At 39.4% G+C, this 130,334-nt stretch overlaps 2 protein-coding genes across 2 annotated transcripts; one reads left to right on the top strand and one right to left on the bottom strand.

Annotated features, from left to right (window-relative positions):
* Positions 1 to 37,536: 37,536 nt before the first annotated feature.
* OTC (ornithine transcarbamylase) lies at positions 37,537 to 64,631 on the bottom strand (the record flags this gene model as incomplete). Its single annotated transcript, XM_082751591.1, has 10 exons — positions 37,537 to 37,602; positions 39,601 to 39,738; positions 40,890 to 41,039; positions 41,149 to 41,202; positions 41,523 to 41,645; positions 48,085 to 48,238; positions 53,547 to 53,634; positions 59,735 to 59,816; positions 60,419 to 60,557; positions 64,555 to 64,631. The coding sequence occupies 10 exons, from the start codon at positions 64,629 to 64,631 to the stop codon at positions 37,543 to 37,545; spliced, it is 1,065 nt and encodes a 354-aa protein (XP_082607717.1). The 3' UTR covers positions 37,537 to 37,542.
* Positions 64,632 to 67,108: 2,477 nt separating this feature from the next.
* On the top strand, positions 67,109 to 113,324 carry RPGR (retinitis pigmentosa GTPase regulator; the record flags this gene model as incomplete). The annotated part of the gene is made up of 14 exons (XM_082751879.1): positions 67,109 to 67,187; positions 68,637 to 68,762; positions 75,248 to 75,340; positions 77,488 to 77,550; positions 79,135 to 79,293; positions 80,788 to 80,937; positions 89,483 to 89,641; positions 101,401 to 101,556; positions 102,093 to 102,217; positions 103,799 to 103,981; positions 104,928 to 105,093; positions 106,321 to 106,424; positions 109,352 to 109,417; positions 110,497 to 113,324. 14 exons carry the CDS (start codon positions 67,109 to 67,111, stop codon positions 112,933 to 112,935), a joined length of 4,068 nt encoding a protein of 1,355 aa, XP_082608005.1. The 3' UTR covers positions 112,936 to 113,324.
* Positions 113,325 to 130,334: the final 17,010 nt, after the last annotated feature.

The following is a 130,334-nucleotide window of genomic DNA, read 5'->3' as shown; positions in this document are numbered from 1 at the left end:
CTGCTCCTGCGGGGGCTCTCCATGGGCCGCAGCCTCCTGCAGGCCACATCCACCTGCTCCACGGGGGCTCCTCCACCCATGGGGGGGCTGCAGCGTGGAGATCTGCTCCGTGAGGGACCCATGGGCTGCAGGGGGACAGCCTGCTCCACCAGGGGCCTCTCCCTGCACAGCCCTGCACAGCACTGCTGCTGCCTGCCTGGAGCACCTCCTGCCCTCCTGCTGCACTCACCTGGGGGCTGCGGGGCTGGTTCCCTCACACATTCTCACCCCTCTATCCCAGCATTTTTTCCTTTCCTTAACTCTGCTCTCCCAGAGGCCCACTCAGTGTTGCTCCCTGGCTCAGCTCTGGCCAGCAGCAGGTCCCTTTTGGAGCCGGCTGGAGCTGGCTCTGCTCTGACATGGGGCAGCTGCTGGGCTCTGCTACCAAAACCTTGCCGCATAAACCCAATACAGTTGCATGAATTTTAAGCCAACATGTTTTCTCTTGATGCGTGGCCTAGGTTTCTTTCTCCTCCTTCAATGTCTCCTCTTTATGCATTCAGAAAACAAGAGAATTGATTTTTAAAGTAGCCAATTATTTTATAACAGCATACTAGTAATAAAAAGAGAAAATATTACCACAATTATGTAGTCAGTGTGTTTTGTCAAATGGAGTTAAGCTATATAAAGCAGTAACATTTAAAAACCAATTCATTACAGATCAAGTATCCTGACAACAAATCTTAGAACAAGAGTGATATTTAGAACATACCTTCTGCCCAAGTCAGTGCCAGTCTAGGTGGAGATCTCAATTTTTTAGGACAGGCTGTTGTGTGTTACACACGGGTATCTGTTAGATGAACATAGAAAAGTTGCAGCTCCAGCTTAGAGGCCCAATTGTTGTCTCTGGAGCAGGCTCCTTCCCAGTGGTGCTGGAGAATGGCACCGATGGGGCACTGCTCGCTCAGACACTGCTGGTTTCTTGGATGAGCTGAGCAACTCTTCCCTTGCAGAGGATTTCTTGCTCTGCACCTGCATCCCTTCCGTCTGGAAGAGCAGTTTCATTATCTTAGAGGCATCCTTTACTTATCCTTCTCAGGTTCCTTCAGTGAGCAACCTCATTTCTTCTACAGCCAAATGACAATTTCGTGAGCTATTGTGTGTAGAGCTGTGTGGAGCTCCAGTCCTCTAAACAGAGGAGCAGCTAACTGTGGGGGGATCGACCCATGTCAGTGTAACCAGTCATAACAACCTGTCAGACTCCTTAGCACACCCTCCTACCCTTCCTAACATCTTCACAGAATCCCAGAATTTCTAGGTTGGAAGAGACCTCAAGATCATCGAGTCCAACCTCTGACCTAACACTAACAGTCCCCACTAAACCATATCCCTAAGCTCTAAGTCTAAACATCTTTTAAAGACTTCTAGGGATGGTGACTCCACCACTTCCCTGGGCAGCCTGTTCCAATGTCTAACAACCCTTTCGGTAAAGAAGTTCTTCCTAACATCCAACTTAAACCTCCCCTGGTGCAACTTTAGCCCATTCCCCCTCGTCCTGTCACCAGGCACGTGGGAGAACAGACCAACCCCCACCTCGCTACAGCCTCCCTTGAGGTACCTATAAAGAGCGATAAGGTCGCCCCTGAGCCTCCTCTTCTCCAGGCTGAACAAGCCCAGCTCCCTCAGCCGCTCCTCGTAGGACTTGTTCTCCAGGCCCCTCACCAGCTTCATCGCCCTTCTCTGCACCCGCTCAAGTACCTCCATGTCCTTCTTGTAGCGAGGGGCCCAAAACTGAACACAGTACTGGAGGTGCGGCCTCACCAGAGCTGAGTACAGGGGGACGATCACCTCCCTAGCCCTGCTGGTCACACTGTTCCTGATACAAGCCAAGATGCCGTTGGCCTTCCTGGCCACCTGAGCACACTGCTGGCTCATATTCAGCTGACTATCAACCATCACTCCCAGGTCCTTCTCTGCCTGGCAGCTTTCCAACCATTCCTCTCCCAGCCTGTAGCTCTGCTTGGGGTTATTGCGCCCCAGGTGCAGGACCCGGCACTTGGCCTTGTTGAACTTCATACAGTTGACCTCAGCCCATCGGTGCAGCCCATCCAGATCCTCCTGCAGAGCCTTCCTGCCCTTGAGCAGATCGACACACGCACCTAACTTGGTGTCATCTGTGAACTTACTGAAGATGCACTCAATGCCCTCATCCAGATCATCAATGAAGATATTAAAGAGGACCGGCCCCAGCACCAAGCCCTGGGGGACGCCACTAGTGACCAGCCTCCAATCTTGACTGCTTGGGCTCCAAGCCAGCTTAGATAGTGGGTGCAGGTGTCACATCTTGAATCAAAGAGGTGTTTGAGAAAACACTGTGAGAAGCCTTTGGTGGGAATGGCTGCTCTTCTCTCAGGAGATGCTTTTTTGTGGGGCACTGCACCTGTGCACTCTGAGCTCCTCTGCATCTACATCACAGCCATGTTTGTGCCCGTGTCTTTGCTCCAAGCTGGCCACCCACCATGAGTGGTCTCAGTTCACGAAATGAAAGAAGCATACACAGCCCATTCTTAAAGTCCTCCTGGCTCTGAAAATAAAAGCACCATATGCTCAAGCAGCAGGAGCAAAAGGACAAGCTCAAGGCAAAGTGAGTAGAGAGCAAAAGGGCAAGGAGGTGCACGGGAAAGGCATGAGGACATCATGCTTCATGCTTCCCTGTTCCTTCTTATGAGGCAATGGGGGGACAGCAGTATCAGCAAAAAGTGTCAGGGCAAAGAGGTCGGGCCCTATACTTGTCACCAGCAGAGCAAGCCATGGTGCCACTGTCACTGATGCATAAGGTTATCTGCATCACTGGCTATTCACGGTGGTGTAAACAAGACTTACGTCTACACATACTCAGATTTTTAATTAATGCAGAAGACAGACAGACTGCCCAATTTAAACAAGGCAAAACTACAGCTATATACAGGTTTTATACTAGGTTCGGGTAATTTCAGGAGCACATATAATACTATAATACTTATGACTTACTGACAGGATATTAGTCCTGTGCAGGAGGAGGACTAAAGAGATGAGCAGTGGAGGTGGTGCCATTTCCATGAAGACGTGAGAGAACCAGGTACACCTTCCAATGACATGTTTTGATGCAGAAATTGGTTTTTAGCCCCTGAACAACACGATTGAACTTTAGAACATTGCTGAATTTTTAAAGTCATTTGAAATCAAATACAGACTTCTATATTTACTTTCTCCTGGAGATTTTTCTGTCAAATTGGGTCAACTTCTAAGTAAAGAAAGAGAGCATTTTAATCTGCCACCACTGCAGACTTAGCCTGAGATTTAAAAATCACTTTAAAAATTACTTACGTGTTTAGAAAAGTTGCAGATTCTGATTTTGGCGAGTGGCATTGTTGGTGCATAAGATGATATATAATCCAAACTCTGATCCTTTCAGCTTTGTTTGGTTTACCATTATTTTAGCATATATTTTTGCTGTGTTTTGTTTGTTTGTTTGGGGGTGGAATATGAAGAAATAAAAGCTCCATAAAGATAATTTTGCAAACATAGAATAAAACATAAACCAGCATCCCCCCCCTCACACACACACATTTTTTTAAGCAGTACCATTTACCACCTTTATAAAAATACCATCTATTACAGACAAGAATGCAGATCATAAAACTGCTCTGCCCAGATCTGTAGGGGAACCAAACAGATGGCAGATCCCACTGCAGTTTGGATGAAGATCTCATAGCCAGTTATGCAAGAGAACAGCAAAGTGGTTCCAATGTCACAGATGAGGTGAAAATTGTGGCACGTGCAGCCTTTCTCATGCATTTAAAGGCAATGAATAATTTTGGAAACAACACTTACTGGGATACTTAGGCTTCCAAGCACAGAGTTGCACTGAGCCCAAAAAATACCTTCAATATCAGCAACAAATGTCCTTACTGGAAGGTGATATTGCAACAGGAGACCTTGCTTGCTTAAATGGTAATTTTAAATGCATATTCTACAATCATTTTTTTGAGTTATTCATTACTATTTCTGTGTGTGCATGTGTGCATATATTTTTATTTTAGTTAGATCTGCAGGTGGTTGTACAGCAGTTTGTAAATAACATTCGTTGTGAATTTTGGCAACAGAAATTATTCTCAAATAATGTTTTTTGTTATTCAATTAGTTCTGAGTCCAACACATCTAAAGCTGTTGGCAGCTGATTTTTTCCTCTGTGCTTGTGTCTTTTATGCCCCTACAAATTTCCGCATTGAGTAGTTATGGCTTTAAATGGAAAATTCCCTCCCTGATTTGTTGTATTCTTTTAAAAACAAAAACCTCGAGCAGTCTAGCTTGTGACATCCATCAGACTCAGCTACACAGATCTGCAGGCTGTATTTCTCCCTTGTTTCTGTTATTAGCCTGGTTTTAGTTAATTTTCACTTCCAGATGTCTCTCGTGCCTGCTTTTCCTGGTTAACAGGATATAAATTACTTTGATATGCCAGAGCTGTTCGCTCTGCTTCAGTTTTACTTGTTTAATCTCTGGTTACGTTTTACAGAGCCTCATCACCACAAAATAGCTGTTACTGGCTAACAACATGGATCTCACTGCCGCTGCTTATCGGTGTGAAATGTGCACGGCGGGCTGAAGAACCAGGCTTGTTCTGCCTCACAGGGGGATGAGGCCTGCAGGGGGATGTGCTGGGCTCGGCTCCCAGGCTGCAAGAAACACCAAGACCCTGGTTGGGGTGGCTGCAAGAGAGGACATTTGGGTTAATGCTGTGAAGGGTGGCTCCTGCTTGCTCGACGAGGGTGTTATCCTCAGGAAATGAAGCTAAACTGAAGCAAGTTTAGCATCGCCTTTCCGTGAAGGGAAAGGGCTTTGATTTTACTCATTATCAGTGAAAGAGGTGTTTCATAGCAGCACTAGCTGTCTTAGTAAGTGGGGTGGCTGCCAAGCAAATCAATCCTGAGCCGCATCGTCTTCTGCTGAGTCACTTCTGGTCCCGAGGTCTCCTCTGAGGGAGTGGAGGAGGCGGGCAGCTCCTCCAGGTGCTTTCCTGAAGGGTTTCTGAAGAAGGGTGGTGAGGAGCAGTGGTGGCTGTTACGCCTTACTGGACTTGCCACATCCCCACCACACTTCTGCAGCTGTGGGTGGGTGAGATGCCTTTTCACAGGGACGTTTAGTTGCTGTACGTCGCTATAAAGCACTGCAGCACTGCACTATTTCCTGATGATTTGCCAAAGAGCTGCTGCAGGGACACTCTCATATTGCATACGAGGATCCCAGGACACCTTGTGCTTTTCCTTAGAGGTTTTGAGGACTCAAAGAGGTGAAAAAGCCTGGGTGTCAGTCATCAAGCTTTAAGTCTGACCGCCAGGGACAGCCCCCGGCCTGTTCTGTGCAGCCATTTCCCCACAGGTAGGCCAGGCCTAACCAACATTCAGCTCCATTCTGCAGCCAGAAGGAACAGCAAGGCTCCTAACATTGCCCAAAGCTCACAGAAATATGCATAGTCATGCTACTTCTCTAGCCAAAAAGGCCGTGCTGGGGGAGCTCAACTCCCAGCAGCATTCACTTCATTTAGGGACCGGCTGCAGGATCCTCTTGGGTACCTTTTTCTGCTCACCAGCTCAGCCAAAGAGGGGTGAGAAAAGCAGTCCACTGAGCAGCTGATGCACTTACCTAGTTATCACTGCACATTAATAGTTATTAAGCATTGTATTGTCAAATGCACTATTTTTGGTTTTATGCTGGTCAGCTGAGGTCTTGCGCTGATGCTGATGGAGGATCACGAAGGGGAACTATGCAGCAAGTCAGAGAGATTTGTATGCTGAAAGTCATTTGTGCTTTGAGAGCCTGCCAAAAATAATGTTTCAGAGGGCATGTATAACACTGCCAAAATCAAGCTGATGAATGGCTGTATCATTGAATTTGGATGCAGAATGAGGGTCAAGTTCAGAACAGTCTAGCAGTAGGCTATTCACACAATCCAAGCGGGGTGGAACCAAGACGTTTTGTAATTAACACTTATGAAAAAGAATTTATTTAGCCCTGTTTCCTTCTAAAGAGCAACAGGGGGAGGGCAGAGAGAAATTAAATCTGGAAGGTAGATGACTAGGCAATTTGGGGGCTGTATAGTGCCAGGGCTTATGCAAGCATTTGGGAATTTCATCTAGTTAGGCAGAGTAAAACAAAGAAGGGAAATGTTAATGGCTTCTTCTGGAACCTGTATACATCCAGAAGCTGACTCTGCAACCCTGGTGTTCCTTCCTTGCTTCCACAAGTACAGTTGTTCATTCTTAATGGTAATTAAAAATACAGAAATAAAAAGTCTCTAGATGAAATACTACATGCTATTTTTCCCAAACGTGAGATGAATTTACATTTAAATAATGAGGCTTAGATGTGAAAGCATACAGCCTTGCATTTCATTTTTTACTGAAGAATCTTATCTCCCTGGGCAATGCACAGGGGACAGAGCAAGAAGCATATCACTTTTCCCTATCTGGAGAAAGACTGTGAAAAAAACCCTCAGATCAGGTACAGAAGGTATCAGATCTTGACTGAGTGCCTCCCCTCCTTGCTTTTGCTTTTCAGTTCCATTTATATCCTTCTCTTTAACCAGTGGGTGTTTTCCCATTGCTTTTTGACTTTTTTTTTTCCCCTTTTTTCTTTTAAATGGCAGGTTACTTTCAGCTCAAGCCAGTTTTTACAGTTAAGTCAGGTCCACCATGACCACTGCTGAGGAGAAAAATAAGATTACCTGAGAGATAAAACTGCCCAAAGTACTGCTGGTTACCATGAACTTATTGAAAGTGTAGTATCATTTCTAATACACACAACCATGGGACACTATTTGGAGGTTTGTTGGGAGCATCATGGGCAATTTAATTAAAACAACTGATTATACAATTATTTTGACTACATTCTGCTATGATTTTAGTGATCTCCATGGTATCCTTTCTTATGCATCAGTCATAAGCTCTTGGGGTGATGACTACTCAGTACAAATTGATGGAAAATAGGGCCAGTCCTTGGTGTGGCACTATGTCCAGTTAATAACTGAAAAATGACTAAGAAAACCACTTAGTGAAAATTAGTTGTTTGTAACTGGAAAACCCATGCGAGAGCTCACGATGCACATGGCTCAATGGAAAACAAATGCAATAAAAGAACAGCAAACATAATTAAATTGAGTTTAGAGCTGAGGCTAGCTATCTAAAATTATCTGTATAGTGTTGACATAATATCTAGCTATGGAGAAATCCACCCCATTGGATCTGGACATTGTGGTTTAATAGGTATTAGTTGTTTCTACATCTGTGCTTAGATTACCGAATGGCTTGTACAGGGTAAATTAAATCTCATGGCAGAACGTTGCATTAGAAATATTAGCTAAGCTTTACGGGCCAAATTGATTGCACAACTATTCCAAAACATAAGTGATGATTTATACCAAACCTTTTTATTAATTTATTGCCTGCCCCTAAAACGGAGATTTCATCTTCAGATAAAATGTCTCCGTTAAAAGAAAAACTGAGTTCCGGGAAGACAGAGGAGCTTGATTCAATATAGCAAAGAGGGCAACAAGGATTGCAGGGTTTCTGAACAACGCGTTAGTTTTCAGCTTGAATTCAGCTCCAGCAAAAATCGAGCCAAGATTCCCAGTTCTCTCTCCACAGTTGCCCCTGGACAGCAGGGCTGGTGGCTGTCCTTTCTGTTCAAGTGAGCAGTCAGATTTTCAACCATGTACTAAATAGTTATCAGTTTCTCATTCTTCTGCCCAGACAAGCCCATTTCAGTTATCTTGAGGGTCAGAGCAGAAGCAGGGCTGTGCAGAGTTTGTCCTTAGCCAAAGTCTGTCATGAAACTCCCTCTGCCCAGCTGCTGCTCGTACACCTTGCATGCTTTGAGGCTGGACCACAAACACGTCAAGGACATCACCATACCTCAGGGATTACTTCTCTTCCTCACTGTTGCCAGTGGTGAGTAGTTTGGATAGTTTGGCTGTAGTGTTCCTGGTCACCCCATGCTTCCTCATGTGCTCCCAAATGGAAGAACTGCTCACCTCACCTGCCCACATGGTGAAGGTTAAGCCTGGGTGATACTAATTCCTTCCGCGTGTGTTTATCTGTGTACAGGCATTGATGAACTACAATTCCTCTCCAAACATGCCTGCAAACAAACAGTGCAATTCAAATGTTTGCTGAAAAAACAAAGGAGAGGGATGCAAGCCTGGCTGAGCTGGATTATCTGATTAGGCACAAATATTTGAGGCTACCCTTCCCCATCATTTTCTCAGCTATGTTCCAGCTACATACTTAACTGCTTGCCAAACTGATCACCCACCGTCAGCATCTATGGTAGAAAAATACTGATGGTCCCCAGGGAACTCTATGCTTCGTTCTCCTGGGCTAAACTGAAGGTGACAGTGCTGCAAAGCCTCGAGGGGGAAGGTAGGCCTGCAGAGGAGGGAGGAAGAAGAGGTGGCTGTACTTTCAGTAAACAAGGAGATCACATTTTAAAGGCCAGATCTTTCATTTCCTAAGTACAATCTGACCGGTGCTTTGCAGTGCATTGCTGCTCTAGCTGTAAATAAACATAAATTGAGGTCAGGTTACAAACTAGCACTCAGAACTTCACATGTTTACGTGTTATTTTTTAAGAGCTCCAAAAATCAGATTTATCCCAAGAGGCATTTCCTACAGCTGATGTCAGATACCTTTATAGTCAGAGACTGGATGAGCATCTTAGCAATGGTGAAAACAGCTTTGTGTTTGGAGAGCAGGAGCTAAATGGATAGTCCCCATCAATTTCTCCTGCTTCAGCTATGCAGCAGTGCTAAAAACAGACAAAAACACCAACAGCTTGCCTGCTTTTATGAATTCAGGTTGCCCTAGTTTATGTGGATATATGTGTATGTGTCTACATATGCACAGTTACTCTGGCAGGAAGAAGTGCTTCACCTAGAAAGACTGTAGTGTATTTTGGGGCTTTTACAGGCTTAGAAAGACATTGACAAAATATGGTTAATGCAAATGCAAAAAAAAAAAAAGACGTCTCATAAAAAAAAGGGGGGGGGAGTGAGGGAGACTATGATACATTTAGCTAGATGTGCTTTATGAGTAGGGTGCTTTATGAATCCCGGGGGAGTGAGTGATGCTGCTGGACACCGAATACAGCTGTATATATAGTATGTATGTATATATATGTGTATAGTGTGTATATATATATATATAAAAAGACTCACATAGCTAGCCTTGCCTTTGCCATAGTAGGCAAGCAGCCCTTGGGCTGGCCTAAAAGAGTAAACAATCTTGGTTAACTTTTTTATAGAATTCATCAAAATGAAGAATAGAGCACACGTAAGTTGAAGCAAGGATGCTACTCAGTTTATTTACAAAACTTGTAAAATGCGAAAATGCAGTAATGAAATTGTGTTCTCAGGTAGGAATGAGATAATAGATTAATAGCTTCAAAGTGCTTCCCTAACAAATGAACACAATAAGCAAACAAATCAAATGGCCAGGATGTCACTTTCACTCTGTCCTTGTCAGCAATGAAGTTGTGCTGAGAGAATGGGAGGAAGAACTGTTTGCTTTCAGACCAAGCCTAGGAAGCATCCCACCCGAACCCCTCCTCTGACTTGCAAAGGGAGACGCAGAGGTCACAACACGTGTTTGATTTGAACTAAGAACAAGCAAGGATGACAGGGGTGAGTGATATCCTTCCTTCAACACAGGGTAAGTGCAGCTGCCCCAGTGCAAACCATAACTCTTGCCATAACACTTCTTCAAGACGTACGGCTGTTTCAGGGTGCTGGGTGCTGTTGCTAATCCTCCTGCCCATGCACGTGCTTTGTAGGACAACAGATCTAGCCCCCTGACACAGGAGGATAATGCACGATGGCAGCTTTTGTGCAGCTTTCCACCTTGTAAGAAATTCCTGACTAGCTCAGTGGCAGGCTGATGTTTATTTTTATAAAACTCTAGGAGGTGTTTTTCCCTGGGTTGTACACAAACACTTATTTGTACCAGGAAAGGAGGGTGGTGGGAGGAAGAGAGAAAAATATTGGACTGAAGTCAGCCTGGAAAAACAGCTATTCAGTGGGAGCTAAGCAAGTGCTGCTGGCCCGGTCTGGACCACGCTGACTCCCAAGGGCAGAGTTTCTCAGGCTCTGCTCGTTTCACAGCTGGTGACGCACAAATTAATGAGAGACAATATAGGAAAGTCTCTGTCCTGCTGGATTTTCCTTAGAGAGGGGTGGAGAATGCAGGGCTGAACAATCCCCATGAAAACACCACACAGGAGAGGCTGCGCCCTCGGATGACTGTACCATTCCCTTTCCAAAACAAAGCTGAATTCCAACGAGTGCTGAAGATAAGAAAGGCTGGATTTATCCCATGTGGACATGTGCTGAGAAAATAGTCCCTGGATATTTCTCTTACTAAAATATCTCAGTAGGAGAGTTCAAAAGCAGGTACTAGTGGGATTTATCAAAAGAAAGAGCTTTCAACCCATCAGAGAACAACAGTGTGCAGCCCGAGGACTCTGAAGATATGCTAGGATAATATCAAACTGTGTTGTTTTATTCTATAAGACAAACCATTATTTTCTTTCACATATTTATAACAATGATCATACAAATTGTGGTTTGATGACACAGGAAATCTCACAGTTCAGCTAGCAGGGGAGAGGAAAAGGTAACAGCAAAATGTGCAATGGCATTAAAGCAGCAAAGAGATGTAGTTATGCTGGCAATTACTCCTGGTGTCTGAATGTTTCCACTCCATCTAATTTTTAGATGAATTTTTTTAAACAAAAGTCCTCTCCAAACTCTAATATGCGTCAAGGGAAATGGATGGAGAACCTCGCAGTGAATGGGGTGAGCAGCATGAATGAGCCTGAGCAAGGAGTTAGCAGGGAGGATGCTTCCTGACAGCTTTAGGGAGAGGATGGCAATCAAGGGTTGTCTGAAGACAGCAGGCATCAGCTTGTCTGTCATTGCCAGGGAAATAACTGGAGCACTGCAGCCTCTGGATGTGTGGTAAGCAGACAGTGCAAAAGCAGTTCAACACCCCTGCTCAGAGCAGGTCACCATAAGCAACCACCAGAAATATCTAGGAGGTGGTCAGAGGAAAACCCCTACAGCAAGTCTGTCTGGGGAGCTACCAGAGCGTAGTGGTCTGCTTCTTCTCTGATGCCAGTCTAACAAGTAGAGAGGGTGCTGAAGATGACCTCTCCGGGACAAGGGCATTGACGTTAGCAACTCTTTTTAGAGAGGATGAGCCAACAGAAAATGGGTCGTGGGACGGGATAAAGCGCTGTGGGGCATTCAGACTATTGCAGTAGGTGTTTGTTTAACATGGCTAGAAATGCTGTTATTAAAATAAATATTTGTTGCTAAGATACTCTGTTAGTTCAGTACCCTTGAAATCTAGCTTGTGTCATTAGACCGGAGGCGCAGATATGTTATAAACGCCTTTAAATCAATTGCAGTCAGGCCTGGGAGGGAGGGAGGGAGGGAACTCCTCAAGCACTAAGAAGAAGTCAAGATGTTTCTAGCAGCTGCTCTGACCTGCAGAGCAAAGCTATCCCTGGAAGATAAGCAGCTTGCTGAGTGGGTGCAAGAGAGAAGACAGAGCAGGAGAACAGTGGTAAAAGATGAGGAGCAACAGCAGTAGGATGGGCCACGAGGGAAGGGAGCATGCTGCACTCCCGGCCTGATAAATGCCACCACATGTGGCTCCCTGCAGAGCACAGACACAGCACTACTGACCTGGGCTGTGCCAGTCAGGAGGAGCAGCAGGGGCAGATTTTGGAGGCTGAGAGGTGGTCCTCTGATGCTAAAGACCTGTCAAGCTTACTACACTAATTTCAGGGGGTTTACTCCGGGCTGCTTCAAGTCTTGCCCCATGAACTGAGCTCCAGTCAGGGGCTGGAGCACTGCAGGTATACTGCTGTGGTGCGTGAACTGAGTCAGTGCTGTGCAAACACAAGCAAGCACCCTATTTAGGTCATCACATGCCTATGTTTTAGGCTTCTTCTCCATAGTATGGAAATGTTTAGTCCAGCCTCCCTAAAGCAAATCCTCTGCACAGTTAAGAGAGGGAAAGAGGACACCCTAGAAACTTCCAGATATTAATTCAGCATCTTAGATTGAGCATCCCTCCCCATTGATTATTTAAGAAATGAGTAGGAAATGCTGGATGACTCATTCCACCAGAGGTACTGCTTTTCTGTGGAGGATCAGCAGCTTTTTACAGAAAAGTGGGTCTTTTCTTCTGCCTCTCCCTGCCAGCTCTCCGTGTAATATGACTAGTGGGCGGAAAATGTGCCTTGAGTGTGAGCAGCCTTGTCTCCAACCTTTCCTCAGCCTGAGAAGATCAGTTTTTGTCTGATATGAGCGCATGCCAGCCTTACGTGGAGGGCAGTCAGGGAGGAAGAATGAGGCACCTTCTGGCCCATCGACAGGGGACCCCTCTGCAGTCAATGAAGGGGCTCAGGAAAGCTAGCAAGAGAGATCTGAGTCTCATCTGGGAAGCAGCAGGAGGTTTTGCTCCTCGCAGTATGTCAGCAATAGCATAAATGATCACCAAGAAGTATCGGGTGTTTTGGGAAAAGACATCACCTGCTTCTTCCTGAAGGCCAGCTGAAGCCATTTTCCTCTTGCCTCTGCTCCTGGCTGGGTGGCTCTCACCTTCCAGCCAGGGGTTTTTGGGATCAGCAGGGGGGTTCTTCACATGTGTAGGTGTCTACCAGAACAAGTCACAGAGGTGTGCTGCACCTCACCCACACGTGTGGGCACCAGAAAAGTTCCATCCTGCAGCACATGAAAGTTTGAAAAACATTGCTCCTTCTCACTAGAGATTGAGTGCAAGCACCAAGGTTGGATCCTGGTTTCAGACACAAGAACCCTGTGGCAATGCTGGCACAAACAGGATATTTCCCACGTGTTTCCCCTATTTCTTGGGGTTCCAGTAGCTGGAGATGGTCACATATTGAAGCAGTAGATGCGAGTTGCCCAAAGTCCCCGTGTGGCAGCCATAAGCTGTGCCACCCCAGAAGTACTTTACCTGTGTAGTTGTACAGGCACACCAATCTGAAGAAACCACGTTGTGTGCGGGTGTGTGGCTGTGTCACTGTTTGTGCTCTTTGCACTGCTAAAGAAAGCAAAGCTGTATTTTATGAGCAAACCAAACGATCCCAGCAAACACGAATTCTTGCCAATACGGCCGGCTGAGCACCAGAGGCTTCTGCTGACACAGCTAAGACAGTCAAGGCTGATTATTCTTCTCCCTCCTATCAACACACCCGACTGGAAAATATCTGTAGTAGAGGCTGGAATAAAAGCAATCCCAATAGTTTGTCTTTTCCGCAGTGCTCCAATTTAAACAGGGTCACTCAGGCAGAATCCGCGGGTGCAGTTTTACTGCTGAGATCAATTTCGGTGCCCTGCAGAATTGCACCCGTAGTAATTTAGTGTGGCTGTAAAATTAGAGAGACGAATTATTTCCGGGGTCTGTACACACAGCTCTCGGCTTTGTGGTTGGAGCCGCAGCAGTGCTCACGTGAGAGCAAAACGCTGCCAGAGATGCTCTGCTGCCAGCTCCTGCAAACAAAATTATTTTTTTTTTGGGGGGGGGGAGGCATGTGAAGAGGAGGAGCTCTCAGTTGCACCTAGCTGCTGTGCTCTCTGCTTGTGTAACTATTTTTTATTTGTAGGGAAGCGATTCTGGCAAAGCATAAATATTGACATAACAGTTTGGAGAATGGTGTTGAAGGAGAAACGTGTGGATTAGCAGGGATATTTGGCGAATCGCTCATGCCACATCTTTGCAGGGTGGTGGAAGTATTTCATTACTACTAACCTACCCTAGCAAATGACAGTCCTCCATCCTTTTCTTTGTCCCTGGTGTTCAGTGAGGGTGGTCAGCAGCCATATGGTGCCCTCCACAGTCTTCAAGCCAAGATCCTGCAGACAAATTACTAAATTCAGTAAAGCCAGGCAGGTAAAATCTGGATCCTACTGACCTCAATGAGGCATGGATTTTACTTTACGTGCAGAAGCTCACCCGTGTGTATAAAGTCTTTCCATGATGTGTTTTGCTGTTGCATAATAGTTAAATTATTTCTCAGTATTAATATTTAACATAGACTATTTTCCCCCCAGTTTTAACTGAGAGTTTATTACTCCCAGTCTGTCCCGAGTTTCTGGTAACTGAACCGTACTTCCTTTGCAGAAAGGGGATGTTCAGGGATGTTATTATCTGAACTTGGGACAGGGAGACAGAGAACATGGTTTTTCATTGCCAACTTGTGCAGCCACTTAAAGTGGGCAGCAGCATGTGTAATGCTTCCTTCTTCTCCACTGTTGATAGTCCCTGCTCACTTCTCAGTGGTGTGAGTAACAACCCAGTTTGCTGACCAGTGGAGGATCAGGTCCACAAACATCCACTTTCTTATCTTGTCTCTCCTCCTAACTTCTCAGTAGCCTTGGGAATTTCACTTAGTCACCCTCCCCTTTTTCTCACATTTATAAAATAGGGATAATATTTATACACTCTCTTGGCTTTTATGATGACTGTTAATTACTGTTCATGCATTCCACTGGAAATTAATGTAACATGCAAGTACTAAATGGTATTTAATCTAATTATCAAAAAATCAGAATTATTTGACTCCATAGGCTATTGTTAGGTTTTGGTTCATAGTCTATACAGAAATCACACCTATTTCTTTCAGTCTGCAGAAGAATATGTTTATGGCAAAAGGTATGTAAGCCTTTAAACTGGTTGCTGAAGAAATATGAGACTTTCTTGATGCCTGTGATTCCTAAGGTCATGTTGTTTGGGGCCTCACTTCATCACATGAAAAAAATAATATTAATTTCCAGCAAACTAACCTCCATATTTTGTATCTCAGCTGTCCACACCTTCTGTTGCCTTTTCTATAAACCTAAGAAATATTTGCACTCTCTTTTACACCCACTAATGCAACTTCTTTCTTCCTTGTTGCCTCCCATCCTTTCTTAGCATTGCGTGATATTGTTTTCTCACCAGTTGCTATACTCTACCCACCATGGTAGGTTCTGCCCACCTGGGAAGAGGTTGGTCTTATGATTAACCTGTCCCACATCTTAGTTGCAAAGCTCATTTCATGTCTGTCTTCAGATCTCATGCTAAGTTGTTCATACATTTTCAGATTTTAGAGTAAAGAAAATAAACTCTGTTTTTTAATGATTTATGGCTGAAAATCGTTGAGGATTTTTCTGAACTCCATAGGCATGGCTCAGACAAAGAGTTTCTATGTCATCTAAGATGAACACCAGATATGAGTCCATGCTGGTACACCTGAATGGATGCTGCTCGGTCTCCAGTTGCCTTCACCAGCTCATGACATGGTGTCCGTCTGTGTGTGCATGTGTGGGCAGTGGTGGAAATGAGCAGATAGCAGCACTTCACCCATTTCGTGCTGACCTCTGCCCTCAGGAACACTTAGAAAAAGCAGTGCCTGTGCTGTGGGGACCACCAGCAAATACACCATATTTGCTCAGTAAGTAGATTATTGTCACCAATATGCCTCTTCTCTCTGATATACACAGGGTAGTTTTCATGCCCTGGAGAAGAACAACTCTTCCTCCGTGGCAAATTTAAAAGGACCTCCTTCCCCATATCTACAGTGGTCAGGGAGAACAGTGTGCCAATATTGGTGGCCAGATAAAAAAAAATAAAAATAAAACAAAATCATACTCCAAAAGCTATAGTGAGGATTTAAGGAAATGGATGTGAGATGTGTGCTCAGCCGCTTGTCTTTATGAGCAGTTTGGATCAATGTTCAGACAACAAAAGGTTATAATAAGTTTCTCCACTGGATATTTGTCTTCTCTAGGTATTTTGGTGATTCTACAGGGACTCGTTCAAGAAATGCCCATAATTTCACAAATTTTTAAGACTATGCACTACCAGTAACTCTGTTCAGGGAGTACAGGATAAAGCCTAAAATACTCGGTGACCAGTCTGTGCTACACAAATCACACAGCTGCTACAAATGAACCTCGGAAAAAGGGGAGCAGTGTGTTTACAGTGGACAGGAGACTTTTCAGACTGTCACTGAACCTAACTGCTGCCCTTGAGATCACCCTGTGTCATGTGAGGCATGATTCAGGATGCTGTACAGCTTTTGTTGCCTCAGGCAGCATCTTTTTCCAGGGGAACAGCAAGAAGAAAACACAAATGTAGCATGTTATGGAGCAATGCAGAGTCATCAGCTAGTTCTGGCCTAGTCCCTGGAGAGGAGGCCAAGGTAAATGGGCATCACTCTGACCTTGTCTCAACTCGTGCTCAAAGAAAAAAAAAAAAAAGGCAGGAGCGGAGGGGGTGGAGGGAGGGTATCTAAAATACTTTTTGTTCTGGAAATTCCAAAATACCTGCTTTTGGATCTTGTTTGCATACTGACAGCTCCCTTCCTCCATCACAGCAAGGTGCTCTCAGGCACCACAACCATGGCACACAAGGAAACATTTCTCCCCAGTAAGGAAACAGGGCAGATGTATAAGGTTTATATGACAAGGGTTTGGTAGTGGGGGAGTAGCAGGGGTGGCCTCTGTGAGCAGAGCCCAGCAGCTGCCCCGTGTCAGAGCAGAGCCAGCAGGGCAGCAGGTGCTCCAGGCAGGCAGCAGCAGTTCCCCTGTGGCCTGTGCAGGGAGAGGCCCCTGTTGGAGCAGGCTGTCCCCCTGCAGCCCATGGGTCCCACATGGAGCAGATCTCCACGCTGCAGCCCCCCCATGGGTGGAGGAGCCCCCGTGGAGCAGGTGGATGTGGCCTGGAGGAGGCTGCGGCCCATGGAGAGCCCCCGCAGGAGCAGGCCCCAGGCCGGAGCTGTAGCCCGTGGGCAGTTTGTTCCTGGGGGATGAAGCTTGAGGAGCTGCTGCCTGTGGGCAGCCCATGTGGGATCAGCTGGGGAAGGACGGCATCCCGTGGGAGGGACCCCACGGGGAGCAGGGGCAGGGAGGGACCCTGAGGGAGCGGCGGAGACAAAATGCTATGGACTGACCGCAGCCACCAATGCCCATTCCCCTGCTCTGCTTCAGGGGAGGAGGTGGAAGAGGATGGGTGGGGGGAAGGTGTTTTTTTTATTTACTTTTAGTTTCTTACTGGTCTAGTCTGTTAGTAATAGGCAATAAATAACATTAATTTCTCTACACCAAGACTGTTTAACCCATGACGATAATTGTTGAGTGATCTCCCTGTCCTTATCTCAACTGTTAAGCTCTTTTTATCAATTTTTCTCCCCATTTGCCCTTGAGGAGGGGAAGTGAGAGAGTGGTTGTGGTGGAGCTCAGCTGCTCGGCAGAGTAAAACCACCACAGCGGCAGTGATAGAGTATGCCAGTTTAACTGATAGACCTGCTTGCCTCATGAAGGACAGTGGTAATAGAAAAGCTCAGCATTTAGCCTGCGACAGTCCTTGCCTGACATCCCCAGGTTAACAGGTCTTTGTTAACATCAAGAAGAGACAGACTCTCAGCTAGCATGGTGCTAGGAAGCTCTTGGATTTGGACAAGCCAGAAATGTCACCAAGAAACAAGACGCAGTGAGCCTGTTTCATCTTCCTCCTCCCCTCAGACCAGTGGGGACCTGAGCAACAAACAAAGGAAGCTGTTGAAAGTTACTATTTTGATAAGTAATGGTGGGTAAATACCCCCTTGAAGCTGTACCTGTGGTTTGCCTAAGTTGATCTTTGCCTGCAGCTGTAAGCCTGGAGAGGAAAAGCGCAGGACACAGGGGACCAAAAAGTCAGGGCAAATCTTGGTGTACTGGGAGATACATCTCACCACATCGGCTGGGCTTGCTTCTGGCTACAGGACATGTCGTCACATAGGAAGCAGGAGTCAGCAGCAGACAGGGACAACCCTACACAGGAGGAGAGATGAGGCTTAGAAACTCATTGAAGCAACTATGAACAGGAGCACAAAATTGGGGAAAACCCACTAGTATAATACTGTGTGCACACATGATGGTGGGATGGGTGGGGTGAGACCTTCATGTTGGATGAATGGTGGCAGCTGATGAGTATAAACATAGAAAAGTGATGGCAGACAGCCTGGCTTTGTGCTCCTGTGAGAAATCCATGTAAAGGACAGGGGCCAAACAGAGAAAGCTACAGAAAAGAAACAATGCCTTTTGAGAAAGCAAAGCTTGCTTTTTGCCTGGAGGATAAAATCAAGCAGAATGGCTTTCCACTGGGAGAGGAAGAGATAACCCATTCGGAAAAAGGTGTTTTCACTGGCATCTTGTTTTCTTTTTCTTGGTATCACTGTTACTGTGTTGAGTCTTGGGATATGAACTGTGCTACAGCAACACAAATACTTAAATATATCTGAAAAATTAAGCACGTCTGAACAGAGAGAAAAGAGTAATGGCAACTGAAAAATGGGGAATTGTCATTCCACAGAGGAAAGAATTTGAGTACCAGTCAGAAAGACTCTTTGTATATTCCCAGCATGTCCATGCTGCAGCTAGAGCAGTAATTTAGTAATCAGTTAGAGCCAGGATGCATTTAAGCTGTTACAAAATACATGGTTTGATTTGGTTCCATACCACAGCTCTTCTGCTATCACTGTTATGGCTTTCTACTAGTATATAATATTCTGCATAACTGTATTTTAATAGCACACTACGGGCAGCTCTGTGCTCTGCCCAAAACTCAATCTGTAAACAAAGAACTGTGGATTTTTAACCCACACATATTTTTTGACTAAGATTATTGAATTTCTTACAACACTCCAATAAGCTTTCTTCAGGGGTCTCAGCAGTCTTTTGCTAATAGGCACTGTAACAAGTTGCTCCACTATAATGTGGTCTCAGCTTCTGAAGTTTGCATCTTGGCAGCTGAAAAATAGAAATGAAGAGAACATCAGGGACTTTCCCAGAGGGTTCCTAAGGAGTCAGACACAGATTAATTACAGCACAGGCAGCAGAAATGTGTAGTGACTAGTGTTTCAGGATATGAAACAGAAAAATATCCATTAGGAAAGCCGATATCAGATGAGACTATATGAAAGTCTGAACTAGAGCATTTGGACATTGACTGGGCCCGGAGAACAAGCTCCCAGGATCAGACAGTGCAAGCACAGGTGTCTATCCTCATATCAGAGCCTGAGTAGGCTCATTCACTACTTGGCCCCAGCCTCTGCTTGGGTTCAGCATCATGCAGAGGCAGATTAATGGGTCATTCCTACCAGTGGCATGCTGGTCAGCACACCTCCAAGCTGCCTCTGAATAGTTTTCCAGCCCAGAGGATGTAGACACTAGAGATGAAGAAAAATAAAGCTATTTGTACCTGGCATGCTGAAAAACCAGGCTGCTCTGCCACTGCTGCAGCAGAACCACGAGTCTGTTCCAGCTCCAGAACCTTGCTTCTGCCTGCCTGTACAAATGCCCAGCAACAAGGGAACAAAAGTCTGTTATTTGTAGCACAAATGGTTTGGAAGCAGCCTAAGAAAATGTATTTATGACTGCAGGAAGATAGGACAAAATCCTAGTACTCCAGGAGGAACTGAAACCTTTGTGCTACCATCCTTGTGCTGAACAAGTAGCGGTGGTATTCAGCCCCTGTGGTGAGGAGTGGCAGAGTATGCCATGTACAGAGAGAAGATGGCATCTCACTTAAGCCACATCTCTGGGCTGAACATAACTAGATGAGTGTGTCATCTGCAGTAAAACAGGATTCAGGCATGCCTGCGTATCAGGATATGTTTCTGGATGACACAGCCATGGAAATGACCACCTGCCAATAGTGCACATTTGGGCACACAGTGGAGAGTCTTCCTCAGATGGGAAGACACATGATAAAATATCAGACTGGGCAGTGTTGTAGAAAGGCCACCTGCAGCATGACAGGGCAGTCCGTACACAACACCGGTACACGTCTAATTCATTATAGGACCAGGTTTGTATCAAGTCATGTGATGCCCCACTTAATTTTTATCCTTTTTTTTTTTTTTTTTTTTTTTTTAGTTCTTTCTTTAATGTAGTTGTGGTTATATATTTGCTAGAGAGCCACAGTCCCATCTATCATCCTTTTTCCATTTTGTACAGATAATCCCAAAGCAAAATCTCATTAATGCCTTCCAAAAATAGTTCAAAGGGTTGCGGTTTCAGTCGGAGCAGCTGATTTTGCATTCCAGCAATGGTGACCATCACACAAGCCAACGCAGGGACTTGGCACAATGGTACCTGCAAATTCCAAGATGATTTACTTGTCAGGCACCCATTTAAATGGCATTTTAACTGTGATAAGCACCTCTATCGTCATTATCCTCTCTTAAAAGCCTATGCCACCTACTGATTATTTCAGGAGGAGCAGAGAAGGGCCCTGTCAGTTTACCTTGCTTAATGCTTTCCATTACAAAAGACCATTGTGATGTCTTGTGAGAAAATTTCATATATTCAGTCTTTTTCAGCAGTAAAGCCTTTTGGCTAGAAAAGTGGAATTCTTGATGGGTTTTGGCTAATTAATTGTGAAAAAAATACATCATGAAACAAACAAACAAACAAACAAACAACTACCTTTAGTTTTTATCTTTGGAAAAAAACTTGCTTCCTTGCCAGCGTCGGCTTTCTGAGGATGAGCTGTGACTCTAGCAAAACCACTCGCCTCACACCCCTCTCAGGATGCCCCCGTAGCATACTGCCCCCGTAGAATTTATGCTGCTGAAGATGTCTGCGTGTAGAGAGTAGATTCAAACGTAGTTGTGGAGTTGTGGAGCAGGTGGAGTAAGTATCTCAGCTCCTACTGGAGTCAGTGGAGATCCAATTCATATCCGTCAGTAGAACCTGGAGAGCTGTGAACGCACCAGATGTGCCCATTTTAGGGTAGCCCTCTACACCCCATTGACTAAAACGGGGGGATAGTTAAGTGGCTCACATGTCAACAACTCTTCTAGCAACACCTAAACTGAGGGTCTAGGCCTGGAGTTGAGTCCTGCCCTGTAAGTCTATGCCTGTGGTTCAGATCTTTCTTACAATGGCAGCAGCTTGCTATAGTTACCTATAATTTGTTGCAACATTCTACCATATGGAAACAAAAATGGGTAATTACATTAAAAAAAAAAAAAAAAAAAGTAAAAGCTTCATTTTAAGAAACAAGATTGAAGTTGCAAAGTCAGATCCTTAAAAATTAAATGTGTTGTATTTACAGCTACCCACATAACACCTAATTCAGTCATCTTCATATTGCATTTCTCTAGACTTTATTGCATTATATTTTTTCATATCCGCCTCTCACTTCATCTTACATTTCAAATTACTGTCTTCCAATATTTAACAATACATTATTAATATGAACATAATATGGCAATACAAATACATTACAAATAACACTAAACAAAAGCTATGTTTATTTAGGTTGCACAGTCAAGCACTTGAAAGTTAGGAAATGCCAGGTGCACGCACTGCAAGTAGAGCAGAATGCATTCCCTGCCCCAGAAACCTTATGAATCAAATTAACACATGATGGTCCCTCTGGTAGGAGGTTATGTTGGGAAGGTAAAAAGAAGAGTTACTAGGACAAGTTATGTAAACTAGGTATGAGTATTAAGAGGAGATGAGGGATTCTTTTTTATTATTATTATTTTATTTTATTGTAAGTGGTTTCAGGACACCTCTTGACCCTGGTACTTTTGACATTCCTGAAATAATATTCTGCATATGGTCCTTGGTTCTTCATCCTTTCTCCTTACAAGTTGTCTCAGCAGAGCATTACCTCTGACACAGCTCCTCCCTCTCTCTTTCTGAAGTCTATGATTTGTGCTCATGCACAAACTTCATAACAAAGATATAAGAATGAACAGTGACATGAATTTCTCTCCCTCTTCTAGAGTGGATGAAGGCCACACTTTTTCCCCAAATGCATCTTTCTCCGTCAAGCTCTGTACAGTGTGCCAAGCTGCTTTCTGCTCCTTGGTGAAGGTGCTGGTGGAAAAAGTTGACTACTGTAAATGCAGTTGAAGTCTTTCAAAAAAAAAAAACCACACCTGAATTACTGGTTCATCTGTTCATTTACTAACTTAAGGTTCAGGTCTGTGTCTTTGCTGTGGGACCTAGGGGTATTTCACAGCCCCTGCATCTGTCTGTGCCTTCTGTGTACTTCCAGACCCAGGGCTGAGTCATGACTTGGAGACGCACCAGCCTCCTGCCTCCCCTTCCCAAATTCCAAAAACCTGAATGAGCCAGCCAGAGAGGATCAGTGACACACTTTGCCTGCTCTTCCAACTCCCCTACCTTGGCAGTACCCAGCCACGAGCAGTTCATACTCCGCTGCAATCTGTTCTCAGTTTCGGGTGTATCAGATGATTCATGACACAGGGGAGAAGAATAACTAGATATAAACAGCAACTCTCACCGTGCTCCGATTAATCATCCCGGAGTATTACTGTCCCACCACATTCCTCCCACTAGCTGACACCCCTCCAGCACGCTCCGTGTCCCATATGCTGGTGCAGCGAAAGGTGGCTAAAAATGCGCAAAGCCGTGCCCGTGCGCATTTGCAGCTCTGGCAGTAAGCAGCGACTCTCCTTTTGTTCCTGCTGGAATCTCAGCAATCCGCTCCCCACCCACGCGCCTGCCATCTGCTCCGGCCTTCTTGGTGCTGGAGCATGAGAACAACTGCACACAGCTCATCCTCAGAAACACGTCAAGCGTTGCTTTCTTTCCAGCCGAGAAGGGGGAGCTCTGGGAAGGGTACGGAGCTCTCTCCTTTCCTGGTTTCTGAGATTTCGCAAAAAAAAAATCTCTCTTCTGTAATGATCACTAGGCAGAAATGATCTGGGTTACAAGACGCTCTTCTTCTTCCCTCCTACGCATGCCTCCAAACGCACCCCTTGCCTTAATCTTTATTTAGAGAATGCAGCCTATTGTTAGTGCTCTCTGCTATTGTTAGTATGGATTTTTATAGTGTTTCTTAAGTTTATTCTTCTCAGTGGAAAAAAAACATGCTACTTCTCTGACCTTCCAAACTGCTTGATTTTCTTAGACATCAGCGTAAGTCAAGGTGCAATATGTAAAGAATGATGGAAAAATAACCTTGCGTTTTGGTTTGTGAAAGCAAGGTCGAGTGGGTGAGAGAAAGAACTGGTATAAATATGTATGGGTGGATTTATCTTCATTAGGCTCTTTATCTTCATTAGGCTCTTTCCTTTCCTATCTCCATTAGGCTCTTTCCTTTCTGTAGGAAAGGAAAGTTCTTTGCCAATTCACCCAATTTCTTGGCCTCCACAAGAGATCCTGCTTCCCCTACACAGTGCCCCTACCACGATGAGGTCCTACAGGAACCTTCATTATGCTGACGATTTCAACCCAGGCTACCAGATGCATAGCTCACTTCTGTAAATGGGTGCTTTTATTTATTTATTTTTAAACATAATCCATACTTTTAACACCTTCTCTAATACAAATCATGACTGGCTTAACCAATATTACTTGTTTTCAAAATGTCATTACTTTCATGAGGGCGTTTTTTGTGTTTGGCACAGAAGTGGAGAAAGACATATTGTCCCTGCAAGAGTGTTATCGCTCACCTGGGGTACCTTCCATTGCATCAGTTACTAGGAAATTGCACGTTTCCTTGTGGCAAAAGGTTACATAGTTGTCGATGCTGAAACAAAACAGAAAAAGTTAAAAAAAAAAAAAAAGAAAAGAAAGGAAAAAAAAAAAAAGGAAGATACCTCTTTTATTTATTTATTATTATTATTATTTAAATTCCCTAAACATGCATAATAGTCCAACTGGCTAAAACGGCTTTTGGAAGTCTTTTCAGAACAATTCCCTTCCTCCTGAGACCAAGAGGAATTTCTGACTAGGAGAATTAGTCTGGAAGTTCAGAACTGAAATCACAAATTGAATAAAATATCCTGCAGGCTTCACAATGGAAATATTGTCCTCATAACTTAATATTTGTCATTGCTTTCTATACAAATAAAAAAATAAAAAAAAAAAAAACATAAATAAATAAGGAGAAAGTGGGAATAGGAGGCTAAAGGCTTTTGTGTAATGCAATGTTGTGATTTCCCTTCTAGCTGCCAGCAAAAGCAACAGTTTGAATTTTGGCTGATAATTCAAGTAGGAGAATTTCAAAGCAGTTTATAGATTAGCAGAGGAACTGCCATAACATGAATAATAACAGAGACAAAGCAAAACCACCCAAAGAGAAGATGCAAATATCTCTACAAGGAAACCTTGTGCATCTCACCAGCACACAGCCCAGCCCCTGAAGTACAACCTGCAGTTCAGTACAACCTGCTGGTTACCTTTGCAGCCACTCCACCCAGAGTCATAGCACTTCAGGGAAGTAAAACAAGATGTGAAGCGGGCAGATCGTTTACACCACATCTTTTCCGGTGATGCCTGGAAGTGGATCTTTCTGTGAACTCTGAACTTCCATTACAAAAGGCAAAAATAAAACAGCAAAGAACTTCTTCTTTCTTTTGTGGTGCCTCATTACATATTTGTTGTGTATATTAAGATCTGCCTCCTGTATTTATTCATTTACAGCTGTATTTATTGCTTACATCATTCTCTTCCTTGATCATCTCTATCTCCAGCACCCAAAATAAGTTCACTATTGCAAGATAAAAAATATATACCCATGGTTCCCTGTCCAAGAGTCTTCAGACACAAGTTTTTGCAAGAATTTTTTCTTTTGTGAAGTTGCTCTATCCTGCATGCTGTTAGAGGAGGGAGGAAATATAATTCAACACAGTTCGTCTTTTGATGTTTTCGCAGCCTTTTTATCATCTTTAAAATAAGTTTTTTTTTTTTTTTTTTTTTTTTTTTTTTCATTTAGATAAGTTAGCAGTGTCCAGAAAAGAAGAAGCATTTATCATAAACCGGGAGTTGCTAGATACAGGGGGACTTAGTATTCCCTAAGACTCTCTCTCGAGGCAGCGTTCCTAAAAATCCATTATTCTTTCCAGGTCTTTGCGACAGCTAGTGAATCTTCTGCCCCACCTTAGAAAAGCTCAGGGAGATTTCCTTTACTTCTCTTCCTAGAGGTAGAGGAGGCAACAGCAGATCCAGGCTGTTTTCAGCCTATGCCTAATATGGGAAAAATCAGAAGGCTCAAGAGGGCTCACCAGAGCAGACTTCTCTCTGCCTCTCAGCTCTAATCAGTAAAAATGAAAAAAAGAAGATATGGCTTTGCCATTGCCTGCTGGGTCCATCATTTTTCTTTGTTAGCAAACTCCAATATCTGTGTTCATAGCACAAGAATGCAGCCAACAAATCCGAGACATACCATATATTTCATGGGTTTAGCAACCCATAAAAGTTGAGAGTAGCATCTGATTTATCTCAGCAAATGACTCCAGCTGTTCTCGGGAACATATTTTTTTAATCAAAGGAGGTGTTCCCTAAATTAAGTCTTGATTTGAATCTGCTTGTCCCCAACTATTTGTAAAATATTATCTACTTTTTAAAGGCATTCTGAATGCTCTGCTAATGCGGTGTGGTGCGACTTTCCTGTAATCACTGTTTCTTCCCACAGGAAACTAGCGTGGTGATTAGTAATTGCTGGATTATCAAGCAGTGCACAAGCTCATTTTCTGGCCTAGGCAAGTTATTAGAGTTTCATAACTGCTCAGCCACATACATTATTTTACTGTATTAACCTCTCACTAAAGAGACCGCTGAGGAGAGGATGGATGACCCGCAGCTGGACAGATGAATACTCACTCCCCTGAACCATCAGACATTTTAAGTGCTTGCTGTATGTAGTGTTGCTTCTTTCAAGTGTATATGCAGCCGAGGCCTGTCCCACACATCCCACAACATATTGATAAGGGGATAATGACAAACGGTGGTGTCTCCCAAACACATGAAGCTCAGCCATGCTTGGTTTTTAGCAGCGAGCTCAGCAACCTCAGCAACCACCCAGCACGGCTGTTTTACAGTGCTCACTCTCCTACCAGCTTTCCTCTTTGTCCCTGAAGCCTAAATCCTGGTACAAGACAAAGATGAAAAATCTTCACGCTCATCTCCACTGGAAAAAAAAAAAAGTCTATTTGTCCTCACAAGCCTCCATAAATCACTAGGTGACCTTCTTCCTGCCAGAAAGGAAATGGAAGGAGGAGCAAGGCAAGTACGTATATTTGACTGGTTAATACCCAATCTTAACTTTTAAAGGCAGGATTTTCCCAGAGTGATTTTTTTTTTTCCACTGGAAAATGCTGGTTTGACAAAACTGAATTTTTCTATGGGTACATATGGCTCTCGTTAAAATATTTGCAGAAGACAATGAAATGCTCTGTTCTTACCTTTTTCCTACGGCCCTTACATTACACTGCTATTTTACATAAATGCAAAATGAAGCCTCATTAAGTAAGTCCAAATGAAACTTTTTGTCCTTAACATTTGTGTATTTCCCTGAAAAATTATGTCATAATCACTTTTTTTTTTTTTTTTTTTTTTTTTTTTTTTTTTATGACTCAGAATGAAACCAACTTTGAAGGCATGCAGCTTTCCAGAGGATGGGGTGCCTGGTTCCTAACCTCCCCTACTCCTGTTGCAGTCATGAGCTGGACAGCAATGCTGAGCAAACCTCATAAACAGGACTGGAGGAACACAAAGTGTGACATGGCCCGAGATCTCTGCACTATACCACAGCAGAAAAATGATACAAAAGCTCCATTCAGCACCGTCCCAGGGAAATGATCTTTTAATCCACCCTAGTTGCTTCTTATCTTTTAATTTAATGTCTTTTATTTATTTTTTTTCTGGTTCTCTTCTACATATTTATTTTTTTCTCGTAGTCTTGGTTTGCTTTCTCTTTTGGTCTCTTAAATGCTTCAGTGAGCGTAAGGCTCTCTGTTGGCAGTCCATATGTAGGTTAGACAACAAGAAGGAGCGCTCTGCCCTTGCCTAGGGGTGGGTAAGCAGCCTAAAATGTCTTCACGGGAGACATATTCAAAGCCCTGCAGGAAGGTGGAAATATGGATGGTATAAGGCTAGCCTATTTCATGGTTTGTAACTTTGATCAGCATGCAAATGAAAGAGGGTGAGCGTCTATTCCAAATGTTCACAGTGAAAGAGTTCATTTGCTCACATTATCAAAAATAAGCAATGAAAGAGAGGGGTGCATGGTAGAGAGAGTCAGAGACAGAGGTAACTGGTGTACAGACTGCCTTGCCTTAACCTCTACTCCCAGCTGTGCTGCAGACTTTTGACCTGAAGAAGTCGCACACGCTTCCGAAACAGCCTTCAGCCTCAGGAGACTGAACTGAAACACCTTGAGAGTGGTTCATCACCCCCGAGATGGCCACGCTTACCTTGAAGCAGCACGGAGAAAGCAGCTGCTCCACCGAAGACATGCCAGCCCCAGATGGGGTTGGACACCCACACCAGGATGAAGCACAGCTCTCGCAGAAACCCCTGTTCTACCCACAGCCCACCGCAGGGGATGGCACAGGAGGCAGGACTACGAAACCCTACAATTTCTGTCAGGAAATCATGGATACCATAAAGATCCCATGCCTCTGCACCATTCCTTTCAGAACACAACCGCTTAAACAAAAATTGTCTTGTTTTTTGAATTACAGCAGGGGCCAGGTAAGATCGGTGTCTTGTGCATTTCACTAATGAAGATTTTCAGTCGGGCTCTTTCAGTGCCTCCCCAGTTGCTGTTTCTCATATTTATGCTCAGCCATAAAACCACTACAGGTCTCACATAAAGCACAAGAATCCCTAAAAATTATAGGGTGTCAGGGTAGAGAAACAGAGAACAGAAACAACCCCTACCCATTCTATCTATCTTTTCTGTAAATTATTAGAGAAGGAAAAAACCTTGAAGAGATTAAACAGAAATTTCTTAGTTTTCAAATAATTATCCAGTGTACTAATGTGCATCCCAGGACAAATTGAGTCCTCGTGCAAGTGACTGGAACACTCATGAGGTCAGGAAATTCATGGAGTCAGACTTATGTCTAAATTTGGCTTTGTGTGTTTTATGGGGTAGCTCTTTTTTTTTTTTTTTTTTTTTTTTTTTTTTTCCCTTGGAGTGAAAATACAGTTCTCAACCAGGATCTGTTGCATCCCTTCAAAAATAGTGCACAGATTCCCTGCGATAGAAGCTCAGCTTCACCAAATACAGCTTTATGTGGTGCTCAAGAGAAAAGGAATGAAGAGTGCTACAGCCCAAACACAAGCAGGGACGAACATGATGTGTATCTGATTTCTTGTTTTAATTCAGCAGGCTTCTCTATTCTAAAAGAACAAATGGATCTTGCTTCCCCAAGCATATGGCAGCCACACATGCAATTTACATCCCATATGGGGTCTCTTTCAGGCAACCGTCAGACTATAAAATGTCACGAGAAATTGCTTTAGATCCGCGTTGTGTAGTGCAGACACTTAGCGTTCCCCCTCGTGGCATTGTCCGTAGCTCCAGGAGAGGTACTTTTAATATAATTGTGTGTGCTGCAGCAGTACCTGGAGTCAGGGAGCCCTGAGACGCCTTCACCAGCACACTGGGGAAAAGGTGCGGCTCCTTCAGATGCTGATGATCTAATTTAGAAGCAGATGAAAACAGTTGGTGTGACAAATAATGAGGAAGAATTGGGCAGGAAAAACAGCACTGTGTGGTTGTTATATAGTGCATTTTATCACTCGGTCTCAAAGCACGTTGTAATCAGACAAAATTATTCCTATTTCAAAGATGGGGAAACTGAGGCAGAAGCAGGTAACTTTTTGAAGCATGCTAAAGCAGTGGCAGAGCTGGAATCAAGGCCAGGTCCCCAAATCATTGTCCAGCTCTTTATGCACCTGCTCACACTGCCTCTTCCTCGCATACTTTGGTCCTGTTTAAACAGATCGTGCAATATTTATATTGCATATATTTATGTTTATATAACCATAAATAGTTCAGTCGCATACATGTGAACGTGTGGGGAAAAACAAAAAAAAAAAACAGACAAAACAAACAAACAAAAAACCACCACACACACAGATTAGGTCTTTTTATTTCTTCTTCTGACTGCACAATCTTGATTAATGGACACGATAGTATTGGCAACAGAATAAAAAGAAAAATGCCTGGCAAAATGATCAGGAGCAAATTTTAAAGACTAGTATCAGAAGGGTCTTCCCTTCCCTGATGAAGAAAGCATGCAGATAGTCCTTGGTAAACTAGATATCCAGGCAAACGAGGCTGAAATTTCTGGCACAGCAGAGGATGCAAATCAACAAGGCATTAAAGTAAGTAAACAGAGGCCTGGAAAGTGAACAGAGAATATTTGTGCTTGATGTAATTATAATGAAGACAGCAGCGGGAAGGGATAGGACAGGAAAGGAAATTGCTTTATCAGTGCACATGCACTAGGTTAAATGGTTTTGATACTAGGAATGCCAAGAGGAGGAAGTATTCGTAAATTTTTGCCACAAGGGATGGCACTCCCCAGTGCCAAAAGCTGCTGTCTGTGGGAGGCTTTCCATTCACTCTGGTGAGCCAAGGCAGGCCACAGTCAAAGCCTGGTTCCTGGGAGCCCCACACTGGTTGCAGAACTGCTAATGACACGAGGAAAGCAAGCCTCGTGCTCGGTAATTGCCCAACAGTCCGTGAGAGAAATGTCTGTGCTACCTAGTAGGCAGGCAGCATGGAGACACCAGAGAGTCCAGAAAAACAAGCATATTGTTCTCATACAGAGATCTCTAGATGACATCTCTCTGCCTTAGTCTAGACTGGAACTGACCTTATGAATTCGGGCAATTATTCTCTGTCCTGACTCTTGCATGAATGGCTTTAGCGAGCCCTCTCCCCGCTGTCTCCAGCCAGAGCAGATTTCAGATCTTAATTGAAAAGGAAATGTTTGCCAAAGGTCAGTCTGAGTGGAAGAAAAGCCCCTTTCATCGTGGCTGGGGGGTAGAGCAGAGCAAATAAGTGTCTTGAGGGAGGCATGGAGAGACTTTGTGATTTATTTCTTAGGGGGAAGGTGGGAACTGCTGAATTTTCCCTCTCTTATTTATTTTTGTGCAGCCTTTTCAAACTCAACACATTTCTAGCAAGACCATACATCATTTCAGTACTTACACAGTAGTTCTCAAGATCATCCCTTTTTCTACACATATGCACAGGCTTGATAAGTCATGCTGCTCATGGCTTGGAGATCTCTGCGTGGATCAGTGCACAGGAAACTTTAAATAAGTGGTTGGAGCGGCTCAAGTCACTTGTCCATTACCTCCAACCACCTTGAAGGCCAAATGGCATTCAGAGACCAGATGGGCATTGCTCCTCAGTTTTTATCTGAGGACACAATGTTCTTTTTGTGCTTACAGGCAATATATGGCACAAACGGACTGACTCTGTATTCACTTCTTTTAAAGCTTTTATTGTTGCTGCTGTTGTTTTAAATCTCTCATTTGAGGCTTTTGTTCCACACTGAATTGCACTCCTGGGTGCTGGGAAGCTGAGAGATGGATTGGGATGCTGGTACTTAGAGAGGGGAACAGGCGGAGGAGGAACAGCCAGCCCATTTCTCCAGCAGTTTTGATAATTCTGGGAGTCTGGAAAACTGAAAGAGAATCCTGGCTACAGGACAGTACAACAGAACAAAAGATTGAGCTCTGTCTTGCAAAACTGCCTTGACAAAGTGCTTTGATACTGAGAGGCACAACTAAACTAAAAACCTGCCACCCGTTTTCCCAGAGCATTCATGGTTAAGCGTGCTCCTGCTCCTGTGTTTGCTTCTGCAAACAACCATCATAATGTATGTTCTCTCTCTCCACCGTGGTATTTGGCATCCAGACATCTTATTGAGTAATGGTTCTCCATCAGCGGGTTGAAAAACAGGACAGCCTCACTAGCTACCTCTTTTGGAGATTGTCCAAAAGCTGCAGAGGATCTTTCTGTTTTACAGTAGCCTTGACACCTGTCTTACACAGGTACCAGCGATCTGGAGGCAGGCAGTACGTGCTGGCTTCCAGAGATGCTGAGTGCTGTGCTCCATGTGATTTCTGTGAATTTATGTCCCTTGAAGGTCAGGTCCCGTGCCTATAAATTATTGTCACTTGCCAGGTACGATGTTCAAAATAAGCATGCTTGCTCTTCTGTCCAGCTCAGCAAGAGGGAAGAGCAAGAAAACCCATTGTGGCTCCGAGTATTAACAGCTCACTGCCCCCACAATTCAGGATCCTTTCTGTCTTACACACCTCCAATTGGTCTTACTGCCCTCTCAGAGCATGAGGAAAGCCTTTCCTCGGTCGGACCAGTTATCTTCCTGTTATGTGGATGCCTAAAAGCAACGTGTGCGTGATCCCTACAACGCAGTCCTGCCGAGGAGTTGCTGAACACGTTGTTCAGAGCCCTTGATTGCAGTCTTGAGAATCCTAGTTACTACCCTGGCTAAATCAACAGCACTGTTAGAAGAATAACTATAATCTCCTGGCTTCTTTCTCCCAGGAAGACGGCTGGTAAAATAGATGGTTCTGCTGTACCGCAACTTCCTATGGCTGTTTTTGATTGCATTTTCCTCCCTGGTGCTACAATAAGAATTAAACTCCTGTCTCCGGTGCAGTTTTCAGCTGCTCTCCCGCTGTGAAGCGATGCTCTGAAATGCCCGGTGATTCACAGCTCTGATATTTCATGTCTAATGGAATTATTTCTGGACGGAATTGTCGGCTTTCCTGTGAGAGGGGGACTCATAAAGCTGGTAGGAGACAAATTATGTGTGTCTACCCCTGTCTCCTCCGGAGCACTTCTCAAAATCAAATTACTTGGCTACACTTTTAAAAATTTCTTCTATTGCATGAATGTGTAAGTAATTTAAAGTAAAACACAGGGGCATTGCAATTACACAAAACACCTGAAATTTAGGGTTACAGATGGACTTAAAGAAAGACCCAGCTGTGTCACAGCACAGAAGAATAAGAGAGGGAGATCTGGAGGCTCTTTCCTTGTAGTCTGTGCTATCAGAAACTCCGTGTTATAGGTTTATATGCCTATGAGGTGGTGATTGACTGACACATGAAGTGTGTTATGTATTGCTGGATCAGGATTAAGACATTTTATTGTCTGAAGTCAGTCTGAGCTTAAAGTGCCCTCAGTCCTTCCGTGCTCCCTGTTCCTGCTCCCATCAGAGGTGGCCGTGCCCGCCAGGCTGCGTGAGGGGCAGAGACACCCAGGGGAGCAGGCTGCTTTTCCTGGTGCTCGGAAATCCCCCAAAACTACTCCAGGGTTTAAGTCAGAAATCTGAGCTGCGGAGCGGGGCTTGAGAGCCTGCTGATGACTCACGCAAGGATTTCGCGGCGCTGGGAGACATTTCTTTTCAATTAGTTATGTTCCCACAGCAAGCAGATATCCCCCGAGTGATATCAATTCTGACATGCTCTTGTCCGTCAGGAGAATGCATAAGGCCCCACCTGCGGGTCCGGGGGGTGCTCCACACCACGAGGTTCATAAAATGGACACAAACCTGCCCCACTGAGGCTGCAGAAGGTGGGGGCCCAGCCCCACAATGCTGGGCAGGGGTCCCGGGGGCACGGAGGGGATGAGCATCCGCCACAGGCTGGGCGTTTCGGATGAAGATACTGGAGAAGACCGAAGTCAGTCAGGTGAGACACCACTGAACTTGCTGGCTCTGACCTGGAGAGGGACCTGTGGAGTCCCACAGCCTGCATGAGCGAGCAGTTTAGCTTTCTCCTTCCAATGAACTTCTTTTTTTTGGTGCTTAAATCACTAAGCACCTGCCCTGTCCACTCTTCAGTACTCTTTCCCAGCTATTGCTGTGATTCCTCACAGCTTAAGTCTCAGCTAAACGAAGTAACTTTGACCAACAAAGGTAGAAACTTTGGTGCTTGTCCCCCTTTCTGGATATATTTTGCTTGTGTTACAGCCTGCTTTGCACGAGTGCCAATCCCCTTAAAATGGGCCCATTAGAGAGCAGCAGAATTCAATAGTCCTCTAACATACAACACTGACCACAAGGAGCTTTCCAAGGCTTTTGGCAGTGTCAGACAATGCTTTGACTGTGGCTGAGAAAGATCTGCTTTCTGAATGGAGTCACCCCGGATTGCTTGCCCCTAGAGAAAATCCCCTGAGCACACACACAGGCATGGGAGGGATCATCAGCATTTACAGAGGCCACAAAGGTTTGGGATTTCTTCAAAGAGTTGGTAACAAGATTGTGTAAGAACCAAACAGCCTTGCAAATAACTGTATCCCATTAGTCATGATAGCAAATGCTGGTCTGAATAAAATGTTTATTGTGGCTTATGAAGTGTCTCTGTACACATAACCTTGGGCAAGACCCAGAAATTCTGGGCTCTGCATTTGAAAAGCAGCTGATTAAATAGCCCTGGCAAAATAATCAAAAAAAGCACTGTTTATTTGCTCAATACATTAACCAAGTGATTAACTGAGTAATGGGAAACCCAGAAGAAAGAAGAAACCTTTCCCTTTGTGTGCAGAAAAGTGTTTTTCAGCCTTTCCTCTGGTATTACACATTCCTGGAAAACAAAAGCTCGAGATGCTTCAGCCCAGATGGGAAAGCTCTCCCCAAACTGAACAATCATCTCAGTGCATTGCTCAGACCTTCATGCAGCTCCTCCTCCCTTTCTCACACTTTCTCACAGAATTTTAAAGGCTGAGAAATGATTTTGGCTAACTCTGGCTTTTTTTTTTTTTTTTTTTTTTTTTTTTTTTTTTTTATGAGGGGTAAACATACATTCAGGAGTTCTGGTGGACTTCATGCACCCAAACCTGGGTGACTCCTTGCTATTTAATGCATCTAGTTATTCCTGTATTTTCCTTCTAGCAACTCAGCTTCTCACAGGTGACTGCTTCTGCTACCAGAAAATAAGTGAGTCTGCTGTAGATCTTTTCTTTTCATTCTCATTTCTGATGTAAACTGGCACAAAGAAAATACTTTTCTAATACTGTTTCAAAATTCCCACATTTCTTTGTTTTTTCCTGATTGTCCAAGATCCCCACTGAGTCCTTTCTAATGGTACTGTTCCTCAAGTTCTTTGAGATACTGATAATTTGTAGATTGTTTCTGCCGGCCTGCTGTTTCTGTGCAGTGTGTCCTCTGTGTATGTAAAGGAGAACACAAGACCAAAAAAAAACAAAACACAAAAAACTATTCTTACTCTTGAAGAAAACTATAGAGGAGCTCTTTTCCCCTCTTCTTGCACTGACTTGAGAACAAAGGTTGGATTATTTTCAGATATTTTTCATATATTCATATATTAATATACTCAGATATATTTCCATGATAGAGGTGGCCAAGGAATCCCACCACTACTGGGAACCGACTGCGGAACCAGAGCTTACAGTGCGTAAACTGCTACTTAGCAATACTACTTTTTTACCCCTAGGTGTAGGAGAGGAGTAATTTGACTTTTACATTTACTCTTGAGGACCATGATGATGCAGTGGGGCTGGACTGGATGCCAAAACATAATACCCTAGGGCTGTTTGAGGCACTGTAGGTTGCCTTTGCTGGCTACCAGCTCCTGCTCTAAGAGCCCACCAGACTGTGCCACATCTGCCAGGCCTGTGCTCGTGTCTCTGAGGCCCGTAGGTGTCCGAGAAGGCCGCAGCTGGAATCAGGCTTACCCTGGGCACCTCAAAGCCAGGTTTAGTACCAGCTTTGGAGCTGTGGTTAGTCTTTGGGCACCAAAGTCAGTGTGGGACATGGCACACCCTCATTGCCGGTCCGTGTGTGGGGCCTGACCCGGGACTGCTGTCCAGGTCAAACAGAAGAGAGGGGCTTTGGGGATAGGAAGGTTTTGACTACCAGGAACCAGGCATGAGCCTGAGTGTAAAAACATGGAGAAAAAATAAATAAATAAATAAATAAATAAATAAAAGAAAAAGCCTATACTTCAAGTGCACTCATCAGTGAAAACAGCACTTCTACTGATTAAAGCATAATAAATGTAATGAAAAACACCGTAAGCTATTAGTGACTGCTACCTGTTATGCATTTGTTTTAAGCTTTTTGAATGCTGATAACTTTTTTTTCCCCTACAAAATCTTTCCATATTATTGCTGTTTCCTTTACATGCTGCATTTGCAGTCATCTCTTGTAAATTTGGGTAATGAATTCAGAAGTCTGGATGGCATAATAATGGGGCCTTGCACACTACCATGCAGCAATCCCAGAATGATTAACCTGCACAGGTGGATTAAGCCACTCAGAGCTGTTCTGATGCCAGGGAAAGCAGTGCAAGCCCCTTCAGGCAGAACAATAAGCCTTAAGGACACCGTATTTTTGGTCCCTGCAGCAGAAACATACATGCCTATTTGGTACCAGCCCAATGCCTCCAGGAAGCATCAGATCTGCTCAGCATGCACTGTGCAGACAGCCTGCACATGTTCAGTAACTCTGACCTGCAGGGATGTGCCTGGCTCACATTGCACGTGTAGAAATGTCTAGTAAGCTCTAAGTCTACTCAGTACTTCCAAAAAGTATCAGGACAGCTGATGGTGTGAGTAGTTTGTCCAAGACAGATCATGGACTATAAGGACCGTCATCCTTTCCTGTAGATCATCACAGAGGAATAGAATCACATGAAATCAGCCCACTGGACATGCTGGACTCCATTGCTCATGTGCTATGCAGCAGATCTATCCATGTGTTTTAAAAATGTCGAGGGGATTCAGATGTCTGGCATCCTGCTTGGATTCCTAAGTATAAAAAGAGTCTGTGATAACCTAGATGCATGTTGGCTCTAATCAGAGCACAGAGAAGCGAAAGGGTGGAAGATAATTCTTAATCTGCTCACCGTGAAACATGTAACAAAACAATTCTGTTATTTTAAATCTGCCAGACTTCACTGATGGCATATTAATCAACATAATTAAACTGATAGTAATACTTTTTCATGAGAAGACTATCCAAACGAGTTGTCTTACTCTACTCTCAGCACTAAATTCAGGTTAGTAAGGATATCGACAGCCTAAGCACTTGGCATAGTTCACTGGTTCCAAAAGGACCAAATACAGTTTTAAGCATCTTGCTGAACTGGAACCCAGTTCACAAAGCAGGATCTAATACAGCCAGATGTATACTGTATTGCATGCATTTTTTCACATAGGATAAGGACTTGAGGACTTGAGGACTTTGAGGACTTGTTAGTGTTAGGTTGGACGTTGGACTAGGTGATCTTGGAGGTCTCTTCCAACCTAGATGATTCTGTGATAAATTGTAAAGTAAAATATTGATTTCTATAAAATACTTTACTCCTCCATTCTTTCTGCAGCTAGATGTCTGCTGAAGTGTCAATGATCACTGACTTGTTGAAACACTTCTAGTGTACTGATGGAAAATGTTAATTTTAACAAGAGACACACAAATGCTTGCAAAAACCATGAATCAATCATAAGATAAACAAACGTACTTTTATTTTCATTTTGGTGTTATGTGTGGCCCAGCAGTGAATTCCAATTTTGAAATTAATTAAATAACATTTTGCAGCTGATCACAAAATGGAAACCAATTTGCAGATTTTTAAAAAATCACAGACATTGTTCAAGTATTACAGTAGGAAACATGCCGACATGTTCTTGAAACTAATTAGTGACAACAAAGAAGGTGGTTTTTAATAGCTCACAAAGCTTTAGCTGAAATACACACACATCCAGCCATCATAAAAAATACAAATGTCATGAATCTATTCACTGTTGAGAGGGATTAGCTGAAATGTACACCAAGTTACAGCACCAGATGAAATGAAACAAATTCTTTCCACAAAGGAGCTGTACACAATGCCATCATCTGCCCCTTGTTTTTGCTTAGAAAAATAGTTAGAAAACTTGCTTCTTTAGCCAAAGTTCTGGTTAGGGAGTAAAGATCTGGAGAGATGGACAAAGGATGAACTGATTCCTTCCAGCCGCATCTCTCTGCATCCAACTCTGTGGAAGCTGCTCTGTTCCAGTTATGCAGCAGTATCCTCCTGTGCCAGCCCACAGGAATGTCACGGAGGAAGATAATGCTCTCAGGGTCTCTATATTTTCAGTGTCAAACAGTAGGGAAATTTGGAGGTTAGCTGGAGGACAGAAACAGCAGCCAGGGCACCCAGGAAGCATGGGCAACGAAGGCCAACAGTAAAGCATTGCTGGTCTGCTTACCCTTCCTGAGATCAACAATTAGTTGGATCAGTTTTGGGAGAAGTTTATGTCTGTCATACTACACAGTGCTAGTTCTAACAGGGCTACAAGGTAAATAGAAAAAAAAAAAAAAAAAGAATGAAAAAAAAAAGCAGATTGTAATATGCCTCTGATGCTGGTAGAGCCAATCGTTAAAGAACAACTTTGGAAATTTTTCAGCGATGCTGATCATTAGAGAAGGTACACAGCTTAGAGGCTCTAGACAGGAAGCAGCTTTTGCAATGGCATTTATTGTCTCAAACATTTTCACAAATGTAATGCAATATTACATACTTCAGCAGAGCTAACCACACAGTTTTATTAAAAGCATCCTTCATTGCCTCAATCCTTTCTGAAGAAGATAGACATATTTGCGGACCAGAATATTCTGCCATTTTTTCTTTTGGCTGGAATCCAAGCATCAAAATGTAGGCTTTTGTAGCTGTGGTGAGTAATCCGTCAGCAGGGAAACCATGACAGCCTAGAGGAGGAGGAAAAAGAAAAAATCCAATCATTTTGGAAACAGATACTCCATAAAAATAAATAAGGGGAAAATATTTTCTAGCTCTAAGTCTTGTGTTGAGAGTTATTGGCCTGACAAAAAGTGCACGCTTAGATTTATTTGCTAGAATTTCTGATGATGAATCAGGAAAGAGCTGAAAATCACTTAGGATGTTCTGTATCACAGCTGATAGTTTTTTTTAGTGCAGACAAAATATATTAATGGACAGCCTAGCACAAATTCAGACAATGCACATTTAGACCAAAAGCTGAGGCCTTTTGGTGTGCTATACTGTATCCTCAGCTGCTCCTAGGAAATGCTGTAGGTACCAAAACAGCAGGTGGGCTTGCTTGCAGATTTCAGTAGAGCTGCCATTAGCATCAGCAACAGCCATGCTTGAATAAGGGCTTCAAAATGGATCCCAGTTTAGCTATACTTTCTGTGGTAAAATATGGAAAATACTCACTGAGGTTAATCATCTGTCATGTGCCCCTCCTGCTTCCCCCCTAGTATTTGATACACAGCTCCAACAAACCCTTGGGCCATGAAATGAGAAACAGGAAAGTCAGCTAGATAAAATAGTGCTGAGGCAGCTTTGCTGTCCTCCCTGCACCTGTACACACAATGAGCCCCTGTTCTTGCTCAGTTTTGAGAAGGTATTACCTGCTTCACCCTGTCGTGGTTTCCCAGAGATATCTGACTGTACATTGTTCTTTTGGCCCAGGATTTACAGGGGCTGTGCTCTTGCTGCTGGGCTTTCCTTTCCCCACAGCACCACTCAGTGTGACAGGTAGACCCAGGCACACGGTGGGGACTGAACACACAGCTGTGCAGCCCCCCACTGCTGCCCATTCCAGAGCCGCACAAATAATTTATTTTTCAGTTTGCTAGCTGAGCTGGAAGGGTTAGAAAATAGGGTACAAACAAAGCCTGTGCATTCTTTATTTTTTAGCTTGATAAAATACAAGTCTGACACTTTTCTTAACCAAACAAAATGTGTAGTTTGAACCCAAAGTAAAGGTGTTTTTTATGTGTTTGTTTTAGGGTCATTAAACGTTGTAAAAATAAAATAAAAAGTATGAGCACTTTTCAGAAGTTTAAGGCCAAAACACCGCACTGAATTTAATAAAATTTGTTAATAATTTTCACTGTGTCCAGAATCTCATGTTTTGGTACATACAATACTCAGCCGCTTACTAATTTAAAGCACATCTAGAGTTCATAGTTCATCTGAGAGCTATGTTAATGCCATTTGTGTTTGGTTTTTCATCTCAAAGTTTTCACTAGCTTTTGTCAACATGACGGTTCTAACGCCACCAATAAATAAGAGCCTACTGAGATCCAGCAGCAATTTTCTGAAATTCTAGGAATGCTGAGAGAGGCGTTATGGTTTACATTAAGTGCCAAGTGTCCTCTCATGGTTCCCATGGATCTCACAGTATCACACACACCATGACTTTGCAGGGTCCCTCAAAGATTTGCTCTTGTGGTGCTTTCTCAGGGAAAGTTCCCATTGGTTTCAGTGGCAGCTTTTCTTGAGAAAAAAATGCAGAATCTCTAGCACCATCTGCTTTAAGTGTTTGGGAAATTGTAGTTTGTCAGAACAGTCCCTGGGACCTCAGCATTTAACATTTTAAAATGGAGCAGCTAAGTTAATCATTAGTGTAAATCTGGTGATTTAAATAAAAATAAAAGAAAATAAAATTGCAGTTTATACTTCAGGTTTCACTTAGTGATAAAAACTGGGTCAAGCAACTGCAGACTATTATCAAAATAGGTCACATTTGTGTCCAGAAGTATTTGAGCTACAAATATATGTTGCCTACAGTCAAAACCATGATGTGCAGCGGGGTGCATTTGAAATATGTGTATTAATATTTATGGTTTATTGAGAGACCATATTGAATCCAAGCCTGTAAAGTAGGGCAGGACAGAAGCTGACCTAACCTCTAAATCATGTTATCTTCCTTTTTATACCATAATTGTCCATTTTCTGTTTTCTGCCTCCTGGAAAACCAGTGATCTTGGAGAATAAAACACTTCATCATCAACTTCTTCAGGTTTTCTTGGTAAACAATGTAAAAATGTCCAGTTGGGAGCAGCAGATTTCACAGTCTGCAGATCAAAAAGAATAAAAAAAATCAAGACATATGCTATTACATTAATGAAAACTTTAACTGGTAAAAAGGTTTACAAATTTCACATTAGCTCCCATTCTAGTGACTTTGATGATGAACTCAGAAGAATTCCACTGACATCAAAAGAATTGCTTATCAGTGAATAAGGTGGGAATATTCCCATTGAAGTCAGTAAGAGTTCAGTGCTGCTTTCACAAATTCCATTTTTTACTTCTATTTCTCTGACTTTAGAAGGAAGTAAAAACTCTAGTGACTTAGTGGATCGATAAAGTACAGATCAATAAATCTGTATTCGAATGTCACACAATAATATAATACTATAGATAATTTCAACAAGAACACATTAAACCATTATTTAAAAGGCTGTGATTTTTTTTTCCTTTTGATATTGTCACTCATAATATACATGCATTGATCTAATATCAATAAACAATGAAGATTTAAGCCAATTCAGAGACATACCCATTAATAGTATTTTATGAACTTACGTTAAAATACAGTCAATTAAATCAGCAGTAATTCTATCAGCAAGGAAAATGTCCTTTTTATCTTGAACAATTAATAGTTTACGACATCATATTATGTCTGTTTTTATTCTGATATGCACTTCAACTAGATGATTTTTAAAAACATTTATTCTGTGCTTTATACATTGGCAGATAGACACAAAATTGTTCCAGATTATGCCCAGACTATGAATTAATCTGTGAGCTGCTCCTACTAAATAAAATGCAAGGGATCTTTTCTGGTAGAAAAAAAAAAAAAAAAAGAAAAAAAAGAAAAAAAAAAAAGAAAGGTTAGGAATAGTGTTTTTTGTTTTTGTTTGTTTGTTTGTTTTATAAAAAAGTAAAGGATTAGCTCTCCTGCACTGGTTATGTTCTGGATTTAGATCTCATTGGGAAGCTCTGAGAGAGGCCTGCCATGTGAAGAGTACATATTAACCCAAAACTTGTTATTTTGTGAGTTTTCAAGCTGAAGTAAGGTTTGCACATTTTGTTGTTGTTGTTGTTTGTTTGTTTTTCCCCATAGCTCCACTCAAAACCACACCAAACCCATGCTTTGTTGAAGTTGATTCTTACAAATGCAATCTGTAAAAGGATCAACCAAAAATGAAATCTGAATTTTTACCTGCATTGTAATCTGATAACCTTGAAATGCCTTTAGTCTTCGTTCCTTTTCCTCTTCTTGTCCCATGCTTATCCATGTATCTGTAACTAAGACATTGGCACCAGTTGCAGCCTCCAATGGATCCGTTGTGAGAAGCAACTTGGTACCATACTAATGTGAATAAAACAAGGAAGATCAGGAAATCACAAAACTTCAACTTCATTTATAGCAAAAGTAAACTATTCAAACTACTGTAACAGGCTGTTTCTTGGTCTCATACCTCTTTGGAGTACTGTTCAGTTATTTTCATTATTCTCAGGTCTGGTTCAAAGCCCTGCCAAAAGAGGTGATAGATAACACGATGGAACATACATAAGATATTTAATGAGTAGAAAAATACTGACTGAACCATTTTCCTTTGGAAAAAGCATGTTATTCAGCACTGTAAAGCTTCAGGAAATTACTTTGATTTTGTTGAAAGTTCATTTTGGGGATAAACTGGTAGAAAGCATTCCGATAAAGTAAGGAAAATGTATTTCATCAGTTACAGAATGAAATACCGATACATCAGTTAATTCTTTGTTCTAAATTGATTCTTGTATCTTGCAAAATCAAAGGTTTGCCCTTCTTTCTCCATGCCCACACCTTTCTTACCTTGGGTGTTGCAATATGCAGATGCATTCCTAGCTTCGCAGCGCTCGTCATGATGGAGTGGAGGACATTGTTTCCATCCCCGATCCAGGTGATGGTGAGTCCGTCCAGACCACCGTAGTGCTCCTGCCAGATGAACCACACAGCCCTGGGGTTATGTGCCAGGAGAATGGAGCAAGATGATGACACAGGGAAAAAGGATGATGCCAAAGAATGCAGTGATTTTATGAGAGTATGGATTACCCTAACCTGGAACAGCACTGCAGTGTTAACTGTAGCTTTGCCTGATTTCACTCACAGCCTGTACATGTGCAGCTACTCTGGCCCTTAGACACCAACAGATAAGGTCTAAGGAGGAACAAGAGGACCAGCAGCACCCATCTGCAGATCATGACAATTTGAAGCCCTTTAGCAAGGCTTGTTTTAAATAGGCAAGTTTATAGGTACTTGAGCTGAGACCAGAAAACTTGCAGAGATGTAACCAAGTGCTTCTCTATGCCTGCTCTGTACTCCTCCACCTCATGACTCGAAAGGCTAATGGCACGTTGGAGAGCCTTTTATTCTTAGTTCAAAACTGGGCCTCAATACTATTGCCTTGTGTTAGCTGGAAGCTAGACAGTGTTTCAACACTTTGTATGACGTGGTTCAGTGCTTGTCAGAGAGGATAAGCATCCAGACTGCAGAGCTGTACTGACAGGCTACCTTGCAGGAAGGCTCAGCAAAGATGCCAAAAGGCTGAACAGGAGAAGGGCTGGAACTGCATGCCCCTCTCCTGGCAGCAGCCATTCCTAAACAAATGATTGTAAAGTTGTTGCAGACCAAATTTACTGTCGTTTCTGCTAGTGAGCACAATTTTGAGTCAAAAATAGTAGCATCTGAAATATTTAATGCCATTAAAATGCAGTTGAAATCTAAATCTAAGAGTCCTAGGCTGCCTACAGTTTAAAAGCTAAAAATATCATGTCGTGAAACTATAGCTTTTTGATTTGTAGACAACCATAGGCTCATGGGCAGAGCTGTGATGCGAGGGCATCATTTATGGGAGAGCAAAGCAGGACCTTGTGGACATGGAAGTTATTTTAGTAGAACAGCTCTGCAAGTCTCTAAGCATCGTTCAAAATCCTTCCACATCTCCTAGCAATGATGTTCCTAGGAGAAGGCCAAACTGAGGCATTTCTTTAAGGAGCTGTTTCCAGCGAGGGGTTAGCAATAGCTGAGACACAAACCCACAGCTAGGAGCAAATGAGAGAACCCTCAGTTCTTTTGATCTCACTATTTAAAAATAGACATCACAGCCTGTAATGCTCAAAGCACTGACTAGTGAGTCACAAATACACTGCTATGTTAAATAACCTCCACCTTATTACCAGCTGCTACTCTGCATTAAAAGAAGCACAGTGCATATTAAATACTTTCCTCTGTTTTCCCTAGCTACTAGCTGGTATGGATAAAATACAAAATACCGGAGATGTCTGTATAATAACCCTCATAATGTGCACTGCAAATTGCAAAGCCACCTCTGCCGTGACTGCTGTAGTGGACATAGCTGAGCTATCCTTAATGAAGATGTTCAGCTAATGGAAGAAGTCGTAGTCAAGGCAGAATCAAGCTGTGTGCATGCCAGTGGAGCCTATTTTACATCGTGTGCTAGGCTTTGTGCTGCTGCTGGTAAACAACTGCTGCAATTCCTACCTCTTCACTTAAAGCCGTCTCACTCTGATTGTGGCTTTGGTGCTTATCCTCAGTGCATACTTGCTGCAGGGCATCCTGTATTGATACATCCCCAGCATCCAAGAACGTGAGAAAGATGAGAGGATTGCACTGGTCATAACCAGTGAAGGCAATACAATAACACATTTTGTATTTCTATTTTGTAGCACATGCTTGATCGAATACACAGAGGGAAACCTGCAAAAAGTGTTTCCCATGACTGTAATGATCAAGGTTAAACCATAATCTTTTCACCTGGCCCTCTGAAGGTACTTTTCCCCTTGTATCACTCCCCAGTTTTTCCAAACTCTGTTATATTAATGCAGGGATTTTACCTGATTGGGTGTTCTGCAGTTTCTCTTTATATCTGGGACCTGACTTCAAAATATTTAGGCTACTGGTAAAACCACAAAACAATATTTAGAAAATCCAGAGTCCTTCTCCCTTATGAGTGACTCTTTGGCAAGCTGATGACTGCTGTTTCAGTGAAACAAAACCTGGTTTTGCTATTCTCATGAAAAAAATCCCTGCTAAATAATTAATGCCAATTTTACAGTCAACTTTCTCACCCTCCTGCTTCTTCTGCTATGTTTCATTCTGTTCTTCTCCGTGGTTGCAGTGTATCAGTGCACCAAACCACGGGGAAAAAATAAGCATGCTCAACAGTATGGCACTGTTGTATGTTTAGAGACGACTAACTAATTAACTAATTAGGGGCTTTCATGTCTGACTCTATGTGGGATTGCTTACAGCGAGGCAGAAACTCTGACACCACTATAAGTTCCTTCTGAAACATTCGGCCTCAATGGTCATAGCAGCCCTCAATTAAAGCAAGCTTTTGAATGATGAATCAATAGTCCATCAAAATTTTAAATGGAAAGCAGAGGACAGTCAAAGCTTTAGCCCTTTGGGAGACAGCGTGACCTGGTAAATAAAAACCAGGGCAATCCTGGAAGGCATATGCTGCACCAGTTATTTTATTCCTACCTCAGTGTTTGGCATGGTTATTGAAACAGTGTGTTCCAGAGGATCAGTCCGGATCTTAGCTGGAATTTCCAATTGTTAGAATAATGCTGCTGCTGATGGTGATGAATTTAAAGATTATAATAATTTGAGCTCTTTGGGTTACAGTTTGGGAAAAGATTGAGAATAGACAGCAGCTCCCTTCAAACAGGGCATTGCTGTCATTTGTTGCACTATTTGAAAAGGAACCCCCGATGTATTTGTTATGCTAAACATTTCTTTATGCCAACCATTTCTTTCTGAAAGAGAAATTTCCCTTCAGACCAGTGACATAAAAGCTAGTGGCATATGGATCCACTCTAATTACCAGTCTGGCCATCCTGCAGTCAGCTACAAGCTAGCTGATTTGGCCAGTGGCATTAATATCAATTGAATCAATGTCAATACCTGCTTTGTCCCCAGAATACAAATTGTGTGATGCTGCCCGTCAGCCCAGCTTCGCCGAACAGAAATTGAGAGCCATGGCTTCTGCCCAGGAGACTGAGAGGCAGTGGGTGGGCTCAGGAAGCGGCTGTTGTACCTCTTCAGCACAGAGAGGGACATAAAACAGCCCTCCATGTGCACAGCAGCAGCACACCAAATTGTCGTCTTTTAAGGCCAAACCCCCACGCTCTCCAAATCAGGTTGCAAAATGTTTACAACCATTTCTAGTGGGTTTCAAGTCGAGAGCAAACTCAGCACAAACCAAGTTTTAGAAAGAATGCAACAGGTATGGTAAGGAAAACAAACCTGTTGGCATAATAGAGGACATTAATACTGACCGCAGTATTAAAGGGGAGAGCCCACGCAGACTGAAAACCTGTGAGGGGCTGCAGGTTGCTCAGGAAGAAGGCACTGGGCAAGAGGATGTTGAACCTGAAGGATCTCACCCCAATACTCATGACAATTTGAAGCCTGACAAGAACACCCTCAATACAGAACGAGAAAGAGACAGCCCCAGTAATAAACCCAGTAATAAAAATGTCTGGGGAATGGGCTAGAATACACAAACAAACAAACAAACTAACAAACACAAAATGCACATATGAAATAGGAATCAGAAGCCATAAGCAGGAAGACAACCTGACAAAACAAACCAGGAAACAAGGCAGAGGAAGTTCTTGAAGAAGATTCAAGAAAGCGTCTGGAAAAATTAACAGGATTTAGAAAATGGAGGAATAAAGATGTGCTAAACATGAAGAGGGCCAATATGCCTGTAGAGCTGCAGTGAAAAACACCAAGGGAGATTAAAGAAGAGAAAAAAGTACATTTTGGGTGTGTACTGACAGCAGGGAGAGGCCAAATACAGGCAAGAAAGTATTTGCAGAGATAATGAAGAGACATTTTTAGGAGAAATCAGCTGCATAAATTCTGTAGCCATATGTAAATATAAGGCTATCAGTCTGTGCCACTATTGTATTTTGCATGCATGCATAAATCAAATAAATTGCTTTTGCATTGCAGAAAAGCAGTCCGAATGTTATATATGAATTTCTAACTGATATAAAGAATCGGTGGTGCTATTCAACATCCCCATATTAATCTTCTTGCAGGGAGTGCTCAGATAACATCTTCTTACCCTGCAGAGAATCCCATGAGAAGTTTGGTTGTGGTAAGCACCAACTAGACCCTGTGGCTCCCACTTCTTCAAGTGTTAATGCTACTTCTGTGAACTGGTAAAGTTCGTTACACGAGTGAAACGCTGTTTTATTAGGTTCTGTAAGACCAGCCTTCTTCACCTCAACATACTGTGCAGAAAAGAACAAAGGCAGCAGAAGGGCAGAAAGGAAAAGAGCACACGGTGCCAACACCCGCAGTGCGCTGCTGGGAGCTCCCTCCCTGCCTCCTGGGTAAGAAAGCAAGAGTGTAAAGTGCAGCGTGCCCTCTGCAAGGTGGGCAACTATCCAGCTGCTCAGACAAACTCTGAGCTTAAGAACATGATGGAAAGGTCAGGGGAGAGATAGGAGTGGTTGGAGGAAACAGTGCTCTGCTAGCAGGTTGACTGGGAAAGTGTTGCAAATTTTAAAACGCTTCCATGGCTGTCCAAAAGCAAAGTCACTCCCGGAGACCTCAGTCAGTGCTCAGTTTATCACAATACCTCTCCACGTTGGATGTTTCTTTTTGAGCATCAGCTGTTATAATCCTGTTTCCTCATCATGTCAAATGGGCAGGGACAATTATTCCAAAAACTCCATCCACAGTGCTTGATGTAACAAGGACAGCGACTGCTGCTGCTGCTGTCCTGGGTATTCCAACCAAGGGAAAGCCCACCCTGCTGGGGCATGTTCACCTGGAGCTTCTACAATTTCTGCCCTATTCAGGGACTCAGTAGAGGAGAAGGTCAGGATGATCAACGGGGCATCTACCCATTCAGCCAATCTCAGCAGGTTTCTCCCAGATTCAGTGGAGAAAGAGACACAACTCTAGAGGGTAACTGAGATGCTCAGCAGCCTCCCTTCATTGACAAGAGATGGAATCCAGGGCAACGACACTGAAGTTTGGTGCTGCAGTCAGTGGCATGAACAAGAGCAGTGGATGAAACAAGATTTACTGGCAGAGATACCAACAGTTATGGAGCCTAGGAGTCACGATTACTGGTGAAACTTGCTGTTCTCAATTGTTAAAATGCTAATAACCAAGGTGTTTGTAAGACAGAACCTCCCAAAACACAGTGATAATATACATCAGTTTTACAGCTGCACAGTGTTTAAATAAAAAGATGATTTACAGTGTTTGATGATGTTCTCATTATGACTTACCATCTTACATAATTTTAACAGCTCACTGAAGCTGGCTCAAAGTAATCTCCCACATGCACGTATCCTGAGGTATGCAAAGCATTTTAATCTCAATTTCACTTTTTTTTTTTTTTTTTTGCTAGTCTCTTCATTCTTACTATTGAAAATTGTAAGAAAAATAGTAATCAAAGTAACAAAAAAGTATTTTCACTAAACATATGAATGGTTCAGTATTTAAAGTTAAAGGCATGTATAATTTGTTATTTCTCTCACTAGATCTTTTCCATATACCAAACGTCCTACAGGAGAGTCTTTGACAGCTGAGAAACACAGCTGAATGAATCAGGAAATTATTCTAACCCTCCTTTTTTCAAGCAGTGTGATTCTTATTCATTCAGAAAGCAAACAAGGTCAGAAGAGTTCATCAACGTTGTCAACCAGCCCTGCAGTACACCAATATTTTTTAATAAGCTAGTTCCTCAATTGATTGTAAAACAGCATAGTCCTTCTGTTCACAGATAAACATCTGGCATTCTATGTGTAAAATGTCATCCAGCTGTCAAACCAAATATTTCATTAGATTAGAGCTACAAAATATGATCTTTGTTAACTGTTCTTTGATGTGAGCAAAGTTTAAATAGGTTTAAGAGCCTGAACATTGGGGATTTGCACCGGTAGCATTAACTGGCTTTTCAAAGTAAATTCAAAGCAATTTCCCAATATATGGATAACGACTCCTTTTACATTGTTCATGGGTTATGGAAGCATCAAGAGTGAACTACTGAGTCTCTTAAAGTCAGTAGCAAAACTTCCCTTAGTGTTGGTTAAGCCAGCATCTCACCTTTATCTTAGTATTTAACCCTCCCTGCACATTTTTAAAATTGCAGCCTAATTCCAATGATTAATTTTATGCTTAATTTTATGCTTAACTTCAGTACCACTACAGCAGGTAGGACTAAGTAATTGTTTTAAATTAAAAAGTTTCTTAATTATATTCCTGAATAAAGATCTGTTTAAATAACAAGTGTCATGCAATTACCACTTAGAAAAACCTAGGACTAAACAGTTTTGAACCTGACTTTCTCAGTGTTATTAAGCAGGGATTATATTGTTACCTGAAGAGTTAGGTAATCAGCTAAAATCTGTAGAGGATGATATAAATCAGACAATCCATTGATTACTGGGATTGTGGCTTCTTTCGTCATTAGGTCCAGATCATTATGCTTATAAACTCGAGCCAAGATTGCATTTGTCATACTGGACAGCACCCTAGGGGACAGCAGAAGATATCCAAGTCAAACATAATAAATACATCCCTTTTGCACCCTTCAATGTGCAGTGCATAAATATTAATGAGAAGTGGTAATGAATCAATTTTTTTTTCAGCTTTCTGAATAATGTATGATGCCTGCATAAAGCACTTAAATGCAGATATTTAACAAGCTGCTAATAAGCAAGCAGTTTTACTTATTAACAGACCATAGCAAGTAAATGAAAACTACTGCTGTTTCTCTTCAGCTTTTGATTGTAGCTACAGATAGAGCATCAATAAATGTTATGTTACGTTAATAAATGAACTAAGATAAGAGATTGCACAACAATGTAATACTTGAAGAATTCGGTAACTTTGGAGGAGATAAGATTTCTTGAGTCTTTCATCGAAGAACAAATGTAGTATTGACTGGATATTACAGTGCCTCTGCATGGTATCTTGACCTTTGTGAGGATTAGGACTACAGATCTTTCTTAGATCACCACAGTCATTTACTGATCTTAACAAACATGGGAATAGGAGGCCAACAATACCAGCCTGTTCTTTCTCCTATCTATATATCTGTATATTGACACTCCTGATATCAGCACTAAAGTAATGTCCGAGTTTGAAACTCATTATATGGATAGGGGCATGCAGGATTCACTGTGCCACTCTGGCTTTAGCCTCGTTTGCCAAAGTGTGAAAGAGTCAGAGATTAGCATGGTAGATTAGCGTAGCATACTCAGTGTGCTCTGAATTCTTTAGATAAATTAAACATGGATTGTGGCTCTGCATTTCTGTTTTAATCAAGCCCTGAAGCATGACTTTGAAGTAGCATTTTGTGTGCTTTAATGTTATCTTTAATAGGACCTTAAAACAACAACAACAAAAAAGAAGAGACTGGAGAGAAGACTGTGAAAAACTGTTGCAGTATTTCTTTCTGTTTAGCCAGAAAGGATTCTGATACCTCCTCAGGTGGAAATATAGCTGTTAACCACATGGCCTTTACACAGACAAATTTCCTGATTAAGTAAGTCAGTAACAATTTTTTTTATACTGACATCAGACATTCCTTACACAAGCAAAACTCTTAAAAATGTTACAAGATTCCCAGTAGAGCTCTTTCTGAAGGAAAGACTGCTGATAGCAGCCACAAGTGTAAAGGAGGAACTGAACAAACTATTTACTGATTGTAAGCTATTGGAACACCGTCTGTGTGACTATTTCTTCCTGGCTCGTGATTTCTATTATTTTGTTTGTCTGGATTCTTTTATTCTAGCTTGAAGCATATGGCTTTGGAAAACCTGTTCTGAACTAGCCATCAGAGATATGATGCATGACCTCTGTTGTTAGCCATCTAATAGGTGTCCACCCTAAACAAGAAATATCTAGTTCCACTTCAGACAAGGAAAAGAGGCAATCACATTGAAAAATTGCCCATTTATCTTGGACATTTTATAGGATATTAGGTCAGCTGACTCCTACCTCACATGACAGATAAGGCATTTCAAGAAGATGGTTCCTTTACGGGGTATGGCAGTAGAGGAAAATCAGTCATAATCAATGACAAACTAGTGAATACTGCTGCATTTCCATCTTTACCCTGTTGAAAGTAGGTACTAGAATTATTGGGCTCCTACCAGAAAGACATCAGACTGTTCTTTTTCTAGCATTTCTAGATATCATATCTCATAGGAGGAAGTCCAGATGGAAACTGGGATAATCTTTCATGAAATCAAAACCAAATTAAATCCAGCCAAAAATCTAGAGCTTATCTGATGAAATGAAGTCTCTTGTAAGCAAAACAATGTAAAGGAAACCCTATAAGTCTGGAATTGCATAGTAAAAAAGATCTAGTTAGAAAAAAGTCTTTAGTGAAGATGAAGTTTTGGAAGGTGAGGGGGAGTAAGCATAGGTTTATCAGGTGATTTTGCATTTGATGGAGTTATTAAGGTTCCTATGCTATCACCGGCTACAAGTTTTTGTTTGTTTGTTTGTTTGTTTGTTGTTTGTGAGCCTATAAACTTAACCTTCAAAATCCCAGAGCTTGTAAATATATGAGTACATTGGAATGCTACATATGAATCTTTTCAAAATAAGTTTTATTTCTACCTAGAAAAGCTGTGAAGTTTTGCTCAGCTGTATCCCCCATGGAATTCAAAAATAAACACAAATAAGAATATGTCTTTTGACGTTACCTCTGAACTTTTTAACCCAATATTGTGATTTTAGAGCATTTGTGTGCTTTTTGGGTAAAATATTGTTATCCAGAGTTTGAAGTATTCTACGTATTTTTTGAAAGTATGTATCAGTTCAAAAGGTTTAATTTCCTGAAAAGACTACTTCATTGTCATTGATAGTAGTAAAGAGGCATGTTGTAGACTTGTTCTTAGTAAGAAGTAAACCCACCCACCATAGATGGAGAGATTCATCCCCTGATAATGCCAATGGACTTGTACAATCATCCTAGGAGCTCTTTATTACTGCCACTGAATGTTATGGCCACTGAGCTATAGTGGTGCACAACAGAACCTCTCTACACTGGAAAAAACAGATGCAATACTTATATTTCATTTCACGTCGTGGATCACACATGCTAAACACTGAAAGGCTTAGAGCTCCTTAATGGGTAGTAACTTTTTGCTACTGTGTCAGTGTAAATGTAAATGTCTTGCGAAGCATGGAAGAACTGTATTATGACCAAGTAATAAGTCACTAAAAATATGTTCACAGCAGAAATGCTTTCAACCCTTACCTGCTGCAATTATAATAAAAAACGTGGACTTTTATAACTCTGTGTCCCCTTTGCTTTAAGTCTCAATCTTAAGTACTTCTAAGGCCTTCGGAGCCCTAGACACAAAGCTGTAAATATTTTAAATACCCTCTCGGTTTACTACAAGCATTGTTTTTTTATTCTCACATTAACTGAATGAGGTTGGCATGTCATCCTTCATTCACAATATATACCAAGGAATTTATAATCAGGTTGTTCTTGTGGGTAAACTACTCAGTCTTGATTATGCAAAGTCAATAATAATTCCACTAATGAGAGCAGGACTGAAGCAGAGCACGTGGGGCTCTGTAGTGACTTGGGAAAGCCTTCTCTCCGCTGTCATAGGCAAGTGCTGTGACTCAGCAGAGCAGAAAAATCCCCAGGTCAGGGTCTTGAATAGCAACTTGACCTGGAAGAGGGAAGCAGTGACAGGGAAAAGGTGGGGTGAGGGCTTGCACGGGAAGTGGGAGCTTTCTCTACCAAATGGAGACTCCTCTGGAATGGCTGGAAGATCTGCTTCTTTCTGCCTTTTGCCTTATTTCTTGGAGTCTGTCCATCTTTCCTCTTCCATTTTGCTTGTGCAAGCAAAGGTCATTCAAGATACTGCAAACCAAAGATTTAATGGCCCTTTATTACCCTATTTTGGAAGAAAAAGAAAAAAAAAGTCTACAGAAGACATGTCCTTTTGTGGATCAGAACAGGGCTGGATTGGCCATAGGGTTGGTATGTGAACAACAGAGAACCTCCAGACAATGGCATTATGCGCCTGGTGCAATGGTGCTTGGAGAGGTTGTTGCAGAGGATCACTCTACAAGGGCCCTGACCACATCCTTCTCCAACCTGGAGGCTGGAATGAAGAAGAGGGGAAATCCTTTGAGAATAATACTTCTATCACTTAGGGGGAGCTACCTTTAATGTCTTCCATTCACCTTTAATATGACAAAGTAATTAAACTGGGGCAATGTGCCATGATGTATGAAGAATTTCTTTTGAGGGGATGTGTTTGAATCCCCTGGCAGCTCTTCTGAACTGGCCAGGTGGATGCAGTGACCTAATATACCTCAGACTTGACTGTGAAATCTCAGATTAATCTGGTCCCTCTGTAGGCTCATGAGTTTCCGCAATTTTTGAATCACTGAAACTCATAGTTACTAAAGCAAGTCATTGGGACAGTTTCACTGAAACGTCTAATGCTATAGTTGCAGCTTCTTGTGATATTGGCAGTTATATACCTAGCAGGAAGTCAGCATTTTCACGCCTCAAGAGACTGAAATTTTGACTTTCTACTATCAACACCCATATGTCCTCCACTTCAGCAGTTAAAGGCAGGAAATGAAAATTTTAAATGTTCTAGTGTTTCATATTTTTCTTACATTTTCCTTGGGTTTCCTCAGATAGAGAACAGCCACACAGTTCTCAATCTCTCCCACTAGACCGTGAAAACTGTAATACACAGCAGGGCAATGGAACCTCGTCTGGCTGATGGCATGTTTTGACTTGAGCCTGACAAACCTGACACTGCATATCTTTCACCAGAACAAAAAGGATCTTCCAGATGCTACTAACATTTCAACGGCTGAGCCTGAGAGAATCAACCCCAGGCTGCAAAAGGGCTTTCTAGAAAGAAGCACAATGCCGAGGCTGGGTGAGTCTTTAACATATGGAGGGCTCTGAAAAATAGAAAGGGCATCTGCAGAAGATAACCTCATGTTCTGCCTACTTTGAGCTAAGTTCTTTCCAGCTAGGGCAATGGGGATAGACTGCTAGCTACCCATTCCTGTATGCAGGTGGGACTTAGCATGATTAAGATCTTCCACAGGTGCTGATAAGAGAGTGATGCCATAGCCCAGCCTCCAAGCAGTCCTGGCAGTGAGTGTGGCAGTGAAGGAAGGCACATGGCATCAAAAATTTGCTGCAAAGTGTTGGCCAAGATCGGTGCTGCTGAAAGGGGGGGATCAGAGTGGCCTTCAGTGCTCCCCTGCAGGAGTTCATCAGCAGCTACTATAACTAGGATAAATAAAGTCTTTGCTTTCTGATTTTGTTTTTTTGATTTACCAGTCAGCTGTACTTCTGTCTCCATGAGGAGCAACAGGACAAGAAGGTTCTAGTCTTATCTGAATATATGTGCCATTATCAGTGGAGCTGTCCTACAGAGGTTTGTAATATGTTTCTGCTTGTGTGACTGTCACTCTTGTCATCACTCCACAACCAAAATTCAATAAAATTGTTTCTTGTTGTGAGATGTTTTGGAGAGCTAGAATGGTTGGACTGATGGTGTGCAGAGCTACAGTTTCTGTGAGCTGACCTGTAAATATTTAAGAATTTGGAGTGCCTTCTGACATTTTCCATAAAGAAAATATTAACTTTGAAAAACCTGCAAGACAGGTTTCAGCCTGACCAACTACTTCCTTAAACATTAATGGTGGACTTGGCAGCGCTAGGTTAAAGGTTGGACTAGATGATGTTAGAGATCCTCTCCAACATAAATGATTCTATGGTTCTGTGATCTAACAGATATACAATGATCAGTCAAGTGACATCTTACCAACCTTGCGGTATCCGTGAGACTCTCGTTAGTGCCCAGATGAATATCTTGTGTTGTAAGGAAGGAAGGATGTCCTCCAAGGAGAGCAAATCCTACAATGAGGACAAATTAAAAAAAGAAATTAAACACCAGCACCTCATACTTACAACCAAGTTTTCATGCAAAAGGTATTCACAGCAATAAAACGAAAAGTCAGCAGGCCATCCAAATGCTTAAAGTCAGGCACCATGAGATGCAAATAAATGTGTTAGAATAAAACTCCTCAGATATGATGCTTTGCTAAAATTTCTAGGCATGAGATCTGATCTGTTTTCATAGGACCAGTCATTCAAGCTGCAAGGCTACATATTGTTGAAATATGTGGTTTCCCGTTAAGAGCTGAGTAACCCATTCATCATGCCGAATTTCTATGATGTCTACTTCAAGGGACTTTGCATCACAGAACTAGAAAGGACCATCTGAGTCATTAGGTCTAAGTCTACATCCTCGCAAGAAGTTGCAAGGATATTCACTCAGATAGAAGACCTTAAGTTTCCTCATATATCATTATAAACTAAAGCTGGGTCACAAATAACCAAGTGTCTTAAAAACAGTGATATGACAGGGACACAAGGAAAGATCTTGGGCACTGTCCATATCCCTCCACCCCGCAATAGTAAGGAATTTACAAGGTGAGACAAGGAACCAGATGGATTAGGTCTGAAGACTGAAATACGTTCCTGAACAGGAAATCAGGGAAAGACTTGAGCATCATTTAAGAATATAAAACACTTTGGGAAACTTGACAGTATTTTAGACTGACAAATCTCACACTAAGGGCAAATTTCAGGCTCCATCGTGCCTTATTTCCATCGCACCACCACAAGAAAGCTATATCACAAGTGACCAGCTGACACAAACATAGAAGGAAACAGCTTTTTTTTTTTTTTTTTTTTGGATGGGCCCTGAGGGGGGTTGTCTTAGAAACTTTCACTAATGGTTTAGCACAGGCCTAGCACAGGACACAGCATCCTACCACTGGGAAAGTATGAAGAAGAGGGTTTGAACTGGGCTGTAAGTAGCTCTGTAAGGCATTTACTGTGCAGTGGGAACAGTTTTCCACATAAAAACAACCCCCTGCTAGTAGAGAAACTGTCAGGGAGGTCTTGCCTTGTCTCTAATACCCACTGTGGAGGAAATTCTGGAGAATCCTGATGTGGACACACCAACCTTGTTGAGACAAACCCTCAGAGGAATGAGCCTCTAAGGAGACAAAAAGCTAGATAAAAGGCCAGGTTATTTTTATTGTTGTGAAGAGAAAGGCTGCATACAGCACAGAAGAGTGGAGATGCCCTTCTGTACCATAATGTGATCTCTTGGAGGTGCTAACTGTTTTTATTTTAAAAATTAAGAAGCAAAAAGATTAAAAGCTGCTTGGGCTGGTTGTAGCCATTAGATGGCACTGCAGACATCGTCAGGACTGCAGCCTTAACGTGATGTTTGTAAAAGCACGTCAAAGATTAAAAAATTGACCCCACAACTACTCTTCAAAAATGATCAAACCAGGAATGAACACTAAAACCTTTCACAGCTAACACCAAGCAATGAAGTTCAGGCTGCAGGTGTGGGCCGCACAGTGGGGCCCCTAGCACAGAGAAGCCCTTATTAAATTCAGTCCCATGCGGGAAGCAAGGTTGAGGTGAGGTCCTCTAATTCGGATCAGTTCAGCCAGTCTCCAGACTTCAAAATGAAACCTTGCCTTTTGATGGCCTCAATTTCCCCAAAAGTAGGATTAAAAGCAATGATGTTCCAGATCCCACCCTCAGGGCAACTCTCTGTTCCATCCATCCAGTGTATATTTATTTTTGCTAATGGGCCTGACCTTACTTTCCCTTTGTCGTTATTAAGAATTGCTCCAAATCACAGTGAGACTGGATTCAGACCCAACAAACTTTTAAGAACGAAGCATCACTTATTCTACTGCTACTATTTGCTTTCAGAAAAACATTATCAATATGCTTGCTGCTTCACCCTTCTTTCTTGGTTATTCAGAAGCCTTTTTGTATTAAGGCAGGAAAAAATGTTTAGGTTTCCCCAGATACTTTCACCTCCTCTTTGCAGCTTAGCCACAAACACTGCATTTATGGGAATGTGCATGCTAACTGGTGCCTAGACATTACAGCCTGTTTATTCAATGCCAATTTTTAAGTCAAGATCTCATGGATGAAAAGTTATAGGTAGTAACTTTTCCTGACAGATTTCTTGTTTGTTTGTTTAAAGTTATATATGATAATGTCAGTGGTTTATCCCAGGAAGTTCCACACAATACAACAGCTCTGCACTTCAGGCTTCTAAATGAGAACACTTTGGTTGATGTTTCACAGTCCAGGCAGACTCCCATGGACAGGTTCTGTTTTCTATAAGTGATGCCCAAGTAGATAAAGAGGAATCTGGACACTTATTCAGAATTGCCAGGCGTCAGGCAGCCTAGTCAGATCCGCCACCTGGAGTCTGTGTACATAGCAGAGTCCTAATGTGTTGGGTTTCTGCTCATGAACTGGCCATCTGTGTAGGGCCTGAGAACATATTTCCACCCAAAACTTTCCATCTGTAAATATAGGAGCTCTGTGCTCTAGCTGCTGTGTAGTTGCAGGGGAAGTATCCATGCTTTAGACTCTTTCATCCAGACTACTGACAGGGAAAAAAAAAAAAAAAAAAAAAAAAAAGACTTTTGAAGATATTCAGCAAAAAAGCACACTCCAGAGTGCTATGTTAAACTGCAAGATCTAATCCTCTTTGTTGTTGCAATCTGGTTATATCCAAAGCCACTTGCTAAGTGTTTATATGGATCTCGGTATCTTCAACAAACCACTGTAAATGTTCATACTGGGGAGACAGAATAGATTATTATCTCATTACCAAACTTCTTACTGCTGTTACTTTGTAAATAATGGACAGTTTTATGTCCCAGGCTGTGGTATTATTGATCCCACTTATGCAAATGCTTTTACTGAGGACATGACTTCTGGTGGTTGTACAGACCTGGGTTAAATTTCCATTCCAACCTGTTGATGCTACATTGGGTAAGTGGGCCAAAGAGAATCCTCTTGTTCATACATTGGATACACATTTATGTGGCTGCCTTGCTATCACCAGGAGCCATATACACCCATCTTCTCAAACTCAAAGGAAGGATCCTGTTTTATATTTCAAGAATCGAGATTTAGATTTGTTAGTTTCCTCACTGCCAGGATGCCTGCCTCCCTGCAGGATGTACAATCTACCAAGTATCTTTCAGTTTAGACTGATAACAAAGAATGTTTCTAGCTAACAATTACAGGAGCATTCCTAAAGCAGAAGCCTGAAACCCAATAATCATTTTTAAAGTGACCCCTCTAACTGGAGAGTAAGCTAAAAGAGTGCTCTTGCCCACTTTGTAACGTAGCCAAGCTAAACAACACCAGCAACTCTAATGAAAAAACATACTATATATTCTGCCATGTAATATCATCCCCACTACATTAGAACATGCGAAGTGATGCAATTATTTCTGTGACAGTATGTAGTAGCCTTCAGGCATTGCCTTCATCTTCCCCTCACTCCCATGGTAGGAGGCATAAGCTGGGAGTAATTCTGATGAAGCCAGTGGCAGCAAACCTCTATAAACCTGTCAGAAGGAAAGAAGGTACATAGGGATTTTCTGCCTGCATTGTTGTAACTCTGTTTCTTCCTTGTGACATACTGTCTACATTCAGTTTCTGTGAAAGGATGGGATTTATTCATAATTTGCTAGCTAAAATGTAACTTAAGCTGTTTATTTTAAGAGTACCACTGACAAACAGAATATTTTACAACAAAGCTATAACACAAACAGGGCATTCACCTTTATGCCATACCTGAGGATGTTTATTTTACAAGTAATATATGACCATGTGGAATACCTTTGTTTTCAAAAAGTATGCAAGATCTTATACAGAATGGGTGTGAGATTCTGACTGCAAACAAATGACATTTACCAGTATAATAGCACAGATGTCACATTTCCCAATATAATAGCCAGTGATAGCAATAAATACAGTAGGTGTTGTAAAACTGGATTTACTTTACCAATAGCCTGTGGAAGTTATTTGTAGTTCTTCATCAAACTTACAAGACCACTACTATTCTAAAAATGGTAAAATAATACGGGTTTCAGAAATACGCTTTAAGACAAGATTACATTTGTTCAACAGGGTAAAGGGACCATGGATTATGCCACAGGGACCTATACATTATTCAGTACAGTCCCACTGCCGTAAGAAAAAAATATTTTAGAGACACAGTATATTGGAAAAGCAACTTCAGCTGTTCTGTTATATTATAAATCCATGTTTATTTGTTTTTCAAGAATGGAGTTCTTCAGAGGCATAGAGACAGCAGGACTTCTGAAAGGACTTCCACAGTGTTCAGATATGGCAGCAATCTTCTAGACACTGCATAGAGCAGATATTGCAACCAGCTTTTTCCCAGTTTCTACTCCTTTAAATTGAAACACATTGATTTTTCTCTAATTGTTCCTGCAAGTTTGTTCAGATCAATCTGACCACCAGAACTTTGTCCCACAACTGACCTCTTTCAACATCTCAAAGGTGCAGCTTTTGGGAAAAGCTATTTGAGATGACTCCTCTATTTTATAAGCAAACATTCCAATCCACTTCAATGCACAGTCCCTCTGGACATAAGATAATTGGCAAGAAATGAGCTTATTCAGTGATAAGGAACACATGTGACCCCACATTGTTTTCAACTATAAATTACAAGGGACAATTTGTGTATAACAAAAAGTAGGTGAAATACATAGTTTCCATGGACAGAAAAAACTCGAGTCTGCCTTTGAAACAATGTCTTAGGCTTAGTGGACTTAAGACCAAATAACTGAAGGTGTGAAGATAATGCACAGAAGTTAAACTGCATTAAACTCCCTTGTGGAAGCTCTCACTCAGAAACAATTTGGTTTTATTTCATTGGAGCTTAATCCTTCTTGGATGATTTTATATGCATTAGCTCCCATCCTTAAGCTAATTCATCTGAGCTTTCCTGAGCTTCTTTCTTCCATAAGCCTTCCAAAGCCAAGGACTAAATAGTGCTTCCTTCTGAATACAGAAGCAAGAAGGATAAACAGATTCAGAGAATTCATGATTACCTGCCATTATAAGTATGGCAGGCATCAAGGAAATGGCCTACAAACTCCAGTATTAAAAGGCAGGTTGCCCTTACAAAGAGGGAACACAAGTTAGAAACACATTCATAATCCCTGCTTCATCTAGAGAAAACAGAAAGGAACAACAATTCTATATAAAGACCAAGATGAGCAGGTAAAGGCCTGTGCTATATGATAAGAAGGCAAAATTAGAAATGCTTGCAGATGACCCATCTTCTTCCTCGCGTTATTTTTACCTTTTCCTTTATGTCTTGTAAAGAAATGTGAATACTCAACAAGTTTTCTGTCCCTTAACCTATGAGAAGCTTTTTCTTCTCTGATAAGTAAAAATGTACTCAGAAGACAATCACCAATTCACAGTTATTCCTGGTTTTCCTGGTACCACGCAAACACATGAATAAACTATTTCAGTAGTCCCACTGACTTCAGAGCAACTACCATGTAAATAAAGATATGCATGTGTTTCAGTGTTTGCAGGACTGTATCCCAATAGTGTTCCAGTGCCTCATCTTATTAGCCTAATACCATTGAGTCTCCATCGAGTTATCTTCCCATGTAGGTAATCATGTTAAATTTATTTTTTCCCTAACACATATCAAGGCATTACTGTGATTCCCCATCTAAACACATACTCTGAAATGTGACAATGGTAATGAATAATACACTTGAAAGATATTTACTAGAGCTTCCACAAGATGTAATTTGTGATGCCTACTGAAATTTATGTTGGGAACTGTGCATATTGGTGAGAACTTACATCAGAAACGTTCACTTTAACCTGTTGCTTGATTTCTGGTCTATCATGTGTTGGAATGATCTGGTGAAATTTCAGTGGCCATTAATATGCTAGGTGAAACACCGTTAGCTACCATTCTTTTCCTATTTTTGTTTTAAAACATTAGGTGTCTCTTAATTAAAAACTGCTAGATACAAAATTATCTGGTGTTTTTCAGTGTAATACTCACAGTACACAATTTCAAATAAAACATGGCTGTGCCATTGCTCTGATATACCTGTTTCTGCAGATAATCTTGTTCTTGTACTTCTTTTCTCAAAAATCATGGCCAAAGCTTTTCCTTGCATTAAAGGTAAGTACTGGAAAACAGGAGTTGAAGGCATTTCAATTTTACAGTCATTATCAATTTTCCACTGTAAAAATACTTCTTTCACATTTTAATTCAGCATTAGAAAATTAAAAACTTTTTTTAAAAAAACAAAAACAAAAACACATAACATTATTCCTCTGCCCTTCAAGAACATCTAGCAACAGAAAAGGTTAAAAAGATAGATCTAATTATAGGGGCACAAAGACACTGCATTTTGACACCCAAATTGATCTCCCATTAAGGAGAACTGTTACTAATCTTATTCCCATGCAATACAGGGAACTGTCTTCTATTTCCTACATTTAGTGCTGCATACACACCATGTGTAAATGGATGGGATTGGCCAATAACAGGGCCAGCCATGCAACACTGCTTAACTCTTTCATTTGCAAAGTCTTCTGCAGTATTTAAAGAATATCTCTGAACATTTTACAGGAATGTTCTTTGATCTGCAGTATGTGGTTCACAGTATTAAAGAGCTTAGATGATGATGTTTAGGACAAGCCAGCTAAATTGCCAATTCCCAATATCTTTCAAAACGATATTTATTTCAACATCTGAGTGACCTAAATGTCAGTTGGAGGATTTTACCTCTCCTTTGTGCTTTATCCTGTGTTTCAAATCTGAAGCCATCCACAGCAAATGCTTCAGTTCATCAGCTGTGTAGTTCTGTAGAGTAAGGAGGTCGCGACCTTTCAGGCTTACATTCATTTGAGCTGGTGGCCCATGCCTGTGTCAAAAGAACAAAAAAATATACTTTTGGCATTTGACACAAAATTGTACTCGTGTTAAAGCCAATGAACAAGTAGCTGAGATCTGTCTTGCTCCCCTCGTTTGACCCAGCTGGATCAGCTTGATGGACTGCCTTAACTGGTTTCAATAACTTCTGTCACGCTGGCACGACATGCCACCATGCCGTATATTGATCACCACAGTAACAGCGTCTCAAATTGTATTATGCACCGCACATTAGATGTAGCTTCTTTTGCCTTCTGATATGTGTATGACCTGACCGTGTGCTGCTTAATCAAATACAGCCAAACACAGAGCCACTCAGGGCTCGGTGAAATGGGTTACGAGGAGACTGTAAAGCAGTCCTTTGGAGCACAGAACATCGAGGAACTGGTCTTGGTGTTCTCTTTCCCTTACACAACATAATTTCTGCTATTTTAGGTGAGGTGTATTAATGAAACAGTTGAGTCAAAGCCCATGTTTCCATTGGTTTAAGATTAATAACAGAGTGACAGTTAGCCCCTTCTCTAGCACTGTATCTACAGCCCTCCTTACTGTAATACAGCCTGCACTGTACTCTTGCTGAAGTTTTGGATGGGTGCAAGCTAAACATTTTTTTTTTTTTTTAATTAAAAGCAGCATTTTTGAACTGATCTGATGGAATGGAGTACTAAACAATGATGCAAAAAGCAAAAAATTTTTCCTTTAAGCAGAATTTTTTCCTTTAATTGAATGTTGTGTCTTTTCTTTCTGGACACCCGTAAGAGTTCTTTAGATAGACATTATACCACCACCATTATTAAGAAGAGTTTTTTCACAGTGAAAAGGATTACGTGTAACAGCAGGAACATGGAGAATATAGGAAGAAGTAGCACATGAAATACAGATGCCCTGGTGGTTAATTTTGCTGGAGCTCAATACATGCTGTCATATATCAGGGTAATGTGCTCCAGAGATTATGCAGACTGCCAGAGGATCCACCACTAAGCTAGCTGAGCATAAAGCATCACAAAGGTTCCCATCAATGTGTACAATCTGTCTCTGCACAGGTCCTCAGACTGCAGAAGGGGTGCACTTCTATGGAGCACTGTTCAGATAAATTCAGATAAGGTAAGATAAGATTTCTTGCTTTCTAAGTTTAGAGAGATGTTGCCCATGTATTTTCTTACAGTGTTGCTGAAAATTGATTCTCAAGTGAAATGCAATCTGAATTGTATGAACAACTTCAGTAATACGCATTTGTCAGTAACATTTAAAATAATAATGCACATTTCCAAGACATAAAGACTAGTGTTCACGCCACTACAATCATTAGTAAAATGAAGTTACATATTTTTCTCTGTTATCTTTCTGTTTCTATGCCTGCCTCCAAACTGAAGTAAACAACTCAGACACAGTTAGCAAGTGCCCAAATGCCACATTTTTGAAACTGAAGTGGATATTACCGAGCTAGCAAAATGGTCTCTTGTACTTCTGTATTTGATAACTTTAGAATAGAATATGCCTGGCATTAGAAGAAAGGTTGGGCATTTATGCATCAGGTAGCTTCCACCATTGCTTGAAAAACAGGCTGCTAATGAAATCCAGTCCTGTGAATACTGAGGCTATATCTTGATATTCAAATCAATGTATATGACTTCAATATGTGCATTCTGAAGTTTCTGTGCATTCTGTAGTTTCATGCATGTGACCTTTTAAAAATATTTTTTCAGAAGAGGGATTTGCTGTTGTGTCCAGTTTGGGGGAATGAAAAAATACTCATCCTGTTTTAACATCTCTGCACTTGCTTGCTGCTTGGTCACTATTCTCCTTTGCTGCATCATTTCCACTTAACAGAATATGCCAAGTTGGAAAGAACCCACAAAGATCATCAGGTCCACAAAGGACCACCCAAAAATCAAACCTGTGAACCTGCGATGGCTATGACCAATGACTGCACTGCCGTTCAAGTGTTTTTCAATAATTCCCAGAATAATCTTCTCCATAACATTACCAGGCTCTGAAGTGAGACTCACAGGCCTGTAATTACCAGGTTCTCCTTTCTTGCCATTCTTGAAAATTGGGACAACATTTGCCAGCTTCCAGTCAACTGGGACCTCTCCAGATTCCCAAAACCATAGAAAACTAATTGAGACAGGTCTTGTGATGACACCAAACAGCTCTTTGAGTGCCCTGGGACGAATCCTGTCAGTCCCTCTGGACTTAAGTCCCCATGGACTTAAATGCATCCAGATGAATGGATGGTTCTGTTTTCAGTCTTCAGTGCTTCTGCTCCCTGAGTTTCTAATGGCAACCTACAATTGCTTGAAGGGAGTTACAGAAATTGCCTAGTCTGCCTCTCAAGCAGCAACATCTGTTCACAGGTCTTGTTTTACCACTTGGCACCACTAAAAAAAGTAGTACCTACCACTAACTTCTGCGTTAGTAGACAGTGAAGCACTAAAATTGTTTATCCAGAAAGGGTCTGGTATTACCATCCTTGGAGATTTTCAAGACTTGGCTAAGCAAAGACATAGGTGACCTGATCAGCTGTTGTCAAACTACAAGAAAGTTGGACTATGGATCCCTTCCTGATCAATGTGTTCCCATCATGATTCTGCTTTACTGCTATGACCTTCAGAAATGTGTTCTCTTCCCTTGTCCCCAACCTTGGAAACAAAGGCAGAAGTGGTCAAATGAATTGCAGTTAAGGGGCATGAGACAACAAGCCAGAGTTAAAATGTAACAGGCAGAAATGCAAGGTCAAGCAGCTGCACATTTCCTTCTGAGCAGGGATAGAAATTACTTTGGGTTACTAGCATATAGATTGAAATATATTATGTTATCTTGTGATATCAACCATGGTGTGCTTAACTTGTAATGTTCATAAGATAGTGATGATTGATACTTTATGCCAATGTTATGATATGGTGTAAAAAAAAAAAAAAAAAAAAAAAAAAGACAGCATTATGCAGGGAGCTTAATAAATTGGTTGATTTTTGAAAACCAGGTTTACTGGGTTTACTGCAGTTGTTTTCCACATCTGCTTTTCTATCATTGCTGCTAAACAGAGAAAGTTCCCACTGATTACCAGCAGTGAAAATCCATAAATCCATTGAAGAAATTATCACCCAGGCTTCAGGACAACTCTAAAACTGTCACAAATAAACCAAAGAACTCAGAAAAGGTTTGTTTCATTTCTTGTAACATAGAAATTATACATAAAAATGCCATTGCACACTAGAATTTCTGTTTATATGAAATTCCTGTATACTGCTTTCTAACACTAATCATTTGTTACAAATGCTGTGAATATTATTCATATTGACACCAACACAAAAATAGATAGATGTGGCATTAAGTTTCAGGCCTTTAATTTTAACTTGATTCTTGAGATGTGACAAGCATTAGAAATAGCTTACTGAAACAGTGTCGTAGAGGTACTTTTCAGATGCCATAGGGGAGGGGCAAGTTGATGTGGTTGAAGAAAGAATCTAAGTGAGGTTACACAGATGTGTCTCCTTGGTTAATTTTGAATCCCATATCACATAATGCTTTTCCTACGTACCTCAAATGTACACAGAAATAATAATAACAAAAAACCAGCTCTGAAGCTGATTCACCTTGCAGCTTCAAGGAGATAATCCACACTCCCCCCTCCCCTCCCAGTATTGATCATGATAATTGTCTAAACACATAAGGATTTCCCATGCTTTATTTAGATCTTTATCATTTACAGTACCTGCAGTGCACACTGAACTCAAGAAGAAACATTTTTTCTTGGTTTTGGAGCTAAATCCCATGGAAAGAATTAACAAGATTTCACAAAACATAAAAAGGAAAAATCCTCCAGTCTCATGAAGACTCAAAGCTTGCTGCCTGAGAAGGCAAAAGGGCACTAAAAATGCTAGCAGAAGCCTATATCTCTCACTCCTCCACAGAATTCAATTGCCTTTGTCTCCAGTTTTCTGATTAAATGTCACTGAATGCCAGACAAAAGAAAAGGATTAACTTACCAAAAATGTCGCAGCAGATGCTTGTTGTTCCATGTTAATTTTTTAATATGGAAAAAGCTCCTCAAATTAAAAAGCATCTTCCTTTCACAGTAGATTTCTCTCCGTCCTGCAATCAAAGTTAACAGAAATGAAGTTGTGTGAAGCAGCCACTGTGCAACTGAGGATACTATGAAGAACAGACAATCTTATCTTCGATTTTTCCAGCCTGGGCCGGGCCTGGTCAGGGCTCATATTGAATCTTTTCCTTGGTTAGATAAAATTCTACAGATAAAGGCTTTTCACAGGGTCCATTGCACAACTCACAGCTTGTGCTCTTCTGTCTGGGACCATCATATTACAGCTTGTGTCAATAGCATATTGTAGCAATTTCATGTTTGTCAAATATCTGTGCAGGAACATGTCCTAACAGAAACAAAAAAGCGAAGGAATAACTGTTATGGCACAAGAAGAGCAGGGCAGCTTCTGGAGGCTGAGCCTATGGGGCTCCCTATGGGGTTGGTAGGCAGCCAGGGCCCATCCCACCACCCCATCAGGAGCAAGGCAGCTGGTGGCAACGGGACAGCCCCAGCCCTGGCACCAGGCAGCTCTGGTGTGGCCAGCTCTATGGGGCTACTTGCACATGAGATGAGCCTCCCACATCTTGCGGAGAGGTGGCTGGTGGTGGCTCCTCACGGTGGCACAAGTGCTGATCTCCTCTCCAGAAGGGACAATGTGAGATCTGCATACCCAAAGGGTGGCAGGTCTGTGCCTCAGGTTAGGAGGGCATGAGCAGGCTGATGAAGAAAGATTACTGAAAGCCTGTCTCCTCTCTGAGCTGGCAGGAGGCTGACCCTTGACACCTCCTTTCTTGAGAGGCAGCAGCAGTCAGCTTCCGAGTACATGGTCAGAAGAAGAGCAGGGTCCAAACTGCCTTTTTTTGTTGTTTTGTTTTGTTACTAACAGTTATTTCTTTTCAGAGAAAATCAGCACCAATACCGGGAATCAGAAAACATACACATACATTTGTTAAATATCGAAGATTCACACTCAAGCTGTGATGCCTGATTACAACACATTCCTCATGGTACAATCACAGCTTACCATGCTTAGTCAGTCATGACTAATGTAATTAATATCAACTTGGAGCTCTCCTGAGTTTTCAAGGATTGCATGGGGTTTACCTTCACAAAGGGGTTGTCTTTCAGACCTTAAAATTAATGCATTCCCTCAACAAAGTACAACAATAGGGCAAAGTTATATTAATAATATCATGGAGTGAAAGGGACAGATTTCCTCATTGCTCCTCAAATGTGAAAATAAAAGCAATATTCATGAGCTGAATGTGTTATCATCTTGCTCACTAACTAACACCAATAAAAAGGCATCTGAGGGACTTTGCCATAAAAAACCTTCAATGCTGAATAATTTGAGGAATATTGTTAGTCATTAGGGTGTTAGGGTGTGCAGGGGGAACATCATTGCTTTAAACTCCATCTTTGGTTTAAGACCATTTTAGCTGATGATTTGAAGCATTAAGGAAAGGAAAGGAAAAAAAAAAGAGAAAGCAACACATTCAATCCAATTACAGCAATTGTAATTCCAGTGGTATTCACAAGGTGCAGGCTTGAAAAACTCATATAAGACATATAGCTTAATAGACCAGCTAGGCTGATATTAATATTGGGTGACAATATCAATATAACTCCTTTTCCTAAGCTACTTTTCTCTCTATCAATACAGATTGACACTACATTATCTTCTCTACACCAGCGTGTCTCAACCCATGCGCTCTTATGGTTGCACTTTAAATGCCAGGGCCTGGAATATGGAAATCCCAACCCAATGCCTTTGCTGTCTGCTTTAGATTACAACTACGGTCCTTTGTGCCATGTGGTGGGCACTACAGCCAAGAAATGTTTCACTTGTGCCCTGGAGAGGGGCTGGGTAGGTGCCTGAGAGGAAGGACACTGCAGTTGCTCCCTACAAAACATGAATACTACAGTCAAGGAATGGGCAGACCTTTTCCCCAAAAAACTCAGAGACAGTGCAAGGGGAGAAGAGTCTGCAGGACAGCTGTTGTTATCTGGGTATCACTGGCTGAATGGAAGATGAAATGTCTGCTTGAATACACAGTCAGAAGACTTCAGAGGGACAGCTTGGTGAAGCCTCACAAGCCATCAAAGAGAAACAGGCACCCTTAGGACAGGAGTGCCCTAGGGGTGGCAAAATAAAGATTCTGAATTATATTCTGCGTATGTGGCTGAGGGATGGCAGCTCAGGAGACTCAGCGAAGCAAGTGGGGTTATGAGGGGGCAGGTTTGGGAGCCCAAGGCCCCACACAAAAGATGTTGGGAGCCCCCAGCGGGTGAGGAGCCCTGGCACAGGCTGCCCAGAGAGCTGTGGGGGCTCCTCCTTGGGGACCTCCACAAGCCGCCTGGGCACGGCCCCGGGCAGCCTGCGCTCCCCCGCCAGCCATCAGGGGGCGCCCCGGGGGCTGTGCGGGGCGGTGCGGGGCGGTGCGGGGCGGTGCCGGTCCCGTTGCCCGTGGCAGGCCCCGCTGTTTACTTCCGCCCGCATGGGGCGCGGGGCCGAGCGCCGCCCGCCCGCCGCCGCCATGGCCGAGCCCGCCGGGGAGCCCGAGCTGACGGTGCCCGGTGAGTGCTGGCGGGGGCGGGCGGGCGGACAGGCGGACAGGCGGACACACGGACACACAGCCGCTTCCCTTCGGCCCGCTGCCGTGCTGGGGAGGGCTCCTCCTCCTGCTCTCCGGGAATATATATGCTTATATATGTGCCTATTAGTTAAAAAGTTAAAAAAATAATAAAAATGAAGGAGCAGTAAATGCAAATCTGTAAATGGGTGATGCGTGTGGTGCGTGAAATTGCATCTCGCTACTAATATCGTTAACTTTCACTCCAAAAGGAGTATCAGGTTTACAGGGCAAGAGAGAGCCGTGGGTTTTGGAGCTGGGGTGCAAACCATCAATGCCAACGGAGCGTTTCAGTGTGTATATTTTCAGTGAAAGCAGTGTGTATATTTTCAGTGAAAGGTATTATTGAATCATATATACTTCTACAGAAGCAGCATAGTGTTCCTCTGTGTGTTACCATAGCCTATACGTTAAAAAAAAAAAAAAAAAGCAAATAATATTCTTCTCCCCCCAGTAAAGCACGAGGTTTGACATCTTTAAATAAGAGGCCTGATTTTGCTTTGCCGCACACTGCATGGCGTTTTGGCAAATGGTTTAACTTGTAAGTTCATTTATTCCCCGTAGAGCGAGTATTTTCCGTGCCGAGCCAAGTGCTTGACAAAATGCTTGAGCGAAGGGTGGATGAATAGTTAACGTGGGGCGTTTTAAAGCAACGGGGCTGGCGCTGTTAGAAGTGGGAAGAATTGAGAAAACTGGTTATAAGGGAGGAAGAGCCGTCTGGGTTTCATTGTGGGGTGCTTTTCTTTGGGCTTTTTTATATTGCAGTCTTACGAACAAGGACAGTTGTTGCATCCCGTGTTTTGAAGGCTGAGGATTTTATTTTTAGGGGGTCATTTTGAGAGCACATGTATCTTTTCAGATGGGTGAGGAGGAGTGGTCAGTTTGGAGCCTGTCACCTCTTTACAGTGTGTATGTCTCTCTCTCTAATCCAATTTGGAAAACCTGTTTGAATTCAAGTATGACCGTAAGTGAGAATTCTTCGTCTCGACCTGCTTTCAGGATGAGCTTTTGAGTGTATTTTTTGGGGACAGTTTGTCAGAGTCCTTTTTGCTTTATGCATCCAGTAATTTTTCTTAGGGGGTAGTGATAAAGTACATTGTACTTTCAAGTAAGTTTCTGTGTCTTCAGAATACAATGTATCATCAGCAGTATCTGTTCTTCTAGGAAATTCAGGGAGGCTACAAGTATCAGGCCGACTAAAATGTGAGCCTGAAAATCAAATAGTCTTGATGAAACAGAATGGAAAAAATACTTCAGATGCTTTTTTTTACTTTTAAGGAAAAAGATAGGTATCTAAAATGTGCAAATGGATTAATAGGAAATGGCTATTTTAAAATGTCTTAGGAAAAAATTATATTCACTAAAATTGACTTTTTTTTTTTTTCTGTTTTAGAATCAGGTGCTGTTTTCACGTTTGGAAAAAGCAGCTTTGCAGAAAATGTTCCTAGCAAATTCTGGTTCAAAAATGACAAGCCTGTACATATATCATGTGGAGATGAGCATACTGCTGTTGTTACAGGTCAGTATCGGAAGCGGAGTGTATGATAAAAGGTTATACATTTGGACAGCTTGGATTCTTATTTCAATTCTGAGGTAATATTTGAAGTGTGGAGAGGAGAGGGAACTCTTCACACTGGGGCTGTTGGATGCCTTTGAAGTTAACAGGAGTCAATGAAGGTTTTCACAAGACATGCCCAAGAACATGAATGAATGTGTAATAACCTAATGTATCGTGTTGGATTTAAAATAAGTGTGACCTTGTTCAGCTTAAATGTTTCTTGTAAATCTGATGGTGTCCAGTAGACAATCTTAAGTATATAGGTTTGTGTTGTGAAAGTAAATAGTATCTGTTGAACTCAGTTGACAAGTTCACTTGCCTGAAACGATAGACAAAATTGTATCTCTGAAAGGAAGTTCTGAATTATTAGGTAACTGTAAACTGAAAACAACCCTTGAAAGAACAACTCAAAGAACTTTAGCAAATCCTACTAAAATCAGAAATAAATTGCAAAAGCATTCAGAGAAGCTCGGAAGCAATACACTGAACCGTCGTTATTGATGTTCCTTTTCATTTATTTGAAATGCTGGAAGCAATACTCATCGGAGAGTTCATTCAATTTCTTATGTGGAAGAGACTACTCTTTTGTGATGAAAACGTGTGTTAATTATGTTGACAACCAACTTCAGATAGATAACCGTACTTTTTTATCATGAAATTCCTATGCATATTTTCAGGATGTTTTTTATTGAAGTGCATTTATTCCTCATTAGGACCCAGTGTTGTATCTTTGTCATTGCTCATTAAATAATTTCTTGAGTTTTTTTTTTTCCCGCTATATCCCCAAGCAAATTTGGAAATGCTGGATTTTTTAGAATGAACAGTTCCAAACATGATAAAAGAAGAATATAGATTTCATGGACTGCAGAACAATTTGAAGTGAAATTATACGATGAATTTTTCAAGCCTAACTTCATAGAAGATGAATTATGCATGAATAGATTATGTTTTGAACAAAACTTCACACTTTTTTTTGGATTGAACCCACACTATTAAAATGCCTGTTGCATAAAATTAATCAGAACATAACCTAGGGCACTGTGAAATTTTCCTCTTGATTTTTTTTTTATTTTTTTTTTAGTGTATCCCTTCATATGCCCACATCCAGTTTGAAATAACACTAGTATTATTCTCAGTTTCAGAGTGGTCAATTTAAATTGCCTCCTTTAACTCCTTCAGCATGTGCTTATGCCAGCGCTGTTACACTAATCAGCAACAATCCACTAATTCCCATGTCCCTGTAATAGTGGCCACTTGAATAAAGCTTTTGAAGAAGTCAACTTAGACAGGGATGCATGTAGCACCATTTCTGTACATCTCTTTCTCCTTCTCCCTGATATTTTAATATATACTGCATATTTTGAAAACGGTCTCCCTCGCTGGCCTTTGCTGCAGTGTGTGGATAAGTCATGTGGGATACTTCTAAATAAGATCATCTTTTTCTCAAAGCTTTTGTAGAGGGGGAACTGTAGAAACATGAATTAAAAATAAATAAATAAATCTTTGATACCAAAAGTTTTTTGGGGACATGATAAAGTAGAAGCAAAAGTGAGGGTGAAATAGTGACCAACACTGAACAAAGGGAGTGAAACTGCAGGAGTCATGCAAATGGCAAAAAAGGAAAAGAGAAAATCTTTGTCCCTCATTTTTTTCTTCACACCTGTGCATGCACGTGTGCACCACACGTTTCTGCCATTAGATGGAGTTGGATGATACGGTGGAATTAAAGCCCTTGGTGAATGACATTGAACTGCAATAACACCTGGAATAAAAGAGCCACAGAAGGGCATGGTGGTAATGAGTTTGCTGAGAAGGACACAGACCATGTGGAAAAGCAGGAGTTCCTTGAAATCCATCTGAACCTGACTTGGAAGAAAGACAAGACAAACATCGCTGAGGAAGGGAAGGTATCTCAAGCAGGTGTGTATTGCATGCTTCTTATTACTTTCAGTCTTTACAGGTCACAGCATTTCACACTCCTTTATTTTCCACCCCCTGGAAGAGTAGGGGGAACTATCTATTTAGGGGACAGTGGGAATTTGAGGTAGATTCAAATCTGATAGAAATGCATCAGATTTATTTTTAAATGTCTCAACGATCAAAACTGTCATGCACACTGACTCAAAACATTCCTTACAGCTGGTTTTGGGCAGGAAAGACAGCGACATCTAGCACTGAATGTTGACTAAATGCAAATGAAGAAAATGTACAGGAAGTAATATTCAGCATTCAGACAAAATATTCAGAACATTTCAAATACTTCTTTCATCTACTCCAACGTCAGTATTCCCATATGACTTCTGGGGAGAAAAGTGTAAAGTGAATATAAAAAAACTGCTCTTTGGCTTTCTAGGTTAGGATTTTGAGTCCAAAATAAATTGCATTTACATACCATGGCTGTATGTCGGAATCTAACGAATCAGTGATAGTTTCTTGCTGACGTTGAGTTGGCTTGTTGAGCTAGGCAGGGAAACACTTCTTCCTCTGCTTTTGGAATTTGGGATCGAATTTTTATATTTCTTTCCTCATTCTCTTTCTGCCTTAAGCACAATTTTGACTAAGATGTTCAAGCAGATTTTTTAAGCAGTGGTCTGAGCAGTTTTCTTCCAGCATCCCTTGTAATATGTTTAACAAAATTTCTTGCCCCATTCCTATATTTTTTGTCCCAAGAACAGTTTACTGACAGTTCACTCCCTGCATCTTTTGTAACTGTAGTCTTTGTAAAGGAATATATTCATCCTCTTGGGAGCTGGTATGAAGTAAGTGGCATTAATCATATTTTAAGGATCTATTCCCAGTACCTTTCTATTAATAATTTTATTTTCTACAAACCTCTTAAAGTTAACAGCTGTCTTATTGTTTATTGGCCTTAATTAGAGTATCCTAGGCAGATCGCCTACATTCTATCGAAGAGACCGATCCAGTTCACAAGGGGGAAATGGTGATGGCAGAAAATGTATCTTCTGGACTCAGAGCTCTGGAGAGAATTGAAGCCCCGGGTGCAAGAGGGTAAAGAAAGAAGTATGAAAAGGAAAAACAGGAGTTCCAGGAGGTTCACGCAGAAGCACAACAAGATAGTATGCATATAATTTCAAGTTACCTAAGGCATTAAATATTCAACAGTTTACACAAAAGAGACATTGGAATCCCTCCAGGTCTTTGGACTTAATACTCCATCTATTCTTTCTGCCTGTTGGTAGGCCATCAGAATGTGACTCCTGTGTCTTTTGCACTCTGCTGTAAGGGGAAAATGAGGAAGATTACTATGTGTGTTAGTTTTTTGATACGTTTAGGAGCAAGCAACATACTGTGCTGTTTTTTGTATGACGCTAAATAGCCTAAGCATGACTGTTCTTACTGCTCAATAAAACTTTTGAGAATATTGTGACTTGCCTAAGAAAATGGATGTCATTCCCATTTTCATGAGATGTATTCGAATTGTGTACAAATTTCAAACAATGTGTTAAAAGTTTATTCACAAAACAGCACAAATAAATACAAAAAAAAAATCGTGATGCCTGGCGTATGAATCTGTCCAAAATACTCAATATAGCTTCTCAATTGAATCTCGTAATGTTGAATGTCTGTGTGTACTCTTCCCATTTTATCTTTATCCCACACTAATACCATGTAGAAAGCAAGGGGTAAAATGCCTAAAACACAGGTGATAGGGATGGACGGATGCCTGTTGATATTATGAAGCATGTGGAGTATTTCAGCTTGTACTCCCCAGCTGCTGAATAATGCCTCTTGCCAGGCTTCATGAACCGGGGTTGCACACAAGTGGGGTTCTGAGGAATCACAGTGGTGGTAGCCATCCCCATATGGGAAATTTCCTGGTTAGTATCCTCATCCTGAAGTCTCTTACAAAATTTGCTGTTTCAAAAGATGTAAGCACCTTGTTGCTTTTGTTAATAGCTCGGAGTTGGTGTAACATCAGTGATGTGCCAATGCATAAATACTTTGGAGAAGTAGCCCAGTTTTGCATCAGAAGGAGGGTGGAGACTGGTGTTTGGTGTATGTTTCCATTAGCAAAACACTCCAAGTAGTCCCTTTCTTAATACCCTATTGTATCCTTTCTTTTGCCCAGAATCGTAATCTTACTGTTGAGGACCAGTCTGCCTGCTATGCCCTATGGCAGATGGCCATGGGTTGTGTGTATTTACACCAAAACGGACGCAAAAAAAAGACACAAGCAATCGGTGTTCTCAATGTTTTGAAATGATCCTTGGCTGTTTGCCTGACATGAAAGTAGTTCTCACGTTAGTGGATCTGTGGTGATGACTAGAGATTACTTTGTAAACAGTTATGAAAATTGGGCATTTTGCATACAAAATCCTGTAGTGTCTCCTGACCATATTATGCCTGTTCTAAAACCTGGTCTGGTGTAGGGACCCAGAAATGTTGCTTCATTACAGGCATTTGATAAGGCTCCTCTGTAGTGCCTTAGTTTTTATTCACTGTCTGAATTACCCACGTCTCAGTTTTCTTCTTTTCTATTACACTAAATCTTGGAAGCCTGAAATTATAAGAGGCTGTCACTCAGCTGGTAAAGAATATATGTATAAAAAAAAGTCTTCTCATCTGTTAAGCTTCTTGATTTTGTAACGCAGTGTCTGAGAACTTACATATTGATATAAGAAAAAGCAGATTATAGGATTAAAAGCATGACCTGCTGGAATTCTGAATAGATAAAAAAGAATGTGATTAAACTGAATTATGGCAACTTGGCATCATATTCCCACGAGTACTACCATCGTCACAGGCATTTGAAAAGCATAAAGTAAGGACACAAAGTAGGATGCCATTTGCTAATAAATTTTTCTCTGTCAGGGTGTGTTTTGCCCTCAGTGACACACCTCTGCATGTGTTTTGGCATGGTTTCATTACCTAAGTTGGGATGGTGATATAAATGCTATTCGTGAAATTTGGTAAGCGTTGTCTTGACCTCAGAAGTTTTTCCCTTTCGACCTATTGGAAAGACTTAATATTGACACACAGCCCAATGTTCCATAAATTGTCAAATCTGACGATTGGATTGAGACTCTAGTTACTAGTTATGTTTCATTTTGGGTACTTTTTATTTTATTTTAAATGTGTGGTTGTATTTAAGAAAATAAATGTATTTTTATAACAGTGTTCTTGTATTTTAAACATCTCCAAATCATATAGCAAAGTCTCTGTAAATCGCATTCAGAACCTTCATGAGGAACCTGTGCTACTGAAGTACAAACAGCCATAATATTTTGGCATTGCTGTGTGGAAATGTGTTGTGCTCATGTGATAATTGATGGCTCTGGTGACCAGGAGTTTATCTACATGACGGCTCCGTGATGGAATCTAACTTACAGAGACCTGCAGAGCTGGAGCAAAAGCAAACAATCTTGTTTTAACAGTTGTAAAAGGGATTTTTGGTTTTTGTGTTTGTGGTGTTGGGTTGTTTTTGACAAATCAGCTTCTATTGTTTTGCAAAGATTTACACTGAAGGAGGGGTTTTGTCTTTGGATGTGAACTTTACAGCTTTACAAGAGGTAATAGTTTAAAAAAATAAATGAGATTAATGGTTCAGTTCACTGTTCGTAATGGTCAAACCTGCAAATTCATTGATATGTCATAACAGCCTCTGAAATAAAATTTTAGCATTATACCTCTTGAAGATTTCTAATCTAATGTTTTCATTTAGGCACACAAAATTCCCTGACTGCATGTTTTTTTATGCATTTCTTCTTTATACGCAGAGTACTGGGTTGATCCATGATGGAAGATGCAGAGAAGCAAAAAGGCTCTTGTAGTAGGCCTGATATGTCCAAAGGAAAACCCATACAACTTGTGAACATGTTTGAAAATATATCATAAGCTATGTTCTATAGAAGTGCAAATCTGTAAATCATTTTAAGAGATTTAGCAGTAAAACAAAAACAAAAAAAACAACACACACAAAAACAACCACCATTCCTAGCCAATTGACAATAAAATAATCTGAATATTGGAATTTTGTGTTTGCATTGGTTATATAGCTGCATTATTCATCCCTGTCTCTGAAGTAAAAGGTGTGTGTGCTCAGTGAAATGTACTGTTATTTTACAAGAAGCCCTGTAGAGACTGTGCTTCCTGCACTTCCAGGGTCTGTCCAAGAATACACCTTTTTATTTTATGATGAGTGCATTATCTGTGCTGTAGTTACAGGAGAGAATGTCTGTTCTGCCTTTTTGTCCTTCCTTCTGGCAGGGGTTTTCTTACTGGACGCGTACACAATGCAATTACTACTCTTATGTTGAGAAATCACAAGGATATTAATTATTGCTTACACTTCGGTATGGAAGTGCCTAATTTTGGATCTTCCATTATAAAGGATGTATTAAATAATACAGTGTGTGAATGACCATCTCATCTTGCGTGAGATACTCAAACACTCATACGGATTCTAACTGTGCCTCTTCTTTCAGGGAATGGTAAACTTTACATGTTCGGCAGCAACAACTGGGGCCAATTAGGACTAGGATCAAAGAATACTGTCAGCAAACCAACATGTGTTAAAGGTTTGTTTAATTTTTCTTTTGTCCTTTTGAAAGGATACCCTTGTGAAAAAGTGCTTTATAGGATGCAGTTCCAGAGTAACAGACTCTGATTTCTTTACTCATCATGTGTAGCATATTACTGCACAAGCTCATAAAGATAGTTTAAAAGGAAGCCTGGCTACTTTTCCTTCAGTTCCAGATTCTGGGTCCTTTTGTGTCTGAAAATAACTTCAGATACATAGAATCCAATCTTTTTTCATCTTTTTAGCAGTGTAAGATGTGCCTGAGGAGGCATAAATGGAAATATATTTGTATGAAGTGTAGAAAAACAGTAAAATGAATGTCCATATTGCTTCATATGCTGTAAAATATGTTTTCTTTGCATTCTTTTTCCTTCTGAATCTTTCCTAGCCAGTTCTATCTTGTCAAGCAAAACTAATACTTTCTTCCCTATCCCCTTACTTATGTCAAATCAGATCTATCCCATTAACACATTCCTTTTCACATTTAAATGTTTATCCTCATCCTTTCTGTGAGCAGATCGATCTGTTAGTTTATTGCTTGAAAACAAATTACTGTGTTTGTTCAAGCTGTTTTCTTCCTAATTTAGTTTATTCTACTATTCTTTCTCTGCTCATCTCTTTATTTCACTTTAGAGAGAGAATGCAACTACTCTCAGGTTCACATCTTCTGTCAGCAATGTGAGAGATTGATTCTTACCTTGGCTTGAATGGATTGGGTGTCAAGTTCTGTTTTATTGTCAGATTGCAATGGAGAATAAAACAAACCAACAAAAAGCAGAGGGATGACAGCAATTCAAAAGAGACCTGGTTTCCACTGAAAAAATGTCACAAAGGGGTTATCTTTCCTCTCTTGGCAGTAGGCAGCAGGAGGAAGACCTGGAGCTTTTCTCACTAGCTTTCAGGCATCAGTTGGCTCTGGGCAAATGTTGCAAAAACACATTTCAGTTTCTGCTCAGGGCCAAGTAGTTGTGGCTGCTCACTTTCTGACAAAATAATTCTGGAGTTTAACTGGAGACTAATGTGATTGGTTATGAAAAACTGCCAGCAATGCTGTCAATATTGCACGGCTCATTGGATGTGATTGATTAGCATAAGTGGGAGGTTAGGGAGTACGGGCTTCTGCTGAGCTTATCAGGCTGATGTAGGAGACAGTGGTGGGATATAAAGCAGCAAATTAAATTTTAGGAAGAAACTAATATTGGAAATACTGTGATTCTAAACTGGTATAAATGGTTTGGACAAATTTTTTTTGTGTCTATATGATACACCAGAGAGAGTTCTTGCTTAAGTCGGTAGATTTATTCAGTAGGAAGCAGGGAGTTTAATTTTAATGTTATGATGCTGATGAAGGTTGATTTGGAAGGACTGAAAAGGTTTTTGTGAAAGGGATGATGGTTGTTGCCTTTCTCATGGACCAGTGCAGTGGAAAAAAATACATTATGTAAAAATAATGTTGTTTTAAGAGCATCATGAGTATTGTATAAGGTAAATTGGTGTGACCTGACTGCATAGAAGATATGCATGGGTGGCTGGTAATTGAGCTGAAATTGAGTTAGGATGGAATATGCAAAATATGTTATTTTAGGCAATAGTCCAGGTAAGACTGCCCTTACCAGTTGTGAGTTTAGTGATTAACAAAAGGTCAGTACAAAGCAAAAGTCTAGCAAGAAAGTAGCTGTGCATAGTGAGGGAAGGTATGGTTGACAGGCCAAAAAAAAAAAAAAAGGTATGATTTTAAAGATTTAAAATAGTGGGAGAAGTGAAGGAGTGAATTAAGAACAATATTATTAATGAAAAATGAAGAAAGCTCTAAGCATGCATTTTGTACTGCAAGTTGATGTATTCTTTGAGGCGTATCCTGTAAATGGTAAATTTTGTGGAATGTGGCATTTGGATAAAGTAGTCATCATCAAGTTATCCTGAGTATAACAGCTATAAGTTTTTAAGCTATGTCTGTTTTCTTCTGGGATAATCCCAATTAATAAGTCATGTGCTAAGATCAAATGGTCAACTAACATTGTAGTCGTTCTTTAGGTAAAAATAAGAAAAAAATCATAGCTTTCTCTGGAGCATAGAACATTTTGTTATTGAACCAACTATCAGACTGTTTGTAACTTTATCCTCTTCTTTGCCTTTAATTCATAGCTTTAAAACCAGAAAAAACAAAACTTGCTGTTTGTGGAAGAAACCACACTTTAGTTTACACAGGTATGTAACATACTATGTACATATTGAAGGTAGATTTTTTTCTGTTGTTTTAATGCCAAATTACATTGGTAACCCTGTGAGTGTTCAGGAAAGAAGAAGAAAAAGCAAAACTGGCTGTTAAAACTTGTTTTTTGATATCCAGTTCTTTGAATGCTTGGATTATTCTATGCAATGCATTTAGAAAGTAATGTGTTATAGGAGTTCGCTAATAGCACAGAGATGAAAAAATTTGTTGCCTACAGAGGTATGGCTAACAATTACCAATATTACGTTTATTACCTTTATAAGTATGTTAGTGTTTTTATATATCAGTGCTCAAATTTACCTTTGACAAGGAATGTATCTTTATTAGCATGAAGTTATATATTTGAGTAAAGATACTAGAACATTATGTTTTGAAGTCTTCAAAGTTTGTTGCATTTTAGTTAGACGAAGTAGTCTGCTGTTTCACTGATAAGTTACTTTACTAAGATATAAATAAATAAACTTTAAATTTAAATTGAAAATAAATACATTTTTAGGGATAGAGTATATAGAGAATTGATGCAAATTATTGTCACGGTTCTAAAAGTTGTGTAATGGAATAGCCATCTTTGTGGTAGCAATGCTGTAGCTTGCAGTAATGTGATAAAGAGGATTGCTTGTTTATTAGGGAGTTTACACATGTGGAAACCGTGAGCACTGTAAATAGGCCTATTAGAATAAAACAGAACATTTTAATAACAGTTGAGTATGCAAGACTGCACAGCGTAAATATTAGTCACTTTTAGCATACACTCTGGCTAAATAATTTGTGACCTTTTATATAGCATGGACCATTTGTAAATTGTACGCCAGTTGCTTATCACATTTGTGTCGGGATTTGTGTTATTAATGAGCCTTGTCTTTTTCATCGTAGATAAGCGCTTTAAATACTAAACATACTAAAATTAAAAATATAAATTTTGGAGTTCTTTTAAGTTAAAGATATCAATCATCAGCTTTAACTTCAATTTTAAGATTCTAAAACAAAATAAAAGCTAATTAATGAAAGTGATTTAAATATTAAAATGAGTAAAAGATTTCTAATAAAAATGTAAGTAAAAATGTATTTCATTCCTACTGTTCAAAACTATCAAGTCATGTATCTCTTGAATTTATGTACTAATATGACTTTAATTTTCTTGCCTGTGACATCATTCTCCATTTTTCCCCTGTTTTATCTTAATTAAACTGTAAATTCTTTAGGGAAGGAGTTGCTTCCAACTGTTACTGCCACAGGTAGTAATTTTATGAAGACTCTTGCAGAACTTCAGGTTATATTTGTTTTTCAGATCAGCCTCCAAAATGATTGGGAACACATTCAGTTCACAGACATGTAAGGCCTCTAGACTATTCCGATCTAAATGTGTGCAGGAAAACCTCCCCGCTAATTACAACAAGAACATCTGGCTTCAACTCTAGAATATTTCAGGGCAGTAGACCCCGACTTCTCTGTAATGTTTTTCCATAGAAAATTAAATTACTTTCTGCAATTTCTCCGACTTCTTGCCACTGCTGAGAATATCCTCATTCTGTGTATTACATGTGCTTTTCTATATGCAGAAAAAGGAAATGTGTATGCTGCTGGAGGTAACAGTGAAGGTCAGTTGGGATTAGGTGACACCGAGGAAAGGACCACATTTCATTTAATTAGTTTTTTTACCAACGAGCACAAGATCAAACAGCTAGCAGCTGGATCATACACTTCAGCAGCAGTAACTGGTAAGAGCAACAGCTAATAAAATCTATTTATGTGTGTTCGAGCCTGGTGTTTCAGGGAAACATTTATTCCCTCTCTCTGTCTGCATATATGTGTATATTTTCTGTGCCCCTGTCTTCTTTCCCCAGTAAACCTAAGATTATTTTTTTTATAAACAATTGCCTATTTCAGCACAATGTGGTGAAAGGTGACTGCTGAATAACTTGTTAAAATTTTTGTGAGAATGGAACTTTTCCATGGGCAATGGCCTGCAACTGGTCTCATTCTGTACTACTTACAGAATCTGTACAAAGGAAGGACAGAATGAATACTCTCAAATGGGAAAAACTCCAATTAATTTCCGGGGAAGCCAGCTGCAAAACATGAATCTAACAGAAATGAAGATTCTCTAATTCTACTTTTCACTATGGTTATTTTGGTCTGCTGGTACAGGCTACACAATAGTGTCATTACTAATTCTGAGAGTGGCCTCACCTATGACTTACTTCTCCAATGCGAAATTACATGATCATGACTTGATGAAGTCTACACAGCTATAATATATTCAGCCATAGTCCTTTATTACCCTGTCATTTCTCAAGACTTGTTACAAAGCAACTGTTTCTGTACACGTGTAGGACAAATTTTTGAGTCTATGACTTCAGAAAGCAACAGAGCAGAGGAATGCTCAAGAAAGATGTTAGCCAGCTTTTCTTTGGTTTGTATTTTTTGTGACAATTGCAAACATTCTTGTAAGATTTGTAAATGAACTTTGAATGGTTTTAGTGCCAAGCAGCACTAGCCAGTAGCTTTATATGTGGTAGTTGTTTTATTCACAGCTTATTTCCCACCAATAAGAAATATGCAGAGAGAAGACCTTATCTCTTCTAGAAAACTCTTGAGATTTTTCACGTTGTTCACTACCTGTTTTTGCTTCTTATTGCTGCCATTGGTCTTTGTGTCACCAGAGGCTGGTCTTAATAAACCTGGAACAGCTATTGTGATAGTTTAAGTAAAACAAAATGAAGCTGGGCAATATAATAACCTGTGAAGAGAACTGAAAGATAAGGAAAGAATAAGGGAGATGAGTACCAAAGTCAGAATAGAGAACAGGTTTGGAAGAACAGGAAGGTGGTGACGTGCTACTGGAAACGAGAATATGCCTGCAATTCACCTTGTTTTCATGCTGACCTCTGGCAACTGAATTGTCTTACACTCTCAGTCTTCCTCTTTTTGAAGAAATGTTTTGAAGGATTGCTCTTGTACTGGTGCTATTTATGGTCTAATATCAGTCGATCACTAAGTGTTCTGAGTCACTCTTGAAAAGCTTAGGGAATACCCTCATACATCAGACTGTTTTGTTGCATTGTGTTAAATATCACTTTATGTCCCTGACATAACGATGTTTAGTGGTGTTGTACACAGAGCTTATGAAATGCTTCTTAAATAGGTAAGTTAACTTTTTAGTAGTGTAGTTTTGCTTTGAAATCCGTTAACATTCTGTGTCTTCATTTTAGAGGATGGGCAGCTCTTTGTCTGGGGTGATAATTCGGAAGGTCAGATTGGCTTGGCTGATAAAGTTTATGTCTGTGTCCCTTGTCAAGTGGATGTTGGAAAACCCGTTTCGTCTGTATCCTGTGGCTATTATCATTCTGCCTTGATAACAGGTAAGAGGATGAGATAATGGTGAGCGGAGACAAATCACTGGTTCCCAGATTGTTTTCTTGGTAAAGGTAGTTAATAAGACATTCATGGCTTTTGAAACTATAGAGGCCATAGTTGCTATAAACTCTTATGTGAAAGAGAAAGTCATCTGTGTGGTTTTGTATCACACTGGGAGATTTTATCGGAGAGAGGTTCTCTAAAACATGGTACCATATCACTTATTTGGAAAACTTATATATAACTACTCTGTAATCGTTTATTATTATTGATTTAACAATCCCATGAGAAAAAAATTGCAGTAAATATTCTGCATATGCACAGTGAAGAATATTAGGAAGAACGAATGTCTTATATATAATTTTATTTTCATGAAGGTTATGACAAATGGAGATTAATACCGTGGTTTCAATAATCCAGTTTTTCTTGAAATTACACTTGTTTGTGTGATGATCATCTAGAAAATACAAATATTGAGTAGACTTACTGTATTTTGAGGTAAAATTAATCTCATTTACTAGCAGTGGAACATCGTTGTCAAAGTTTGATGTTATGCCTTATTCTTAAGTCAGTTAAACAGGCGATATACATTGTGAGGAGAAGCATACACTACAATAAGTTGGTGTCTGTTCTCCAAGCCATCTCTCTGCTGCTTTCCACCTCTACATATTCCCACCTCTTTTTTTCTTTACAAAGTGGTGATACCACTCATTTATTAACAATGCCAATGTGGTTGAATTTATCAGTCAGTACGGATAGTGTTAAATGTGAGCAGCTATGAATTCCTCTCAGTCATATATTAACATTATTAAGCTTCACAGTATAGCAAATTAGAGTAATTAAAGATTTTGAAGGATCAATAGTTTTGATTGTAAAGCCTTTAATAGGTACCCAGTAACTACTCCATCAACTTGATAAATATTACTTTTCCACACAGAATATCTATACAGCTCTCTAAGAACATGCTGTTAACAGAATGAGAGCTTCCTACGGTGTCGAGGTATTAATTAGGTGTTACGCTGGTAGTATGCAACTTTTACTACAAATGCCTTATTACATTAAATAAACAAAGGACTTCTGACTGATCAGGAGCTCAGCACCTGTTGGGAAGTCTACATCTTCCTGAACTTGAAATAAATGAAAAAAAAAAAAAAAACAACCAAAAAAATTAATTCAAGGACATAGTAAGAAGGTCTGTATTTCTGCCTTAGAGCCAAGAGCTGAAGTTCAGACAAGATCGCAATGGGATCTGACAAAGCACTCATTAAAAGGTGGGCTGAGGGCAAGCATCTAAGAGCAAGGAGATAACAGTGTGTGCCAGGTGCTCTGAGGAAGTGGAAATTGTTAATGGAGGAGGATGAAAAAAAGGAATTAGGGTAACAGTTGAGTGAGAGAAATGGAGCCCCTTAAAATATTAATAGGAAGATAAACTGGTTATCACCAGTGAAAATGAGGACTTGTTGAACCCATTACTGTTTAAACAAGCCTGGTTGTGGGATGGGAGATCTTAATTTTCAGCCTCTAATATCTGGAAATCCTGCAAAAATTGATCCTGACTCTACCTTCCTGAAACTACTGGCACACAGATGACCTTTTTATGGTGGAATTAGAAATATTTTTGGATTATTTTCCTTTGGGAAAAAATAAATTTGAAGAAAATTTATTTTCCTTTGGGCCCTTGCAGTTTTCTTTGACTGATACTGTAACTAGCATAGAAGTTTAGTGTTGGACTTTTTTAGAGAAAATATCTTCTGTTGCACAGAGTTTTAATTTAATTTAAGTGTAAAAAAGGTGATGCTTGTATTACCGGTAGGATTCTTTTATTCCTTACGGAAGAGACTTGCTTGTAGTACTTGCCAGACTGGCTCAGAACAGTGGTTCACATCCTCAGTAGTCTGCCTCTGAGGGGTAGTAGAACATGGCAAACCAGATAATTATGGAGTATCTGGAATATTCTTATAAAAGAGAGATATAGGTTTTTCTTCCCTCAATTGCCATTTAGTCATTGAATTATGCCTTAAATTATGTTTTAAAGTTTGTCTAGCACAGGGTTTTTTCCGTATGTTTTGATTGTATGATTTTATCATGTGCACTAGAATTTAAAGTAGTTAGTGGTGGTTTTGATATATAACTTTGGAGGAAATATCTGGAAAAAAAACTGATTTTGTATTTCTAAGAGTTATTTGGAATAGTTCAGGTGGGTGTATAATCAATGTTAATTCCCTCAACACAATACAAAGGAACGTTTTTAGATTGTGATTGCTATTACTGTGCAGATGGAAATGGAAGAAAATGTCACTAGCAAACTTCCAACACCTCTTTTGCCAGTTATTACAGTACTGTATCATTACCACATTTTGTCTTTTTAAACATGTCTTGTACTTTAAAAAGCATCGAATAGTATACAATCTTTAATAATAAAACATGGTTTCAGGATATATATAGATCTTGATATGTGTAGCAGGATTGAACTGATGACCATGTCACCATATGGTTCCCTTTCTTAATATATTTGCAATTAACATAAATTGCATCCTGGCTAAGTGGGCTGGTAGGATCGCAGGCATGTTTGGGTTAAAACATGTAAGGTGGTTAATGAGGACACACTAGAATACATAGCATGGTCACAGAGTGCCCTCTCCAGGTCAGGATGTTCATTAATAAGAAACAATTGAGAAAAAAAAAAGGTTATGTTGTAGGAATTTGAGGGTTTTGTTGTTGTTGTTGTTGTTTTTTAATTAAAGATGTTATTTATTTGAAACTGCTTTTGTTTAAGAAGATTGTTTCAGTAGGTTCAGTAGGCATATGTTTTGAGGTGCTTAACTACCAGAAAAGTACTGTAAAGTACAGTAGCAGTCAATGAGGAGTGTAATCTTGATGCAGACCTTTTAGTAAATAGAAGTATGTTTTATAGAAATTACGTGGCATTTGATCTTGTGGTTTTGTAATTTGATTCTACCAAAAAATAAAAAGTTTTTTTTGCAGACGTAAGACCCATATAAGCAGTGTCTCCCAGAGAAAGTAACAGAGAAAGAAGGAGCTGAAAGAGTGTAGCAACACTTTTTGAGTCCATTTACAGATCTTTACTTGACTAGTCTTTGGCCACACTCATTCCAGAGGGAACAATTTTTTGGAAAGTGCTAAGCTTAGCAAGTGTGTATAGCTTCATCTGTCCTCTGAAGGAGATGCAGGGCAGGAAACCCCGATGTATCTAAGCACTGCTGTGGTGTCTAAAGCAGAATTACATTATTGGAAATACAAAGGAATTGAATATATTAAACATCTTCTGATGCTTCCCCTGCCAGAACCATTACCTATAAGCAAGGTTAAAGTAAATTCTCCTTGAGAAGATATCTTCTCATAGAGAGATCTGTGGGTTCCCCAAATTCCTTCCTTTTATGTAATTCACAGTTGTTTTTAAGGACCAGTTTTAAAGGTCATCCATTCCAAAGACTTCCATGCTTAGAATTCCAGTGTTTGAGGAGGTGTCAACCAAATTAATCTGGAAAAAATACTTTTATTTTTTCCTTTATTTTTTTCTTTATTTATTTGAGATCATAGAGTGATTCAATTCGTTTGTCTCCTGCCATCAGCCAGATCTCATCTCTTCTGTCTTCTACAGTACTCACTATCTTTGAGGAGCAATGATAATTTTCTATTTCCTTGTTGCTTGTTTATTTCCTTGACATGTTCCTGTGACCTGTGTTTAGTGATACCAAAAACATACCACACTATGAAAGTTTAGTATGTGCGAAGACTCATATGAGAGGAAAAAAATTGAATAACCAGTTTCCATGGACTTATTTTGAACAGAATGTCCTTAAAATGCAGATGCGCTACACACACATAATTGTTATGAAAATTTATCTGAGTTTGACTGGATCCTATTTACATTTTATCGGTATTCTTCATAATTTTTAGACTACAGTTTGCCTTAAAGGGATATGTAATGTATTCAAAAATTGCTTTAGTAAATGGGTTTATCTTTGTTAGCTGGATTATTAAGTTTAAAAAATGTAATAAACTTGATTAGTTTGGGAAGTCAATGGAAGCTTGACCATTCGAATCTCTAATCCTATTAATTAGATTGTGATTGGATTAATATTTACTGTGCAGTAGTGTTTTTTAAAAAATGCTGTGGTGTCTTCAAAGAGAATTGCATTAGCAGTTAACCCCTAAGTGCTTTTTGGGGTTTATGGATTTGTTCCAAAAATATATGGCAGATCTGAGAATATCAAGACATTAATACTTACCTCCCCAAAAATGTAAGTTTTGTTGTTGTTGTTATTTCCTCTTGCAGGAAAAGTCTTCCAGTGAGAGCGTCAACAACTCTTGTTGTCAATGGAATTGTTTGGTTATAGAAACTCTTACACTGTAGTTGATTCTTTTTTGTTGTTGTTGTTATTAATTAGGCTAATATTTTAGAATTTAAAAAATGCTACTGCACATAACTGCAAAGTATTTGTTACTGAGGCCTATTCGGAGTGTTTCTGCACATAAGAATAAAGATCGGAATTAAAATAGAAAATCCAACCAAACAGAGAAGTCTAAACACATAGTTTAGAAATGAAATACACTTCTCAGCAGCTGAGATTATCTACCGTTTCTTTAAAAAAACACGTTGAAGTGGCTATGAAATACCTTTTAGAAGAGTGTGGAAGCATGCAACAAAAACGTTTCTGCACAGATTTTTGCAAATAAATGGAGCGTTGTAACATTATTGGTGTCATTTTAAATGGTTTGTGTGAGAATGCCGTTAATGAAAGAAAAGAGAAAATGTCAGGAATGAATGATAAAATAAGGACAGGCAGGAGGATGTGGTTACACCTCTGATGATGGTAGGTAGGAAATACAGCTGCTAACCTGATTCCTTACCTTGCCAAAGATAATGTGGCTCTGTGAATGCATTGTGGGTGGCCACTCTTAATAACTTGACTCCTGTGAAACCCTGCAAGAAACTTGATGTTGCGTATAGTTGTATGATTGTCATTCCCTGATTGCATCTGTGGTCAGTTATTCAGAAAAGACAATTAGTTCAGTTGCTGGCCTTAGTGGCCTAGAAGCGTGGTATTTGAAGACTCCATACCATTGGGAGAGGCAGATGTAATCTTGAAAAACTAAGATCCCATATAAAACCATATAAAATAGTTTTTTTTTTTGACTAAGGCAGAGGCCAAATTGGGTAGGTCTTGTGAGCTTTAGATATAAATATTGTGCCGTCAAAGTCAGGTTCTAAATTTTTGATGCAAGTGCTGGGTTATAGCTTTGCACTGAGGATTGGGACCCAGTTTCTGTTTAAAGCAGGAATTTGGCTTTTATAAAAAAATGGCCTTTTTGCTGTTGTTGTGCTTTGACTATGGGATACATTTTTTCCACCAGAATTTTCAAGTTAATTGATTGATTTATGAATTTAAATTGTTTTGAAGCTTAGGTATCTTTAAAAATGCATAACTTTTTTTTTTCTTCTTCTTTTTTTTTTTTTTTTGTCCAGAATGTTATGTTACCATAAAACATGAGACATACTTCAGATTCTCTCTATAAGTAAAATTCGTTGAAAACCTATCCTCAGGCTTCATTTGAAGAAAATACTTCATAATTTAGATACATGTATCTAAAGGTAGCATACATCTTAGATCAGCATGACAGCTCCAGAATTACTTCCTCTGAGAGGATGTGAGGAGAAGCACTGTTTCATTAAAAGACATGATAGTTGAAGGGTTTTCTGAATGCATCAGAACCCTTCTTGACTTCATTGCTCTTCACAGCTTCCTAAGGAGGGGAAATAGAGAGGGAGGCACTTCTCTTCTTACTGGTAACTGTTGATAGTACATGTGGGAACGGCACAAAGCTGTGCTAAGGGAGGTTCAGACCAGATATTAGGAAAAAATTATTTACAGTGAGGGTGGTCAAACACTGGAACTGGTTTCAGTGAAGTGGTTGATGCCCCATGTCTGTCTGTGTTTGAGACCTTATCCATTTATTTGAATAAGGTTATCAATAACGTACTTTAACTTTTGATTAGCCAAAAGTTGGACTCAATGATCTTTGTAGGTCCCTTCCAACTAAACTAAACCTATTCTATTCTATTCTATTCTATTCTATTCTATTCTATTCTATTCTATTCTATTCTATTCTATTCTATTCTATTCTATTCTATTCTATTCTACTCATTTTTATGGAACGTCCTGGCAACAGCAGTCTCTGTGCTGCTCTGTGTGTGCACCAACTGCTGTAGGCACTGTTCAGCACAAATAGTTGAGTCAAGCACCACAGAGGAAAAAAAAAAAAGCATCACTGGCAAAAGACTTTGCCAGGAAAAACACTTTGAATCCAGTTTATCTATTGGAATATATCAGACAACTTAAATGAAAACACGTAACTAGTCGTCCCATAGTTACGCATAGTGAAGGTGCAGTTTTGCTACCTGAAATTCTTGCTCAGTTTTTATTCATGCAAAAGGAAGTTTTAAATGAGTGTATTGCCAGAGTAAAAGTCAGGAAAAATGAATAAAAAAGACCCATTTCTAACTGACACCAGTTTTGACTTTTGTATCTCAGGATTAAAAATTCAAAAAAATTCCATTCCTGCCTTGGCTTGTAACACTCAAGTTTTAATAAACCTCAGTTCATTTTGAATTATATTCTTCCATTTTTATTGACTTAATTTTGATCATATGGCTAATCTCATTTGCTTTTTAGAAAGCATGTATAGCTTCATTTTTTCTACTTTGCATTTTGATGCATTCGTTTACTTTTAGATCGCATTTTCTATTTCTGTGTAAGCTTATTTTTCTGGTCATTGTCACTGACCTTAAATTCCCAAATTTTAAGTTTTGGCTGACAAAGTGGAATTAAAAGTAACAAATATAGCAGCTATGCTAAGAAAAAAGGCTAACATAAAACTAGTAGTGAGTTTGTTTTCTTATTCCCTGCTTGTGTTCAGTGGAGAGAGTGGGACTTCTCTAATGGACAGTTCTGAATACCTAAATAAGGCTTCAGCTTTGAAACACTGAGAGCACATTTATTTTCAATGTCATTGGGCAAAGACCAGCATTTCTAAAGTTAATTCAGCTGTAATATTGGCAATGAATTTAGAGCTTTTGAGTAAATCTCTCATACATTTGTTGTGCATAGTACAATAGTAATGCCTCTGAGTTCTGTAAAAGCAAATTTGTGAACACTAAAAGTATCCCTCTGAAAGCAAAAGTACATTTTGTACAGAAACATAAATGTACACATTTCCAAAAGTATTGCAAATGTGTGCTTCTGATGACTGAGCATTAGTAATGGAGTATAAGCATGTGGTTTGTTATTATGTGGATTACGTAAGTGTAGCTATGTCTTCAAATTTTCCTTGAGCAGACAGCTCCTACATTAGTCTAAATGTTTAATTATCTTGGACTAGCTCCATGTGAGAGTTCTGCTTATCCATGTGCTTTTTTATATCCAAATGAGATTTAAAAACAAACTTTTCCTTACAAAATAGTGTGCGTTGATTTTTGCTTGGTAAATATTTTCACATATAAATTTTGGGCCATGATTTGCTAAGAAGATATTATTCCACAGAACTCATTTTTTCTCTGGAGTGGAGAACACTCAGCTATTAATTTAAAGCCGTTCATGACAGTAAGGAAACATTTCCCATCAAAACCTCACTCTGACCCATTAGAATAGTGGGAGGCCCATTAGCACAGAAAATCAGAAATGTAGGTAAAGGCAGAAGTAGATAAATTGTAAATATAGCAATGGAAAGTACATTTTACATGTTAGTTCTTTAACTACTGTAGAAGGATGCTATATTGAATGGTACTTTAGACTCCAACAGTAGTGAAAAATCAAAAGGAGAGATTGGAAAGATGAAACAAAGTAAACTTTGAAAGTAAAATAAGTTACCCAAACTTTGGATTGAACAAATTTTGAACTGAATTCATAAAAAGACTGGGTAAATGAGAAGGCTCTTCTGGTATCGTCTTCTGGCAGATCAGAAAGAGGCTGCAGGAATGTATTTGTAAAGACCTCTCAGTATTTTTCTGAACTTATTTTTGGTGGAGTTATTGCTGTGGAACCACTGTTGTTGGATCTGTAACTCTTTTCTTGTTATCTGGACTTCATGCAATTTCATATCATTTACTCAGCTTTTTTATTTTTTCTCTGTATCTCACAAGAAGAAAGTGTGTATTTTCCATCAAGATTTCTGTTTTAACTGAGACTCTTACGAGTGACTTCAGTTGACATGAATACTGATAACAGAAGGAATAATGACCTCTCTGACATGGGATGTTTATTGTTTTGTTTTTCCCTGGCTATATTCCTTGCAGGCTAAATGCTGTGGTTCATATCTTGTGGAGAGGGTGGTGTTAAAATTTAGCTCCTCCAAGTCCCATTAAGGCATACATACACAGCTATTTGGACATCATACAGATATGTTCAGTTGTCCTGTAAGGTTCATACACTTTTCTGTCTTACTGACTTGTGTCTGCAGCTGTCTAGATTATCCAGAGTTGTTTCTGAGTGCTTTGTGTGAATCCTCTTCTCTTCTGTATTTTCACAGGAGATGGTGAGCTCTATACTTTTGGAGAACCTGAGAATGGCAAACTGGGATTATTGCCTGAACAGCTGAAGAACAATAGAGTCCCACAGCCTGTACTGGGAATTATGGAAAAGGTTAATAAGGTTGCTTGTGGTGGAGAACACACAGTAGTGCTTACAGGTAAGGTATTTAATTGCCTTTGTACAGCCCTATAACTTAGTAATCTCAATTTGCTTTAAAGAATGTACATCCCACTGTAAAGTAAGATTCTGTAGTGATGCTAACCAGAAGACCATTGTATATCAAGGAGGTAGAAATCCACATGATGGTTAACCTGAATAAGTGCAGGCCTGCACTGAGCTGTGCTATCCCTTTTGCGGGAGGATAAACTTTGCAAGCTAATTGTAACAGAAAGCTTACAGGCAGCTCCTACTCAGTACCAATGGTTATCTCACCTGAGTGCTTTTGCTTTTATCTAAAACTTCACATTATTATGTGAATGTCATGACAGTGTAAGTGATGAATTGATTTATTTTTTTTTCTTGTAAGAAAACTCTGTAAGAGCTCAATTGACCAAAAGGGATGATCTCATCCCTTTCTGGGGATGGGATCTGTGTGGCATTCTGTGCGTGATTGAAGGCCCATTCAATTCCATGTAGCGCAGGATTCCCAGCATATGAAGGGATGTAAGATTATTTGTACTAAACTCTTTTTATTTATAGTGTTATCCCTAATAAATAATCCATAATAAATATCCCTAATAAATAGCATTTTAAGAGATACTTACAAGTCTGAGTGCCTTCTTTACTGGGATCCTAACAGGCTAGCACCTCCTACCGCAACACCAATGATCAATGTTTCTTTCTTCTGAGGAGCCTGAAATTGGTGTTGGGAGTGTGGGGAGGAAGCCTTAGATGAAAGCTTCCAATCTGTAGTAAATGTAAATGACACAGAATATGCGATTTTTAGAAAGTCACTTTTCAATTAGCTGTTTAAAAAGCAAAAAAATTGCACAATCTAGTGCATGCCTAAATAGATTACATATCTCTTGTAATACAGGCAACACCTGTGACTTCAGGTGAATTCTGTGTTAAGGTGAGCAGAATCTTTCACGTGTATAAAACTAGTACAGATACAGCATATTAAACATATCATACAAGTATATAAAAATCATTGAATAAAACTGTTTAATAGTAGTTCACAGAGTTGAATTTATAGTTCTTGGAAGATGAAATATGGTCTATATTACTGTTTTACAAATCTTTTTTAGCACATTTTGAAATATCTCAACCAGCTGATTTGAATGGGAAGTCTTCTCAGTGATTACAGCTATTTCCATCAGTTACAGAGGGTATCAGTGGGTGGGGTAAAATGGCTCGTCTCACACCTTTGAGGTGATGCCTGGTACGGTAAGTACCAGAGAAAATGATAGTTAACTACTTTTTGTGCATATAAGAAATACTTTTTAAAGTTTTGGGTGAGTGAGTGAGTAAAGGAAATGGGATGCTATACAGCACTTAAAACACGCCAAGAATGGTACTGTATTTCTAGAAAATTGAATGAGAAACTGAAAAAAATGTTATTTTTAGTATACATTTGTTTGTCATAATTTGATTTGTTGAAATGCATTCATTGGCTGATTGCATAGATGGGTTCAGAGTATGCAAAATAATGTTATGGTTTTAGGAGGTAGGAATTTAGGAGGTTCATAGCCATTGTCAGAACAAAAATTCCTACCATTTGGCCTCAAAATAGCTAAGTGTTTATTTTAAGCATTTTTTTGTGTGTTTTAATTAATTTTTTTTTTTTTTTTTGTCAATATGGAGGACTGTTTTAGACAGAAAAAAAAAAGTAATAAGAGAAAAGCAATGTCTTTTGTAATCAGCTGTAATACACAAATAGTAAAATGGAAAAGGAAATTTGGAAAGAACAGAGAAATAAGTTAGATCTGTATTATTACATTGAATGTTTCCAAACAGTCTGGACCTAATGAAAATTCAACCTGAACAACTTCAAGAAATGAGACTATAGACATAGTCTATAGACATAGAAATATGCAAATCTTGAAAATTTCGGAAGGAGGGATGAGGAGTCTAAAGACCCTGAAAATTACAGATCAGTCACTGTAACTTCTTTAGTTGTGTAGAAGTGTTGAGACAATTAAACAGCCTGTTCATAAACAACTGGAAGATAATTCAGACAATATTATAAGACCAATACAATTTCCTTCTGTCAGAAGGTAATGGCCACTAGATCTTACTATCTTTTGAATTTCATGAGGCTTTTGAATAGCTTTTAACAGGGATTCTCTGGGATCAGGTATGGAACTATAGAGGACTGCACATTGCAAAGAAGTGCTGTTAGTAGTAACATCATAGATATGTAAAAAGAAGCTTTGTGCTGTGGTTTTACCCAGCTGGGCAGTCCCACCACAACTGCTGTTACTCCCTCTCCTCAAAGGGAAAGGGGGAGAAAATACGATCAAAAGGGCTCAAGTGTTGAGAGTAACAGGGAGCTCACTAAACAATTATCATCATGGGCAAAACAGTCTCAGTGTAGGGAGATTAATATAATTTATTGCCTATCACTAGCAGACTAGAAAAGCGAGAACTAAGAGCAAACCAAAACCACCTATCCACCCATTCACCCTCTCCTACCTCCTCCCCCTGAGCAGCACAGGGGAACAGGAATGGGGGCTGCGGTCAGTCCCTGATGCTTCGTCTCAGCAGCTCTTTAAGCACTGCTCCCACACGGCTCCATCCCACGGGGTCCATCCATCCCCCAGGAGCAAACTGCTCCAGCACGGGTCCCCCACGGGTGGGCGGCAGCTCCCCCCAGACCCCCTGCTCCTGCGGGGGCTCTCCATGGGCCGCAGCCTCCTGCAGGCCACATCCACCTGCTCCACGGGGGCTCCTCCACCCATGGGGGGGCTGCAGCGTGGAGATCTGCTCCATGTGGGACCCATGGGCTGCAGGGGGACAGCCTGCTCCACCAGGGGCCTCTCCCTGCACAGGCCGCAGGGGAACTGCTGCTGCCTGCCTGGAGCACCTCATGCCATCCTTCTGCACTCACCTGGAGGTCTGTAGGGCTGCTTCTCACTCCTCGCTCTCCCAGCCTCTGTGGAACAGCAGAGTTTTTTCCCTGTCTTAAATCAGCTCTCCCAGAGGTTGCAAACATCACTTACTGGCTTGACTCTGGCCAGCAGTAGGTCCCTTTGGAGCCTGCTGACACTGGCCCTTATCTAACATGGGGCAGCTTCTGACCTCTTCTCACAGAGGCCACCCCTGCGGCCCTCCTGCTGCTAAAACCTTGCCACATAAACCCAATACATGTGCAAGACCACCAAGTTTACATTCCACTACATGAAGGACTTTTATGAGTTCTGCTGGGACAGTATGTACATTTTGATCATTGCATTTTTGAAAAGGCATAAAATGATTTGGAGAGTCCATAGTGAAACAACAGGGATATCAAAGGGTAAGAAAACATACCCTGAGAGGAAAGTTTTAAAAAAGGGGAACCGATTAAGCTAAGAAAGAGAAAACTAAGGAGAGACATGGCACTACTTTTCACTGGCATAAATTCCTCCATAGAAATAAGGTAATGAATTGTTCTCGTGGTGGGATCTCAGAGTAGGACTCTGGTTGCAACACCGGTTAAGTTAAGTAGAATTTTCCTTCATAAGGATGGATACATTTAGAAAACTGGGGCATCTCAGTGGTTGTGGTATCTCTGTGAACAAAGAAGGACGCAGGGTATTATGGAACAGTCAGTCTGCCGTCTCCTTCAGAAAGCATGTTATGTTTTTCTGTAATCTGCTGGCATAGTTCTTTCCATGTTCCCATTACAGCCTTTCTTGTGGCTGTCTTGTTTTAATTTAACCATGTATCTTACTACTGGGAGCTTCAGTAATTCAAAACTTCCCTTCTTCTCCACCTTTCCTTACTATCCTGTTTGAGTTGCCATCTGCCTGTCAAAATTTCTATTCATTGGATTTAATAGTTATAAAATACTATAGAAGCAGGAAAGGGGTGTTTTAAGAGATGAAGGGGTGTTTCATTCAACAGATGATTTCAAAATTATCAGTTTTAGCTTTTATGAATTCCACAACTGTATAGCATGCCTGTAATTAATCTTCTATCAAAATGCAAAAGCTATAAAAACAAGTAGGTTTTGTAAGTCCTTAAATCTGTATTTTGGAAATGCTAAGTAGTCATCTGTTGTCAATCTGGCAGAGTGTCTTCAAGGTTATGAAATCAAAGTTTCTAAAATATAAACTGAAAATCTATCTGGGGGGGATTTTAAGTAATTTGATGTGATATTGTACTGCAAGTCATTGGAGAGAATAAAGGTAGAAGTGATGTGCTGGAAATAGTTATGTGTAATGGTGAGACAAGCTGCAAGATTCTGGGTAAATCAAAACTCCTTTGGGAAGAGTATGAAGAGGAAACAACAGTAGCCAATCTGGGAAATAATGCAAACATTTGTCTACATTTCAAAGGCTTTGTCTCTGTTCTTTCACCAACATACAGTCTCACCCTGGCAGCATTCTGTCATGAAATAAATTTCTTTACATTAAATCAGATTATCATTATTAGGAAAAAAAATACCATAAATTTAAAGCTAGCAAATATATAAATCCTAGCATTATTTTATGGGTTATAAAGTGAAGTTCAGCAGAAAGAATTAGATTATCATTATTGATTTTTTTGACCATAAATCTCAAACCAACCAAAAGATATTTTGTTTTAATGGTATTTCATGTGATAAAATTTCATTAAAACAAATGACTTCTACAGAGATTTTGTAGGAAGATGTAGACCTGGATGATATTTGCATTAGAGTTAAATTTTACAGGAGATAAAAGTAGAACACAGAGGCGAACTATAAATGTCAAAAAAAAAAAAAAAAAAGAAGAAAACACCATAGTAAATCAGTGTCTTGCTATGTAAGATTTATTTGCCTATGGAAATAGATGATGGAATAGAAGACACATAAGAAATTCAGTGCTGGCTTAGCTGTCAGTTGATGATCAAAGTGCTGAGTGCCAGTAGTTCCAGTTGGGTCAAGAGAAAAAGAAAACGATATCCTCTGACAAAAATGCTTAAAGATTGATAGTTGCTGTGATAAGAGTGAAAGGTCAGACAGAAGATTGTAAATGTAATTCAGCTATTATTATTCAGTGCCTAGTAATGTTATGGAGGAGATTATTCTGGGAGTTACTGAATAACATTTGAATGACAGGACAGTCACTGGTCATAGCCAACACAGGTTCACAAAGGGAAAGTCCTGTTTAACTAATTTGATTTCCTTTTATGACATGGTTACCCACCTAGCTGACCAAGGGAAGCCAGATGATGTAATCTTTTTAGATGTTAGCAAAGCTTTCAATACTGTCTCTCACAGTATCCTTATAGAATCATTAAGACCTCCAAGATCATCTGGTCCAACCATCCCCCTACCACCAATACCACTAATATCATCCACTAAACCATATCCCTAAGCACCAGGTCCAATCTTTCCTCGATCACCCCCAGGGATAGGGACTCCACCACCTCCCTGGGCGACCCGTTCTGATGCCTGACTGCTCTTTCTGAGAAGAAATGTCTTCTGATTTCCAACCTAAACCTTGTGTGGTGCAACTTGAGGCCATTTCCTCTTGTTCTAACTCTAGTTATTTGCAAGAACAGGACAACCCCCAGCTCCCCACAATTTCCTTTCAGGCAGTTGTAGAGAGCAATGAGGTCTCCCCTGAGCCTTCTCCAGACTAAACACCCCCAGTTCCCTCAGCCGATCCTCACAGGACTTGTGCTCCAGGCCCTTCACCAGCTGCATAGCCCTTCTCTGGACATGCTCCAGGGCCTCGATGTCTTTCTTGTAGCGAGGGGCCTTGTGGACAAAACATCCAGCATACAGCTAGGCAAGTATATAATACGATGGGCGAACAATTGGTGCACAGTTGGAAGTCAAAGGGCTATAATAACTGAGGTTACATTTAAATGGGGACAGACAGTCACTAGTGGGGTTCCCAAAGACTGTTTTAGGGGCAGTTCTCTTCAGTGTTTTTATTAATCATTCGGACACGGGACTCAACTAACTAATACTAAACATGCTAAGTAAGTTTGCAGATGATACTAAATTAGGTGTTGACTCCCTCAACAGGGAAGTGTAGAGGGGGCTTGCCAAGAGATTTTGACAAGTGAGAGGGCTGGGCAATCACCAGCTGTATGAAATTTAACGAGACCAAGAACAGGATTCTGCTCCCAGGATGAGGCAATCCTGGATACATGTACAGACTGGGGGATGAGAGGCTGTAACACAGCCCTGTGGAAAGGGATCTGGAGGTTCTGGTTGATGGCAAATTGAATACAAGTCAACAGTGTGTCCTGGCAGCCAGGAGGGCCAACCATCCCCTGGGGTGCATCAGGCACAGCACTGCCAGCCAGTCAAGGGAAGGGATCATCCTGCTCTGCTCTGTGCTGGTGCGGCCTCACCTCCAGTACTGTGTGCAGTTTGGGGCACCATGGTATAAAAAGGATATAAAACTATTAGAGAGTGTCCAAAGGAGGACTACAAAAATGGTGAAGGGTCTAGCGGGCAGGATGTATCAGGAGCAGCTGAGGTCACTCTGTTCAGCCTAGAGAAGAGACAGCTTAGGGGTGACTTCATAGCAGCTTGCAGCTCCCTCACGAGGGGAGCGGAGGGGCAGGCACTGAATTCTGCTCACTGGTGACCAGCGACAGGACCCAAGGGAATGGCATGGGGCTGTCAGGGGACGTTCAGGGTGGATGTTAGGAAAAGGTTCTTCAGTGACAGGGTGATTGGGAACTGGTGCAGGCTCTGCTCAGTCAAGGCACTGAGCCTACTGGAGGTCAAGAAGCATTTGGACAACACTCTCAGGCATACAGTTTATTTTTTGGTAGTCCTGTGTGGAGCCATGGGTTGGACTTGATGATCCTTGTTGCTCCCTTCCAATTTGGGGTATTCTTAAATCTATGATCCTGTCATTAAATAGGCTACAGCTATGAAATTCTGCCTCAGGCACTTTGAACAAAAGAGTAAAGTTAATAGAAATATCTAAAACGAAAGGTGCATTGTCAGTGGTGTTGACATACAGAAATTTTTCTGACTCAAACTTGTGAAAAGTATTTGGGAAACAAGCTATATAGGGCCTCTGAAACCATTTAAAAAGTGAGTGTAGTATACATGCATTTTAGGCTTTGCACCATAAAGTCAACATGGAATATGTACTAGAGTGTGTGTTGCATCCCAAGATGAAGTGGTATGACCACAAATTCAAAATTCTGAAGAGGGATATAGCTTCAAAGAGCCTCAGAAACATTTATATCTCTTTTAAGCTCAGTTTCTTAAATTAATAAATTCCTAAACTTCCAATTTTGCAGAAATCCTGAATTTCATGTCATGTACAAATGGGTACTGCTTGGCTTTAGTAACACCATGTATGCTGATACAGTTTTCAGCTTTCCAGGGTCTTTCCAGTTTTTCGGGGTGTGCCATTTCAGTCTTAAACAGTAAGGAGTGAGTGTCTGGTTATTGTATATTCTTCTGTTTCATCTATCTCATTTAACATAGGAATAAGATAGGAGCAAATGTCATAGGGAGAAACTGTTGTACATCTTTGTTCGTTTCTTGTCATCAGTTCTACTTAGGGATCATCAAATTAGGAGAAAGCATAATCCAGTTATTTTATTGAGTATGAGACAAGTTTCTTCCTGACTCTCATGCATAATTAGTCTATTCCAAAGCACTTCATTTGATTTCTTTCTTATGACTGTCTTATCTACTCTATTGGTAATTTTACATGGTAAGAACCATTGTTATCTGGGTTATTAAATCAAACTGCTGTTTGGAATCTCTCCAGCAATGTATTGGAGTAAATGGTAGAGCCTAAACTGGAAAATAATTGATTTTGTGGTCTGAAATTCCAAAACGGGAAACTTTTTTTTTCCAGAGAACAAAAAATTAAATACCGCTATTACTTGGTAACAGTAGTAAAGGGGAAAAAATGAAAAGAAAATGAAAAAGAAAAAAAACTAAAACTTTTTAAAGATACAAGGCTTTAGAGATTTTTAATATAGGATTGGGTAACATCTTCTCTACAACTCCTATTGTTAATTCTTCCTTTACTATTTGCATTTGTTCCAGAGAATAAACAGAAGAACAGTTAAAATTCAGTTGCTGCAAAAGTTTTCTCTCTTTATAGCAGCACAATCTTACTCATTTCATAACGGTCTTAGCAGCCAGTTCATGAAGCTCATATCCTCATTTCAGATGATTTCTTTCATTCAGACTAAAACAACTGTTATCCATGATTCTTGCCAAAGCTTCCTGCCAAAAATGGAAGCTGTTGGTACCATCACCTTGAAAAGAAATGAGAGCGCAGCAATCCCAACTTGTGTACTTTTTCAATAAAGCCTTTTAAAAAGTAGCATGAAAGCAACTTGTGAATCTAGAAGCTGGAGAAGAAACAGATGATTGGGAGTGGCCTCAGTATTTTTTTTTTTTTTTCAAATGATGACAGGTCTTCTGGGAATAATCCTCTCTATAAAAGGATACACTACCTCCTTTTATTCTCTGAAGGGAGGGAAAGCAAAGATATCTCTTCAAAGGAAAGAAGTGAAGCAGTTCTTGGAGAATGGGTCACTTGACATTACAATACAACACATTAGTTTGTTAGCATGTAAAATGATGGATTTTTTTATCTTCTGTCTTAAGGTCTTTTAAAAAGAAAAGGAAGTCAAGATACCCTTTTGAAAGAGAATGAGAAGGATGAAAAAGCTCTACCTTTTTATGACAGAACTGAGAGACTGTTCAAACTGTATAGGATTATCGAGATTTTTCAAACAGTTCTTAAGTCTGCATACTATTGATACGGAAATCTCCAAATCCAATTATGAGCTGTGGTAAAACTGAGTATTATGTCAACAGCTGATTTTTACGGTAACATTTTTCTGCATAAGCTGTTCAAAAATAAAGCTATAGTAAGACTGAATAGCCCATTGACAGAGTAATAGTAATAACGTTCAAGGGAAATGAAGACATATGGAGATCTGTGAGCATAACTGTTTTTGTTATTCTTCTGCACATTTTTAACTTTGTATGTAGCCTTAAATGTGTAGCAAGGAATGCATGGATCTTGGAGACTCTTGAAGCTCCTTCAGTTCTTTCAGCAAATAGCATGTGTTAAAATATATACACATACATTTTTGCCTAGGACTATTAAATTTATAGTGACAACTGTCATTGAGATTGAAGAGCTCTTATGTACTCCGGAAGAAGCTTGTAAAGGTGGAAACACAAGTTCAGGATGGAGTTCAGCTCTGTCATTTTCTCACAAAGTCTGTGAGATTGCTTTGCTACAGACTCCTGTTTATCCCCACTTCTGCTAAATGGAATTATTACTGAGGTTAGGCCTCGCTTTTGCACAAGAGATGAATTGTTTAAGAACGGTGCAAGGTTTTTGCCTTTCTATACCTTGATAATGGACTAATAAGCAAATTTTAAGAGGAGCAAAATTTAGGTGCCTGTGGTATATAGAGGCAGAAGAGGAATTCATTTTTCTTATGAAGGTACTCTGAACTGGTTTTGGATTGATCTCTTCTCCTCATTGACAGTAGCACTGGGGGAAGAAAATAGTATCCTGTACTTTTGAAGTTAACATCCTAAACACCAATGCCTCTAGAGGTCTTGCCTGTTTTATGAAAAAGGCATTGCATATCGCAACCCAAGATTAAAGATAATACGAAAACACTCCAACTTCACTCAAAATAATTATGTGAATCAGATAGAGACAAATATTTTGAAAATTACAAGAGTTTCTGGTTTTCAAAGAAGTAAGACAAATAGCATAGTTTTAAATAGGATTTATGGAATCAGCCATCCTGAGAAAGCTGTTTACTGAAATGAAGATTAGACTTCTTCAGTTCACTTACAGTCAGGTGTCTTTCAGGGGTCATTTACTGATTCTTATCCAGAAAGTCAAAATGTCACAGAAAAATTCTGATTGTTTAAAGATCCCCAGAGATGCTCAGTGCTTTCTTACACTGCAATTTCCAGTAGAGGGAGCTTTGCTATTATATTTAGTAGAAAAATGACTTTGATGAGTATTTTGCATCTCCAATCTGAAATAGTGTGAAACCATTTTTTTTTATTTTTTTTTTATTTTGTGATGTAAATTTGTGACATCTTCATATTGAAAAATTTTGAAAGGGGCAGAAAGGACAAACTGTTTTCTAAAAAGAAAATTTCCATATTTAGTATTGCAGTATTTCATCATAGTTCCTCTGAAACTGGAGTTCAGTATAAAGCAGTAAGTGTGCTACTGTGGTGGTAATATCAAATCTGCTCCATTCTCTGCTTTCTCTTTCCCTGAAGGTAGTGAAAGATTAGTTTGGAGTGAATGGTAACATAATTTGTTTTTAATATTTCTGCGGTTTGTTGCTGGTCCAAGAACAACAGCAAAAGAGTTGCACAGAATAAATTACTTTTGTGGCACTGACGCTTACTTGGCTATTCCAGTGACCTTCTGTCCTTGACTCAAAATGCTCAAAAAGGAAAGATTCTCCTTTGATTCTTTTTTCACACATTCAGCTGTAAATGCCTATTCCTGTCTTGTTCTTGAAGATGCTGAAGTTTTTGGTGTGATGGCATCCATGTGGCAAGAGCAGGCATGCTCTGCACTGTGTTCATACTAATGATGTAAGGATATATTGCTCCCAACTCACAGTACTGTTTGCTTGAGGTAGGATTTTTTTTTTTTGTCCTTTCCAATCCTTCACAGATTTTCATTAAGTTTTTACAAGTTTTAGTTAGTATTTTTCTAGCTTTTCCTTTGTTGCCTACGTGCAGAAAAACAACAACAACAAAAACAAACACAGAACAAACAAACGAACAACTAAATAAAAACAAACAAGCAAAACCACACAGGAAGTAAAATTACAAGAATGTCTTCCCAAAAATATGTAGTCTTTGAGTTTCTCATTTCATGCATCACCTCATCAAGATTTCTAAGCTTCTCAATCATCTCCTGTTGTGATGGAATGCAAGGGATGGACACACCAACAATCATTACTGTCTTGGAGAACATCACATTCTTTTTCCTGGCACAGACAGTCCATTAAATGGAAAAAATATAAACATGGAAAGATTATTGTTCTGTAACAAGATAACATAGTTATAATGTTCTCTGTATTTCATGCTGGGTTGATTCAGTAGCCAAAGACAATACTGAAACCTCTTCCGTTATTGTTCCAGGGTCTTCTTCCACACATATCAGTTGTGTTTTAAAGAGGTCTGTTCTATTACATTTGGGGTCATACAGTGTATATGTAGGTAACCAGAATTTAAGATTAGACTATTGTACTTGAAAATGCACTAAACATAGTGGTCTTGAGTTAATTGTGGTGCATGAACTCCCATAAGATTTTGCATTGGCTAATATTATTTGTACATGTGGTCTGGATTGTTTGCAGTTATGTTAAAAATATTCAATACTGAACCATTCAAAATTATTTCCTGCATATTGTTGCCTCTTTTCTACTTTAGTTTGTTATTAACTGATAAATTTAATCGTTTAGGTGGTATTTTTTTTAATTGCTAAAACAGTGCTTTTTAGCGCTGATGTCATTTGGCTTTCATTCTGCTAATAGAAAGCAGGTTATAATATATCATAGAATCACTGAATGGGTTGGTTTGGAAGGAACCTTCAAGACCACCTGGATCCACCCCCCTGCCATGGGCAGGGACACCTCTCACCAGACCAGGCTGCCCAAAGCCCCATCCAGCCTGGCCTTGAGCACCTCCAGGGATGGGGCACCTACAGCTTCTCTGGGCAGCCTGTGCCAGTGCCTCACCACCCTCTGAGTAAAGAATTTCCTGTAGCAGCATATTTATTGTTAACTTTGCCTGTACATTTTCAGAGACAGATGTATATACTTTCGGACTTGGACAGTATGGGCAGCTGGGACATGGCACTCTTGTTTTTGAAACTTCAGTACCAAAGTCTGTGAAACACTTGAGGAGACGTAAAATACATAATGTTACATGTGGGGAAAATCACACTGCTGTAATTGCAGGTATGTATGTGAAAAATTCAGAAATGCACTTGTAGTTTCTCTGTGCTGTTAAAGCTTTTGTTATAAAATGAGTAGTAGAAGAAGACATTGCAAATGTACTGGTTTCTAAAGGTTAAGGAGTTAGTGACAAATTCAGATTCAATATTAGGAATTTGAGATTCACAACCATGCATAGTTTTGTATACAACATCTCCTGGAGAATTGTAACCTCATAATCATGTGTTGCTAACAAGTATGCTTGTTTAGAAGCCTTTTTTGTTTTTTTTTTTTGCTACACAGTTTCAATCCTATTGTTTCATTTTTTTCCCCCAAATGTCTAGACTAACTCTAATCTTAGCCAGTTCTTTGTCTGAAAAAATACGTACTTTTAGATCATATTCATCTGTTGAGAATCTAAAAATAATTGTTCAGTTTTTGCTTTGGGAAGAGAAAAACTCCTTACTTGCATGGCCTGTTACTTTGTTCGTAATGTTTTTGTCCTGTTTTTCTGTTGAATCTTTGTTGTTAATAACATCTTTTTTTTTTTCTACATGCAGAGAATGGCCTCATGTTTACTTTTGGAGATGGGCGACACGGCAAGTTGGGCCTTGGAGAAGAGAATTTTGCGAATCAGTTTGACCCCGCTCTGTGTTCTAATTTTTTGAGTTTCACTGTCCTTTTGGTAAAACATTTTGTCATGCTTCTCAGACATCAAGATGTTTAGATTCTTATGAAATGTTATTAGTGAGAGCTGAAATCTCATTATAGAACGATTTTTTCCTGCAACATTTAATTAGTTGATAGCCTAGATAAGAGAATTCTCAGGAATAACCTTATCAATGACTATAAATACCTGAAGGGAGGGTGTGAAGAAGAAGGAGCCAGGCCGTTTTCAGTGGTGCCTAGTGCCAGGATAAGAGGCAGTGGGCACAAACTAGAACACAGGAGGATCCCTCTGAACATCAGAAAGCACTCCTGTGCTGTGTGGGTGATGGAGCACTGGCATAGGTGGCTCAGAGAGGTTGTGGGGACTCCCACCTTGGAGATCTTTAAGAGCTGTAGGACGTGGGCCCTGGGCAACCTGCTCTAGGTGGCCCTTGTTTGAGCAGGGCGATGAAGTAGGTTACCTCCTGAGGTCCCTTCCAACCTCGACCATTCAGTGGTTCCATGATAACACAAAGGGAAACACAAAAAGGACATTGTTTTCGCTTATCACATACACCTTTAGTTTGGAATGTGTTTCTTTGGACTACACATATAGGCTGTTTCAGGGGATTTTATTCAGTAGCACTGGGCTATAGTGTTTTAGTCTGTAAAGCCGGTAGTAGTCATAAAAGAAAATACTAGTTTCTTTTTGGTTTTGGCAGTCGGGGCGGGGGAGGCTGGGAAGGACACTAAATCTTCTCTGAAAACACCAGAATGATATCTATTTAAATATCTAATTAATTTTAATGATTATTTGTACAGTGGGATATTTGTAAAATCTTCAGATTTTTATTATTATTATTATTTTTTTTTTTCAATCCATATAGGATGAGAAAAGAGAAGTACTCTTTTCTTTTTAAGAGCATTATTCGTATATATTTCCTGGGGTTTTTAAGAAATTAACAGAATTGCCAACATCAAAAATGCAAACATTACTAGAGGTTGAGCAAAATTTGAGACTTAAGTACATGGCTTTCAGTGCTGTTTGTTTACAGGACATAGAGTTTAATAAAGTTTTGTCAGAAATGGTAAAGCTTTTAAACTTTTTTAAAAGGGAAACCTCTGATCTTCCAGCAATAATACCTTGTCTATTGGAGGTTGTAGGACTTTACATTACATTTTGTGGATATTGTAATAAAATGCCTGGGTTTATATTACTGTAGTTATCTGTTGTCTACATTTGGCTCACTGAAAATAATTAGCAACAGTCCTTTAAAATAAATAGCATAAACAGTCCTTTAAAATAATTAGCAACAGTCCTTTGAAAATCAGTGGAAATATCTTTTTTTTTTTTTTTCTGTATCAGTAGTTTCTTAGCCTTACCTAATGTGTTGTTGAATGCAAATATATTGTATGTTAGTGAGGAAAAATGAACACAGATCATTAGTCATTAATAATCATAATTATGTACTTTTATTTAACTAAAGCAACTAGATTTGAAGTAACTTAGTATCGCTTACTTTTGTTTTAGTTTTCTTATGATCTAAGTCCCTGGGGATGAGATCCTTGTTTATATTCTTGCAAATGAAATAATCAGAACTTTGTTTTGCTGCTGTAGGTGGCTTGTGGTGGTTGTCACATGCTTGTTTTTGCTACTCCGAGACCTAAAGAATCTGAAGAAATACTCTTAGAAGATTTATATGAGAGCCGTTTGATTGCTACTATCTCTAACGTGAGTGGAGAGTCACTAGTAACAAACACCTTACAACTAACATCAGCACGAATGCGACGTCGAGAGAGGGTAAATTGAGAGTTGTTGAGAGTTGCTGTACTTTTTGTGGGAAACAGTCACTTTTTAAACTGAAGTAGCAGCATATACTCAGCAAACAAATGTATCTCATTCAAATATGTGTTTAATTTTAATGTGTAAAAAGAAGAATGAATATCCACCCTCTTCCCAAAATTGATGTAGGTAAAAACATAGCTATTGGCCAGATTTTGCTTGTTTATGCGTATGAAAAACACTCCAATTGGGCTTGTATTTTTTTAATTCTAAAATATGTATTCTGTTCCTTTGCATTTTTCAAAATATCTTAGAAATACAATTAAATAAGAAAGAATCTGACTCCTTTTGATGTTTCCTCTGAGTCCTGGATAGATTGAGCAAGTTTATAGCTTATACATTTTCAAAGAGAATCTCTCATTATCGTCTTAAAACAATCTTAAGATCCTCTTGCTACTTGCAACAGTGTTTCTTCTCCTTTATTTCCAGCTACATATTGCATGTGTTTTCCTTGAGCAGCACAGTGAGATGGTCATCTCACTTTCCTGTCTGAAATCCAGCTCAACCACAAAAACACAACAGAATACTTTCCTTTATTTTGTAAAAATGTAGTGATGCTGTGGATCAAATACCTCAATGCAATTGAGAAACAAGTATTTTTATTTTAAATAAAAATAAAAGTTCTCTTTCTTCTTTTTCTATATTTTAAGACTGCTTGAGATTATTGTGTAGAAACCATCTCAAATATCCCATTATACATCTCTCCAATTTTTAGGATTACAAATAATCAATATGTTCAAGAAATCAAGTTTATACTTGTATAACAAAGTTAGAATGGTGTATCATCAAATGAACGAAAACATCATTCTTATGTACGGGAGGTTACTTATGTTTAATTTTTCTACCCTTATCTTAAGGATTTTCTCAATATATGTTTTTTTTTTTTTTTTTTAATGTTCTAAAGGAAAGGTCACCAGAACAGTTGATTCGAATGTCACGAACTCTGCCTCCACTGGGAGATCATTTCTTAAAATCTTCATTGCACGTGTCTAGCAACACCACCCCGCTCTGTTTCTCTGCAACAAGTCATCCTAAAGCTGTGCCTGTGGAGGAGAGACATCATGAAAAAGGTGAATTGTCACCACATTTTGCTACTCTTTTCTGAGAATTAATGAGTGTTTGGCAGAATACAGACACAGGAGTTGAGAAATATGTACAAGAAATGGCCTCAAACTTGGTTCATGTTTGGAAAATGTGCATAAAGATTTAGAGAAGGGATGAGTGAAGGAAAAACAATGCTCAGATTGTGGTTCCTGTGCTTATAGAAATACAAGCTTATAGGAATACAACTTTATAAAAAGATCAGTAACCACTTTCTCTGTTGTCATGATGAAAAAGAATTACAGAGAAAAAGTGATTAGGAAACATCTTAAAGACTCAGGGAGGTTTAACAGAGACCTTGGATAAGAAAAGAGGTATACTAATTCATACAGAAGCTTTCTTCCTCCTTTGGAAATGAAAAGTACTGTTCACTTTTTGTGGTCTAATATAATAAGGGCTTGGAATATCCTACCTAGTGCCAAAACCTGGGTAACAGTGATGGATATTGTGCTGGACTTGTGCACAGGTTCTCTAGAGCAGTACAGGAGTTATCTGAGTTCCTTGGGGTGTGTAATTTCCTGGAAGAAGGAATGCTGAAGAGTGCAGAATGCAGTGTTTCATGTAAAAATTAGTTCAGATTGATTGGACAGTCAAATCCAATTTAACAGTAATTAATTCAGCTAAAATTAAAATTATTATTAGTAGAGTTACTAGCATGTCTATAGTGGTTCCAGGAAAGCATTGCAGTGAAATTTGAAGTGCATTTAGAGTCTTCTGAGGTCCAAAACCTAGGATTTTGTGCCATAAGAAAATAGTAATACACGTAATGAACCTGAGAATGTAGGTACATTTTCATAATGCTGCGTTGGAGTTACTAAACTCACTCTCCATCCTCTACACAGGTAATGTGCAATGTAGCTAATATGACTGCAGATAATTTACTGTAATTGCTACACTATTATTGACAGATTATCCAAAAAAAAAAGCTTTGTTCCTTGTAACATTTATCCTTTGAAAGCCTGCAGAAATGGTCAGAGATCGGCAGTGCACTGAGGCTAGATTTTTGAGCTACCATTAATGTTAATACTGATCAAAATGAGGTGGAAGTGTTTCTGCTGTGTCTTAGGTTGGGAGGATGAGGAATCTCAGAACTTCAGCCCAATGTTAGTAAAATACCAGTAATCTCTCTTTTACAAGAGTAGGCTGTACTGCTTGATATATATCACTTACTCAGATGGTATTTGTTTACCTTGAAGAAAAGAATCATCAAAAAGATGAACCTGGTGAAGGCTCTGCAGAAGATTCAGATAATGAAAATAAAGACAGAAACCTTGGAGATACAACTGACATCCTAAACATGGTAATATATTCCACTAATGAATCTGTGAGTTGATTGCTTTTGTGCAGGGGGACAACGCAGATAAGTCACGTTTCAAGTTCTAGTACAGAACTTTTGTGTAGCACAGAACTTCATATGTGGCATGAAGAAGTAATGACATACTATTAAACAAGCATACGTTTCATGTCATCGTTATACAATGAAAACATTTATTTTCCTTTTCCAAGTGATATTTTATTATGACATTGAAGCAGTTGTTACCACAACCCCTCCCAACACTCTGCTCTGGATATCAGAAAGAAAAGGAGAAGAGCACTGGATACCCCATAGTGATCTCTATCTCTGAACTTCTTCCTCTTGATGATTTCCAGGAGAGAGAACTGCAGGAAGAGAAACAGATCTCTCTGTTCCTCAGAGAGCTTTTTTAGTATAGGTGGAACATATTAGAGGGAAGACCAAAATGGAGACAGTTTGATTATTTGGTGATCCTCAAGCATGTTCCCAGATATTTTTCTTATTTAAAAACTGTTCACCTTATCACTTGTGCATCTTCCCAAAACATTTTATTCTCTCAGCAGGTAGGGCATATCCTGACCTTAACCCAGTGCAGCAGAAAGAGAGTTTTTGTTTTCCTTCAGTGGAATGTAAACAAATGTGCAAATCACTGTGGACTCAGCTCAAGATATCTTGTCAGTTGTACTGGGGGGATTGCACATTTTACAGGAATTTGTTTGTACTTAACAAGTACTTAGTAATTTAACAATCTGTGCATACCATATAAACTTAGAAAACTTCGTTTACAAGAAAAAATTGTTTTCAGATGTGATGAACAACATGGCTTTAATTAATTTACTGAGACATAACATCGCACCCTTTATATAATGGACTTCTTTCCCCTTTTTATTTTTGTATCCATTATGAGCCAGTTTCAAAATATCAGAATGAAACAGTAGATTTGAAAAACATTTGTCAGGTAAACTTGTCAACATAAAAAAACAAAACCAATTGATCTTCATGAATTTAAATGAAAGTAAGCTGTTACAGCATAGATGTTTAATTTTTTCTAAACTGTGGAAACATATTTTGTTGACCAGTGTTTGAGCAGGAAAAGCCTTTAATGGCATGTTGATGATAAAGTTCTGGAAGTCAGAAACCAGAACTATCCATGCCCATTGTCTTGAAAAAGAATATGGTGGTTAAAGCATAAGCAGTTAGCTATCAGCTGCAGAGAGTATATTCTACTCATTTATAGTATATGGGAAAGAATGGCAAGAATCTCACTGTTCTTGCCCACCTAGTAGCATTCTTCATTGCCTTGCCTTTTATATTTTTCTTGCTGAGACAAAGATAAAGGCATCAGATTACAATGAAAAAATCTGCTATAGTGTTTCTTTGAACATGTTCTTTCAAGGCTGTGGAATCAAACTGGATGTTAAGCGGAAGGCTGGGATGCTAAGGTGGTAAAGTGTTCAATTTGTAACCACAACTTCACACTGGGTGGGAAGTGGATATAAAATGTGCTTGTGGGCACTAAAAGAAGGCATGTAGTTTTCAGTCTCCATAGTCTCCAATATAGACATATAAGCTGCTTACCACTCTCACTCTTTGTAAGAAATAAATGAAGGAGTGGGTATAAAATATATGAGTTTGAATAATCATACAGACTTCTTCTCAACCTGGCTATGCAATAGTATAACAGTGGTCATATGCCATGATGGTGCTGTGCTTTGCATTTCTCACACTTCTCAAAAGCTGTGTGCATTCCCGATTTAATCAAATAGCACCGCTTCTTCAGATTTTAACTTACTAGTAATGTCATAATTGAAATAGCAGTTGTAAATTTAAAAGAAAACTTACTCTGATTACAGTTTTTGACTACAACTTTGCTTTGCTTATTCGGGGGCTCAACAGTTCTTCACTGCAAGATCCAGCATTTTCTCAGAAGCCTTTTTCTGAAGAAGTCTGATTGTCCCTTAGAGTGTTGGTAGCTGGAAAAGTAATAGTTATGATGGAAGATGGTGCTGCCTAGTCATTTCTCTTGTTCAGGTCTCCTTTTGCCTCCTCTGCTCTTCAGAGGAGCAACTCACTGTCCTTTCAGCCAAGAACCAGATGACCTGAAAAGGCAAATTACCTGATCCCTTTCCTTCACTGGAGAAATGATTAATTTGGCAACTGTTTTAAAGAGGAAGTGCCAGTTGATGCAATATGCTTATGTATATGAGAACAGAAACAAAGCACTAACCTTCAGGTAGTGAAAATCTGCAGCCCACATAGTATTAATAATTGTCTGAACATAAGAATCTATGATTTTATTAATTTTTTAATTAAGTAAGCTTATTTACGAAATGTATGTTCCAAAGAGGCCCTGCCATTTTGCTGTCAGCAAGAATGTAATTAGCATATAGAAGTAGGTATAAGTTTCTGTTAATCAAATTTTCCTCTACTTGTTGGGGTGCTTTCACATTTTTAACATGTATGAAAGTGTTTACTGGTTAGATGTGTATCATCTAGTGACAACACAATGAGAAAATTGATAAATAATAAGTTTAAAATCAGTATTTTAATCTCTAGCTCAGGGATTTTTAAAGTGCTTTTTGACTCAAAAGTTATCAGCTAAATAAAAGCAATAGACTAAGTTCATATAACATTTAGAAGCCTAACCTAAAGACAAACATTTACCTATCTTCCTTACCGAATGAGAATGGTAAGGATACACAGGAACCTTTTTAAATGTTATACTGCATATTTCCTTTGAAATAGTGTGAAGATTTAAGTTCCTTTACAGAAACTATAGCTTTCATTTAACTAGCAATGTAATTGGCAAGCATGAGGCTTGAAAAATAGTCTAAGATTCTCCAATGAAAAAGTTTTTTGAAAATGTTGATACGATGTCATTGTGCAACCCTTCCTTACTAGTTATATTCATTCTGAGATCTCATTCTTTGCAGACACATGTGATGAAATTGAATTCCGGTGACCAGTCCTTAAAATTATCGCCAATCCAAAAACAAAAGGTACTGTAACTAATTATATATTTATATTCATACTCATGTTTAAAATATTTTTATATAAAATATGTTTAAAATATTTTATATAAAATATTTTTAATCCTTGTATTATCCAAGTACGTCATTGTTTTTTTCTGAGTTTTAACAAAAGCTAGACAAATTTTATAGGTCTTTTTTTGCTAATATTAGGAATATCCAAGACGTAAAATTATAAAAAGCTAGCTGAAGTCAGGGAGGATTTGTGCAGGCACATAGAACTTGCATGTCCAGAGCAGTTTGAGAGTGTATAGCACTCTCCCAGTCTAAGGAGCAAGAGGATATCATAAACACTTTGTAATTTATTCCGGTAACATACATGTCTTCTGTTGATACCAGAATGGTTTAACTGACTTTCGGGACACGAAATAAGTAAAGATTTTATTTACAAAAAACAAGCAAACAAACAAAACACATTGTTGAATATATTTAAAGGACCAATAATACTGGTCTTAATTATAAAATTAAAATATCTTGAAATTATTACTCTGCTCTACTTCTAAAACAATAACAGTGTTTTGTCATTTTGGTATATTTCATTATTTTTCTACATATCATTCTACATTTAAAAAAAGATTTTGCAGAATTTGTTAAATAAGAGTAGACTTCAAAGCAGAAAGACAAAAGATTTTCAAACTTAATAGAAAAAACATAACAATGAATCAGAAGATTTCCCAAGGGGACAGGTGGAAAAAGGTGTATAAGAAGCGTTATTCTTTCCTTCTGTTCACACTACCACTCTCACAACTTGCTGTTACTCTAGCTTATGGGATGTGATAGTGGCTGAACAGTTAGTTTTGCATTCACGTTGAGTGCTTGGACAGTGAAAAACAGTACATTTGACATCAACAGGATGTTATATTCTTCTAATATATATACATCTAAATTAATTTCATTTGAAATACTCCACCTTTTATGTTACCTTTTGTTCCCATCACACAAATTGTTTCTTTTCTTGTTCAGATGTCTCTGTAGTCTTTCTTTTGCTGTCATTTGTCCTTAATGTTTTCCTTCTTTCTTTTTAATTTTCTGCTTCTCATGTGGAATAGAAGAACAATAAAAATGTGAAACTTAAAAAAGATGGTAAGGGTGGGCTGAAAACTATTGATTCTGATTTCATGCAGAAAGGTCCAGAATTAGACTCTGGTTCTTTACAAAAGCAGTCTTCACTTTCAGAGTCACCAAGAAAACATGCAGATTTAGAAAAAAGTGCCTTTGTAAGGAAGCCTGTGGCCAAAAAAATTAGAACGAAAGGTAAATCTGAGCATGCACAAAGTGTTAGTACCTCGAAAAGTGGTGTTCAACAAACCAAGGACAAAAGTATATTAGTGAAAAGGGAAAAAGAATATTCAGAAAATCCTGAAATTGCCAGAGAGGAAGTAACACATAGTTTTCCCACTGAAAAACAAATTCTGACTGAAAAAGCAAATTATTCAGATAAAACGTCAAAAGTTGTTAGATCTAAGCAATCCCTTAAAATAGATGTACTTCCATCTGCATCCAGTAATCAGCTCCAGACTGGTTTAATTGCAGAAAAATCCAATCTTTTTGAAAGTCAAGGAAGTCAAGAAGCAGTAGAAAGTGGAAACAAAATAAAGAATGCTGATGAAAAATCTAATAAATGTGAAAGAATCAGTGTCATAGGGAAAGAAAATAATGTAGAGGGGAGGGAGTTTAAAAAAAAGGATCAGATTTTGAAACAAAGAGCAGTAACTATGTCATCATCTTCAAGTGAAGAAAATTGTAATGACCTTACAAAATACATACTTAAAAGTAGGGAAAAAGGAGGGGACCATTATGAAGGCAGAGAGATCCAGAAAGCAATGAAAACAGTAGAAAATGTAAAAGATTCAGACTTAGAAAAAGAAGTTAGTGAAATTGAAGAGATGCAAGCTACAAACAACATGAAAGACTATGTAGAAGACACTGATATAAAAAGCCTAAATGAAGAAGAGACAAACTCAGAAGCTAAATCTAATGAAGAGAGACAGTTAGAAATCGAGAATGATGAGGAATCTAATCAAGAACAGGAAAGTGAAGAGAGTGGAAAGGGTAAAAGTGAAAAAGAAAATGGATATCAACTGAATGAAACAGTTGATAGTGAAGTTGAACTAGTGGAGGAAGAAGAAGAGACTGAGGTAGAGAAAGGTAGAGACGAGGTTTCAGCAGAAAGAGATGAAGATAAAGAGGAAAGAGATAATGAGGAAGAAGATGAAAGAGATGAATCACAGGTTGAAAGAGACACTGAGAATGAGAATGCAGAAGTTGAAGAAAATCATCCAGAAGATAGCACAGACCAAGGAGATGAGAAAGGCAGGTTGATAGAGGAAGAAGAAATATTAAGTGAGGGAGAAAAACAGAATATTGTTGAGGAGGAGGAGGAGGATGCAAAAGACAAACAAACTGAAAAAGAAAAGGAGGAACAGCGTGAAAGTGAGGAAGGTGATGAGAGTGAGGAAGGAGAAGAAGATAGAGACAGGGAGGAACAAAAGGAGATAGAGGCAGAACAGGAAGGAGAAGATGAAAATGAAGAAAAAGAAAGGGAGAATGAAGGAGATGAGGGTGAAGAGGGGGAGTTAGAAGAAGGATTGTCAGGGAGAGAAGAGGAAGAGAGAGATGAAGAAGAACAAGAAGAGGAAGATAAGAGGGCTAAGGAGGTGGGGGATGTTGGAGTGGAAGAGGAAGAAGATGGGGAGGATGAAATGGAAGAGCAAAGAGAAGAGGAGGAGGCAGGGGAAGAAGCAGAGGTAGAAACAGAAGGGAAGGAGGGAGAAGAAGATGAAAACAAGGAAGAAGAGGAGGGGGGAAATGAAGAGGAAGGGGAAGAAGAAGAGGGAGAAGGAGAAGAAGGAGAAAGGGGAGTGGAAGAAGAGGGAGAGGAAATTGAGGAGGAAGAGGGAGAGGAAGTTGAGGAGGAAGAGGGAGAGGAAGTTGAGGAGGAGGAGGGAGAGGGAGCTGAGGAGGAAGAGAGAGAGGGAGGTGAGGAGGAAGAGGGAGAGGGAGATGAGGAGGAAGAGGGAGAGAGAGAGGAGGAAGAGGCAGGGGAAGAGGGAGAAGAAAAAGAAGAGGAAAAGGAGGAAGAGGAAGGGGAAGAGGAAGAAGAAAAAGGAGAGGAAAAGGAGGAAGACGAAGGAGAAGAGGGAGAAGAGGAAGAAGAAGGGGAAGAGAAGGAAGAAGAAGGGGAAGAGGGAGAGGAGGAAGAAGAATTGGAAGGAGAAGATGAAGGGGATGAGGGACAGGAGGAAGAAGAGGAAAATGAGGAAGAAGAAGGGGAGGAAGAAGAAAAGGGGAAAGGTAAAATAAAAATTGTTAATAATAAGCTTCCACAAAAGAAAAGCCAAACCAGGAAACCAGGGAAGACAGAGAGTTCTGCTGTACCAAACAGCTCTAAACAAAAAATTAAGTCCAAACAGTGTGTAGCAAATGGTTTGCATAATTCAGAACAATTTTGGAACAATGTGCTGCCTCATTATTTAACTCTAAAGTAGTATGGACTACTGGATATGCATTTTAAGCCTACTCAGGAAGATCTGGAACTGTGGTATACTGATTTTAAAATGTAGCCAAAACTTTTTATTATACATATACTGAAGTGCCTATTTCTTGAAAAGGACTGAAGGAAATGTTTAGATTCGGGAAGCTCTTATGAGATAAGTCATTTGCAGAGTCATCTTAATCATATATGACAGTTGCTGAGGAAGGAAATTGTGTATGCCTCAGATTATAACTTCATGCTGATAACATGAATTACACATTTTAATAGTGTAATCTTTGCCTTTGAATCAGATTTTTTGAAGTAATACATGAATTTTAGTTGCAGCTTACTTGTTAATGTGCCTTATATGAAAAAGAGTGTCAGTAAATCATAAAAGAAACACATCTTAAAATGTTATTTTACCATATTAATTCTCACTACTTTTCTTCTGTTTATATAAAATGTTTGTTTGAGTATTCAACATAAATTAAAGAAAGAACAATTTGCCAAATCTGCATGGATCAGTATATGAGAGGGAAATGGAAAGGCAAACTGGGGTAAATGGTGGCCTAGGCTTTTCCAAAGGCCTTAAGGTTGACTTCTTATTTTTGTGTGCACAATTATGTGCAAAAAGACAAACAAGAGCCTCAGAATTAGGCCTATATTGCAGTATAGTCAGAATACATTTGCTTAGTGATAATTTTTGACTCTCACGTTAGGTAATTTGACAGAAAAGATGAAAAAGATTCAATAGCTGCCTACAAAAGTCTAAACTACATTAGTCATCTAACTCTTAAGGTTCCCAAGGAGGGGAATGTATTTGTTGCAGTGTGAAGTATATATGTATGTTTTCAGGATCAGAGCTTAAGCTTCTTCTCGTTGGAGGAGATTTGTGTTTACCCTTCCTAAATATCATGTCAGTGATCTCCAGAAAGAAGATACTGTAGTAAACCAAGAAACTAGATGGAGTAGTAGCAAAAGTGGTGTGAAAGTCTAAACTATTTTTGTAAATTACAAAGTATGCTAATATTTCTAAGGCTTCCTTAAAATGCACAAAAAGATCTTGAAAATTATTTTTGTGATTTTGAAATGCTGTGCTAATAGTGGTTGAACCAGCAAAAGAAGGGAAATGAACTCTCGTCATTCAGCATTATTAGTTATTACTATGATAATAGGTGGTCTGAGGAAATTTTGTAAACAGATCTCAGTATTGACGTTTCCTGGAAGAATTATTATTTAAAACTTATTTAAAATGAGTGCAGGAGAAGAAAGAAGCCAAAATGAGTAAACATCACTCAATAAAAATGTTAATGGGTGATTATATTGAGATTATGAAACATTTTTAATGTTGTTTTGTAAGATAACTGACATTAAACAATCTTTGACACAGTGTCTCCTGAATTTATTTTCTCTAAAGACTGTGGTAGATTAATGATTTGCCAGTAGCTTCTAGTTCAGTTCAACCTTTCCTACTTCAATCACCCCTTTCATGTACCATGTTTGAAGGTAAGATCGATTTCAGTAACATGCTGCATGCAATAACTATAGCAAGAATACTTACTCCTGTGACTGTATTTTGTCCCCGTGAAATTACTTTCAACCTTTGGAACTTTCTGGAATATGTTATGCTGACATGAGTGTGTGTAAGTCTTTGGAAAAGGGTAAGTATCCTGATATTGTGATAGACTGGAATATTTTAACAGTTAAATGCACTTCCTAAGAAGGCAGCTTACTCTAGTAATGGAGTGCTGTGAAAATACGTATGTTTGAAACTAACTAAACTGTGTTATTTTATTTCTTAGGAAAGATTAGGATGTTACTGTGACTAAACTTAATACTATACTATTAATATTAACTATTAATATTATAGTAATAAGTATTTTTATAGACCTAAAACCATGTTTATTGACCATGGGCATCTTGGATACGATGCCTACTTGTTTGCGATTCTGAAATTCAGTCTTGGAAGAATGCTAAGAAAATTCTGTTATTTTTTATGAATAATATTTGAGAGAGAGAAAAAAAACAAACAAACACAACAACACGAGAGCACTTTGAAACAAGTGATTTCGGGTTCCACATGGGAATAAATCCTCATTTACTGTTTGGGTGTAGTTTATAATCTAGATCCTTAGGTAAGTGGGGACCATTTGTTGTTGCTCTCTTTACACATGCTGGTAGTATAAGTCTTCCCAATGTTTCCTTGGAGTGTAAAAGAAGCCAAGTTGTGGGCATCTCCTCGTCTTTATTCTGTCTGGATAAAAATTTTTTGAAATGAGAACTGATTTTATATTGCTTTGTGGATCATTCCTGTGGTAGGGGAAAAGCAGAGCATTGCTGCATCTCTTCTGACGGTTTTCCACTTAACAGTTACATAAATTGTACACTATGCCAATGTTTGGGGGGACTTTGGAACTCCATCAGCATAACTAGAGTGGAATTTTGTTTTATTTGACTCATGCAGATTTATAAAGCTTGGTAGTTGTGGTTTTATGGAAATTCAGCATGTCCTTGGTATTTACTATAGAAAAAAAGATTTATGTGCAGTACTTAAACAACATGGCAGAAGTACTCTCAAACTAGTTTCTAGTGGAGAAAAAATCCTGAAATAGAGAGAGAAAACAACAGACATAACTGCCCAGACCAAAGGTTTATCTAGCCCGATGTCTTATTCCTGCCAGAGGCAACCTGTGAATGCCTGGCAAAAAAATAAATAAAAGTATGTAACGATACTTTTCCTGTATAACCACTCAGCCTTCAATAATCTTTGCTTCAGAAGTTGTATCTGTTGTATATAATAGCCTTTTTTTTTCCTTCATTAATTTCTTACACTCACTTTTTGAACCCATGGAAGCATTTTGTGTCTGGTCCATGTTTTGGCAAACAATTCTTAGATTACCTTAAATGTTGTATGAAGAAGTAACTCTTCTCTTTGTCTTGAATCTGTCGTGATACTTTCATTTGATGTCTCTGTATTAGAGAAGAGCATTAATTGTCTCATGATTTATTCCCTCATAGTTGTTACAGGGAAAAAGTGTTCAACTCTGTGGTTGAAACCAAGATGAGATCAAAGTGGTTTATTGATATGTTAATAATAGCTAACCAGCAATCAATGAACTGCACATCCAAGATCAATAGCAGTAACACAGCAGGTACCAACAATACTAGACCTCCATAACATGTTAATAAGCAGATGCAAATTTCTGAGCAGCCTTTTGCTGCTGATTTCAGAAACTCAAATCCCCACATACACCTTCAAGAGCACGTTCACAGAACTGCACATAAATACAGGTCTCCTCACACCAGGCACAAGTTACAAGCACATGCCTGATTTTCAGGGGGACGGGCAAATCAGCTATTGCCAAACACCTCCTGTTAGAGATCAGCATGTTTGAGATTTATCAGTACCCAAGCTGCTTCCTTCAATCTGCTAATCCCCATGCTGGTGAGAAAGCACCCCGTAACAACCCATACACACGAGGTGTGAGTCTGCTTCTATACTGTAGCCTGTCCAGCAGCTGGCGTGCAGGCATCTGGCAGAGAGGCTGTTCTCTCAGGCCTTGAGGAAGGTCCTGGTGCTGGTGAGGGAGCCCATAGCAGTATCACAACCAGTTTTGTTCACTCTTCTATTCCCACTTCCCTCCCCTAATGTCACAAATTGGTGCTTTTATACTTCTTTTCAAGCTGACTCTGACTTTCTTTGGGTTTTCAAGTCTCTTTGTTACCGTGTAATCCACCCAATGCTTATTTTAAACATATTTTGACATTGTCAATTTTCTCTTTGTCAATTTGAGGGCAAATGAATGCTCAAGTTTTTGGTATTCACCTTCCATGCACTTATATCTGTCAACACTGAATTTTATCACCCATTCACTTTATATAATGAACCCCCTCTGCAACTCTTCACCATGAGCTTTTGTCTTTACTCTCCAGAAAAACAGCAAGCCCTGTGATATCATGGTTCACTTCTCCCCAAATTATTTCTGAATAAGTTGTACCATAAATTTTCCCTCATGCTTGCAAAATTTCAGTGTTTAGATTTTGTCATGTTATACCTGAAAATATCAAACTATTCAAATAATTGTTCTCTTTGTGTAATTTGTACTGAAAAACAAAATTGTCTTTCTCCAAACTACAGAAAATACCTGGTTTGGATTAACTATGTTTTGTTCTGGTGTCTTATCTGGGTAGGTACATCCTTATTCTTCAGTATGGGGCCATTAGGAAAAGGACGTTTAGCTTTTGTTTCCATTGCTTTTACATTTTCCCCCAAGCTTTTCTTAGCTAAAAGGTAACTTTTAGCTTATTTTCTCCATAAAGGAATGATACTTTATTGATCTTACTTCTCGGAACAGCAAACTGAATTTGCAGTGTGAATGTAGTCATTTGACAAATGCATGGCTGAGATACCCTTTCTGGTACAAATAAATAAAAAAAAATTAAAGGGCAAAGCATATTTTTATATTTTTAATGCAATCTGACCTTTTTCTTAGGACATATAGACTAGATTTATGAACTGTGAACTTTTGTGTATGTCTTTAATTTTAAAATTAGTTTTATGGGAAGCCAAATCAAGTTCAGAAATAACAGGATCTTCAGACAAAAGAATGTTGTCAGATCTGTAGCCTGTAATAGACTACATGGTATCTGATACACAAGGGCAAATTCTCAACTCATTTCTTGGTATGCAATTCAGATAAATGGTGATGTTTAGTCCTGTAGCATTCTACAAGCAACCGAGTTAATGTTTTTCTTGCACCAATGGCAAACCTATAGTTCTGTCCTCAGTTAAGTTCTGAGCATGTTCTTGACCTGAAGTCACTCATTAAGTTATAATATTTTACACTTATAATATTTTACACTTTTTCATCTGTTTTAATGCAGAGAAGAGAGGTTTGCTTATGCATAGTGAAAGATTTTGGTGAGATATCTTTGGCGTCAAAAAATTGCACTGCTGAGAGTTACTGAGGCTTTACTTTTCTATTGCAAAAAGACAAAGCAAGTACACTTTTCTTCCTCTGGGTGATGGGTAGGTTACAGGGCAGCCTGATGGAATGTCCCAGATTTAATTTTCTGGGTCTGTAGCTTTGTAATTTGTAATAAGTAGTCCTCCTTTCACACAGAATTGTATTAGTGGTTTGTGTGAAATGTAAAATATTTGTGGTTACATATTGAGAGTGAGCTAAACAAAGGTAGCTGTAACTAGAATTATGTATTAAACAAAGCCTTCATCTGCATTTATACCTGAGGAGATGTAGATCACTCTAGTGTTGAAGAGTAATGTTTCCCTCTTCCTCTATACCAGTGATGTTACAAGAGACTGCTGGGACATTCATCTGGAAACTCAGCAATCATCATCATCTTAATACGAGTTTGGGGCTGTGAGCCGCCCTGGCAGAGGCTGGATTTTCTTAAAAGGAAGTTTAAAATAATTACTTTCATTTTATCCAGTGTTTAGCCAAGTCGCAAAATGCCTCTCGTTATTAGAAACACAGCAGCAGAACTACTGCAAAATGGACACTTACTGTCATTTCCAAGAAAAAACAGAACAATGTAAACATTTTTCTATAAGAATTTCAAAAAAATGCAGAAAATGCATCCATCCATTCCCAACATACTTTTGACAGACCCTTTGTCTGTTAACATTAAGAATTCATTTTTTTTTTTTTTTACGCAGCATAATATCTTTCAAAGACACACCAAATTTCTGAGATAATATATTCTGATTTGAAGCTGCTCATATTTCATCTGTTTTGCTTAAGTACCTAGGATTTGTTTTGGTATGCTTTTTTCAAGTGATTAAAGATTAAAGGGTATTTATGTAAAATGGTGTATAAGAAATTATATTTGACGTAAATCGTCTTCAACTTGTTTTGTGATTCTTCATAAAACACGCTACTTCTGCAGAGTTGGTTGGGTTTTTTTGCTTGTTTATTTTTCTTTTCACCTTTGAAACTGATATTAGTTATTTGTTCTCCAAAGAAAGCAGACTTTTTGGAGAAGATACTGTTTTGTATATGAAAGCTGTAATGCATCTGAGCTATTTCACATGTTGACTTATCTTGGGAAATGAATAATAAAAATTTATTCTGACTTGCTGGAGAAAGTATCTTTTAGGTAATTCTGTTTAAATCATTTTTGTAGTTAATAGATTAAGTCAAAATCTAAAGCAAACCTGAAAGTACAAATGCTGCCTTTTTTAGAAAGTAGTTTTACATTAAGGTTTCGAGCATTGTTAAGGAGTTGTTTATACTCAAACAAAAATTCAGAGAGGTATCTTTCTTCAGTTACTCCTACAATAACAAGCCGGCAAGCCACAGACTAATTACATCCCAGCCAGCTGAAATAATCTATAAGGTACTGGCAGCAACAAAGGGCTGTCTAGTACTGTGTACTGAACATCACTGTACTGTTTCTGAGTGATATCTGAAGTCCTGAAAATGCAATCAGATTTATTTTTAATGCAAAGTATGTATACTGCCAGCCTGCAACAAAAGTGGACAGATCTGTGGAAACTTACAGGCCCTCTTGTTTGGTTTCTGGTAAACAAACTATTTTGTTTAGTAAAGTGCAGTCAGAGATGACTTAGGAACACAACAACGAAAAATGAGTCTGTTCAGTTTCTATCTACATTGTTTACAGCTATTCACTATTTTACTCAAGGTTTCTCAAGTGACACCGTCCTGTTAGAGGATGCAATTGTAGTGTCACAAATACTATTGTAGTAATTTGTCGTCACATATTCATAGTAGTCATTGTATTATTGTGTGGGCATCGAATACTTTGAAACATTTTCTTCCATCATATTAACAAAAAAACACAGCTATCATTAGAGTTCAGTTTTTGCTTGACATGTAGGAACAGAAACTCATGCCTTACATAAAAATTACTTTCATTTGCTTGACTGTCTGCACAGTGTGCAGGAAATTACGAGTTCAGCATTACATTAATATTCCAGGACACTTGCATGACACAAGTCTTCCCTGTTAAGGGACTGTTAAAAGTATCAGATAATCTGTGTCAAATGCTCTTGACTTAGAATTATCCAAGTACCAAACAAATAAAACCTCGTAGGATTCCAGATTTTAATTTTTAGACAAGGTATGGTGATGGGCTTTGCGGTTTACTGAAAATTCTTCTGCGTGTATTCAGCTGAGCTCCCCTGTTTGTCTTCATGAAAATATACAAGGAAAGCCTGCTTTGGCTTTTTGACTGCCTCACTGCTTGTAAGTGAAAGAATAAGCTTTTAAATCTCTCATTTGAGTACTCTCATTTGAATACTTCTATCTTTAATCTGTACAGCTTTTTCTTTAATAATCATTGAAGTGGAAAATACTTCTCTAAGGGTTAGAATAGCTGAGCTAATAGCTTTTCTATATTAATAGCTACAAAATGAAAGTCCAGTTCAAATTCCTAATGACATGGCTAGCCCTATATGGGTTTTAAGATATTAAGCTTTCGCTGTAACCCCTAAATAACTGTGAGGTATGTATCTTAGCCTTATGAAGAATTTTGTAAGAAAGTATTTCCAGTCACTTCACATTCTATATCTTGACATCCTTGCAAGATCAATATCAACAAAATGTTATGTGCCTACCCATCCATATATTTCTAACCCACAAAGGGTAAACAGAATTATTTTTATTGTCTTCTTCATCTATATGTAAATTAATGGTTAACATTGTTACTTTATATGCCTTGTTAGTAAAATATTAGCATAGTGTATTTTCCCAGCATAGACAATTCAGGAGTGACATTGACAAGCATTAGTGTTTCGGAGATCTTCAGAAGTTGTAATTCCTATACCTCTTCCTCCTCAATCCTGCATCAAAAAAGAAGGATCGGTCTGTAGAAGTGTATTTTGTCATTGTTCTTACCAGTGCTTTACAAAGTGAGCATTAACTCCCATATGACAGCATTATGTGCTGTGGCCCATAGATCAACCTCTATAGAGCTCATACTCGTCTTCCATGAGTCTTCTTCACAGTGAAACTCCTATTAGGGGTGTATTTAGTTCAGTTGTTGTACTATGTAAGACACCCACAGGATACTTTGGGGCATCTAAAGGCTAGACAGGTAAGGGGGGGAATCTGTTCCTTCCATGATTAAAAACTCTTGATAAGCAATTGCAAATTTGTGGCTGCTTGGCAGAAGGTAGCCAAAGAAGCCTGTAGCTAACTACCTCATTCTCAGCTGTCTTTATAATAAACTCCTCTGTGGATTATGAGCAGTTTCCTAGACAAATAGAAATATCTATTCTGTAGACCAGAACTTCCCAGAATTTCTTAGTGGTACACATAGGAATTACAGATTTCTTTTTGTTGGTGAGTTTTCACAAGATTTTAAAAAGATTTGAGAAGATCCAGATATATTTTGTCAGTGGTTCTGAGATTTTCTTCCCTAGAAACATAAATTGATGGTGGCAAACCAAAAATATTTTGACTTCTTGAGGAGACTTGGAAAGATACCATAAGACTTCCCCTTCTGAAATGTTCAATATGGACAGCCAGGCTGCTAGAGCTCAGATTCTGTAAATTATGTGAAACAGTGAAGGCAATATCGAGAAACTTGGTTCCCAGCTGTCGTTTGAGCAAGGTTTACCATGGGACATGTCTTCAAGCTTCACTGTGATTGTTTTTTGGCTAGAGCATGACAAGAGGTCTGACAGCATTATGGAAAAGGTTGTTTCGTAGGGCTGACAACTTTTTTGGCCTTGAAGAAACTGAAATCTCAGGCTTAAATGAAAGCCATTTCAAGTACTTTCCATGTATATTCTTTGCTGCTATTGACTTTCTGTGTGTGTCCTTGACCAAGTCATCTTTTCAGTGTCTCAACTTTAGATTTAAAACTCTTGAAGCTATTTTTACAGCTTTATCTTTCTATGACCAGGGAACATAAAGTGAAACAAGAAGATAAACCTTCTAAAGCATGATGATGGAGAATAGTGCAGTGTTTATGCTAGGATGTATATTTGCTTTAAATAGTACTGTCAAACTATTCAGGTATTTTTAATGGCCCGACGTTCCATCTTTTAAAGAAAAAAGGATGTCTGTAGTATGGCATGCTCATCTGTTGTTCACTTACATTGGTCAAAACTCTCCAAAACATGCCTGTAAATGAGCATGCAAAAGTGACAGTAAGTAAATTATGCTATCAAGAGTTATCATTGAAAATGGGTTATTTTAGAAGTTGAGAAGATGAGGTGACAGCCAGGGACACCTCTGCCAAGCTGCAAGTATAGTCGGTGGGAATGTGGTCTGGCTGGGAGGCCGTTCAGTTTAACAGTAGGTATAAACACCAAGTTAGCTTTTCTTAGTTACCTCTGGTGGATATGCTGCTTGTCATTAGACACATTATCTGTGCATAAGAAATGGTCTTGGAAGAAAATATGCTTTGCACTGTTATATTATGTTCTGAATATTTAGATGAGGGAGAAAGCAGGAGTGAGTAGATGGAAAGCTGGAGATGAAGTGTGAATAAAGGTGAGGCCAGAAGTACAGGTGATTTTTGAGATTGCATTATGTAATTGAACAAGTGAGGATTGGAAGAAGAGCTTTTTCAAATCAGTTTGGCTTTGGGAACTAATTTTGATGTGAATATGTCATGGCCCTTCAGAACTCAAATCCTAACTACTTTTATTAACTACACTATACAGAATGTCAGCATTTTTGTTGTTGATTGCTTGAATAATATCCCCATGTCAGCACAGCTAGAGATACTTATATGTGTTTATAAACTGGGATAAATGGTTTTGTTGGTTCAAAGCTGGACAAAACTTTTCTTTTACATTTAGCTATCTTTACCTTATGCTCCATTTAGTAGAGGAATGTTGCATAGTGCATACATGTGCTATTAATCATAAATTTTCTCCAGTTTGCAGTGACTAAATGGAGTCTCTTCCATAGACCATTAATATGCTTAATATCTCTGAAAACTGTCTTAATTGTAAAGAAATCAAAAATAGAAAATTATTTTTTCACAGATGTCCATTCTGAGTAATTCCATGTCAACCTTACAGTCCTCTGGAAGATTGTGTGTCAGAATTTTATCTAGTGGAATTATTTTTACATTTTTTTGCAAATCTTGTGCATGCATTATCTCTAAACACTTCTGTATTTAATATTGCAGTGTCCCATAGTGGTACATTGAAGCCTACAGGTAAAGTATACCAATGATACATAACACCACTTCCAAAGGAGTTAAGATGAAAACATTTTCAGTTTTTATTTGAAATACTTTTATTTCAAATACTTTATTTGAGTACAGTTTTTTATTTGATATACTGATATCTAAGAAACAACCTTTTTCATCTCCTAGAGAGGTGAAAGAGTTATTTGCTTTTGCTTTCCATCATAGATGTCTGAACATATTATAGAAGAATCAAGTGCATAAAGAGTTTGTCATGTTTATTTTCCTAATCAAATTTCTCACTAAAACAAACAAACAAAAAAATCAAGGACATTTCAAAAAACGTTCACACCCTTCCAGAAACCTGCTGTCATTTTCCTTATCCTTGTTCCAAATGCCAGCAGACAGGATTTTTGCAGTTATTGTTAGTGTTCTTTCGATGACTTTCCACTGTGCAGAGCCCCAGGGAAACCACAGTGGGATCTCCACATGGAATCTTTTTGCACAGCTCCTGGGAAACTTCCCAATAGCACACAAGGTCACAGGACCAGATGGCAATGTAGAAATAGTATGTCTAAACAGGATGGAGTGTGTCAGCAGTGCTGTTCAGTCTACACGCTGTGTGAAAAGATATCTCACCCAAATACTTTGCACTTAATTTTCTTTTGTTAGAGTTGAAATTTCCTTTTTTTAAATTTTATTTTTATTTTTTTCCTGGCATATGTAGCTGGCGGTATAACATACTACTGGGATGCTTTTGGTTTCCAGGTGCTCCCTGTAGCATCAGCATGTGGTCTTTGCTGATAGCCCACTTTCACAGCCGTTCACAGAATGTAGCACGTTCTCCACAGGTATTAGATGCTGAAGGGGAAGCTGATGCAGAAGCATGCAGCTCATGAACTTTTTGCCCTTACATATGGTAACAGGAAATTTGTTCCATGCATCACGAAAGTTCTGGCTGAGTTAAACACTTTCTTCAGGTGAAAGGATCTGTGAAAATATTAACCCTTGCTTTTCAACATAGGCAGAATTATTCTGATGAAAAAGAAGTCTTTTCCCCATTTTGAAAAAGTAAGTCATGCAGTGGCAAAGCAGTTGATATTGCATATCAAAATGTAAGACTTTGTGGTGTAAACATGAGCTAAGTCAACTGTGCTCACAGATAAGAGACATAATATTTCTTTTCTGAAGGCACAGATCTGAGGGCACAGTTATATTTCTGAGAGTCCTTGTTTGAGAGTGAACCTTGAATAAGGACTCCTGTCTGATTTTATCTACCTTAGAACATTTTCTTTTGCATTTTCTTGTTCTTAGTCAAGTAGTGGTGTGTATGATGAATTGGTGTATGGTTAGCAGCACAATAGTATCATGCAGCATGCATTTCAAAATTCTTTTTTGGCCATCTTGTCAAAGGAACAAAACTCATCTGGAGATGAGGAGACAGATGAAGAAGATGAAGAAGAGGAAGAAGTGGAAGAAGTGGAAGAAATAGAAGAAGAGGAGAAGGAAGATGAGGATGAAGACGAGGATGAAGAGGAAGAGGAGGAGGAAGAGGAGAAAGAAAAAGGAGAAGCAAAAGAAGAAGGAGAAGCAGTAGGAGAAGGAGAAGAAACAGACAAAGAGGCAATGGAGGAAAAATCCAAAAAAAAGAAACATCATAGTAAAACACCCGAGGGAGAGAAAAGCAGTAATACCACAGTGGAAACTGCAGAGGTAAAATCTTTTACTCCTTTTAAATTATTGTCTGTGAAATAATTTGTTTCTTTAACTTGCATTTATTTTAATATAGCTATCTTAGAAATGTGAAGTTGTTTGGGGTGGTTTTAGTAGAGGGAAGAATACATAGGTAGGTGTTTATAGTTAAACATTTTATTTTTTAGCAAGTTTGAAAGTAGAAATTTCATTGTTTTGTCTCTCTATAGACAGAAGAGACTACTCAGAAAGAGACCATCATTGAGCAGGGTAAGAGTACAATTCCTAAGAACTGGACCATTGTATAAATTCTAAATAAAATATAAAACATTTCAAAAGATAAAATAATCTCTATTATAAAAATACTGAACAATACAGTTGCTGTCAATGGTTGGTTAAGACGTTCTTGAGAGAAAATGAAGTTTGAGAGGCAAAAAATATTACTAATTGTTAATGAGTTGCAAGAAAAAAACAAAAAACAAGAAACAAAAAAACCACAATGCTTTTCCCAGTTACGTTTTGGATGGAGTCCACAAAAAAAGACTTTCTCTTAAAAGGATTGATTTACTGAAAAAGAGCAGTTCTAGTTGTGAAGTATTGGTAACTGGATTATTTCTCAAGCAACTTTAGGTGCCATGTTTCTTCATGTCAGTGGACTAGCTCGTCAGAAGTCTTTTGTAATCCCACCCACCAATGCCATTTCCTCATTATGTTTGTGCATAAACAGATTATTTTCGGTGGAACGTGGTAATTTCTGAACACCGTTCAAAGAGGCTGAAGATCTGAGTCTAGATGTTGCTTGTAGTTTTGAGGATAAGTTGAGCAGGCTGATAACAGATATTCCTTTAGAAAGCAGGGGAGCATGAATTTGGCTCCCCTATATGCAAGACAACTCAAAAAAGCTTCTTTCTCTAGAATTTTAGAAATTCTAGAATAATCTGCAATTGTTCTTTTGTAAGAAAAAATAATGGTGATATAAAAAAAGATAACTCCCTTTAATAATGAAGAAGCCATGCCATTTATCTTCAATATTATAACTGGAACAGCTTTCATGGAATGGATGCTTACATATTTTCCATCATTCAGTGAGCTGGAAGTTTTGGTATGAAGTTCTAAATTTGTATCATTCATGCAGAGAGTATAGGAAAATTGAAACATGGGAATATCAACTCAGTTGGAAACCTTTTCCTTCACCAGAAGATTCTATGGAATAAAGATTAATGCTGAACAATAACTCTTGCCCTAAAAGTCAGCTTTTCCAAATTGGAATATATTTTCAAAATCTGTGTACAAGACATTGTGTTATGTCCACAATAGGAAACTATGAGTGTCCAAGTCAAAACATTTTATATCATCTTACTGCCATGTTTATTCTTTTCTGGAAAATCAAGCATTTGGAGAATAATACACGGGCCTTAATATGGAGAAATGAAAAAAATAAAAAACATTCTTGTCAGGCTGGGCATCAAGTTGAATTGAATACTCTGATTGCTTAAGATACACATTTTAGTTAGTGACTTTTACTTCATATATAATTTGAATAAGAGGTCTTTTTGATCCGAACTTGCAAGAATTGGAAGGAAGTTAATATAAAGGTTTATATTATTGTAGAGAAAGAAAGCACTGGCAATCATACTGTGAATGATTCTTCAGAGAACACTGAGGACCAAATAGCTGAAGGAATAGCTGGGAGAAGGAAGGTATGCAGCCTAATTTTTCCTTCTAATTTTAGTAGTGACCAAGAAGTCAGTGGTCAGTTGCAGAGATGAAGCAAATGCCCACATTTACCTGAACTGCAAAACCAGTTACACGGCTGAGCCACCCGTTGTTTCTGTTTAAATTTTGATTTTATTTTGTGATACCTGTGTGTGTTGCTTGCTGTGGAAGTGTTTGTTACTATGCTCTGACCATGGATCAAAATTAAATATTTTGTCATCTTCATATTGGAAGCTTGTGTATTAAGCATGTATATCAACATTTTTCTGACAGAGATTGTAAGACATGCAGGTTGGTGTGTATTTTATACTTCTACTCCCTGCCCTTAAAATTATAGAGGGTCTTATAACCTTAGATGTGCCACATGCTTCCTGGCTCTTTGACTCCAAAATGTTGATGACAGGTACAGTTAGGGAAAGAACAGAAAATGCTCATACTGAAAGCTGAGAGTGATGATAACATTAGTGGAACTGCACTGCAGAATGATGGGATACTACTGCCTATGGACGTATCCAGACGTTACAGCAGTGTCATAATTCACTGTAGACTAGATCACAGAATCATAGGATTATTCAGGTTTTAGAAAAGACCTCTAAGATCATCCAGCCCAACCTTTAACCTAGGACAAAAAGTCCACCACTAAACCATGCTACCAAGTTCTTCATCGACACGTTTCTTGAAGACCCCCAGGGATGGTTACTCAACCACTTCCCTGAGCAGCCTGTTCCAGTGCTGTACAACCCATTCAGTAAAGAAATGTCTACTAATATCCAATGTAAACCTCCCTTGGTGCAACCTGAGGCCATTTCCCCTCATCTGATCATTTAGTGCTTGGGAGATAATATATAGACTTAGGTAGATAGAGAAGATAGATAATGCCTGTAGCTTAATGTAATTTAATAGCTACTATTATGGAAAAAGGCCAGATATTTAGTATTTTTTGTTAGGATTTTTTCATGTGGTAGCCCATTGTCTTCTCATGTTCTTAATGTGTCTCAAAGTATTACAAGCTGCTCTTACCATTGGATTTTTTTTCCTTGTCCATTTGTAACATTGCCTTTATTTGAACATTAAAAACAGGAAACTAGAAGGTAAACTGAGATAGTGGGAACTAATGTATCTAAACTCTATTATGAGTGATCAAACTAGACTTGGAAGTAATGCAAAAGTCTTACAGGGGAAGGAAAAAAGTTGTTAATTCTTCAGTAGTAAATGAAAGTATAATGAAAGTCAAATGTGAAATATAGTCAAATAAAATAAATAAAGCTCAAATAAAGTCAAATGAAAGTCAAACGAAGTATACAACTCTATTGCCAAAACAGATTTTATTAGGGTTGCGTGGTAGGAGTAAATGTGCACCTTGCATGTGGACAACGGACACCTCTCTCATGAAATCCAAATTATTACACCCATCACCCACAAACCTTCAGTTGAGTTGTGTGCATGTCCAGCACATATCTATGCTGTAACTGTCGCTCATTTGTGACTTGACTGGACTCAGGTGTAAGCCAGGGCCTCACGAAGGTTTTGCCATTAGGAGGAGGAGAGAGAATGATAAGTCCCCATTTGCAAGGAGGAATGAATAAATAGCCAACACACAAACACACACACCAATTGTTAAAGATTTAGCTAAGATGGAATACATTTAGGGATAGCAGAATTCCACACTAACTTGAGTGTACCCTTTCAACTCACAAAAATATCTTCCAAGATTTCCTCCTAAAATGGAAATGTTAGTAAGGAAAAATACAGCATTGTACCTGGGAAGAGACACCGACTCAGACTACAGACTGAAGGGAACAAGACAACAGTCTTTTAAAAGTAATCACCCAAATCTCCAGCGCTCCTTCTTGCCGTCTGTATGTTTGTGCTGTCTTCTGGTTTTACACCAGCTTATGTGAGGGAGAAAAAATGTAAGGTTAAAAATAAAACTAAGTTGTATTTCATAATAGGGAATGTAAATGGAACAGTCACAAAACTGGAACTTACATCGTGAATAACACAAAACATAAGTAGCTATTTTAAGTATTGTGTTGTTGCAGTAAAAACAACTGTTTTGCGAAGCTATAAAAAGTTAAGAGGCAGTTTTATGACTTTAACTCCTGTTAGGCTAAAAATATTGCAATATATTTCCTTTATTAAATTTTATTTCCTTTATTTTTTATATATTTTCTATGTATATGTAATATACAGATGCAATATATTTCCTTTATTAAAAAATGTCTTCTGTTGATACATTTGCTCTGATGAAGCTTATAATGGGCAATTCTCTAAGGCATATACCCAGTGGTAAATTTTGCAATAAGAAATAGCAAGTGAATGAAAATAAGAAAGACATTGCTATAATTAGTTTGCAAGTAAGCCACATAACTACACTTTTGATGTTTCAAAGAACTTCTCTGCTATTCCCAGAGTTATTTCTGTTGCCCTTAAAGAATAACTGTGTGATGCTTGACCCTCTCATAGGCAGAAATCCTCTGGTACAAAAAAGAGATTATTTAATGAATTACAATTTATTATTAAAAAAAAAGTTTTGTATGTAACTGATGGTTAGTTTAATTTGATTTCTTCTACAAGCAAGTATATAAGTCAGTCTGCAAATTGTTATACTTTGTTTTAATTAGCCTAGTGTGAGTGTTTTTTAACAGTGAATGGCTATTATGTATTAGTAAGAGTTAGCAAGAACAGAAGAAAAGATGTTCTATTAAAATAAATCATAGTATTTCTGTCAGTAGGAATGAGGAAAAGCCCATTATCACCTGATTGTGTACAGCACACCCATAAAAGACAGGTTGTTACTCACATCAGGTTTCAGTGAGGTGAAAGCTAAGGAGTTGATTCTTATGAAACATTAGCTAAATAATTTTTCTACCATGTTTCCTCCTGAAAGCAGCAGTTCAGCTAGTTGATCTTGTATCTGTTTCCAACATGCACTGATTTATGATATATATATATGTATATATATGTGTATGTTGAGGTATACTCTACATGGAACTTCTTACATGTTTAGGACCCAAAGGCTTCTGCAGAGACTGGCTGCTGTGTTTCCTGTTGAACAAAGTCCTTAAGCACCAGTTAACTTCCAGCATGTGTGTAGTCTCATTGACATAAAAAGATATTGTTATTAACTTTAATGGGACACATGGTTATAATGAAGCATATTAAGCATTAACTGCTTTGGGGCTTTGCTGATCTGAGCCTTTATTTCTGGCTCTTTTCTCAGACTTGTTTGAAAGAAGTACAAATAATTTTGCACCACTTGCATTATTATGTACAAACTGTATAATGTGCAATTTGGCAAAATTAAATCATTTTAACTTCTTTTATTAATTTCTGCTACTTTAACACATTTCAAATGGTGCAGCGGGGTGTTTTTCATTAGCATTTTTTAAATAGTCATATTGTTTTGAAAAAAAAAGAAAAAGATTTATTTCACCAAGGATAAATTTGTGACCTAAATTGACCCTGTTATATTCAAAAGGCATTTTTATTTATTTATTTATTTTTATACTCCAGTTTTCCCTGTTTAAGCGAAAGCCACTGACAAGCCAGAAGAACGTATGTAACAGAAAGGAGGATTTATCTGGAAAGCCATTCCAGAGTGAACAAGAAAAAGAAAAGGAAGATTTATCTGGTGAAGACAGTAAAGATGAAAATCAGAACCATACATTGGAGAATTCCAAGGAAACTGTGACTAACCAGGATAGAAGGATGAAATCTGCTACTTGTATATTACTCTAACACTGTTATAATATGTAAGAATGTGACAGTCTTAAAGCACATAATACAATTTATACTTGAAAACAGTTACGAGTTGCTGAAGCTGTTGATGGTTGCTTTGATTGATCTGATTGTTGTGATTTTAAACATGCAGAC

Source organism: Aythya marila (genome assembly GCF_965140915.1).
Source record: "Aythya marila genome assembly, chromosome: 1".
In the NCBI taxonomy this organism is placed as follows: Eukaryota; Metazoa; Chordata; class Aves; order Anseriformes; family Anatidae; genus Aythya; species Aythya marila.
Note: the sequence above shows the minus strand (reverse complement) of the source record. Positions and strands in the feature narration are given on the sequence as shown.